This window comes from Pezoporus flaviventris, unplaced genomic scaffold (genome assembly GCF_033815535.1).
Source record: "Pezoporus flaviventris isolate CSIRO_AGI_PZ_B2104156 unplaced genomic scaffold, CSIRO_AGI_Pfla_v1 ptg000031l, whole genome shotgun sequence".
In the NCBI taxonomy this organism is placed as follows: domain Eukaryota; kingdom Metazoa; phylum Chordata; class Aves; order Psittaciformes; family Psittacidae; genus Pezoporus; species Pezoporus flaviventris.
In genome coordinates, this window is record NW_026892579.1 from 2,422,749 (window position 1) to 2,566,927 (window position 144,179).

A 144,179-nucleotide genomic window follows, 5' to 3' on the forward strand; every position below is an offset into this window, starting at 1 on the left:
TCAGAAACCATTAGCCACAATAATATATTGTAATATACCAAAAGAAGGCTGTATTTAACCAAAGAATTTTCATGTGAATTGCTCCAGAATAAAAACTGGATTTTGTTAACAGATGGATTATTTTCCCATTATTATCTTAGCATCGTTCCAAAGCATGTCCAGTACATCTGCAGGGTACTTTACAGTCCTCATTGCCAATGACAGCTTGCAAATACCAAGCAAGAGGGTTTTGCATTGCCCAGTTCTGCATGGCAGTGTGTTTCACGTAGCCAACAGATCAACACTTGCCCATACGCCACTACTAAGGCCAGGGTAGGGCTGGAAACAACTTTGTGAGATCCCTTTGAGTTCACTAAATATTGAGTTCATTAATTGTTAACTGTATTTTCATTCTCAGCACTGATGATGTGGAAATTAATGACCCAGATGTAGACAGAGATGAAACATAGGCTTGTGGTTGCTGTGAGAGCCTCTGAGCACTTGCGCAGAGCACTTGAGCACTCTGAGCACTGCTGCAGACAGTGGCGGGAAAAGGCTGTGCAGTTACATACCAAAAGAGGTCTAGCAGAGTAGCTATTTAACATGAAGTCCATTTCTTAACATGGACCACACCATGGCTCTTTGGCTCCTGGTTATGTGATTCCTACTTAAGGAGACTTTGAAAGTTTATTTCAGCAAGATTCTCCTATCACAATATTATAAATGAAGGATGACTTCTAATGGACTAACTTACCAGTGTAAAATAAGAAAAAACAAAGAAAGAAATAAAATTAATTTTAGATTGCCTACATGACTTCTATCCATTTACCAGTGTGCCCTAAATCCCTTCTGATTTTTTGTTTTGCTTATTCTTCTAGTTAACAGCTTCTCAACTGAAGAAAGTAATTTTGCTTTTTGTTACTATAAAAGAACAGAATTCAACATTTTATAAACTTGCTGGTTTATACTCCACTTCCACTGAGCAGTTTTAATATATATAAACATTATATATAAACGTTATATATACATTATATATATATAACATTATATAAACATTAATATATATAAACAAATTGAGCAGTCTGCCTTTGTCAGGTTTGAGATTTACTGTTCTAAATGCCTTCACATTTACCCAGCAGGATACTTAATAGTAATACAAAAAGGATGCAAATCAGTGAGTTTACAGAGTTAAAAAGGGTAAAGAACCTTGAAGGTTGAGAAAGTCACAGCAAAATATTAAACTGAAAAAGCTCAATACTGGTGGTGTGACACTTTTGAAAAGAGCTGCTAAGCGTATGCAAGCATTTAAAGGGTAAAATATCTGTTATGGAGATAGCTTTATTTACAGCATTGCCAAGCTGAAAAACACAGGACAAAGCTTGTGAGAGTATGGGGACAAAGCATTCCTTACAGAAGGGAACCAGTTATAGTAAAAGAAGAAAAGAAAAAAAAAACTATTATATTCTGACTTTCTTTAGAAAACACAGCAAAACCTTAAACAGAAGAGACTCTCTGCTCTAAGAACCATGCTGCTTTGTACTGAGAAACATTAATATCCCTCCCCCCCAACCTGAATTGCAGGAATCTGAAATAAAAAAGCCAGTAAACAGAATTATTAGATGCTTAAAAATTAAAAAGTGCACAGCTCAAGCAAAGACCTACACTGAAAAAGAAAAATGCCCAAAAAAAAAAGAAAATGTCAGGGACTGTTTAAATTCCTTTAGGAACTTCTTTGTTGTTATTGTTTATCATGAAAGATGATCAGATATGATGATAACTAATAGGAGTATAAAAGTATATTGGGAATTATTTTCAAGATAGTAGCAGTGAAACTGGCTAAACAAAATGTAAATCTGCTTATCAGAACTCTCCCAAAGGTTGTTGTTCATGCTACGTCAAAAATAAAACAAGACAAGCATGCACTACAAAAACTTCCTGGACTATCTTGTAGGGAAACATCCTTGACAGACTCGAGGACAGAGGATATGACCTTAAGGGCCAACGTTCAAAGGGCTTTCAGCTTTGGCTGTAATTGAGTAGGCTGCCTGCAGGCACAAACAGGACCTATGCTTGCAGATAAGATTTACAGTGTTCTCAGATCACTGCTGGGTCAGTCACTTACTCGTATGCAGCAGCTCTGTGAGAGGCTGTTAAGGACTCTTGTGTAGCTGGTATGACAGGTCATTTCCTTCTCTATTTCAAGTACTCCTGTGAAAGAATACGCTAATATATGAACAGTTTGTAGCATTAACATATTCAGGAATGTTTTTCGCTCGACATCCAGCATGACAGTTTCCATCAGCAAGTGCAGATTGCACTAAGCAACGAGGTTACTCCATCAGCAGGATCACAGCTTTGCACTTCCAGGAAAATGATGCCATGATTTATTTATAATGCCAACTTTAATTTTATTGTGGCCCTGTCTTCAATCTACCTCTTTCTTTGCAGCTTTCCCATACCTTGTTCTCTTTTTCTCCTGGTCTTTATTTCTGCCACTCCCCTTCAGCTAAAGGTGTCTGTTCTGAGTCTGCAGGTTTTACTGTGCTTTCTTGCATCCTTAAACTCTGGCTTTATTTTCAAAAATGGTTAAACTGGAAGAATGCAGACTCTTTATTCAGCTTCCCTAAGTAGAAATTTCAACTTTCAATTTCCTGCTGTTATGGACAAGCACCACGGGATATGCTGGCTCACTCACAGAACAGATGCCATTAATTGGAAAGGAAGGGTGTACAAACAGAAGTTGCACCGTTTTATCCACAAAGCATGCTTTTTCATGTGATGCTGCAATGGCCCTTTTAATTAGTTTTCCCTCATCGCCTAGAATTGATGCAAGCAGGTAGCCTCAGTTTTTCAGCAGTAGGTGGCAGCGATGCGTGCAAAGTAGCAAGTCCCACCGAAGTGCCTGAGAAATACTTAAGTACCTCAAAAATCAACTGTCTTTTTGAAAAATCCTGGTCTTAACTTTTTATTGCTCTCAGTGTCCCCTTTCTGCTGCCAGTGGAACCTTCTCCCATACACAGCCTAACAGAAGTCAGTCAAGTCACTTAAGAGGTGATCAAAATGGAGAACCAGTGTGTCTTGTATTAAAGAAGTCACTGGTATCACTTTAAATAACCAGTTTCGAGCGGTGTTTTATCTCAAGCCCCCCCCCCAGCTTGAGCAACCACTCAGCAAGCACTGCAAAATCCACGTGGCAGAAATGACCTAGCCATTCAAGCACAAGCCCAGCCTTCCTGCCTTTCCTCTGTCCACAATGCAACCACTGCTGTCCTGTCACTCAGGCCATAGATTCTGCTTTCTTTGTATCCAGCCTCGCCATTAAAATGTATTGAGAAATTACTGTGTAGGCACAATTCATTTTCTGTTCTCCCTGCCCTCCAAAGACATTCTCGGGGCACAGTGGGGGCTGGCTGTTGCCTAAGGGTTAACACTGCACTAAACAATGCCAAAACCTCAGAGTTAAGAGGAAATTTAGCTAGAGGTGACATTCAAAAATGAGGTAAGTGTAGAAAAGACCATCAATAATGTGTTGGAGAAAACCACCTGTAACTACAGTTTTTAATTACTTTTTCTTTTTTAATTAGCAAAGAAAAGATATTTCCTCATATTTCATTTTATTACATATAATGTATCTGTAATACACTAGTGGTTTTAAAAAACTAACACACAGCCTCATCAATTTTTCACGTTTCCCATTTTTTTATATCATTATAATGCAAGTTGCACTATGGGACAGAAAAGCATCCTCAGCAGACAGAGGAGAGGATGCTGTGAATTTTTACTAAATCCGCTATGCAGACACAGCAACATAGCAAGGTGGGCAGCCAGTGTTTTATACACAGCAGTATGCAGCACTGGCCAAGCATGGTCCTCCTTGGTAATAAAAGTGAGAACTTTATGGCTAGCTTGCATACTTGGTCTCAATAGATTGTGACTGGCTTTATTTCTGCGAATAACCTTCTCCATCCTTTGGGTAAATAATAAAACTTAGCAGCTTAAGACAGACTCATACTGCTGACTCCTTGGTTTTTTTTTTCCCCACAGTATATAAAAAAAAAGTACAGCAAGGAGAGGAAGCCGCTGCACTCAAAGCTGCTGACTGTACTGAAACACAGCTCAGCTATCACTGCAGCACCATCTCCCCAGGCCCATTAGACTTGCTAAGTGCTATCTGCAGGTCTGCTCAGGAGCGCTGAGAGTCAAATCTTTTATTACTGTCTGGTCCCACTGAAAATAACTGAAAAAGATTTTGCAGCCTAGAAAAAATGGTAGGAATGAAATTAAGTCCATCTGGTCTAGGAATCACTTAGTACTTTTTATGAATAAGAATTCCTCTTGGGATACTCCTCCTCTATTGCTGCAAAATCTCAGTCAAATATTCATTAGCTATATAACTGGGTTAGATTTACTGTTTTGTCCTGAAGGTCTAGCAAATTTAGGCTATGTTGATTTTTTTTTTCATGTAAAATTAGTTTCATTTTCCTTACTGTTAATAAAGCCATTTTAAGCATCCTTCAGAAACATAGTGAAAGCAGGTTTATAGAATGACTCTTCTGGTAACATAAGTTACCTGTTGTCACACGTGGAGAGAAAAAAACAATCCAGTGAAGCCTGTTCAGGAAGAGCATACCTGTGATTCAACAAGCAAGATGTAACTTTTACAAGACACACCCATCCATCACTCTCAAAATGATTAAAGCATTAATAAACCTTTTTTCTTTTTTTTTTTAGTGCAGTTTCATCTTTTTAAGAAAGAGTTACACCCAGTGAGCCAGGTTGCCACTGTGCTGCAACGCTCTTGCTGCTTGGTGCCTGTAGACACATCTGTCCGTCTGATTTCATGCTTCTCTCTTCTCCCTCACTTCAGCAGACCACTAGACCACAACCACAGGCACAGTGGGGAAATGTTTCTGTGATGTGGTTTCTGAAATTTGGCTCCGTTTTTCTTTGCTTGGCAAAGGCTTATTAATTTCCATGCTCTGCGCCAACCCTGTTCCCAGTCAAAGATAGCTATGTGAATACATTTGAGTGCTGAAGTTGGCTTTTTGTGTTCAGCTGTTTTCACAATGACTTTTTCTGACTCTACGCCCATTCTGGCAAATAAATTCAATTTGTAGTAAGTAGACTTGCCACTTAGCAGGTTTTTTATTAGTAAGTAGATTCATTCCTACTTCATTTTGATTTTGTTTTCTTTTTTTTTCTGAAATTAAAAATCAAAACCTCATTTCTAAGAACTGTTTGGAGTCCACACTAGATTAAATTTTCAAGTGTTTGTAACATATTGTTCAACCTTAATAGATCTGCATCAGTGATTCCTGGTGCCTCCTATAAGTAGTTTAAATGTTACTTACGTGATAATAACAGGCTTTCAAAAGCAAAAACTTAGCATCATTTCTAAACAAATCCTTTCCACAATGCAGACTGACAGCTGTACAAAGGCTATGCCATATAAATGCTCTGGAGGTCCCCCCAGTGCAGCAGGCTCAGCACTGAGGTCAGACCAGGCTGCTCCTGTGATGTTATAGAGAAGGAGTCCCAAAGCAGACAGACCCCTGTGGTCACTGTCACCAGCCTCCAGGTAAACAGAATCCACTGTCCTTTGAGCCCAACCACCCAGCTGCCTTTTAACCAACTACCTGCCCACTCATCCACACTGTAATGTCACAGAATCACAGAATCCTAAGGGTTGGAAGGGACCTCCAAAGATCATCTAGTCCAACCCTCCTGCAAGAGCAGGGTAACCTAGAGTACATCACACAGGAACTTGTCCAGGCGGGCCTTGAATATCTCCAACGTAGGAGACTCCACAACCCCCCTGGGCAACCTGTTCCAGTGATCTGTCACTCTCACAGTAAAGAAATTTTTCCTGATGTTCACATGGAACCTCCTATGCTCCAGTTTACACCCATTGCCCCTTGTCCTATCACTGGACATCACTGAAAAAAACCTAGCTAATGTCCCAAATTAGTTACAAGAATATTGTAGAAGACAGTTGGAAGCCTTGCTAAAGCCAAGGTAAATGCCATCCACTGCTCTCCCTGGTCCACAAAGCCAGTCATTTCAACATGGAAGTTCATCAGGCAGGTCAGGCATGATTATTGCCTGGAAAATCTATGCTTGCTACTGCCAATCGCTTCTTTCACCTTCATGTGCCCAGAAGCATCTTTTGAGAGGACTTGCTGTGAGTTTTTTGCCAGGGATCAGTGTTCTGGAGACTGCTCTATTGGAAAAAAATGTTCCAACTTCCATGTAAATAAATTGTGTTGCATTTCCTTCTATGCTACTAGATGGATTTGAAATCTTCAGAGTGGATACAACATTTGATTAATTACTCAACTTCATTTTAAGTTTGTGTCTTCAGGAATACCATTCATTAACTTCCACTTCTTTCATGAGATCTTTTGTCTATTGCTTGACAGTAAAATTCAAGGCTTGGGCTATAAAATCCCACTAAAGCTGCTGAAATCTGTAAAGACAGCTGAGGGAAACTTCTTTTTTTCCAGAAGGCAAGTGGTGACCATAATTCATTAATTTGAGTTTGTTATCAAAACAATGCCTTTAGTTGAATTTATTAGAACTGTACATATATAAATGCTTACATAATTTTAACTGCCTATGTTAAAGAAATCTGAGTTATGGTTTGAAATATTAAACATGAAAAAGTTTGGAAATTCTACCTTTAACATTGCTTTCTGTATTAAACCTGTATTTGGGGCATATGCTGTAGTATCCATGAATGCCTACTGAGATGTCTGAAAGCTGGTTTTGCAGGAAAAGTTCACATAACATTTCCAAATTTAAACTCAGAAAAACTTCAGGTTTTTTGGTGTTTTTTTTTAGAATATGGGGTTTTGGTTTTGATTGGGTTTTTTTTTTTGGTTTTTTTTTGGTTTTTTTGCTTGCTCCTTTTATTTTTATGCTGTGTTTGTAAACTGTGACAAGGACTGTCTTCCTATGCCAAGTTTAAACATCATCTGGGAAAATGCAGCCCTGCTAAGTGGCTGAGGCTCTCAATAGTGAAAGGGAACAACATGTTAACAAATATACCTAGCTGCTCAGTTCTGAGACACTTGTAGGTTTTGTGACACTGCCCAAACTGATTTTGCAGTAACTTTCTTTTCTTCCTTCCTTTCTCCTTACTCATATAGTTTCATATGATGAAATGAGGACTTGAATTATCTGGACTACCCATATATGGCTCTGGGGGATTGTTAACAAGAACTCAGATTTTCTTCTCCCTGCCTCCCTCATACTGTAGGGAAATACATGGATTCGGGGGGGGGGGGGGGGGGGGGGGCTGTCCTGCAGCAGAAAAAATGAGCTAAACTGCAAAAGATGCCAGTTTATAGAATTTTATTTAAAATCAATAGTGATCCAAGCTACACTAAGGTTTTTGCAATGCATTGACATACATTTTTTATTAAGTGTCCACATGTTACTAACACAGCACTGTCCAGAGAGTATCACATTAGCAGCTTATTCTCATGAGAATAGGAAAAGAGAAGAAACCTATGTGCCAAAGGTGGGCCAAATGTTCTCCTTTCTATTAGGTGCCAGTGTTGCTTTCTCAGAGTAAGACAAAAATGGCAGAGGTTGTATGGTCTCATTTCTCAACTTCCAATGATACAGGTCTGAGAATGTCTTAAAAGAAGAGTGATGTTGTTGTTTTTTATTTTTGTTTGTTTTTCATATGCAAGACCTGAGGTAATACCATCACAGCCTGAACTTGAAAAGCAGATGGGACAATTCACCATTTACTTGACTGAATGAGATAGTATCAGAGATGTCGCAAAAATCTTTGATTATGACCTTTGTCTCTTCCTCTTTACAACTGTCTTGGACTCTAAACCAGACTGGATAAATTAAAAATTTGGTTTTGATGTGAATGATTGTCTTTTCTGTGCTGGCTTCGATTCATAGCCAGTGCAGAACAAATGACTTATCCGCGGCATCTTACCATTCTTTGACTGTGTGACTAAACCAGCAAAATTATCATTGTTGCAACCACCCCTTTTTATCCTTATGAAAGATCATGCTGATTTTTTCTATTCTAAATTACTTTGACCATATATACAGAAGAAGAAAAATTCCATAGTTGAGAAATCATAATGAGAAGAAATGGTTATAAATATCATAATTTGTGGATCAACTTGCATGTATTTTGTACTATTTTCATTTGATGTAACTTTAAAGCACAGTATCAGTAGATGACACACAAGGACTTAAAAACATGAGATTCTAGTTATTAGGAAGAAATAAAAGACAGCAAAGGATAATGCGATTTAATCTTAAAGGTCGGAAAAATTGCAGAGTTACATCTTGAGGTCAGAAGTGACTGGCAAAAAACATTTACAAAGGAAAGATCTTGTTGTGAAAGTTAAGCCAAGAACTCATGAGTACTTGGGTATGCACAGTTGAGAGATACATGCCAAGAAAAAAATTAGGAGCTCCAAGCTTTCCAAAGTAATTTCTTCAGGGGTTCATGAAAACATTAATGTAAGAAGCCCACCCTCTTGCACCCATTCACCAGTCAGATGTTGAAATACGAATAGGACAATGTGGTTAACAGGTTAAGAATTTTACAATTGATTTCATAAGCAGGAAACCATTACTAAATAAAGAAGAGGTTCAGTGAAGAGAAACAGAAATAGTCAGAAGGATGGGACTAATTCTAAGCTACAATTAAAAGTGCTAAATGCATCAAACTTAGCAAAAGGTTTACTGGGGCATAATGTAACCAGTCACTTATTTTTAAAAAAAATGTTAACCTCAATATTATATGGATAAAAGAATACTGGAAAAATTTGTCTGAACATCAGTAAAAAGTGAGAATAAGTATTTGTGAAAAATAAAGGAAGTTGCATAGCCTGGGAATGTTTTGTACATGAGGCATCATTGTAAAAGTGCAGATGGATTGTATGAATTGGTTGGCTGCTGCCCGTACACTAAAAAAAAAAAAAAAAAAGAAAAAAAAAAAGAAAAAAAAAGTTACAGTTTTTTTTTTTGGTGAAGAGAGACTGAAAATTCTTAATAATACCATCACTGAAAAAGTAATTACATTTCAAATAGCTCATGACAAATCAAGAAAGAGCTCATCACTGTTACTGTAGCTACCACTGACAATAACAGCAAGTGTTCCGGGGAATTGGTGTGAGTTATGGCAATTCCTCTGACTTGTTGGATGGTGTTGCTGCAGAAAGCAATTCTGACAAACCTAACCCATCCTGTGGTCCCATGGCCATTATTCAGACCTCTCCAAAATCACTGGGAGCCTTTCCACTGACTTAAATAGACTTTGATGTTCTCTTCTAGGGAAATGAACTTCTGGCTAACACCAAAGTTCAGGAAAACTCAAGAGGACAAGATCCTAATCTTTCCATGCCTAACAAGAGAAGGAAAAATATAGTAAGGGAGGAGGCCAGGAAGACCTTGTAAAGAATAATAGCAACTTTGGGACTTTCTCCCCTGAGGCATGTATAAGGTAATGATACATGCTGGGGCCCTGATCCAAACTGATAGTGAAGGGACTAGGGATTTTAGAAAACTGGGTTAAGGAAGAAAGAGGAAAGAGAGCCTGCCATAGCAGCGGACAATGAAGAAAGCAGTTGGTGGCCATTCCACAGAGTTCTGGTAAGAGCTGCAGGGATTTAAGATCTTCCAAGTACCTGATGAATCTCTCCCACTTTCCTATCTCTGTTACAAATTCAAGAAAAATGAAAGCAAAAAAAAACCCAAACAAACAAAAAAACCCAAACGAAAAACAGAGGAGAGAAAGAGGAAAGGCTTTGCTTTGGTGGCAAGTGGAAGGACATTGCCAATTATGAGGAAAAAAATTAATGCAAAACAGACATTAAAATGCAGTGTCTTGTATTCTGCTACTATAGCAGCATATATTAGAATACAGTGAACTTCAAGGCTATTAGGAACCCAAAGCTTCTCTGAGCTACATAAAGATTGAAAAGACTGGGAAATGCATATGATGTAATAAATGAGGGGAAGAAAGAGATGTTTTCATGTTTGATCTTTTTCAGTAGATAATGACATACAGTTCTTTTTCCCATCCAAGCACTGAAAGCAGTAGCCACTAGGTGTCAGAGAGAGATGTCTTCCTGAATCTGGTGTAATCAGATACAATAGTGAATCAGAACATTGAACATAATCAGAAAAAGAGAAAGAGAAACAGTGTGGTGGCAAGCGGTGTGTGCCCATTGGGCAGTCCCCTCCTTCTCTTTGTCACTATCACACACTCAGCAGCACACAACCAACCACCCAGGAGGTTCCCACCTTAGACAAGCTGGTTTGTTTGCCCCCAACATGCCACCTACTTCAAGTAGTTGAAATGAAAAGTTGGTACATGTCACACATTCTGGCCTCCTATTCAGTTTTATGGATTTTAATATAATTCCCTCTTATGGTACTTGTGCCTCATAGAAGTGGAGATAAAAGCCTACAGCTGATTCTGCCACTGAAAAGATCATGTGATTATTGAAAGCACAGAGCAACCACACATTACAAGCATTTCCAATTTGTTCAGCATAATTTATTCTTCCTCTTCAATGGGATACAGAAGCTTAAGTTAAATTTCTTTTTCTCAGATGCATCTATCTACATACATATTAAACTACATAAGAGACAGAGCTAAAAAGAGGGCGGTTTCCATTCCTAAACTCAGCAAATAAAGTGAAAAGCAAGAAGTGACCCATGTTATTAATGAATGCTGATTTTGTTATATTGATGAAATAATGAAATATTGTTATAATTACGAATAATTATTCTGCACTGCCATAGTACACCTGTATATATTGATAAGTTAATACTGAAGAGAAAGGTTTTGCTGAGATAAAACTTTCTGATTAAAACAAAGGATCCGTAATCAGAAAATATGATTAAAAATGGGCATGGAATAAATGGCCCTGTCTTACTCAGGAGATTCTGACTGCATGGATGAAGCAGAATGGGTGGCCTTAGAAAGGGATTATGAGGAGAGATGGAAAGAAACAGAACATCTGTATCAGAAAATTGGTGACACCCATATTAATAATAGGCTTGCATTAACAGCATTTTAACCTTAGATTGCACAGAGAGTGCCTTAAAATTTGACTTACTGGGAAATGGTGAGCCTTGGTAGTCACAAACCAACTCTGTAACTACTGCTGAGGGGATAGTCCCTCACATAGACATGTGCCATGGTCCAGATTTCAGGTGCTGCTCAGTGCTTTCACCAGCAACGACTTCAGTGGAAGGGTTTTCCCTCCTTGCCCTTGCCAGGCAGTCCAAGCACAAACATTTTTCAAATGGGATAAACAGCAGAAACAGATTTTTTTAAGAAACAGTAATTCAGTTTATTAGGACTATAGAAACACAGTGCCAAACATTTAAATGTGTAATAATACCATTTAAATCCAGCCATAACATTTAGATTCTGTTTAATCCTAATGTATTTTTGTAACTGATTTTTGATGAATCAGCCTTTTAAAAATCTTTACGTAAACTGTTCTTTGGATTTATATGCAAATACTACCCTTTGTAAAACTAACTGTTGGCATATATTCCTACCACAGTTTACAAGTGGTCTAACTATTTACCTTTCAGATTATCCCTAGAACTTTTGATAGTAAATAGCATCCAAAGAAAGGAAAGTGCTACTTTTTGGTGCATCACTAAAATAAACAGACTTTGGGACCACAAAAGTCCCTCTCCTAACATGCTGGCAAGAAAGTTAATCTGAATAAAATGGGTTAGCTCAAATCTGTCCAGATTATTTTCTTAGTGTATGCAATAAGAGCAGTTTGGGAAATTATCTGCATTACAAATGAGCTACTTCAAAGACTGCTAGCGTGTGTCAAAAGTAATTTCACCTTTGAAAACCTTTAGTTGTCTAAAATCATACTCTTACCTGGAACTGAAATGAGATACCTGAATAGCACCAAATTCAAAACAAGCAGAAAGCAATCTTGTAAAGACCTGCTGAGTTTTCCTACCAGGTCAAGTACATTCAGAAAGAGGTAAAACTTGGGACTATGAATATCCTTCTGCCTACAAAAGGATTTCCTATTCTGTTCTCTGAAAAGGGAAAGAACCTTTCATCTTCTTGTGTGCCATGTGTTGCTCCTGTAGTAATGAACACTTCTTAAACTTCTTAAGCACCTTGCTTCTAACTACTCTCATGGAAGTTTCCATATGTAAATAATTTCCCTTGCACTACAGGTATCCCTGTCCATTAGCCTGGAGTGGTCAAGCTAGTAAGACTACTGAAAACAAAAGTCACAGCCTGATAAACAGAATGAGGACTAAGAAAAAAATCGGGCACAGCTACAGGCTTACACACAGTAAAGGGCCCAGAAAAGGCTCAGTTAGACCAAAAAGTCCCTAACCTCACCTTTTAGGAGGAACAGAGATTCAAACTTGTCTTACCTCAGATTTCCAGGAGAACTTCCCAAACCTTATATTGCAGATGACAATCCAAGCTACTATTTCACTGAAATGTCTGTAAATACTCACATTGCATTTTGGTTCTGTGTATAATTGAGTGCTCATATGGGGGCTGTCAGGTACACTCAACTTCACTCCTTCAGAGTAAAACCTGCTTAACATACAAAAACATATAAAATCCTTCCAACAACACATTGCTACATTAAACAAAATACTGCAGCCCTGACATCAACTCACACCATTTTTAGCTAGTACATTCTATATAAACACTCTCAAATTATGCATTTGAAATGCAAACATACAGGATAAGACATAATGAAATAAGATACTATATATCTATATAGTATAATAGAACAGAAAGATAAAACACTATTTTCTCTTCCTCATCAGCAAATTAAGCCTTAACAGGCACTAAAGATATTTAGGATTTCAGGAGTCAGACACTTTAAAGACTTAAGACTCTTTCCCTGGCTGTGTTCAAGGCCAGGTTGGACAGAGCCTTGGGTAGCATGGTTTAGCATGAGGTATCCCTGCCCATGGCAGGGGGGTTGGAACTACATGTTCTTAAGGTCCTTTCCAACCCTAACTATTCTATGAGTCTATGATTCTAAGACAAAGCTCTATACAATACTAAAAATGCTAGCAAGTGTAACAAGGTTTATTTGAGGAGACTTTTAGCTCACACATGCTCTTTAAATCTCACACATACTCTTTAAATCTACTTTGTCCCTTGGTGGTGCAGAAGCAAATTAGCAGCATGGGAAAAGTACCAAGGAAAACAGAAGGTGTACATTAATTTCACACCTAATTATTAATTAATTTGCTCAGGCTCTGCTGGAATAATCAGCAGTTGAACAGCTTCACTTGTTCCCAATGAGCTGCTGCAGTGTCTCTGTTTAAAATTCCAGGAGGGTCACAGTTGCAGCAGGTTGAATAGTAATGACTGCAGAGAGCTTGAGCTTGGTCCTGTCTGTCCTTCCATGGGACCTGCATGACATGCCTTTATACTACCAAGCATGACTAGGTCACTAACACCAGGGTAGATGTGATTTCTTTGTGATTATTTACACTAGCACAAAACTGAAGAGAAGGAAGATTCAGGTGAAGTAGCTCCATTGGTCTTTTTTTGCTGTAAAATCATGAGAGTGTTAAGATAGAGCCAGTGTTACTGACATTGGAAAAATTATCCAGGAAAAATTAGTCTGTATTGGTGTATTATGTTCATAATGTATTATGAACCAAGGCTTTGGTACTCTGACACAAGCAACCTGTAGTGTTGGAAGATGACAGATTCTGGTAACTTATTAAAAAATGTTCTTTGACAGATGATGTTAAAGGTTGGCTGAATTTTTCCTACATGCTCTTTCTGATAAAACTTCTAAAATACAGAAAATATAAGCAGTTCCTTGTACATTTGATTTAGATTGCCTTCCACTCCCTTCTGTGCCTCATGTAGATGGTAATTTGCTCTAACACCTGCCTGATAAAAAAGCCTTTCACTTACACAAAATAAGTTACAATTTGAGACTTATGCTTATATAAAAATATGACACATCTTCTACATTCTATGCTTATCATGTTATTCTAGGCACCAGAAATTGGTGTAAGAACTGTCACTGACCTAGAGAGAATTGAGTAAAGATGCACATGCAAAAATGGAAAACATTTAGGACCACATTCAGAAGGAACTCTCCTATAAATAGATTTTGGTAAACTTTATACCCAAAACTGAAAATTAGCATGTAACTCCTGTTTGGCTCTGAAGATCCCAAATGCCTGCACACCTCTTTCTGTTTCAAAGTCTCACAGTGCTCACTGATGCTGTCTAACTCAGCCCTAGAAACTGGGAATTCAACACAAACCTGCACCTAGGAGAGTTTTATAGTTAGTGAGGAGTAAGCTAATCTAAGCAGGACTGTCTTCTGTTGCTGAGGATTTGTGAAGGAGGTCAGGATCTGCCACAGAGGAAAGGAAAGCCAACGAGGGGGAGCTTGGCTCTGCTCTCACTAGGACACTTGTGTAGGAGTAAGATGTGCGACTGTCTCTACTGTCAGGACTGATCATGTATTTTATATTAAACTTAAGTTACTAGACTTAAGAGTATTAGAAGTACTAACACCCTCACATCAGTATTTAACAACACTGCAGTCAAGCTTCGTCCCTGTATGCGCTTTCCAGCTACAGGAATTTAGCATTGCTTTAGGAAATTTCCTTCCCCTTCCTGTGGTGCTCACATTACGCACATTACACCAGGAGCTTTGCTTAGCTATTCAGGCAGTCTTGATGGGTGCTTACACTCAGGAGAGAATATGGACTCTGGATACCAAAAGTAGAGGCATGTGCCTGCAGCCCTCCATAAGGTACCTAAACTCCAGAGCAGGATTTGAGGGACAGTTCTCTATTTTCTACCTGCATCTTTATTTTTCAGTATTCTGGGGGAAGGCAAACCAAAAAACTAGTAAGAATGAGCTGAGAGCCTTGGGCCACTGAACCTTCCCATGTACTGCCTAAGAAAATGCTATTTCTATGGTCTTTTTTGGCTACCAGGTCCCACAAGTCCATGAAATGAGAGCTATGCAGTATATTTCTGTAAGTAATTAGTCATCTGCAGAGGACAGCTCATCTCAGTAAGTTAGCCAAGTATTTCCATTTCTAATGGATAGGAATTGGAGTGTCCTGGTTAAAATGCAAAAAATTCTATATATGGTTAAATAATAGAAAGAATAAATGGTTCAGTTCTGCAAAACTGAGATTCTTGCCATCCACTGGGATGGCAAGAAACTGTTCAGAAACAACTAAGAATGTGCAATAACCCTGAGGATTGATCTTCCAATAACCTCTGAGGCAAAGCATTACAAACATAAGCTAATTTTAAAAATCGGGTGTAATCCCCATAAAATTGTAAGCAGAGTGTATTTACTGTTTTACACCAAGATCTATGTTTGTATAAAATTTCATGAAAATTGCACCTAATTTAGCATGAGTTATTTCATGAATTAAAATTAGGAAGAAAAGAAATAATAATTTCCCTATATTTTTATATTATTTTCATCACAGTAGGTAACCTACTTGTAATAAAAAAAAATGCAGCAGCTCTGTTTTGTAATGCTATATTTATTGTATTGAGTTATATGCAATATAATGCACATCAATACCATATGGTGCATAAGCAGTAAAGAGTATGAAACACGATGGCATTACAGTTATTTAGTGCTATAAACACTATAAAGTAGCAGCTAGCAAAATTATGCTGAAAACTAATCAGGTATGTATTTTTACAGTTTTTTGAAAACTTTGCCAAGAACTACTCAGCTGTGAGCATATCCTCCTTAAAACTGGGGTTGAATTCTCCACTGGTGTAATTTAAGATAGATCCATCAGCATAAATCAAGTTAATCAACATACTTCAGCCTAGAGTCTACATCCGCAAGAGTTCTTCCCTTCAGCTACTGCATTATTCTCCAGTGCAAGCCCAGGAACCCGAGTTAAAAGAATGCGCTAAAAGTGAAACAGATTTAAAAATAATAATTACCAAATTATTTGCATACTTTGCATTATGCACCAAGGATTCCAAGCAGAGTATTCAGTATTCAATCTAGTTCACAAACCCCATTTGACAGATGAGATATTCATTATGTGAAAGGCCTGAAGATTACACTCAGCCTTACTGAAACAGAATATGCTCACACCTTTCTCTGACTGTAAACCCAAGTTATCAAGTTCAACCCCCATCATTAGCTGACTTCTCCCACCCTAGAATCACAGCTCTTTCCCTCTCAGCAGCACTGACCTGTACACTGCAGGTCTGGTGGGGTAAAGACCATTCACAAGTCTGGAAAAAAGGTATCCTCTGAATCAAGGGACCTGAGTCCCAACATGTGAATTTAAATAAGCTTCTGACTCAGGAGAACAGGGACTCCCCATATGTTTTTTTCCAGTAGTTGCCCCAAACAGGTATGCATAAGCAGAATGGTGTGGATGGAGGAGGTGCTTCCCTTAAAAAAAAGTGATGAGTTTTCTGAAATGATGGGGGGTGGTGGTGGTGGGAGAGATAGATGATACATTTTTAGCAGGCTTTTCAATTTTATTGTTTTCAGGGAGAGATTAAAAAAATCAGAACACGTCATGTCAAGCAGGCTGTAATACTTAAGTCTCAATCATCGGGATGCAAGACCTGTCAAACTGATTGTAGCTTTGCACTTTTGTATCGTAAAGCACAGGTAGAGAGACCTAGGTATTTTTATTATGCCTGCTCTGTGGACGGATTTCTTCATTTTGATGCAAGCCATATGGCTTTCACAAAATTTATTTATTTTTTTCCTCGAAATACTAAAATAGAGTAATATATGCCTAATATTTTATTTACTTGCCAGTATCTTCTGAGGACAGTGATTCAGTCTGGGACAAAATATGCATTACAAAATTTGTGACAGTTACTGAGGAGGTGTATCAAGATACAGAGGTATTTGTCTTATTCCTTGCTGAAATGAGTTTGACTCATAAAACCATGTCTCCATTGGAATTTTACTCATGCCATGAGAGCACTAAAATAAATACAAGTGAAAATATTAAGTGTTCTATTTTTTACTTAGAGATTATTATTCATGTCAGAGAAATGTATCTGCAGAGCTACAGAACCTAATTCATCCTTAACACTAAAATTCACTGGAATTAGACCAGAGATGAGAGTGGCATAGCAACTCCAATACTGCAAAACCATTTCTGTGTGTGTGTGTGAAGGCATTCAGGACTGGTATTTATTTTCCTTCACCCATCTTTCTTTACTTCAGACATGGTATTTGTTCAGAGGAGTTCTAAAACCTCTTCTTAGATGTAAAATTATGTTAGGATCCCAGACATTACTTAAGTGAAGTAAAAGAGAAAGTAAAAAAAAAAAAAGTGCTTTCTGGAATTTAAAGAAATTGTTGTTACCAAGCAATGTTTTTGCTATTTCTTTAAAACATCACTTTGATGTTTGAGGAGGTCACAGTTTGCTAGTATACAAAATACTTGAAAAATGAAGTACAAAGTGTACAGCTCATGTTGATGAAAGCATACAAAGGGATGGCAAAGCACAGGCCAAATTCTGTTCTCCTGGGCTAGTCTTACAAAAGAGTAGTTTCAAATGAGCAGTAAAGAGCACAATTTGCTTACTTTTCAAGCATTTTACAGCATTCCAGAAATGAAGAGAACAAAGTTTTCTATGTGTCACATCTAGCTAGATTGTTCTGTACTTTTAGAAGAAACTCATAAAACAAGATTATAACTTGTATTAACAAAAGAATACAAATCAACAGTTTACATAACAAATGTGTCAAGTAATTGACCCCCTCCCTGCAAATATGAAGATTACAGAAAGCACTTGGTGTGATGGTGCAGGAAAGAAATTGCATTGTGTTTGATAGTGGGATTCAGAACTATAGCAGGACAGCTCACTGGATAAGGAGAGCTGTAGTTTATCTGGACAGATTCAATTTCCAGAAGACAGAGAAGGTTTGGTAGATCAACAGAAAACCACTTATGTAGCTTGATAGTTTGGATGGTATAATAAAGTTATAGCAATGACGCATTTTAAGACAGAGAGAAAGCCAAAAAGGAATAGCAGTCAGTATCTGCAACAGAATACCACATCTGCCGCTCAGAAGAGCTAATGAATGAATTCTGAAATGTCAGCATGACAGGTGCAGAAATTAACTTTAATCTTGGGAGGAAATCTGAATGAAGTTACTTCAGTGATACTACACAAAAGATGAGCATAAAATCAAGCAACTGTAAAATATTCAAGTGCAGCACATCAAAGTACTGGTTTGCAAGGTAGCACAGAAAGTAATTGGGGAGGACAGAAAGAAAGGCAATTCTATGGCACAGGAATATTCATGTACAACTACAAAAAAGGCTATCAGGTTGGCTGTGCAGACTCCTTAGGAAGTGCAATGTAATAAAATCTGTTAGCATAATTAAAATTGTAGGTTTTGTGTTCCATGCACACATGGGGAGATTATGTTTAAAACAAATGCAGTTTCTTCCTTACTTTTCTCTCAGGATGATACATTCAGCTCTGAAAGTGTGAGAGGATTTGGGAAGTCCATCTGAACCAGTGAAGCCTCCCAGGGAAGCCTCTGCCTCCATTTTGCACCTCATTTGGTAGCACAGCCATCGGCAGCTATTCAATTCCTTTTCTCAAACATCACCCTTCTCAGACAGCAGTACCATTGGGCCCCTGTCCTGGATGCGTTGTGAAAACAGACTTGGAGCTGACAGAAGAAAAACAGGCATGAGAGTCACCTAACATTATGCAGTCCTGCGGTGGAAGGTGAAGGAGGGGAGCGCCCTGCTGCAGAGATATCTTTGCTGGCTTCTACGACTTTCCGTTCAGACTGCAGCTGGGATTTGCAAGTCCCTGACCAGGTAATTGCTAGCAAAATGAAAGAAGAAAGATCTCTAAATTGTTTCCTGTTTCTAGTCTTGACATAATTGCCTTGCATCACAGCAAAAACATTTCACAATAATGCAAAGTGTATTGAGTCTAAGGCAAAAGAAGAAGGGCTAGAGATTCCGAATTAAAACCCTGTGATGCTGGTGTGAGATACAGTTCACCTGAGTGACTCTAGCAGTGATAAATTATTAAGATCAAATGGAGGAATGGAACTGCAGGGAACCCTACAGTCAGTCTATGATCTTCCTTCAATGATCACAGATAGTATTTGGAGTGTTCTGAAGTGCTAACACAGTGCCCACAAGCAAGCTAACAGTTCACTTCAGAAAATGTGCACGATCCAGACTTCACTGACACCCATGAAATGGATAACTTTCACTACAAGCGACAGTAAAATGTTAATTTAAATACTTTTGGAATATTCTTTTAGCTTCTGAATTTTTCCAGACAAAAGAATATGCAATCCCTTCACGCCAGATCAACATATTTTCTTCATATTCTGTGGTGATATTGTACATCATATGTCCGCAACTGCAATATCTATGGCATCAAAGTTTGATTTTAGCACATCATAAATATACATAAGTACAAATACACTTACATTGGAAGAAATGCATATTACAGGTCAATAGAATCAAAAGTCAGACAGCCATGCAACCCCAGAATATTGCTGCCACCTTCAGGGAACATATGATAAAAAAAAAAAGACCAAATACTAATTAGAAAAGAAATGGAAAATAAATTGGAGATTTATGATGCCACTTGGTTATATGGTATTTCTGTGACATTAATTTTTATAATGGTATGTAAATATAATTTTATTATGCTCAATTTCCAATAGAGATGTAAGGTCCAATGTTAAGAGACTTGCCTAAGGCCAATGGGAGCCAGTGACACGGGTGTTCTTCACTCCTTGAAGTTTCACCAAGAAAGATTTGTGAATCAGAAAATAATTTTATTGGCATTTGGATATTTATATTGTCATTGAAGCCTCTTTTGTCTTTAATTCAGTGAGGCAGTTACTTTGCATTGCAGTGTAAATTTTATCACTCGCACTGTACCTCAGTTCCAATAGTTACTTTTACAACCACATGCAGAAACTGAAAACTTCACCATAAAATACAGATGAAAAAAATCAGTGTCTATATATTCACTAAGTTAAAATTTTAATCAATAACATTTCCTGATTGCTATTGGGCAGAATGGTTCTGAGTTGGTGCTTTACAATGTTATAAGAGAGTCTCCTTCTAGTTTCTCACTTCTTCTTCTCAGACAAGAGAAGCAATGTAAGGTCTTTAGTCTTTATGAAATGTCAGCATAACTGAAGTTTAATTATCAAATAAGTAAACTAACCCAATTTTAATTTTTAATTCCTTTAAGAGCTTGCATGCATCTCATATTGGCTTAGCTCTCAGTAGCAGGGTACAAACTCAGCTGATGTAACTTTAGACAAGAGTCATGATAATTGTTTTGTTATGGAACCGATGTAAATTCTGTATGGATATGTTTTAACACAAGCCTTCAAAGTAGAGCTGATAGTATGAAGTGATCCAGCATGCAACTCTCATGCCCATTTACCCACCAATTCCTTATTGTTTGTTTTAACGGAAACATCTAGTAATGTGCTAGTATTTCTAGTATGTCCCCAGAGTGCACAGGGAGGAAAGGACAGATGGTCTCCAAAACAAAAAATTTCCTTTGGAGATTATTTAAAAAGACTTTCCCATCAGCTGTAATATTTTAAGCAGTTTCCTTTTTGATATTTATGGTAAGATTATGATCTAATGAAGTTTCAAAACATGTTCATTGTTCCTCCAAATTTGGGAAACTCCCATGAATAATGATGGGAGAGGGCAACAAATGCTACAGTGGTCATAAAAGGGTTGACCCATAAAAGGGTCTTCATTTTTGCCTGGGGGCTCAAGAACTGCTTTAGGGATATCAGAGTACTCAGAAAAGTGTGGTAGGCTTCTTGTGTAACCTCCAGAGCCAGATTTCACACTTACTTCTCCTTTCCTGACACTTATCTTCGTCCTATCACCTGTCTAAAGAGGGGATATCCTGGACTCTCCTGGTCTTGACTTAGCTGTGGACTAGAGTACAGAAAGTTTGGTTTGATCAAGCGCAGTTTGCTTTTCTCTTTAGTTCTTCTTTGATACATACTCCTTTGAAAACTGTATCAGCCAATGAAAAGCATGACATGGGATTTCAATATAAATTGGTTATGGTAAGTTATTCTATCAGATACCAAAAAAATAATCCCTTTAATTAAAAAAAAACAAAAACAAAAACAAAAAACACCAAACCAAAAAAACACCCCCCAAAAAAAGCTCTTTAGTTTTTGCTTAAAAAAAAAAACAACAAAAACCGTAGGAAGTCTCTACCTACTTAGCTGCTGAAAGTCTTAGTTAAACATTCTTGGAGACACTAATAGCTGTGCATAAACTACATAAAATCAAAATCTCTCCAGACCTTTGTGTGCCATCCACAAAAGAGTGGTCTTTTGGACAGTTACAATGCAAGAAAAGAGAATGATGAGAGAAATTCTGTCCCTGGGTGTAAGGACATCAGCATTAAGACTGGCTGTTCCCACTACTACAGTTAGCTGTAAAGAAGATTTTGTTGTCCGTCCTGAACTGCCACATTGGAGAAACTACAGGTACATTTTAAATTTACAGAAACTTAGGGTAAATTAGTAATTCAAATTTTAGTACATGTTCAAGGTATGGAGAGAGAATCTTATATGAGTCATAAGGTATGGAAATGAAACTCCTCTATAATACCTGACTCACATCTCTATGTTTCACAGTTTGAAATTTTGTTTATCCTATGTGCTACACACTCCAAGAACTGATGCACCTGCTGTTTCCTCTGTTTCTAAAATTGTAGAAGTCAGGGGTCTTCCTGGTTGTACAACCAGGAGAGAACAACTGGACTATTTTTGTTGCCAATGAGAAGGATGCCTTGGTCTACGAGACTGTGGAATCTGAGCAGCATGAAACTGGCATGAGTAATTTCACAGTGATTGCAACATCTCTTTCGTGTGACTGACATGCATCCATGTAAACATAATAATCTTCAGGATAGTGTTGCTCACTCTGTAATATCAACCTCAGAAGGTATTTGCCTGGATGCACACTCACGACCATGCCAAATGGCATCTGAGGTCTGCAGTTCGGCTCCGGAGAAAGGGCGCTGGGTTCCAACTGCTGCAAAACATATAGCAAGAGAAGCTGGAGGAGATCCAGAAAGTGGGAGAGAACAGAAAGAAATGAAAGTATTTTGGAATCACTATAGGTACCATGAGAACTTCTTTCTGTGATACCACTACAACTGAAATTTGTCTTATAAGGTGCTTTATAAGATAGGAATGGCATGCTGAAATGGAGGCTCTTTCAGTAAGGACTCGGAATGCTGAATGTTATGTATATTGAGTTCCTTTATTCCATACCAGCCATGAATTGAGGCGCTGTCACCTGAATCAGTGCTTGTGAAGCAACAGAGCAATTAGAAGTGTTGGACCGCAACACTTCTCATCTGGTATGGGGACAGATAAGGAGTAAGCTGCTCTGCTGCCTGTGAAATAAGAGCCTGGCATGGATGAAGAATAAACTGCTGTCACTTGTAGCCCATTCTGAACAGTGCACTTAGAAGACATGGAGAGTACACAGCTGAGCTAACAGGGCTCTGGTGAATGCAGCAGCCAGCAGATAATTATTCCAGTTTTTGTTTTGCAGGAACCCGAGGGCACCGACCACTTCAAAGTGCTGGAGGCAACAGCATTAAAGGTACCCCAGAGACTCTATTCCAACTGATCAAAATCTTGTTTCTGAGGAGCTACCAGGTTTATGTTTCAGTTCTTGAATCATCATTTTCCAATAGAAATACTGCATTTTACATGCCTGACCCCAGTGTCCTAGCAGTTCTGTGAGAGGCTGGATCATCTCACTTAGATAGAGCTCTATTAACTGTATGGGCTACAGATACACTTAAAGGAACATGTCCTCATGAAAGACTAGCATTACTGACATTATCAAAATCATTAGAAAAAAAAAGGAGTAAAGGAAAAAATAGGTGTGTCACATTACATTGAAGCACTGTCAAACATCATTATCGGTGTTTACTGGAACTCATTCCTGGCTTGCTATAGCTAAGCTAATTGGAAATGATTTCAAATAAAAATGCTTTTGCTGTTTTGTGTTACGCATTTGTCAAATAGTTAAAATATTATTTGTTGATTTTGTAATATGTCCTTCATTTCAGCAGGGGATGGAGAGTTGAAAAGCACTGGAAAATACCTTGCCATTCATGTTTCAATCTATTGAGACAATCTGCTCCTCTGCTGATGTAAACTGGAAGAAACAGCATGAGTGTTTTCCTTTGACTTCTCTGGAAAACCTGTGCCACACAGGCAGCTGCGGGCCACCAGGGCTGGGCAGAGGCGAGCCCTGACACTCGAGTCTGAAGACAGGGAAAGCCAAATTATCTGCAGCTGAATGTTTAGAGTTTTGCTGGGTGGGTGGGGATCATTATCGATCAATGTTCCAGTTATCTATGCCACGGGTTTTCCCTTGTCATTACCTGGGTGCAGGGTACTTCACGATGTAAATCATACAATTGTAGACTACCAGGTAGGAAGGAACCTCAAGGATCACCTGGTCTGACCTTTCTAGGCAAAGCATGACCTAGACTAGATGTCCCATCATCCTGTCCACCTAAATCTTAAAAGTGTCTACTGTTGATGGACAGCACTTCCAATGGCTGATTGATCTCATTGTGAAAAATCTTCCTTTTGTCCAGTCAGTATCTCCCCAGGAGTAACCTGTGCCCATTACTCATCTTTTCCATGTGCCTCCTTGTAAAAAGGTGAGTTGTCTTCTTGGTAATCACCCTTAAAATAACTCTCCACTTGACAACATGCATGAAGGTTACTCAATCCCCTCCCGCATGTGGTTTTTCTCAATGGCATGTGAATTCCATAATTAGACCATTTCTTAAACTTTTTTTAATTGGACAGACTCCCAAATATATGTTGTGGGTTTTTTTTTTCTTTAAAAAAATAATTACAATTTATCCACTTAAAATAACTGATAAGAATTTAGTAATTTTGTCATCAGAATATGCCATCACAGTGCTAAGAGGGCAAACCGCAGATCAATCTTTCCCAGGTTAGTGCTATACCTCGGCATCTTCGTTTTGCATTATTTGGCAAACACAAACCACCAAGGCACGCTATGAAGGACCGAGAAAGCCAAACGGCCGGTGCACAGCAAACGACGAAGCTTCATGCTCCACAGGGTTGCCGCAGGACCTCTGGGGCTACCACTCTTCCCGCCCCTGTGGCCGGGAAACCCTGCGGCGACCCAGAGTACAGGCGAGGTTTGGAGCCAGCGAGGGCCGACACCTCAGCCTCGCGTTGAGCCAGGACGGCGGCGCGACTTTGCCCCGCAGGCAGGAGTGGAACTAGCGGTGACCTGCAATGGCCCAGCCTTCCCGCGTCCCTCCGGACTCTCGCGATGTTGCTAAGGGCCCTGCGAGAGTCAGCAGCAGGCGCCGCTGGTTGCTAAGGGCCGCCGCCCCGGGAGGCGCACGGCCGCCGGGACGGGGAGGGAAGCCGCTGCCACAAGGTGATTCCCTCCGGCCCGGGCGCTCGGGATGGGGCAGGGGCAGGGGCAGGGGCAGGGGCAGGGGCAGGGGCAGAGGCAGAGACAGAGAGACGGCTGGGTCGTGCACCGTGACGCTGCTTTCCGCAAGCCGCGAGGCCCAGTTGGGCCCCCGGAGCCTGGGGCTGGGCGGAACTGGTCCTGCGGGGCCCTGGGGCCGGGTCGAACCGGGCCGGGCGGAGCGCCCCTCGGAGAGCTCTTGGCAAGCAGCCGCGGTTCTCATCCGGCGCTTGGGGCTGAGCGCGTTCAAGATGCCGTGGCGTACCTCCTCTGTGCTTTTAGAGGTAGCGTTGAGAGAAGGACCTGGTCAGGCTTAGCTTCTCCTAATACTTTAAAAGACAAGCTGCTCTCGTACGTGAGTTGTTAGAAATCTGGTTGCTGCCAAAAACTGATGCGCAGTTGAATGATGATAAAAATCAAGAGGGGGTGGGAATTCTCACACTACTTTTATGTCTGTTAACTGCTACAGTATGTTTGTTGCTAAAATTACCACTTTCTTTTGTTCAAGCAAAAGCTCGTGCAAAGATAAACGTTGCCCCCAACCTGCTGCTTCTGAATCATCCCATGGGTTTTGGGGCAGGATTTTCAGGTGTGGGACAGTGCTGGGAAAATGAATTTGAACTTGGAAAGACAGCACAAACTGGGTTTAGGGCAAAGTTTTTTAGGGAGAAAACAATAACTTGACTTTTGCCTGGAAACAGAATGGGGGATACGTCTGCAGAGAAAAAACGGCTATAAAAACCTGAACTCAACAGGTCACAAACCTATACAAATTAATTTTAAGATAAATATCTGTGTTGATGATTACAGAAGTCGGATAAGTCTTTTCAAAACAAACTGGAGGTGAAACGGCAGTATTCTTGTTATTTGTCTTTATGAACAATTTAAGTGGGTCTTTGCACTGATTGCCAGCTAGCATCCAGATACTTTATGCTTTTAAAAATGCCTAGTTATACCAAAATACTAAGTGAAGTTTTTGCAGGGGATAAGGATATTACCCAGTGCTAAGGTCAAAATAGAAGGCTTATGAGACTGGTTTATATAGACCTAAAAATGCATTGACTTTGATTAAATATCTTGAGACTCGAAAGAGGGCTGTAAATCAAGGAGTTAAGATTGTTACAAGGGATTTATGTGTGTTTGTTTGTTTGTTTTTTTTAATTTATTTTATTGCAGTTTCTGGTAAGATGATTGAGTTAATGCTGAACTCTGTTTGGTCAAAGTAAAATGTTCAGCAACTGTGCTACTTCTCACAGAGAAGTTAGCTTTCGTAAAGGGGTAATTTTCCAGCTGGTGTTACATGGCCTTGATTGTTTTGTTAGTTAATAGTGTTTAAGTCTGAAGAAGTGATTTATTATATTGTTTCTTTCAAGTGTGCATGTTGTTTATTCAAAGAGAGTCTGATTGACTTTTTAAAATAAAAGTCTCTAAATTAGCCTTCCTCAAATAGACTAGAAATATATAAGCTGGAACTGCCCCTGGGGGTTGAAAGTATTCTTTGGCATATAAAGAAGTTTAAGCAACAAATTTAGGTTAATTAATCCATGACAGAAGTGGATGTTTGGGTGGTGGGGTTTGTTTTTGTTTTTTTTTTCAACCTTTGAAAATTAAGCTGATGGACAGTCTTCTGAACTTGGCAGATGTCTCTAGTTTCTCACTGCTGCTGCTGCTTCTCCCAGGTTTTCCCAGTAGCTGTAGGGTTAAATTGACAGGACTCTTGCCGGGTCATTTTAATTGATTACTGCAGGGAAATTAAACTGTTCTCATTATTCCACCTGGTCCTTGCAAAAGCTGCCAGCACCTTCAGTGATGGGCTGCAGCTCTGAGGAGAAGGATCCAAAAGTCAGAACTGGGTAGTAACAATAGATGAGAAGCAGCTGAGAGACATGTAGAGGTTTCTCATCATCATTACATCTGTAAAAATCGTTTTTTGTTTGTTTGTTTTTTTTTTTTAATTATGGTGTAAACTTGTGCCTATTTGATAGGTCCTTAAACAACTACAAAAAGGAATAATCAGTTTTTTCTTAATGCAGTATCTCATTTAAGAATGTTGTACTAAGATAGCTTTATGAAAACTGATTTGGTTATTTTGTTTCCAGTTAGTCTGAAGATAAGCTTTTATCAAATATTTTCTGTCTGTAATTGTGTCTTTTGATAGAATATTTCTTGTTATTTATAACAGGAAAAAAGTGGCAATTTAAGGATTTATGCTTTTCTTAGAATCTTGAGGGGAGGGAGCTCTGAAAACTTGTTACTATGTTTGCTTTATACAGATGTCTTGCTTTACAAGTGAAGATGAAGCTCAGTTACAGTCTATGCTTAGACAGTTGCTACAGAGTGTGAAGGAAAAAATCACTGGAGCCCCATCAGTAGAGCGTGCAGAAGAGATCCTCTTGCACTTGGAGGAAACAGATGAGAATTTTCACAAGTAAAACTATTTTTGCTGTTTTTAATATTTTGAAGGGATGTGAAATGTGTTGAATTATATTATTCCTGGGAAATGCTTACAGTTTATATTGCAGTGTGAATGTGTATGTATTTTTATATATAGGCATTCCTGTCACAAGCCAGCTGTCAAAAGATGCTAAATTAAAGAATGAATTAATTTTGTCAGATTTCTTTTTTGTGGTGGTTTTTCTTTTTTTCTTTTTCACTCTTGGTAGTATATTTCTAATGTAATAGTAACTCATCAGCTGTTTGTGAGAGGAACTTGCAAAACTGCCTTACTCTAGCCCATTCTGAATGTCCACATGTAATGTACTAAATGCACACGTGAACAGAAGGAAGGAGAAATCCTCACTTAAGGCTGTCGGGCAGTATTTTTGACATCTGCTAGACAATTTTTTTTAAATTTTTTTTTTTTCCCCTCCCAAAATAAGGTAAAATTTTCAGTAGGCTATTTCCACATTTGATCTGTCTGGCTTATATTACCAAATCCTTCTATATCTTACAGGTAGTTGTTCTTTAATTTATGTTTTGAATAAAGCAGAAATGTGTCCCTGTCACACTCATGTTAAATCAGACATGACAGTGTGACCTCACTTACATGCAATCTAGATTTTTGGAGCCCACACTCCTCTTCCCTTTCCATGGTATTCTAACTTGTTTACTTTTTTACACATGGGAGATTTTTAGGATGCATTTATGATAAGTCAAGAGACTATCAAGCTGGAATGACTTTGGAGGCATTTTAGTGAAGACCAGAATTTTGGGTACTGATTCCTGAGAAAGCTGATTGCCTGCCAGTTTTGTTTGTTGTGGGTTTGTTTTTTTTGTTTGTTGTTTTTTTTCCCCAAAAGTGGCACAATCTGTGTTCTCTTAAATTTATCTAGTTTTTACCATTACTTTGTCAGTGATAGAAGTTAGGTGAAAATAAATGAAATAGAGCTTATTTATCTAAAATGTTCACTATAATTTTAAAACATTTGTGGCATTGTATCTTCTGAAGATGCTAAATGTTTTAAAATGTATTTTAGCTCAATTTTAATTTGTATTACGAATTGTATCAGCTACCACTTTGTTGGCAGTCTTACTAGGTGACAAGCATCAGAGTAAAAAAGGTTAATTAAACACATCAAGTTGAAAATTACATGTAATTTGGAAGGAAAAAAAATGAAACCTCAACAATTTAAAGGAGGATATATGCAGTAAAAAAGTATGAACAACAACAAAAAAAAAGTGAAATTACTTGGGTCAATGTTTCTTCCTCTGAGAATAGCCAGAATGAGGAAGTAAAGCCCACAGCTGATGGAAACAGTGTGTATACAGCTTTCCACTTCAGAACAGCGAAACCATGGCATCTGTTAATCTTTCTGGTATGTTAAAAACTTGGATCATCCTAAGGATTCTTTGTTTTTATAAGAAAAGCTTTTGACTTTCATTTAATGGAAAACCGAGTGATGCTTTACATGCAGAATGTGAGTATTACTCTGCTGCTGAAATATCTTTCTGGAGGTATTCTAGTCTTGTTCATGACCCATGGCAGTATAGGCTGGTGTTTGTGGAAGGTCAAAGAGACCATGTGGTGGTTTATTAGTAAGACCATTAAGAAACTTTCTCTTTGACCCTTAGCCCATCCATCTACACTGCAAATGTCTTTATCAGTAGTGTGTGCTTTAGGATTGTCCAGTTTGCTAGTTCAGAGCAATATTTTGATGAGCACTGTCTTTGCTTCATGGTTATTTTGCCTCAGAAATTTAATCAGATTCTGAGACCTGCCTTTATCCCTCATTCCCACTATGATGTAGAAAAGAGGGAAGCATGAGATCTTCAGAAAGCTAATAAAAAGGAAAGCTGAATAAAATTAAAAATTTATGTGCAGTGATAGAAATCAGGATTTTAAACTATATAAGTAGCATGTATTCTGTTGTATTTTTTCATTAAAGTCCTACAACTAGTTTTGGGTTTGTTGTTTGGGTTTTTTTTTTGTTTGTTTTCTTTCTCCTCCTGTTTCCCTGGTGCTTCCTTTGTAAACCCTGTTTGATTCCACATGTGAAGAATTAGTTCTGTAATTGCTGAAACACTTATTTGTTACGAAACATTTTTAAGGTGGAAGAATGATGCAGAAGATCAAGGCTACAACATCAAGGAGACACAAACTTAGGGGAATGAATAGTGATGTGATTGCTGTGTATTTCAGGGTGAAGCAGTCACTGCAAAAAATGTATGCCCTGAAAATGTTGCTGTCATAAAACAAATAGGAGAAAGTTTTATGAAAGCTTTTGTTCAGTGGAGGGTCATGTGCAGTTTCATTATTGCAGAAGTAAAAAGACAGCCTCAAAGATAAATGAAATGAAACGTTTGCATCTTTCTTGAGGTGTATTTCTGTTACTTTCATTGAGAATAAAAAGTGATGTAGGAATGGAAATAAGGGGGAGATGGAACTGTTATACCTGATGGAACTTGAGGTAGGTAATGCAGTAAGAAAGTTATGTATCTTGATACGAGACAATATTCGATGCTTATTTTTTATATATATCTTGAATGTAGTCTGTTTATGTATATTCACACAAGACAGGCAAAAGCTGCTGCCTGTTTTAACAGTTGTTTTTACTTATATTTGCATTTTACAGCTTTGGACTTTGTACCTACATGGTGAACTTTTTATTTGAATTTTTCTCATTCTGTGTTTAGCCAAATTAACACAAAGTAGCTGCACATCTGCGTTTGATGTAATGAAAATGCAATGATGCATAGAAAATACAATGATTCATCTACTGTTTATGTATGTTTACTTTTTTGTGTGTGTTTGTTTGTCTTGTCCTTTGAACAAATTGAAAGACTAACAAAAAAAAGTTTACACATTATGAGCAATATTTTTTAGCAATTTCTGTAGCTAATACAGGGAACCCAGTGATAGTCTCTCTTTTGAAACTCCTGAATGCTTATCCTTTTGTTTAAACTAGTTTCTGTTATTATCTAGTAAGAGCCTTAAGTGCCAATTTCTTTATGTTTGAGACATACATGTAATCACAGAGAGTTAGTTTGAGTACGATCTTCTGTATATTGTCAGGACATACTGACTTTCATAAACCTTTTAGAAAACCTTCTAGCGTGCTTGTATGCTAGAATTTGTAAATTGTGTTTTCTGTGTTACCTTTCATATGCAATGGCATAAATAGTAATACCAGAAGGATATACTGTAAGGCAGTGTTATATTCAGGATGCCCCAAGTAAGATTCTTGTGGAATTTTAAATTTGGGATTTTTTGATATTCTATGATTTTTGTCTACAAAACCTTAACCTTTTGTCTGAGTAGACTTTTTCATTTAAAAGAAGTGCAAAAGGAAATTAGGAACTATTTCATATTGTAGGTTTAAATTGCATTATTAGGGGGATATTCTTCTGTGAATGTGGTGAGACACTGGAAGAGGTAGCCCAGAGAAGCTGTGGCTGCCCCATCCCTGGCAGTGTTCAAGGCCAGGTTGGATGGGGCTTTGGGAAACCTGATCTATTGGATCATGGCAGGGAGGTTGGAACTAGATGTTCTTTAAGGTCCCTTCCAACCCAAACCATTGTATGGTTGTTTCTGATAATGACCATATTGAAGAAAATCAAACTCTATTGTGTTTTTTTTTTTTTACACTGATAAAGTCACAAAACCTCACCTTAAAGTAACAAGTCTGCTGGGATGGAAGATAGCACATGTAATGTTGAAAATGTTTGATGGTGAGTTTAAGGAAATCTGTTACATTTTATTATTGTATATTTGTTGCAGCTATGAGTTTGTGAAATACCTTAGGAAATGTATAAATAGCACTGTGGGATCTCTGATTGAAGAAGAAACAGAAAAATGTATTTCTGCTCAAAGTCAGGGTGAAGTATCTGGCTATGACACGCTTGTCCAACATGTTACTAAGAAGACCCGTGAATCAAAAGAGTGAGTATATACATGTAATTCACTTTTTTGTTTCTTCTCAGCCTTTTTCTTCCATTTTCTTTGCAAGAACTTGTTTTGAAAAAATAAATTCTGAAGCAGTGGGTGACAAAAGCGATTCTTTGCTTTCAAAATCCAGTGCTAAGCAGTTCATATATTCCCACCCTACACTGCAATTTGTCTTGCTTCATCTCACTCTGGAATTGAGATTATGATCTATGACCTAAACCTGTTGAATTTATTATGAACCAAAGATGCTTCTTCAGTGCTGTCCATGTAATGAACATACCAAAGAACTGGTATGCATACCAACTGTCTATAATCATCCAAGATTTTTTGACTCAGGCTGTCAAATGGCTAGTAGTAAGTAGATGTGCAAAACAACATATTACCACAGGGGTCTATAGTCCAGATTAGTTGCCTTTGAACACTGTATTTAGTAAAGAAGCCGTAAATGGGAAAAAAAAAGCTCTGTGAGTACCAGTTAATTTTTTTTTCTCAGTCATCTCTTCCCTACCAACTTTATTCACATTCCCATGGATATTAAAATAACTATTCCTTGGAATACAGAGGCTGGTAGCAATCTTACTGAATTTTCATGCTTTGTATTTCGAATTTGCATAGGCAAATAATTGCTGTGATTCTTTAAAGCAGTGGTCTGTAGTGCTTATGAGATGGATTTTAGTATATACAGCTGTTATTTCTAGAAAATATGTAAAACCTCAAAAATATAGTAATCTTAAACATTTAAGGTACATATATCTTTTGTTGCTCATTTTGGATTTGCATTTGCTTTTCATTCATTTCTGTAAATTCACTGAGTTTGGGTCTATGTAACATTATAGCATATTCAGTTACTCATGATTTAGAGGTTTTTTTTTTTAATTGGGGGTTCTTATGCTCTTTAATATTAAAATAATTTTTACTTTGAAGATACAGAGAAATGATGCATGCCTTGAAGAATGTCATGATGGTTGTGGTAGAATCTTTGATTAACAAGTTTGAAGAAGATCGGATGCATAATAAGGAGCTGGATAATAAAACAAAGAAAGAACGTCGGAGTGGCTATTACACAGACAACTGTTCCGACAGTGACTCCTCACTCAACCAAGTACAATGCGTTTTCTCTCTTACGAAATAAGCATGATACTGCAAAATTGTTCAGTTTGTTGGTGGAGACTGAAAGCAACTGTATATATCCCAAGACTGATTAATTACCTTTCTCTCACACTGAAATACTAAGCATATGCTAGCTATCTAACCTTTAGATAGCATATGCTAGATGAGATTAATATGATGGCCATATGCTCTAAAGTACAGATGCAAGTACTGCAGATAAAAAGATAAAATAATGGTAAAAGCAATACGTCATCTAAATTTTTGTGATTTTACTTCTGCAATTTATTTCCAGAGTACTGCGCTAAGATATATTGCTTACTGAAAGAATTATTACAAGGGATTTTATGAAGATAGAGGAAACTTTAAAGCAAAGTAAACTATGTAACAGTAATTCTGTTGCTGTAAATTTAACTTTGGACAAATGGCAGAAGACATTAGAATGTTGATTTTAATGTTAAATTAATATAAATGTTGAAGTTCAATTATTAAAAGTAAATTAGATATCAGAAAGAGGGATGATTTTAATCTTCTGCTGTTCAGTTTAATGAAATATACTAATGATCATTGTATAATATATTACAGAGTTATACGTTCTTGAGTCAAGAGCAATTGCAGCTGCTTGTAGAAAGGCTTGACCCTATTCAGCCTACGGAAGTAAGTTTAAAAGCAGAAATAAAATGTTAATGATGAATATTTATGGCATATTGGAAAACAGACTATGTACATAAGAGTTTATATGTACCTAAGTGGAATCTTGTCTTTGTTGGTTTGTATCTCTTGGCTTCAGTGCAGCAGCAACTGCTCTGCAGTGCAGTATTTCATTGTTCATAACCATGTGCTTCAAAAACTAGTGTTGTATCAAGTATCTGTCTTGTTTTGTTTTGTTGGGAGTTTATGTGTCTATAGATGGGCATTTATAGTTTGGAAAAGGTTGTTCTGTCTGAGATAAAGTTATTGAAGCTTATTTTCCTGTATATGTGTCCCTTGTCCTTGGTAACTTTCATGTTGTCCTTTGTGTTACCTCCTGCTGATTTGCTAACAAGCTACTGCCAGAGGGAATATATAAAGTCCAAGTTAGGTTTGCTTTCCTGTCAGTGGCAGTACTAATTTGGGTCTCTAACTGTCAATCGGTACCAGCTGCTGATATTTTTGAAGCTTTTAGAAGCATCATTTTGAGAATGCTGTCTCAATAACATTTGGGATTGTCTGCCAGTTGAAAAATGCATGGTAGGTTGGGATTGGTATAAACATTGTGATCAAGTTTTGTTAGAAAACCATGTAGAAAGACTGATACTATTAAATATTGTTAAAATTTCCAGTTTGTTTCAGTAATATGAAATGAATTACTAGAGATTACAGTTGTCTACAAACAGAAAGAAAAAGTTATTTGAAATTATTTAGATTATAATGCTGATGAAATTCGGCAGTAAAACAGTGTCTTAATAACTCTGTTTCCAATGTATTGATGTTTTGGAGAGCTGCTGGGCACATTTGTGTTATTTGGTGATAGTTCCTATATACCCTGATAAAAACGTATCTGAGTACAAGCAGAAAGTAGAACATAATCTTTGCACCCAGCATTGAAAACTTACATGAAATAGTTTTGTTACTTTTTCAAATATGTGCTTTTTTTTTTTTAAACCTTATCTCAGTGATACAGTGTTTTGCCTAAATTGCTATAAAAATGTAGCAGAAGGTAACTATTCTGGAATTCCTTATCTGTTGTACAGCTGGGTCCTGTTCCTTCCTTCCTCCAAATTATATTGTAAATTAAATATTTGAGAGGTTGTTGTGAATGGATTTGTGGTGTTTATCTTTCTGACCACATCAGGTTCGCCAAGAAGCATTGCAGACACTGTGCTTTGCCCCTCCTTCTGATATACTGAACTCTGAGACTTGGCCAAATCTGCGTAAGCATCTGACGATGTGTCTGTCAGATCCTGATGCTGCATTCAGTGTAAGCTAATGTTCTGTATTTAGTTATCACATGTGTAGCCATAGTAGAGAGTACTGAAGAGGTCTCAGAAGTTAAATATATGTTATGAGTAGTCCAGCAGTGTCCGAAGACATTTTCTTATTTATGTGTCACAAACTCTTTTTGAAGTAAAAGAACTATATGATATCAGTAGGTCTTAATTTAAAGGATTACAACAGGATTTCAATATTTCAAATTTCAGAATATTTAGAGACTGGAATACTCGTGAATCTTTTAATGGGAATGAAGAGGTTTGAATATCTTTTAGCAGACATGTAAAAATAAAAGTTGACAAAATTCTTCTGTAAAACATGCTATGTTAATATTTCCTATTTAAGTCAGGTATGTGCTCCATGGTGAAAATGATAGGTGGTAATATTACACAGGCCCTGATGAGGAAAAAACATAGCAGCTACTTAAACTGCTTTTAGATTATTTATTATGCCAATTAAGTGTTTTTTTTAAATTTCTTTGAATTTTAAAGTGATTACCAAATTAATAGGAAAGCTGCTGTCATGTACTTCTCTGTCATCGTAGAAAGTATACAGTTTCTTTTAAAACAGTGCTAGTTACAAGTCACTGGTATATTTAATAACATAAAAACATTAATGCTAATGGAAAAGTACAGCAGAATACCCTGATCTAGTTATTTGTATTGTAGTGAGACTTTGGTGCTGTCAGTTAAAGTATTCAAATAAAATTTCCTTTAGACTGGAGGTTTCTGTCTTCCGAACCTGTGTATTTGTATGAACTATGCTTAACATCTGTGGATCTCAGAGCTATATATGTTAAGAATAATGCCACTACATATTGATTATTGTGCAATAATAATATACAGTTACATGACTATTTAATACATTGCTTGCTTTTTCTCCCTTAGGAGAAAATTCTTAGGTTCTATGCAAAAGCCTTTTCTTCTTCTCCATTTAATATGACAAGAGATGTGTATACAAGCTTAGGTATGTACATTTAATTATATTTAAGACTTAATGATTCGTGTGCAGTATAGTCTGTATCACTACTAGTTTCATGGAGGTTTTTTTTTTTTTCTCTTGTTTTTTAGCAAAACACTTGGAGTTCTATTTTCTTTCTGGAGAATATTCTCTCCGTATTTCAGCTGGTCTGGATGTATCTAACCCAGATATAGATCGTTTACTTAGAAAGGTATAAATAAATTCTCTACCTTTTTTTATCATTACTAAAACTTCATGCATTATTTCTTTTTATATTTTAATAATTATGTTTCAGGTCCGCCTTTTAAATGAGTACCAGAAGGAAGCTCCGTCTTCCTGGATTCGGCATCCAGAAAAGTATGTTACCTGCAAAAATCTGTCACTGTTTCTTAATTTAATGACTTCTGACATACAATTAGATGCATGTAATTGCTTAGTAAAGGGTTAATTACAAGACACATAATGACTGGTCAGTGGTGTAATAGTGAAGTTATATAGGAGTAGTCACGGGTCATATTAAGCTGCATATTTAGCTTTTGAAATGTTGCAGGTGTTTTTTAACAAAAATAATTTGGATGTTTTAAGAAGTGACAAGTGTAGTAGTTGGTACTTACAAAACATGAAATAATTTAGGAGAATGCATGAGTATGTTAATATTAGTTTTATTCATGATAATACAGAGAATGAATATTCTTACAAGATCAAGTTAAAGATGATGTTGATATTTATGATTTATCTGAACAGCAAGGTTTTACAAGATTTTTTTTTCCCTGGGTATTACTGGTAGAAGGATTTATGTAATTTTTGATTTCTGCTAATTTTTTTCTATTTGTGTCATAAGGTACATGGAAGAAGTAGTAGATGCTACCTTCTCACTTTTGTCAGTAATCCATGAGCCTACTCATCCTGCCTCTCCAGATGTTTTGAGTCCAGTCTACTTCTTGGCCTTGCTAGATATCAAAGCAGTATGGTTTAAAAAGTGGACGGTAAGCAAAAAATCTCCAACCCAACAATCCATGACTTGTTCATGTCCAACATGTATTTTGAAAAGTTTGATTTATGACTGTTGCTATCACAGATCCATTGTGTCCTGATAACAGCCTATAATGAGCACTGTAATTAAGGAAGTTTGTTTTTTTTTTTTCAGGCATTTATGGCCTTTGCCCTTTAATGCTACTGTCTCCTTCCGTTTCTATTCAGTCAATAGTTTTCATAAGATTTCTGAGAATTTACTGCACTTAGTGACTTCAGTCCCTTTTGTCATGACTGACTGACAGCCATCAAAAGATAAAAGTATTTTTCTGGAAGAAATGATGAGTATGAAACTACAGTTACATATATCATACACCCCACACAACTTGCTAAACTCCAGAGGACATTTGAGCTTTTTCCACCCTACCATGTTTAAAATAGTTTATAGTATAGTTTAGGATTTACATGGCTATGCCAAAGCATGTAACCTAACATTTCAATGTGGTTATTGCTTACTGTGTGTTCTGCTACATATTTTTTTAATGATGTTTTTTTTGTCATCCTAAATGTACTGCAAACAAAAGACTCAGTTGAGTATAATTTGGTTTACACAATCTGGAGTTCAATACATTGAATATGTACTGTGCATGGGATTCCTAATAGAATAGAATTAGAGATAATTTTACTTTTTAATTAAAAAATAAACATGTTTGAAGTTGACATCAGGTTGTCTTTGTCATTTTAGCATGCATATTACAGCAGAGCAGTGGTACTTAGGCTTTTGGAAAAGAAATACAAATCATTGGTAAGTATTTCCCAAGGTAAATTTATCTGTAACTTTATCTGGAACTTCCTGCTCTTCACATTGTGGTTTGAATATGTGTTTTTCTTTTTTCTGTTTTGTCAGAGCTATTCCATGTTGTTTAGCTAGATAAGCCTTTTGGATTTTCAAAATTTATTTTTAAATTCTTTTTGCTTAAATTACTTACTGTTAAATGCAAAGAAGGGTATGTGACCAGCTCTGAGTAAGAGGAAATTTGGATGTTTTATAGCAGGTGTTTAATTAGGATTATTATTTCTTAATTCCTGTATAAAACAGCAATGGTGGATGAAAAAACATCATGAAACCTCTATTCTGAATTTGGGTTTTTTGATGGGCGTAAACTAAACAATCACCATTGTGTTCTTAAAGTTGTGATACAAAGCATTAAGGATTCAAAGATAAACTGAGAAAACATCTTTAGTAATGGAGGTGTTAATCCTGTCACATATTCTGTATGGGCAGTTCTCTTCAGTGGGATGGAACTGTCATTTGTGTCAGTAAGACCAATGTAAAATTTTGCCTCCTGTTGGTTAACCCATCCAAAGCACTGAAACATGAGGTATTTGCTGTGAAGTGGCTGTTCAGGTTCTTGTGTTAAAGGACAGTACTTGGATACAAGAGAGAATGATGTTGTAAAATATCAGGTATTTTATTATTTTGTGCTTTTCTTCACAGATTAATGCAGCTGTCCAGCAATGTCTTGATTATTTTGAATCTTGCAAGGCACGAGTTAATAAAAATTCCAGTGTGAGTGACTTCTCCCATCAGTATTGTAGTGAGTATCTTTGCATGTACATCCACATTCTCTAGGTCTTTGAGTATGCTACCTCAAGAGGAAGACATTTTATCTGTTCTTCCCAAAATATTGTATGTGTGTCTTTTGAGAGAGAACTAATAGCAGTGCTTAAGTAACAGCAGTTACTTAAGCTGTCTGTCTTTATATACAAAATGATCCATATTATGTTGCAGGTAATAGTTAGGTATTGTGAAGTAAACGAAAAGAATCAAGTTCTAATTTTTTTTTTTTATTGCTAAAGGTGATGAGAAAAACTTTTCTTACACTGGACAAGAATTGCAGTATGTCTATTTTGTTCATTCACTGTGCCTTTTAGGAAGATTGTTGATATATAAGCAAGGCCAAAATCTCTTTCCAGTACAGCTGAAAAATAAAAAAGGTAAGAGGAGGGCTGAGGAAAATGGGAGCTGTTGGGAAACACTTTATCCATACTTGATAGGCTTCTACTGCAACATTGTGGACATTATAGGACAGTACTCTGTTCAGTAATTCTGTGCCTGGAAACCTTTCTTAAAAGATGGTATGGGTAACTTTGAGCATCAACACAGTTTCTTTGATGGATGTGGTTGAATAGATTGCTTTTTGTCCTTATGTTTAATGTGTTAATTTCATGTGGAAGGAGTTGGATTCGTATGGGATTCAGTCTTTCTAGGTATGAATAATAACTTCTGTTGAACTATCAATATAATTGATTGGAAGAGAGACATATCCAGGGACCAGAACTGTTTTTCAGGTGTGAAAACCAGTCTTTCAAACTAATTGTGCATTAAAAAGGATTGCTCTGAGTTTAATGTATTAATAAAAACAATGGTAGAGGAAAAGGTGGTACCTGTGGAACAGATGAGTTAATGAGGACAGAAGGTAAGAGATGGAAAAGCTGTTGCGAAATTTGCATTGTGCAGGGTTGGCAAATACAAGTGTTTGAGGATTGTAGTGTTCCATTACATTAATATCTCTTTTAATTCAGTGTAGAATTCAAAACAATACTGTATACTAATTCTGAGGTGTTTGAAGGTATTTTTTCCTTCTGGTTTGAGGATCAGGACTTAACAGATCCAACAGAGCAGTTGTGAGGAAGAAGCATCTAATAGAAGGCTTTTGTCATTTCCCTGTACAAGACTATTCAAGCAGTGATCCATTGGTGATGTTTGGTTTTTTTTTCCCTTTCCCCTACAAAAGTAACAATCTCAGTCTTCTTAAGTGTCCTTCTCAGCCTCGTAGATAGCAATGATTTCCTCACAAATTGTCTGATTTATTAGCATAATTACATTAAACTTGGAGCAATAGTTCCCAACCTACATTTAGCTACACATTTTTGTTTCAGACCTGAGGAAGAGTTGTCTGGCAGCTTGTCTCTTTTCCAGTTGCTTCGCTTAATCCAGTTGCAAGGTAGCGCTTTGTCCTACAGCTGTGTATATTCAGTATTCTCAAATGTTTGCTGCCTTTTTTTATTTTTTATTTTTTTATGGAAGACTTGGTAAAATTACAATTGGCCAAATTGGGAACAAGATGAAGGCTTCTAAACTGATCATGAAATACTTTGGTAGAATCCCAGGGGCGTGCATGTCATTTACCAATTGTATATATGTTGTTTTCCTCAATATAGCAAGAAATTGTTTACCATATATTTACAAAATCCATTTTATTTGTGAAATTAAAAGTTGCACATTAATTTGCAGAGTACCTCCTTTTTTTTTTTTTTTTAAATAGATCGTGTATCCATAACTGATCTGTTGGTATTGTTTACTCAGCTTATTTATTACTCTCCAAGTTACCCGAAGACAGCTTTGGCAGGGCATACAGGTAAATGCTTGATTTTTCATATCTACTAATGATAATGAGGCACCTGGTAACTTCTTGTGCAGTTTTTAATTTGGGTCTGTTATTTGTGAAGATTTTTCTTTTCCCTTTTCCCTGTACCTTTCTTTCTGTTCTCTGTGTTAAATCAGTACTTAGGAAAATGGTAATTCAGAAGCATGTATATAAGCCATACAGATATGTCTGCGTAAGCTAAAATATAAATAAATACTTCTTGTGTTCACCAGACAATTATTCTCCAGCAAGTCTTGTTATGGAGATTCTGCAAGTTTTTTGTGATCAGACAGGATGTGCTGCTGAATGTTTATATACAGATGCAGTGATAGATGCCCTGCTTCATCCTGTTCAAAGTGTACTGAGTGGCACAGAGGTTTGTAGAAATCTTACAAATAATTTCTAAATCTATACAATATTACAGTTTTCTGTATTTTCAATGTATAAGATCCATATGGTCAAATCGTAACTTCTGTAGTATTTTCTGCATTTGCTGTTATAGTATGCCTTAAATAGCAAAGACTGTCATAATGATTGGTCTGACAAACTTGGCTTTCTTGAAATCATATGAATAGTAGAAAAAAAATCTGCTGTGCTGAGACTGTTCCCTCAGGAAAATCATATAGCTTAATTTTTTTTTTTTCCCTTCTGATGTCTTTTGGATATTTCTTGGGTGCTTATTTACTCTTATCTGCTATTTAAAAGGCATCATACATTTATTTCTTTTTAATTCAGATGGCAGCTTGAAGCAAAGTATTCTTAATAATAGTATATGTAAAATATGTAATTCTTCATGGAAAAATATTACTTTCTGAATTGGTAAAAGCAAGGTTATTTTTTTTTGTTGTTGTTGCCTTTTTCTAGAACATTTCTGTAAGAATTGTGAAAATGTTGGGAAACATTACCTCTAGGTGTTTAAAAGTTAAGTTATTGTTTCAGATTGTCCTATTATTTTTGTTTTGACTGAGATGCTTTAATTGATCTAGGTAGCTGTAAGTCTCAAGAAAAAAGGTCTGAAATGACTGTGGACGAGCCTGACCTGTCTCGCATAACGAGACTTTGAGAGAAATGAATGCTGAGAATTTCTGAATTTATTTCCTGAGACTCATGCTTGCAAAGAGTCTGGGTCCCCAGCTTAAATACCTCAGCTAGGTTCTTGAAGTTGAATTTTGTGAGAATCCGTCTAATTATATTTTCAGAGCAGCTTGTTTGTTTTTCAGAAAAGATTCTTCATAATAATTCCCCAAACAGAAATTCCCCTATACAGAAATATTCCAGTGCTGTTTCAAAAGTGTAAACAAGGAATTTCCAAGTAAATATTTTAAAGTATGTATTTGCAAGTGAATGTAGGGATAGGACAAGGGGGAATGGCTTTAAACTGGAAGAGGGTAGATGTAGATTAGAGTTCTTTATTGTGAAAAAAATTCCTTAGTGTGAGGGCAATGAAACGCCAGAACAGGTTGCCCAGGGAAGCTGTGGCTGCCACATCCTTGTAAGTGTTCAAGGCCAGGTTGGATGGGACTTTGAGCAAACTGGCCTATTGGAAGGTGACCCTTCCTGTGGCAGGGGGATTGGAACTAGATGAGCTTTGAGGTCCCTTCCAACCAAAACCATTCTATTATTCTGTGAAGCTTAAAACCGTAGTCCTGCAAAAACTTGATCGTGTAAATAATTTAGCTCTTCTGTGGGTATCTGTACTGAATACAGTAGCATTATTCATACATTTCGTTATAAGCTTATCTATGGATCCTTTTGCAAGATTAATATTTTAAGTTGTCTTGTTTTTACCATACTTTGCAAAAATTTAGTGCAATTTTTTTCAAGTAGGCTGAGCCTGCAAATACTTTGGACACAGTCAAAAACCGTACAAAGGCAATACTTCATTGATTTGCTGTGATGGAGTCTGTAGTCATATGGTACGCTAAAGAATATGCACTGTGACCTTTATTATACATTAGTAATTAAAAAAGAAAACATTTTAATATTTAACAGTTTCTCATTTTCATTTTTTTTTGTTTCTGTCATGCTCAGCTGTCTCTTGTAGGTAGATGAACTCAACAAACGGTAAACCCTCCTGTGACTTCATAACCGGTCTGTTTAAAAAAAACAGGTCATGTGTAGGAATACTTAATGCACAGTAGCAGTAGTAGATTGGTTATGTGTAATGAATCTGGAATATGTCATATCTGTTCTAACAAAGGTGCAAATAGCTAGAAAGGTAGACCAAGTCAGAGTGATCATCTTCCTCTTTTACAATTGTAACTGTTTTTTCTCCCCAGCCAAGCCATTGTCACTTCTTAGACACCCAGAAATCCTAATGCTGGATTCTAGTACTGGGCCGTGTCTGCCTCACAAGGAAGGATATGGCCATGCATGCGTCTTTCTTCAGCTGGAACTGGGGGGTGGGTGGCACTAGAACTGCATATGGGCCTAATGAGCAAATGCAATGCTGTTATGTTTGAGCTTTGAACTCACTCAGATAAATGCAAGGCTTACCAGGTTTTTAAGCAGAGTAGTATTATATGTTTGTGGGAATTCATCTGAGAGCAGGAGTTGTTAGAAGGATCAGTTCCTGGGCAGCAATATTGACCTTTTGGACTCTGTAGCCTTGGAGTTGCTGCTGAAGCATAGCTGGTGCAGAACATTGCATTCACATTTTAAATAAACAAAGTACTGTGTTTTGGGTTTTCTTTTGGTGATGCACAAAGAAAGCAAATTAACAGTTTTAAAGAAACTGACGGCCCAGTATGTCCTTTCTTAGAATCCTGAACAGTGATACCCAGTAACTGAAAAAAATAAAGAGGTCAGGGAGATTTTTAACCCTCTGTCACTGAAAATTTTAACTATGAAACAAAATCAAAATTTTGTTTTTCTCTTGGGTTACTTTGACCACTGGCATTAATAATAAATGCTTTAAATTTTAAAGCAGGAAGACTGTTTTTCCTCTTCGCTATATAAACGTAGAGCTCCCTGTAAGAGAAGAAGCAGGAGCATTTAAAAAATAATTTGTCTTGTGAGTCCAGCTGTCCTTCGTGAATAACAGAAGAGTAGAAAAACTTTATGCAGCAGACTTCAGCAGAGTGGTATTTATTTCCCTATTCTGACATACTAGATACTTAACAAGTGCTACTGGGAGCAGTTATCCTCCCTAGCTCATCGTTGCCTCCACTCTGTAGTTCTGGGTGTGGGCATGGGGAAACTACCAAAGAGGACTTCTCGCTTTGAAAACCATCCTTCTCCTTTTAAGTATGTTTATGCATAAATCCTAGGAATTTGGAGTGTTTCTCAGTCCCTGGGTGAGAAGGTACACTCTGACTATGTCGTGACTATATAGTTGAGGCCTATGGACAGTAACAGAGTTTTGGTGAGCACCTTTAGGAAACTGTAAATCCTGCAGAATTACAGCTACTTGTCTGCTGTCAGGTCTTGGCACATCTTCCCCCTAACTTCCCCTCACGTGGGCTTGGAAGCCTAGGCTCAGAGCCAGCATAGGTAATGCTGTGGGTGTTCAGCCTTCAAGATAACTGTTTTAGAAAGCTCTGCTAGGAAGCCTTAGCAGAGATCTCCCCTGTGACAACTCTGTTGATAAGGTTCAGTGTGGACTCATCACAGGAGTGGCTTTTAAGACAACATTCTTCTCATTCACTGCCTGTACTAGGTTGTAGCAGCAAGAAAGCCTCCTGTCCCATTAATCTGAACCTTGACCCACAGACCATGATTTCTTAGGTTGTTTTACCTCAGACCTGCATTGTCACTAAAAATTCAGTTGCATGGTGAGCACTGTGCTTTGTCTGACTGTGGTTGCTCTGACTGGAGCTGACCCTAACTCAGACTTTGTTTCCTGGCTTAACCTTGGCCCTTCCTCATCACTGTGAAGGGAATCTAGACTGTTGGGTGAACCTGGTTACTATGACTGGACCTCTGGACCTTGTCTGCTCACCTTGTTTGGGTATGGTGGGACTGCCTCCTCATCCGATAGTAAGCCATTGTCTCTGCCTGCATCATTATTCTCGGCTTCCAGCTTTTTGTTCCTTGTAGAGTATTCTCCCCTTGCTGCTCCCTGACAGGTTCTTCATCGAACATCCATGTTCTGCTTGTCTGCCGTGGGACATGTTGACTTCACTTACTAAAAAGGAGTGGCCAGTTTAACCTTGATTTGGATTTAACCATGTTTTCAAGTAGTCATGGTACCATATCGAACAGTCTGAATCTCAGTGTTAAATGTTCAGGTTGCTTGATTACAGTCTAGTTATGGCTATACAGTAATCTGAAGTGAGTAAGAAATTGGTAGAAGACTTCTGCTTTGCTGTAGTGGGGAAGAATCTCCTCATGATTCCAAAGCAAACCACTGTTTCAGCCTACTGCAGCCTACAAGTGAGGTGAATGCAGATGATCTTGGAAACTTGAATTCCATTTCAAGCCAAAAAGTTGTCAGTGCTTATGCAGCAACAAATGAGTAAGAATGTTTCTTGCCTTGATTCAGATGTTGTTCTTAAACCCCTAGATGGCATATCAAGAGCCTTTTCACATTTATGTGGGAAAAGAGAAAAAGGAGTTCAGAAACGTTTGTTTTCTATATCTGTGCAATCTTTGGACTTCTGCCATAATCATTGAAAGTGACGATTACTGCCATTTGTGATGAAGATTTGTATATGATGGTGATAGGCTGTTTACTTATTTTGTGTAAGTGATTAAGCAGTTGTATGAGAGGTGGCCTTCACGTTCTGCATACATAAGCCGGACTTGAATAAGCAGCTTTCACAAAAGCATTAAATTTAAAACTTTCTCTTTTTTTCTTCCATATAGGTGTATTTGAATTGTCTTGAAACCACTTTAATTGATGTAGCTGATATTCTGGCAAGGATTGCTGCTGTAGATGATGGTCTTTCTTTTCTTCTTCACGGAGAAAATGAAAAAACTGCCAAAGAAGATAGGTAAGAGTGCTTTAATGAATGGCATTAGTGAGTACTTTAATGCATTAGATTAATGTTACGAGATTTATTTTCTCTTTTCTCATTTATCTGTAACATAATGTGTTTTGTTTGGAGTAAAATACCTGATTATCAAGTAAAGTAGTAAGTGATGTATTAGGGAGATGTGTATAACCAGGTGAAATGACAATTTAAAGAAATACTTTTATTAAGGGAGATTTCAACAGTTCTTGTTTTTCTTATTCACATGAGAGCTTTTCTTTCTCTGAATATATTTCCATTGTATTTGTAGTGCTACTACTCAAGCCAAAGGCTTTTCTTCTCTGTTTTTTATTTGTTTCTTTTTAGAATAAATATTAAAAATCAATTTATTTAAAGAATAGATTTAATAGAGCATTCACTTTTCAATACATCTGGTAAAGACAGATCCTCTATCAGAAGCTGAAATTTGTAACACTGTAGCTAACTTAAGACCTGTGTGATGCTGTGGGCAGTATATTGTTAGCTGATGCTAAAACTTAAAACTGGACAGTAAAATTGAGACTAGCCTTTAAAAATAGCTAAGATGCAGGTGATGAAAATATTTGGTGTATGTCTGCTAAGTGGACGGATCTCAGAAGTTGCATGTTTTTATGGGGGATTGGAAGTAAAAGAGAAGCATTTTGAGAAAGAGTTGTCCCTTGTATTGCAAACCTAGAAGACTTCAAAATGACATCTCAGATAGGAAAAAGGAGGAAAGAGGACAAATATTGACTTGTAGTGATATCCTTAACACTGATTAAGCAGAAGCTAAAATGGTTGTCTTGTTACTCTTCCCAACTGGATTCTTATAAAACACACAGGCTGTGTAGATCATGGCCGTGTGGGATGGATGGAAGACAATGGATGCATTTTTGCTTTATGTAGACCTGTAGCCAAAATAAAATCACTTCCTGTACATTTCTTTCCTTCTGACTGGTGCCACAAATTATGATGTAGTGGTTCATAGTTTTTTTCCCCCTAGAAAAAATTGAGTAGATTTGGTCAGAGGTTTTGTTTCATGGTTTATTGATGACTACAAACCAACATTTTAAAAGTGTTACTTTATTTCTAGTCCTACAGGTGTTCATGTAATTGTTCAGTTTACAAAGAAACTTCTTCATGACGACATTTCTCTTTTGTCTGGATCCGAGCTTTTGCCAGTTGTTAAAGGAGCTTTCATTTTTGTATGCCGTCAGATGTACAGAACATGTGAAGGCCTGCAAGTGCTAATTCCTTATGGCTTGCATGAATCTATGGCAGAGGCCTGGAAAAAGGTAAATCTTGTTTTGGACTGGGAAAATTGAAAAAAAAAATCTTGAGAGATTCAGCTTATGCAATAGTTGTACTTTGCTTCGGGTTGCTTATATTTAAGTAGTGAGGTAATGCTTGGGATTGTTCTAAAAATGAAGTTCTACTTTTCAAATTTGCCTTCTCTATGTGAACCTAGCAGAAGCTTTGTTCGAGACTTGATGCCTTAGGATTAAACCAGGAACTCTCAAGGTGGAAAGGCCATTGCTCTTGATGCTAGAGGTCTCTTGCTGTCATGATAGCTGGTGTCCACTACAGATCTTGTCTTTACTCTTGATTTGGGAAATACTGAAAGAAAAACTCCCAAGATGTAGTCTTAGTAATTTTTAGATTAAACTAGTTCATTTTGGTGGGAGATATGGAGGAAAACAAAAAGGGAGTTTCCAAATATTTGACTAAGATGGCATTGAAATGCTCTGAAGAAACCATAATGAGAAATGCTGGTTAAGAGTTCTAGCTTACCTATGTACTTAGACATCTTATTAAGTGTAAACTCTGTACCATACTTCAGTTTGATTGCTAGTCCACTAAGAGCTTGGATCTAACAGTTCTGGGTAATCTGCTTTCTGTTATAAATTTACTGAAAAAGTTATATAGATCTCTGCTTTATTCACTATTCTGTTTTCGTTGTTCTGATAGCCATGCAAAGTGTGAAAATTCTTATCTGTTATAAATATTTAGTTAAGATGGAAAAATGATAGCAGATGCTGCAAGATTAGTTTTCAAAAAGTTGACAGTGAAGTAAAATTCAAACAAATGTTTGAATCTTTAAAGTGACATTGACAGCATTGAGGGGAGGGTAGCACACAAAGCTTCAACTTTGGCTTCCAGCTAAACTGAAAGTATATTTAAACTATAGGTATTAGAACTCTTAGTGGAAAGCAAAAACAGCTAGTTTGTTTCACTTTATATTGAAAAATTGAACTACCTTTCTTTTTTTTTCCTTCCCTCCCCCCCGCCCCAGTAATCGTAAAATATTTTCTTAGAGAATCAGACCAAGGTGGAAGAAAAAGCTGGCTAAAGGGGTTTTATTTTTTTCATGCGAGGAAGTGGGAGAGAGATTGAATGCAAGGGAGAGAAAATAGCTATTCTTCCTGTCAAATGTTGTATGCTTTTATTACAATTAGAAATTTTAAGAAATACAGTTGCAATTTAAATTGAGGCAGAAAACATTATAAAGATGAAACATGAATAGAAGAGACTCTTAAATCACCAGCTTGTGGGTATTTCTCACTGTTTTTATATATTAATATTATCAGGAATGCATACATTTTACTTATTTACAGTCATAATTCCATCACAGTAAGCTCTTGTTTCTCACCAGAGAACGCTGGTTTTGGAACTTACTTTCTTCTTTGCATTGAGAACTTTAGGATCTTGTTGAATTATGGAGTTTGGTTCACTTGAATCATGCTGTAGTTTACATAATCTGTCTTTTGAGTGGCTAGTCAGTCTTCCTTGAACTAACCTGTTAGTCTGTTTAATGTTTATCACAGGCAAACCATTAGATGCTTTTGATGGGCATTTCCAGTTATTTGCTCTAAAGCACAGCAGCATTTACACATGCACAAAAGACTTCTTTGCACATGAAAATCTTTTATTATGGTGTAGAACATTGTTTAGAGAAATTGTTTTGACACATACAAGATAAGTAGGCTGAATGTGATGAATTAAAAAAAAAAATTAAACATTTAACTGACAAAAGGCCATTTCCTCATTCACTTTGGAGATCAAATTGAGACTGAAATGGAATCTACATATTCAGGACTTCAAGAATCGACAAGTCACATTTTGAACTTTGCCATCTTGATTATTTTTTTTAATTATTTTCTGACATTGTTAGTTTTTAAAACATCTGCAGTTTATAAAATATTGCGCCATTTATAGCGTAGCAAAAATGGTGGATTTTGGAGTCTGTCCAAGCTGCAGTGACAATTTTTTTAATGGATAGACTGCTAATTTGATTCCTCCTCTTTTGCACATCTCCTGGAGTTTTAAGCCTGATGGAGAAACAACTTTTTTTTTAGTAGTTTTTGCTGGAATTCTGGGACAGAATTTGCAGGACAGTTGACTATTTTAATAGAAGAGTCTTTTGTATATTTATTAAATCACATTTATAAGAGAGTAGATTAATGACTAATGACTTTCATTTGTGTGGTGCAGTTTGCTTTTATCTCTGGAAATATAAAGCCACTTAAATCAGCGATCTGAAATATACAGTGTTTTTCACACCAGTTATTTTCAAATATCATTTAAATAAGAAACCTTGTCAAATACAAAGGCATGTATAGAGCTACATAAATATATAATTATATCCACACAAATATAAATAAATTTATACAATTTATAAGTACAAGTTGTCAGAATTACTTCATTTGTTGACTCCAGAGGCTGTTATTTCCATTACCTGTGATGGAAGTGAAGAGTTGCTTTATTTATTATTTTTAACAATATTAAGGTTAGAAAGTAAGAAGAGTTTTAAGAATTTTAATAAAATTGTAATAGCTTTAAAATGGTTTATACTCAAGGAAGAAAAACATGCCAGCCTTTTCTGTAATAAAAAATGTAGTGAAATAGTGTATTCTGTGCCAAAGGCTAGACCTGTTCACTGCTTGGTTTGATTGGTTTTTTTTGTTTGTTTTTTTTTGTTTGCTTTCCTTAAACATAGAACAAGAATATCTGGAGTTTAAAAATGGTGTAAATAAACATTAAGGAGGCATTTATTTATTTTTGATTTTATTTCACAGATGAGTGTGCTTTCAGAAAGAGTACCGACTCCTGTAACTGGTGTGGACTCAATTTCATCAATAAGTCTGGAGTCAAAAAACAGGTAAGTTGATACTTAATTTATACCCATGCATAAGTGTTGAGTACACACTGACTCTTTATCCACAACTGAGGCATCTTAATTACCCTGCTTTTTTTTTTTTTCCAAAAGCATAGTGGTTAGTAGAGTGAAATCATCCTGGCATAGGCCTTAGTAGAGTTACAAAATTGTTCTTGAGCTTTCACAACTTTCTTGGCTTACAGAATTGTTTCTCATTTATGTAAAATTGACTTATGGTCGATTCTGACTACAGAAATTGACTTGATGAAAATGTGAATTAGAAAGCATAAAACAAAGTGCCTGTCAGAGTTTATCTTATGGGTTTAATGTGGTGTTAGTCTAAAATGCTGTTCTGCTGAATGGTACCGTACACCTTCACAATATTATGTAGCAAAAAATGCATTATGCATATTAAGTGAAAGTCATCCTTCCTTTTATACAAAAACTTGGTGTCCTTTTATAGAAGTTTGTGTGCATTAGGATGGGAAATAACAGGTATTTGTGAGCCTGAAAATTCAGGGTGACATTGGTGTTAGTGCAGAACCTAGTTAATTAACTAGATTCTTGTTTATCCTTTACAATAGAGTTCATGTATAATTTGCAAAGATACTTCAACAGCTCTAGTCTGTGATGGTGGCATGTGAACTGGTTATAGCACCTCAAATCTAGAGGCAAAAAGAAATCTCGGGTGCAGAGCTCTGACTGTGAAGGCTGTTACTAGTCATTACCAGAGACATAAAGTTTTCTCCTAGTATCTAGATTTTTCATTTAGCTGTGAAACAAGACAGCTGGGTCTTTGGGTGAAATTTTTGCTTCTGAACATGACATGGCAGGGATTCTGCAGAAATGATTAAAGCTTGGGGTAATGGATGACTGCTATGAGGAAAGCTGCATGCTGCTTACTGGTGCAAGAAGTCAAAAATGGGGAATGAGAACAGAACTCAAGATGAGAATCCACTTAGCAAGTGCTTTAAGAGAAGCAGAATCACAAGAGTCTAATGGTACCTGCAGGAATGGTACCTAGTCAGAGGTGATGTAGTTGCTTCACTTTTCTTTATGGGGGATAGAATATTTTGTAGGGCAGAGGGATATCATCATACCTCATTCTTACAATTGCTGTCCTTCCTGCCATGTCTGTAGGAAATAGGTTCCGTTTATTGTTGTTAGTACATGAATGTATTTTCTTTATATATAATATTTTAGTTTCATAATTCTGTACTCACTTTTAGAAGGTGCTTTATCTCCTCTAATGTGAGTTTTTTAGCTCCTTGTAAGTCATCTTATGTTGGTGAGAAACTGTGCCCGTTTTGCTAGTTTGTAACTGCCACATTAAAACCTCAAGACTTGTCTAGAATCAGATAATAAGTCATAAGTATATTTAAAGATGGCATAGGTCTTTTGGGTTCCCCATTACATCATATTTCTGTTATGTGTTCCTATTTAACCTTAGTTTTGCCAGGATGAGTTTGAATATTTGTACAAATACAGTCTAATACATAAGTTTCCCAAACATTTTTCTTAAAACCAACATAAATGTTGTAAACATAGGGTAAACATAGAGTCCAGGAAATGAAGTGGTGTTTTTCAAAGCTAGAAATTGTAGTCTTAGATTTTTCTCCTTGCTTTTTTACATATCTTTTAAAATTATTATTTTTCTACTCTTGCAGTTTGTTATGGGAAGAGACTTTGTTAGATGCCTTGCTAAATTTTTCTGCCACACCCAGAGGATTGTTTCTGCTTCATAGTACAGGTGCCATGAATGACTGTGTGAACTTTATATTCAGCAGTTTATCAAAGAAACTCCAGGTAAGCATTGCAAGTCTGTCTGTACAATTTTACTTTCTTTTAGTGATTATGATGAAATAAAAAGGAAGAAAATAGTACATAAAAGAATCCAGAAGCCACTTTATCACTTTCTTTTTTTTTTCTCCCCAAAAATGAATTTAAATGCAGCTTATCTTTGATATTTGCACTACCTTAATTTAAGTTTATTGGATGTTGCTTATCTTCAGATATAGAGGCATATATTTATTTTTCAGACTTCTTACTGTAAAGTTTGAAATGCTAGGATTTTTTGTTTGTTTGTTTTAAGTGCAAATTTTTTTTGACCACCTTGTTAGATGTTAAATCTAGATATGCTAGACAGTACTTGCAATGCACATATCAGGAGACGAAAGATGATGTTATAGGTATCTTAATGAATGTGTACAAAAACCGTGATACCAGTGTTTTTATTCGTTGCTGATGTTGCATGTCTCAGCCATAGTATTTTGTATTTAAATTTTTAGAAGACACTTGTTAAAGATGTTTGATTTGGAATCTGACCCTGGTAAGTCTTTAGAGGCTAGTTTCTCTGAACTGTTCAAGTCTAACCATATAGTGGATTAAATTCTGTAAACAAGTGTAGGAAAGATCAATATTTAAGAGATCATTGAAGAGTTTCGTGCCCTCTGAATAACTAACACTGAGCTTTATATGTGTTACTAACAGGCAAATGAATATGAAGAGTTTGGTAATAAAGTGATTATTACACAAATGGCAACAACACCATCAGGTGCAGTAGCTCTGCAAAGTTCAGGTAAATTGAAGAATGGTAGTATTATGAAGACTTATCTGCTGTAGTCTTGCATATTGGAAAAAGACAGTGAGAATGATGTTAAAAAAGATCAGCTGCATAGAATAATTATACTTTATTAGAAAAGAATGCCTAGATGTCCATTGATTTCTTCTTGATGAAACTTTCTTCTTTCCAACTTTTAAGTAATCTGCTTATCTTGATGCAGCGCTGTATTTGTTTTGGTTCGGTTTGTCTTTTTTTATTTCCTTAAATTAATCAAAATCTTTACTCCATTGGTTTGGATTTCCAGAAATTTCCTGTATGTGCATGAAGACATTTACATCTGTTAAAAAAAAAAAAAAAATTGCTTACAATTTGCAAGTGCTTCTTATGATATACACATCAGAATTGCTAACTGTTGATTTCTGTAATTTGTATGTACTTTTCCATGGTTACTGAGTACTCAAAGAGTGAGAAACTGCAATGGCCTGAATTTCATTGGTGCTCTTATAAAATAGTGAGATGGAATTCAGATTGTCTGAATTGACAGTTCTCGTATGTCAATCCATACCACAGAGTCCCTTAGTTGTTATGTTAAGACTAGAATCTTACCAATAAAGTAAAGCTACTTAAGTTGCTAAGGAAGTCTATGAGGTACAAGTTTCCAAGTATCTTTTGAGTGTTCAGAAGTGGCTGATGTGTAATTAAAATGACTTGACGGAAAGACTCAGAAATGTAGGCAAATTCTGCCAGGAATTCAAGGAAACTGATTGCTTGTTGGTTATTTTCGCATCTGGGGTCTTTCGGAAAGCAGCGAGCAGATCTAGTTGAGGAGTAACGATCTTGTTTATGGTTCTCAGCCAGATTGCTTCGTATAGCCCTTGGCATCAAAGACAAATAATAAGCATTGTGTTTCAACCCTGAAAGGAGGCTCTGTAATGGACGTGAAGTTTGTATTAAGCACATAACTTAGGATAGTCATCTAACTCTGAAATCTCCAAACTTTTCTCTTGTATTTTAAAAGGTAACATTATAAAGTCAGCTAGTAGTGCTTCTCTTAAAAATTTCTGTTTCAGTCCTTAACTTTTCATTGTGGTATATTTTCATTTATTAATGAGTTATACCAAATCTGTATTTTTTTTTTTAAACCATAGAGACAGTGCTAGCTAAGCCTTGATCTGTAGCAGTTAACTTGTTAAAGAAGGTCAGATATGTGGAAGATATATATAAATATCATCCTACTCTAGTGTAATAGTCTTTGCAAACTGTTGCTGTATAGCTTAGATTTAATATAAGGAGGTAGCTTGACAAAGGATTGAGAATGGCAGGAAAAGTACCCCTCAGGCAGTCTGTCTTGTGAAATTTTAGTCTACAGTGTAGAGGATATTTGAGAATCTGAGTTAGAATTGTGGTGTAAAATGTTTTTCTTATGAAAATTGTTTTTCTGGTATTCTTGTCATTTTCGTGATTAGAAAAAAAATTTGTTTAGGCTTTATAAAGGCACTTGTAACTGAATTATGGGCTCTTCTGGAGTGTGGAAAAGATGATTTAAGGATAGCCCAACCCAAATCTACTCCCATTGACCCTATTGACCAAAGCTGTCAGAAGGTGAGAAATTACTTAATCTTCTGTATTGGCATGGAAAAAACAGTGGTGTATGTCAGATAGGATGTACATACCTTTCTGTAAATTTTTATTGCACTATACCAGCTTCTTGAGACGTGGGACAAAATTAGTATAATACACTAGTCAAAGGATGACTGATTGAAAGGATTCTTTCGTTTCATGGCAAGTCACAATGCCAAGGACCCATTAAGGTAAATATAAAATAATTTATAGCAATCTTGACAAAAGCGAAATTCTTAAAATACTGGCCATCAGTTCATGTCTCTGATTACTGTAGTTAGATCAGAGAGGGTGACGTTTTAGAGTATGCTGTGTCTCTAGATTTTAGAATTACATGGTTATGAAAATACTATAATTTTAAAAATTGCTTGCACAACTTGATAAATAGTACAAATTTCACAGACATTACTGTGCTTTTAGATTATATAGACACCTGCCAGGTTTTGTGGTCTCCTTTTAGGCAGCTCTATTTATGTCAAGTTCAGCCTATAAAGAAGAATAAGAACAAACTTAAAGTAAATGGCAAATAATTCTTAATATTTACTTGTTTAGACTTAATGGATTAATGCTTCCCGCCCCCCTTTTTTTCTTTTTCTAGTCTTTTCTGTCTCTGATAAACTTGCTTACATATCCTGCAGTTTTTGAGCTCCTGAGTAAACAAGATATACCAAATAAGCCAGTGTATTCATTCCGTGAAGTACCTACAGATATTATTGTAAGTACAATTTTTATTTTGAGAGAAAAATACTTATCTAAAGATATTTTTCCTGAGAAAATGTTACTGTAATAATAGAATATGCTTTTTCTTATCACCGAAAGATATTGACATTTTCTGCATTTTATATTATATACAGCATGAGGGCAGTATATGCACATACCACTTCATGTTAACCTAAATTTTCATTTTGAAATCCTAAATATAATCTGTGACCTTGAGTGGCAGTTAAAATCATGTTTGTTTTTTTCCTAATAAGCTAGCACTTTGAATTGCAGCTGTGTTTAAGTGTTTGTTTAGCACAAGATCTCGATTTATGTTAGTTGAAGTTGTTTAGACAGAGTATACCATGATAGTGTATGTTTGGGATTTTGTAGTTCTTTTATGTAATACTATTTTGTGATTTCAGGAGGAAATTGTATGATAAATTCTATTTTTCCAATTCATTCAATGTTAGTGTCTGCCAGTGGATAGTTCTCTTCAGTCATCAAGTTTTCTGAGGCACTGGGGGAAGGGATATAGATCTATGTTGAAAGTGAAACATATTTGAGAGCTTTCAGATCGGGGTAGATTTTAAGTAACAATTTTTGTGACTGTTGAAAGCTTATGTTGTTTTGGCTTTTGAGGTGGCACTTCAATATTTTGATGGAATTCTGTCAGTTTCTAGAAATAGCAATACTGATACAGTTACGTATGGTACAGTTAAAAGTTCTGAGAACAGTTATAGGTGTTTTGGGTGGGAGTTGTCTCACTAACTTCTGTGCAGCAGTGGGTTTTGTAACCCTAAACTGGTCATCCAAGATTATGTAATGTAACAGAAGGGAAATAGTTCCTCTGATGTTAATTTAGTATCTCATGGCTAAGTCTAAATACTCAGTAAACTTCTGGGGTTAAGCAGACGTATAGATATCCTATAACTGTATTTTTGGGCAATGATTGTAAAAAGCTAAAGATAAAAGATCTGACAGGATGCAACTATGGTTAAAAAGCAAAGTAAAGGCAGTTTCAGTGGCACTAGAAGATTTGGTTAGATTTAATTGGTCTGCGTGCTTAATTTTTCTATGTTTGTGAATCATGTCACATTACCACAGGATCTGACTTTTAATATTCATGCTGAACTTTATTGATAGCGCACAGACCTTCGTCATCTTTGTATGCCCTTTATTTCTTAAATACACAGGATTTAAACCTTTCTTCCTCCTTTATATTTTTGGCTAATTACTTGCATTACTTGCATCATTGACAAGAACAGATCATCAGTTGAGCTTTTCCTATTTTCAGCTGTGCCCTTAGGAATTTTTTTCTAAATATATACTGCCTTGGGTCTTTAGGGGGGGATTTGTTGTCATTGTTTTGGTTTTGGTTTGTTTGGGGTTTTTTGGTTTTTGTTGATTTTTTTCTTTTTTTTTTTTTGGTGGGTGGGGTTTTATTTGTTTGGTTTTTTTTTTTTTTTAGCTCTGCTTGCCATATTTTAGAAAATGGAGCAGATAAATCAGATATCAGCAGATAAATCCCTCTACCTTCCATCACTCTTCCTTTGAGAGGTTCTACAGTACACAGGAATCTAGTTTGAAAGATACCCTGCAGATCTGTAGCTTTGAAAGGCATGACAAAGTGGGTGAAATTTCCCCCTCTTTGCCTTCCCCCATGAATATAGAGAATCTTATTTTTAGATGGTGTTTCTTAGGTAGTCAAAGTAGATGACACCCTACCTGTAATTTTTAAGCTGTGCTGTGCGGTTGGGCAGTGGAGATCTATCTGCACATTTTTCTTACTGGGCCTTGTGTTGGATCCTGTTTGTTTTCTTCTTTCCTTATTTCCCAGATCAGAGCTTGGTCTGCTTTCTCAGTAGTCTCATATCTTTTGCAAGCTCCAAGCTTTGATATATAGATGAGAGGAGGAGGTTGTCACCAGGGAAATAGCCCTTGGCATTTAACTTTTTGTATGTTCAAATACTTAAAAAGCCCCAAACAAATCAATTACTTTTATTACCAATTTTATCAACAGCCCTGAGGTGTGAGTTGAATTGTTTTATTGTGAATTTTATTGTGAACATACTTTGTGGAAGAAGTGCAGTGTTCACAGCTGCCACCCAGAAAATCTAATAGGAAGATATGGTTTCACTGTATTCTAAATAAGAATGCATTTTTTGAAGACAAGTACTTTGACAAGTACTAGATTATTTTTTTTTCTCTTCCTGGAAGTTTTACTTGTAGAGTTTACTTTTCTCTCTGTTAAAAAAACAGAGCTGTAGTTGGTTTCATGAAACCACGGATCCTTACTTTTCTCTCGTATCATATTGATATGACTCATTGATCTAACTAGTTAAATAACTACTCTCTCAGAAGTCTCTGAAACTGTACTTCTTATATGCAGAGAAAATTGAAGTTTGGATTTAATCCAGATTATCTAAAACCCACAAGGACTGCGTAGCTTGTTTCTTCTGACCGTAACATAGTAGTCTGTGTCTGAGATGATAACATCAGTGAATGTGTTTATGCATTTCTTAGTCTCTTAATGAAATTATTTCTTCAGAAGCAGTTTCAATATGCAGTGAACCAAAGTGGAAGATAATTAGGTTGGATTTGTGGAAAAAGTGGGAAGCAGCCACAGATCATTGTCTATTACATGAGATGGTGTAGGATAAGATGTAAGCCTCAACATCCAAGCCAGGCCTTGCTACACTGAGAATAAATAGCTGTGTTTTGAAGCATGTAGCATTAACTAGTGTTAGAAAGGGTATTATACTAAAGGATTTACTGTTCTTTTCAAGAAAACAGATGTATGCACATTTCAAACATAGGAAAAACAGTTTAACATTTTTGTTGTGGATTAATAGTAAATGAGAACTAGTATATTTGATATGCTAGGATCTTTTATGCCCACTAACCTTCTGTATGGTTTCTTTTTTGTCATTGACATTTATGGTGGACAGAAATAATTCCACTGTGTGTTCAATAGTAGGTTTCATTTTATAGAAAACATCCCTATAAAACTGTTACATGCATAAAATATGAAATCATAAATCAAGTTTTTAATATTTGTCATCTTTTGGCAGGATATCATTGACAGGCTTATAATTTTGAACTCGGAAGCTAAAATTCATTCCTTATTCAGTTATGAGCAATCACATATTTTTGGGCTGAGGTAAGACACTCAGTTTTTGTTCTTTGGTCACATTAACTAGGATACAACATGCTTGGATGTTTTGCTTCTGATAACAATGTTTGGTTTCTATTATGCATGAAGGTGAAATTCCCTCTTTTTTTAAAATAAGAAGATTAAATGAAAAATGGCCTACGAAATGGAAATGGTGATGAGTCTAATCTTATTACCCCTAAATGGATATATTGTAATATGATATGCAGTAACAGAAATTGCATGTTATTTCACCTAGTTGATTATAAAGAACATGCAGCACAGCCATCGTAGCTCAAAAACTAAAAAACCTTCCACAGTACTAAAATATTTTTTACCATGCTTATATTGGAATTTGGTTTATCTAGTTTCCCTGTACTTAAAATTATTTTTTAAAGTATTAATTTAATTATCCCCAATTTATCAAAAACTATTTTGAGAAGGAAAGTACCATTTAATCCCAACTATTTCTAGAGCATAAAGGAACACTTACGCTCACACTGTTATGTCATGCTTATGTTTTGTAATATTAAGTGCTTTATAATATTTTAACATAGAAATTGGTTTCTAATTCTTTCCAAATTTGAGTATATAAATCCTTGAATTCACATTTTTGTTATTAACATATTTTATGCAACTGAAGTAGATCTGCTGGATTGTACTTGATGCTCAAGATCGGAGCATCCCGACACGTAGGAAGTCAAGGAAGAGGGCCAAGAGACCTGCGTGGCTAAATAGGGAATTGCTGGGTATGCTCAAGTGGAAGAGGAGAGTTTACAGGTCATGGAAGGAGGGGCTGGCCACTTGGGAGGAATATAAGGCTGCTGCTAGAGGATGTAGGAAGGCAGCTAGGATGACTAAGGCATCCTTAGAATTAAACCTGGCAAGAAAGGTCAAGGACAGCAAAAAGAGCTTTTTTAAATACATGGCAGACAAAACTAACACCAGAGGCAATGTAGGCCCACTGATGAACGGGATGGGTGCCCTGGTGACAGAAGATAAAGAGATGGCAGAGTTACTGAATGCCTTCTTTGTCTCTGTCTACTCTGCTGCGGGCAGTCCTGAAGAGCCCTGTACCCCTGAGACCTTAGATGAAGTCAGGTCGATGGAGCGGTTTGCCTTAGTCGATGAGGAATGGGTTAGAGACCAGTTGAGCAATCTGGACATCCATAAATCCATGGGTCCAGATGGGATGCACCCGCGGGTGCTGAGGGAACTGGCGGAAGTCATTGCTAGACCACTCTCCATCATCTTTACCAAGTCTTGGGAAACGGGAGAGGTGCCTGAGGACTGGAGGAAAGCAAATGTCACTCCAGCCTTCAAAAAGGGCAAGAAGGAGGACCTGGGTAACTACAGACCGGTCAGCCTCACCTCCATCCCTGGGAAAGTGATGGAACACCTTATCCTTGGTACCATCTTAAGGCATATCAAGGATAAGAAGGTTATGAGGGGCAGTCAACATGGCTTCACCAGGGGGAAATCATGTTTGACCAATCTCTTAGCCTTTTATGAGGAAATAACACAGTGGATGGATGATGGCAGAGCGGTGGATGTGGTCTACCTTGACCTCAGCAAAGCATTTGACACAGTCTCCCACAGCATCCTCACGGCTAAAATGAGGAAGTGTGGACTGGATGATCAGGTAGTGAGGTGGACTGCGAACTGGCTGAAGGAGAGAAGCCAGAGAGTTGTAGTCTATGGGGCTGAGTCTAGTTGGAGGCCTGTAACTAGTGGAGTGCCTCAAGGGTCAGTACTGGGACCGGTATTATTTAATATATTCATCAATGATTTAGATGAGGGAATTGAGTGTACTATCAGCAAGTTTGCTGATGACACTAAGCTGGGAGGAGTGGCTGACACGCCAGAAGGCTATGCTGCCATCCAGCGAGACCTGGATAGGCTGGAGAGTTGAGCAGGGAGTAACTTGAAATATAACAAGGGAAAGTGTAGAGTCCTGCATCTGGGCAGGAACAACCCCAGGTTCCAGTATAGGTTGGGGAACGACCTGCTAGAAAGCAGTGTAGGGGAGAGGGACCTGGGGGTCCTAGTGGACAACAGGATGACCATGAGCCAACACTGTGCCCTTGTGGCTAAGAAGGCCAATGGCATCCTGGGGTGTATTAGAAGGGGGGTGGTTAGTAGGTCGAGAGAGGTCCTCCTTCCCCTCTACTCTGCCCTGGTGAGACCGCATCTGGAGTATTGTGTCCAGTTCTGGGCCCCTCAGTTCAAGAAGGACAGGGAGCTGCTGGAGAGAGTCCAGCGCAGGGCAACAAAGATGATTAAGGGAGTGGAGCATCTCCCTTATGAGGAAAGACTGAGGGAGCTGGGTCTCTATAGTTTGGAGAAGAGGAGACTGAGGGGTGACCTTATCAGTGTCTATAAATATATAAAGGGGGAGTGTCACGAGGACGGAGCCAGGCTCTACTCAGTGGCAAACAATGATAGGACAAGGGGTAATGGGTACAAACTGGAACACAAGAGGTTCCACTTAAACTTGAGAAGAAACTTCTTCTCAGTGAGGGTGATGGAACACTGGAACAGGCTGCCCAGGGAGGTTGTGGAGTCTCCTTCCCTGGAGACATTCAAAACCCGCCTGGACGCATTCCTGTGTAACATTATCTAGGTGTTCCTGCTCTGGCAGGGGGATTGGACTAGATGATCTTTCGAGGTCCCTTCCAATCTCTAACATACTGTGATACTGTGATACTGTGATACTTCATAGTATGGAAAAATTTCATAACCTTGCTCGACAAGATATAACCCAATTGATTAAGTACTGTGACGTTAGCATTCTGCAGCTGTATTTTTACTTTGATATCACAGTAAAATTATTTCATAACTCTGTATGAATAATCATAATATACAGTATAATTTGCTGATAAGGATAAGCATGGAGGAGATGAACAGTGGCAGAATTTGGAATTGAAACATACATGATTTTATCATATAAATCAGAAGTTTTAAATGCTGCTTTGGAGGAAATCACTAGTTGGGTAGGAATGAGAAGTCCCAAGATGAGATTTGAAAAATAAGATACTATTTTTCATTAAGGATTATACTGACTTCATAAAAAGCTTGACAGAACTCCCATTGATTGAATTAGAATAAGGGAAAGTGAGATGTTTTATGGTTTTAAAATTATAGTTTACTTTAGATTGTATTCTATCTTTGTAAGGTAAAAGAACAGATTTATCCCACAATGATGCTAGGAACACTTATAAGGTATAGGCAATTGAATTATTCAATCTGATTGTATATGCTGTTGACTCCCATGCTGTAAGACTGAGGCTGATGATACACAAATACATGGAACATGTGTTGAAGTTGTGGTGAATGCTTGCAATATTTTTTTAAGGAGACCTACACCCTGTGAAGCAACAGAACCATTTGTAAGTACGCATATGAGCAATGTAACAAACTCATCTGTAATCATGTAAAAAAAACACTGTTACATGGATAAGAAGATGAGCTTTAGAGTTCACTGTGGTAATGGTATTTACTGCTGCGCACTGACAAAGTCAAAAACCAGGTGAAAGTCCAGCAAACTCCCAGATTTCAAGAAAAGTTTTAGTATTTTCAGTGCAGAAACCTACTCATAAAAGTGGTAGATATTGTAATAATTAAGTAGTAATCAGGCAAAGGAAAGATTTTTGAAACAGTTAAATATTTTCAGTGGAAGCTTTTGTCTTCTGCAGGGATTTTTCAAATCTCAGTGATACTTTTTCTTTTATTTTTTAATTTTAACTCTTAAAAAGCCATGTTTCCTGCCCCCCAGCTTTCTTTACCTTTGCTGTAAAAGAAAGGAAGATAAAATTCTAGTGATTTTAATATCAGCCTCTTTATACCACAAACAACGTAAGAGTGTGTTTACATACTGATTAAATGGCTTCTCAGGAGCATTTGGGGCTTGCTGTAAAGATGTTTTTCCCACATAATAGAGAATTGGCACATGCAAGCCTTTTATTATGACTAATTCTCCTGCCTGCACAGTGAGAATTTTTATTCTTACAGTTATTCAAAGTTCCCTGTTAAAATGATACCAGAATTCTGGATGATTCTGGAATTCATCATGCTTGCTATATTGTTTTTTAGTGTTAAGGCTTAAAAGAAACCCTAGGCTATATTATCTGAATATGAGAGGTATTACAGTTTATTTTAAATACCTTTTGAAAACAAGTTCCATGAACATTTCTGTGAGCGCTCCTGATTGCAGACAACTGTGTTCTATAAAGTGAACCTTGCCTTGTGTAGTTGGTTTGCTCCTTGACCAAATTCCATCAGAATACCAATTTCAGCAGCAGTTAGATCCAGTAATATCAAATGCTTAACAGATCTGAAAATTTAGAAAGTTAATTAGAAAGAGCAAACCTCTTTGCTGTTATGTAGAAATAAAATATTTAAATGTTTATGGTAACCACATTATTGAAAAAGTGAACAGTTTTGTGAAACATTTGTCTAGAAACATTTCTTTCTGCTAGACTTAATACCAACTATACAGCCAAACCCACATTCTTTTAATCATTCACAGATCTGCACAGCTATATATTTTGTTCTTTGTATACGTGGCTCACCCAGAGCTGAGTGCTGAAATTCAGTTCCCCTTAACTTACAGGTTATACTCTGAGTTCCTGTAACCCACTTTTATTGTTCAAAAGGTTTACAAAGTTGCTTACTTGAATGTTGAGCAACTCTGCAATTTAGAGCTACATTTTTGTTCATGTATATACTGTGCTTCAGTGACTTAAAATTATTTTGGTTACTAGCTGTGTGACTGCATTTAAGCTTTAAAGTATATAGGTATTTGCAGAGTCTGTTTAATCCAGAACACACAAGCGTATCTATTATGCTTTTAATGTTAATATTGCATTTTTTGGTCATAGAATTGTAGAATGGCTTGTGTTGGAAGGGACCCTAACAATCATCTAGTTCGAACCCCCCTGCTGTGGGCAAGGATGCCTCACACTAGACCAGATCGCTCAAATCCCCACCCAGCCTTGCCATGAACACTGCTAGGAATGGACGGGGCAGCCACAGCTTCTCTGGGCAACCTGTTCCAGTGTCTTACTACCCTCACAGTGAAGATTTTTTTCCTAATATCTAATCTAAATCTGTGCTAATTCAGCTTAAGGCTATTACCCCTTGTGCTGTCACTACATGCCTTCATAAAAAGTCCCTCTCCAGCTCTTTTGTAGGCTTCATTTAGGCACTGGAAGCTGCTCTGAGGTCTCCCCTGAGTCTTCTCCAGGCTCAACAAGCCCAACTCTCTCAGCCTGTCTTCACAGGAGAGATGCTTCAGCCCTCTGATCATTGTGGCCCTCCTCTGGAATTGCTCGAGTAGTTCCATGTTCCTCTTGTGTTGGAGGCTTCAGGGCTGAATGCGCTACTCCAGGTGGGGTCTCTTGAGAGCAGAGTAGAGGGGCATAATAACCTTCCTCAACCTCCTGGACACACTCCTTTTGATGTAGCCCGGCAGTCTTGCACAGGCTCTGAGGTCAACTTTCCTGTTCAAGCTTGCCCACTCTGAAAAGTCGCGTGCATGCGGTAGAAATCAAAGGGGAAACATAAGGAAGCTAGATGTAGATTTGCATAATCAATATCTCTGCCTATAAAGAATGCTCTGTATAGAATATATTCTATAAAGAATATAAAGAGTGTGTTCATACAGACTAGGTTCTGTGTGATCAAGGTAAAATACTTTGTTCCACAGCAAGCTATAGCCTAGTGCAAATCTTTTTTTTTTTTTTCCCCAGTTTTTAGTTTGGAACTATCTCGGCCTAGGATTCTTCTTCAGTAGTTTCACAGAAACATGTCTGATATTCCTTTAATTGCAGTTATTGCATGCTTCTAGGATGAGATTTACTCTCTTGAAGGTCCTTTTAAATGTTTTTTTTTTTAAATAATATTGATAATTATTAAAGAAAAACTTCAGGAAAGAAGGTGGAGATAAGAATAGAAAAGTAAAAGTCTATAGATAGTTCCTACTTTGTGTATTGAAAGATTTTTCAAGCTGTCAGTTCAACTTTCAATTTCAGTGCGGATTTGTACTTATTTAGAATCAGGAAGTCTCTCGAGCAGCCAGTATTGGTTGATAAAAGAACACTGAAGGCTGTTTCAGCCACTCCTTTGTGGCTGAGAAATATGGATGTGTAGGAACTGATGCAAAAATTCTCAATAGTCTCTTTCTTCTACAAGATTCTGAAGTTAAATTGCTTTCGGAGAACAAATCGTAGAGAAAGGAAATTCAAAGCAGTAATTACAGTAATAAATTTTAACATGGAAAATTCTCTTAATGATCAACTTTATTTTTGCAAAAGTGTACACATTGATCTTATTTAGAAGTTATTGAATATGAGAGAAAATTCTTGTAAAGGTGTAACATTAGAGATCTTAACCACCACCCTTTCAAGGCAAAGCTCTTTGAATGTTCTTCTTTTATAGTAACAAAGGAATAATATACTTTTTCAGAGTGGTAAATTCTATCAAGGCAACTTATCTAGTATTTAAATATAAACGTATGCATAATATATATTTTCAAAGTCTCTGTATAAAGCGTTATTCAGGTATTTACATATTGCTGTTCTCTCAATTCAGAAACTTGAGTTTTCTGTGAATGTTAGTGACACTGTGCTGTTAGCTGGATTCAAATGGAGCAAAGTACTAAATTTTTACCTTTAATAACCAACCCTCAATCCCTAATAAGTATCAGTGTTCCAAAATAAATCCAAAGATACTCCGTCAGTGTTGTCTTGCGTAAAAAACAGAAGGAGAAACACTTCTGGGAACAGACACAGACTACAGGCAGTAGAAAGGGATCAGAGCTGGTCTTAAGGCAGCTTTGCAAAAATTCCCCCTATTTATTGCTTTGGCTATACTATGTACATATGCCACTATTGATATAATTTTTTGGGGCTGTAAGTCAGTAAAACTTGTAAATATCATGAGGTCGAAAGGCCTTTTGTATGTACATTCTGAATTAGACCAATCATTGTTCACTTGTTCACTGAAACACCTCTTGCTAATGAGCATCAAGCACCAAAGACAGCACTGTGTTCAAGAGTTTGGCTTTCTGAGGAAAATACCTGGGAAACTGAGATTAAATCTTTTTCCTTCAGATACATAAATTGGACTGTTTAATTTTAAAGACACAGTGTGCTTGCTTGGCATTAGAGATATCTGAAGATTACCTATTTTATAGAGTCACAAGTTGATCTGCAATGAAAAACAGATTTATTTTAAGCCTGGGTAAGGTAAGGCTGAAAAAGAAATATTTATGATTATAATGCTCTGTGTGAATCATATAAATACATTTATGTTTCTGTGGAATTATAGAATATTGTCAATATTAGTTTAAATGACATGTTCATCAATATCAGCCCCAGGATTGTAGAGCTGCAGAGCCCTCTGCAGATAGAAAAAAAGTATTGGCTTGTAATTTTCAGATTTGTATAACAAATATTTTGACATTAAGTCACTTTTTTGTCATATAAGATATCATTGTGAATGTTTTTTCTCATAATACTCATTTTCTTGCTTGAATGGGTGCAGGAGATGATAAAAATGCATTTTGTCAGCCTACAGAGCTACTAGGAGAAAAATTTAGGAGAGAGAATTTAAATGCCTTATATAGTACTGGCATCAAAATCAATCAGCATCTTGAAATTTGCCTCAAAACAGTATGTATTAATGAAAATTTCATCTAGTGAACTCCAGTGAAATACAGATGAATGAATTAAAACCTACAGGAGCTGGAAGGTGAACAAACGTGATGGGCAAGAGATAAATTTGTGGGTTTAGGAAATGCAGATAATAAACACTCTTGCATTCTTTTCCATTGTTTTTTTATCTGCAATTTAAACACACTGTTTTCCATATAATTGCATTTTAATGAGGTAGATTCAGCATATAAAATAATTTGCTCGTTTAATTGTACTTACATTATGTGTATTGTTAATTAAGAAAAGGTGTGATTTTAATGATTGCAACACAGTGGAAGGAGCATTAATTACCTTGTTTTCTTAAGGTAGAAGATTTGAATCCTGATCTTTATTCTTCAGGTCAATCTGCTGTTCAGATTTGTCCCCTCTTTCTCTGTATTAAAAAGCATCATGAATAACAGAAGATTTCCTATAAAATTCTTCAGAGTGTCGTTCATTAAAAATTGAAGCAGGACTTTTTATTTAAAACTGGTTTTAAACAAATTTAGTTTCCCCTTTAGAAAACCTGGCATTTTTTTTAATAGTTTCTTGTATTCTTTCCCATCTTCACTGCGAAGCCAGAAACAATTCCATACATCTTGCTTTTCATGTATCTTTATTACAAATACCTGTCACAGGCCATGAGCATTGTTGTCTGGTGTCACTGATGGATCTCTTTGCTCACTAACATTCTAATGATTGGCTGGTACATTTACTCTTGCAACAAGATTTGTGGTGCTGTTGGCTGGATGTATTCATGCCACATCCTGGAGCATTCAACATCCTTATGTGTTTGTGTATGGAAGAAAGCCATATTCATGGAGTTCCTCTTCTCGGAGGAAGGAGTATGGTAAAAGAAGGGAGATATTGAGCCTGTAACAGTATTTCTTTCTTCCTCTGAATCTGCCAGATTCGAGTTCTCTTATGTTGGAGGCCTGAAAGGCTATGTAGTCCTCCAGTTACTTTCTACCAATTTTTTTTCAATTAAATAAGGAGAATTGAGTTAATAATTAATCAGTGAGCTATTTTCTATTATTTTAAGCATGTTTTCTGTTTAGTAAGTGATATACATTTATTCGGAAACAAACCTCTTCGAAGTATGCATGCTGGATGTGTGAGGGAAAAGACTTCTGTAGTAGTGACCACTGGATAGCGCATGTGTCCTGTAAATCCTTGAACCTTGTTTAATGATCCAGAGGTGACAAGAGTCTTCATTAGTAGTGGTGGGGATTGGACGCAGGATTAAGTTGGCACGCTTCCGTATAGAGTTATTTTTTTTGTTAGTCTAGATGTTAATGGAAGTTTGTTAGATGTATTAATTTAAAACAATTTATAATTAATAAAATAGAAACAATAGATTCTGTCATAGGATTGTGTCACTTGATGTTTTTTTATTTTTTCTTCGCTGAGGGATATTAAAATGCTTCACTTGTGCAATTTAAAATCTGCTTCAATTCTGCGTCCTCTAGGCTGGCAAGTGATGCTCATGAAAAGCATTTTTGTTTAGCTAGGGAAACTTTTATCTTAGTAATCATATTGCATGTGGTTTGTAAGTACATTGTGTAGCTGTAGGTACTCCTTTGAAAATCTTTTCATGTGGAAAACATTGTAAGGAATACATCAGTCCCTGAGTTTTCTTACTGGGAGAGACATGATTGCCCTGAGGTAGTAGCTTCCAGTGCCCCAGGCATTGGAGGTGTAACTCAGGGTACTCTGTATCCACAAGAGCTGATGTTTTTCAGGACCACTATGAGCATTGCCTTCAGTGTTCTGCCATAATTAAAGAATTCGTAATGATTCCACCTACCAAAACCCAAGGAGATACCAGTTTATGTAGGTACACAAGTACTAGTTAGAATGCCTTCTTTCAGACTAGAGAGTTCTACATTGAAGTATTAGGTGTGGAATTACAATTCAAGGGGGGAGAGTCCATGGAGGACTGGTCAAGAAATTCAGGGATGACACAGGACAGTAAATGGAGAATTAGGAAACAAAATTACTTATTAATACTGTATTTTCACAACTATGATGCATATTTTGACTTTTCTGAATTTCTTTAAAATTTCTTTTAAATATATTTAAAGTTATTTTTTCTGTATTGCAATTTGTTTCTGGTAATATAGTATATCTTGTTAGTGGTTTTCATGGAATTGTAGATTCAGGATTGATAGAGAGATTGAAGATTGAGCAGAGCAGTTGGACTATGCAAAGTGGGTTTGAGCATTATTCAGGGCTATGTCCAGTTTAGAATATCTCCAAGGTTGGTGATCTTGCAGCATATCTGGGCAACTTGGTCCACTATTACACTACCATGACAGTATATTAAAGTGGAATTTCGTGTGTTTCAATTTGTGCCCACTGCCTCTTGTTCTTTCACTGGGTATCAGTGAGAAGTGTCTGGCTCCATCTTCAAACCCTACTGTGAGGTATTTATACACATTGACAAGCTCTCTCCTGGGCCTTCTCTTCTCCAAGCTGAGCTCTCTCAGCCTCCTTCCCTGTGTCAAACAGCCCAAGCCCTTCATCATCTTTGTGGCCTTTTGCTGGACCCACTCCATCTCATGCTTTTACTGGGGAGTCCAGAACTGGACCCAGCACCCCAGGTATGAACTTACTAGTATTAATAGAGGGGAAGAGTCACCTCCCTCGCATAATGTTCTGGCAGCACTCTTCCTTACACAGTCTAGGATGCTTTCGGTCTTCAAGGGCACGTTGCTGTCTAACGTTCAACCTGTTGAGCACCAGGATCCTTGTCTGAAGAGCTGCTCTCTACCCGGTCAGTCCCCCAGCCTGTCTGTTGCGTGAGGCTGACCAGGTAGAAACACATGCATCCTTTCCAGGTACAAGACCTTGCATCAAAACCTATCTTCCAATTTTCAGAAACATTTAAGTTGGAAATTCTATCCTCTGCATTAAAAAAAAAAACAAATTTAAAATATATCTCAGAAAATATATGCTTTCATTTTTATTGTATCTGTCAAGGTTATATACTTTTTTATATGCCTATACTCCTTATAGATGGGATATTGAGCTGAATGGTCTGATCAGTTGTTATGTTCCCAATGCAATTAAACAAAAAAGCAAAATTTCATAGCTATATTCAAACATGATCACAAATATACACAGTGTAAAATGTGGGGGGGTTGTTTGTTTTTTTTTAAGTTTCAAACTTTAGTCTATACATTTATGACTTTGGAAGATAAAGCAATAGAGCATTGCCTTCAACCAAATACCTGCAGTTTAGTGATGACATTTTAAAATAGATCTTTCCATGTAGATCTAAGTTTCATTTGAATGCTTCAGTAGAAGCTCCTAATACTAGATCTCATATATTTTGTCATTTATTCTACCACTATCCTGTCTACCTAATTTTATTTGCTTATGCTTTGTTTCTTTTTTATTCCCCCACCTCTCCTTTCTCTGCCTTGTGTACCAGGTGAGATGATATAAGCAGTCTCAGCCATAAATCTTTTCCCAAGGGGTTTTTAGCTGCTGGAAACAAGTTCTGTGCCATCTAAAGTCATCATACTTAACAGAAGAAATGGTCCATCTTCATAATGATTTCAGTACACTTTTTGTAGATTTTTCTTATATATATTAAAAAAAAATATCCAGTGGAATTGTAATTTCTTTTTTTGTGATTTGGAAAAGTACTGATACAAATCAATGTCAGGAAATAGTTAACATAAAATAAATAAAGCCTGAAGAGGGCTGAAACTGAACAGATCAAATTATATTTAAGAAAAGCAATAAAACAAAACAAAACAAAAAAGCCCCAAGCCCCCATGTATTATCATCTTGACTGTTGAGTCCCTGGCCACAACTGTGTGAATCTGCAGGTGTTAAATATCTGGAGAAAGGCTTTTTTTGCTGTTGTCAGTAGAAGCATATTGGGAATTACGTGGAAGAGAACAAGCGCTGACTAACAGATTTCAAATTTCAAGCTATGTATTGTCTAGTTCATATTAAGTCTTATGTGAATGCAGAATATAATGCTGATCAGGCTAATTTATGTGGTGTTTTATAACTGTGATAAAACAGGAAGTAAAACTAGCAATAAGAATGTTTAGTCATATTATTTTCCAGGAATGGGAAGCCTTGAATGAAATTTCTGTTGCTGAGTTAGAGTGAATAGATCAGTGAAAAAAAAAAGTGATAGGATTTGAATTGCTGTACATCAGATTTACATGAAATATATTGGAGTACTTCACTGTCCTGAAGTTATAAAAATTGTATGTAATCTGCTGTCACGTGCTCATGATTATTAATTTCACTTACCATTGTTTTGTGTTTCTCTCAAAAAAAAAAACAAAAAAACCCCAACCCCAAAACAGTAGACTTTGTTGTTTTGGGTTTTATTTGCATTTTAAATCCTTCATTGCTTTTGAACTGTGTTAAATGTGATTATACAGAAATGTTTAAAGACCTGTTTTCTGAAGGAAAGATGTATTTCTATCTCCCTCTTCCCCCTTATTTAGAAAAACTGATTCTGAGTTGCCTTATCAGCCTATTATTGCATAATTTCCTCTTATTTCACATGGAATGTGCTATTAAGTCTGTTATTCTGTTATTTAAGCTCAAAACCAGATTGGGCTCACCAGTGAATATTTTTCCTGGTTGATCAGTGCATACAAAAAATCTGTTGGGAAACTTGTGCTATTTGGTTAAGGGTGTGCCTCTTTAGTGGCTAAAAAGGATATAAAAGAGTTTTCCTGACCCAATTCTGGCTGGGTATTTTTTAATGTTTCGTATCTCTCAGGTTTTTTGTTTGTCTCTTTTTCCATTCTGAGATCTCATAAGCATGTTTGCCTCTGTCTTACTCCGCATTACTAGGTTCCTGACTTACGTGCTGTCATTTCATGTGTCCTTCTGCAGGTTGTTAAATGTGCTGTGCTGTGAGCTCAATACCCTTTTACTCTTGGAGAGTCAGTATAAAGTGTCACAAGTTTTACTAACAGCTCAGGAGGAAAATGTCACAGAAACTTCAGAAGGACCAGGGTAAGAAGTGACTGATGTAAATGTTATTTTAACTATAAACCTTTCCTTCTGAGAACAAATACATGAATACATTAGTGGCTTTAAACGTACAAGTGTTCTCACTGAAGCTGGCTTATAATATGTAAGTTTACTTACATGTAAGTTTGTCATCAACCTTACATTATGACAAGATACAACAGTACTGGTTTTAATCCCACATCCATGTTAAAAGTGTAAGGGATAAAAAAGCAAATATTTTTCTCATTTTTATTTGTGTTTATCTTATTTCTTAAACAACAAAGTGCAAAATTTATGGATGTAAATATTCCTAATACTAGTATCCCTTTAAGTTTTGTATATAATATAAAATTAGGGTATTGTTTAAATGTTTATAAATTAAAGGCACCATCAGTACTTTTTTTTATTTTGTGTTTTTTATTTAGGTATAACTTAGTCAACTCCCCAACTTTTGTGACTTTCTATTGCTGACTTCTAAATAAAATTGCACAATGCATCTTTTCAAAAGGGAAACTGTATTTTTGGGACAGAAATGGACAGTCATTTAGGCACAGGCATGTTGTCCTTTCTCTCAGCATGCTGAGTTTAAGAATCTTCCTCTTACTGTTTGTTACCTGGGACCAGTACAGAGTTTAAACCAAACAGTATGGGTGAGATCTCAGCAGATAGAGATGATAGTTATTTACCATTTGAGGATGAAGCTTATTTCCTTATTTGTAAAAAATTGTAAGAAACTTGGTGTATAAAAGCTGAAAATTCAAATGAAAAAAGAGGCTTATAAAAAGTGGAAGCAAGGACAGGTGACCTGGGAAGAGTACAGGGATGTTGTCTGGGAAGCTAGGGACCAGGTTAGGAAAGCTAAGGCCCAGTTAGATTTAGACTTGGCTAGGGATGTGAAAGATAACAGGAAGGGATTTTACAGGTACATAGCAAATAAAAAAAAGAGTAGGGACAACGTGGGCCCCCTCCAGAAGGTCTCGGGAGAACTGGCTACACAGGATTTGGAGAAGGCTGAGGTTCTGAATGACTTCTTTGCCTCGGTCTTCACTGGCAAAGGCTCTGACCACACCACCCAAGTCTTGGAAGGCAGACACAAGGACTGTGAGAATGAAGACCTTGCGCCCACTGTAGGAGAGGATCTGGTTTGAGACCGTCTTAAAAATCTGAACGTGCACAAGTCCATGGGTCCTGATGAGATCCATCCGTGGGTACTGAAGGAGCTGGCAAATGAAGTTGTGAAGCCACTGGCCATCATATTTGAGAAATCATGGCAGTCAGGTGAAGTTCCCGATGACTGGAAAAAGGGAAATACAACCCCCCATTTTCAAGAAGGGGAAAATGGATGACCCAGGAAACTACAGAGCAGTCAGTCTCACCTCTGTGCCTGGCAAAATCTTGGAGCAGATTCTCCTGGATGGCATGCTAAGGCACATGAAAATCAACAAGGTGCTTGGTGACAGCCAGCATGGCTTCACTAAGGGGAAATCCTGCCTGACCAGTTTGGTGGCCTTCTATGATGGGGCTACAGAACTGATGGACAGGGGTAGAGCAGTTGATGTCATCTACCTGGACTTGTGTAAAGCGTTTGACACTGTCCCACATGACATCCTTGTCTCTAGATTGGAGCGACATCAATTTGATGGATGGACCACTCGGTGGATAAAGAACTGGCTGGATGGCTGCACACAGAGAGTTGTGGTCAATGGCTCAATGTCCAGCTGGAGACCAGTAATGAGTGGCATCCCTCAGGGATCAGTGTTGGGACCAGTCTTGTTCAACATCTTTGTCGCTGACATGGACAGTGGGATTGTGCACGCCCCCAGCAGGTTTACCTATGACACTAAGCTGTGTGGTTCGGTTGATACCCTGAAGGGAAGGAATGCCATCCAGAGGGACCTTGACACACTTGTGAGGTGGGCTGATGCCAACTTCATGAAATTTAACCATGCCAAGTGCAAGGTCCTACGCCTGGGTGGGAGCAATCCTAGACACAGCTACAGGGTGGGCAGAGAAGAGATTCAGAGCAGCCCTGAGGAGAAGGACTTGAGGGTGCTGGTCGATGAGAAAATGAACATGAGCCAACAGTGTGCGCTTGCAGCCCAGAAAGCCAAGCGTACCCTGGGCTACATCAAAAGGAGCGTGACCAGCAGGTCGAAGGAGGTGATCCTGCCCCTCTACTCTGCTCTTGTGAGACCTCACCTGGAGTATTGTGTGCAGTTCTGGTGTCCTCAACATAAAAAGGACATGGAACTGTTGGAACAAGTCCAGAGGAGGGCCACAAGGATGATCAGAGGACTGGAGCACCTCCCATATGAAGACAGGCTGAGAAAGCTGGGGCTGTTCAGCCTGGAGAAGAGAAGGCTGCGTGGAGACCTCATAGCAGCCTTCCAGTATCTGAAGGGGGCCTATAGGGATGCTGGGGAGGGACTCTTCACTAGGGACTGTAGTGACATGACAAGGGGTAATGGGTTAAAACTTAAACAGGGGAAGTTTAGATTGGATATAAGGAGGAAATTCTTTCCTGTTAGGGTGGTGAGGCACTGGAATGGGTTGCCCAGGGAGGTTGTGAATGCTCCATCCCTGGTGGTGTTTAAGACCAGGCTGGACTAAGCCTTGGGTGCTATGGTTTAGTGTGAGGTGTCCCTGCCCATGGCAGGGGGGTTGGTACTAGATGATCTTAAGGTCTTTTCCAACCCTAGCTATTCTATGATTCTATTTTTATTCCATTTAAAAAGTTACGTAGCTTGGGCCACAGAGTGACTTCAGATAACAAGTTGGCTGCATGTCAAGTTATCAGTAACTGCTTATTTGTGACAGCAGACATTTGCTGATAGGCCAAATAAGGAGCAAATTTTATTGCCATTAGCTGTGCCCTAATTACTGAGCATCTGGGCATAATAAAGCTTGTAACGTTTTCTATGCTTTTGCATACAGTAATTGCTCAGATGTTTCCAATCAGCAGTCAGTACAAAGTTACTATAATGCTTGCATGCGTCTCAAAATACTTTGGTTTTGTTTGCTTCTTTATGCCTTTGTGTTTTCCAGATTGCGTTTTAACTCCAGCATGTGTCTCAAGGTATTCTTGTTTATTGAAGTTTTCCAAATTAAACTGTTGGTAAATCAAAGTTGTTCTGATTTTTTGAGGTTATGGGGTTTTGTTTGTTTTTTCCCCAGAGATTTTATAATTGATTGTCTATCAGTGGAAAGAAATCATGTTCTTGTAAGGATGAATCTGATTGGAGGACCACGGGAAAGGATTTTGCCTTTGAGAGTACTAGATAAGGTTAGAAACTAAAGTTTTAGAGTGTCTCTTTCCATAACTCCTGCCTTCATTAATTGAACACTTTTGCTGATAATCAACATGTTGAACATGATTTATGAAATACCAGTCCATCTTTAGCTTTAGAAAGCGCTAAAATTTTTAAGAAGCGATGCACTGAAAAAAACCCCACTTTATTTCCACTATCTGGTGGAATGTGCATATGTGAAGGACATACTGTGTTCAGATGTAATATATATATTGCTTCTTGTTACTTTTCCTACTATATAAGTGAATGCAACTCATCTTTTACTTACTTTCATATTTCTGTTTGTTCTATCTTCCTTTTATTTGATATTTTTTCCTTGTTTGGGTTTCCTCTGCAGCATGTAATACCTGGAGCTTTTCATCAATGTTCTAACAATAGTTTTTGTAAGCAGCTCCTTTAAATGTTCTGCTTCTCACTGGCTGTCAGTCTTATAAAGATGAAATGCAAATTACTGTGCTGTCAGCACAGCAAAGACAGATCAATGTATAAAATTGGAAATGCAGTTCTGTGGGATGTTTTTGTGTGTGTTTATAATTTCGTGATATACACCCAAAAAAAAAAACCTGGCTCAAATGCTTAGATTTTTATATCCTTTAACTTTTTTTCTTTTTTTCTTTTTATCCTGTTATTTACAGAAAATGTAATTGCAAATTACTGTATCAAGCATAATTTTTGTGCATAGACAGTAATTCTGGGAACTTCACCTGTGTGTTAATCAAGCAAATGCTATTAATTCTTCTCCTAAATTAATTTCTTTCTGGTCTTGTTTCTAGGGCAGTAATTCATATCCTTGGCCAATGTTTTCATCGCTTCCTTTGCCAAAGTGCTATCTTGCAGAAATCCCTAGGAAAGATGAATTCAGACATGGTACGTATGAAGCATGCAAACAGTGCAGATGTCAAACAAGCGTCTGGTTTGATTTTGTATCTATTTGTTTATCCTTCCTCCACACCTCCCTCCATCCCCCAAATTATAATCTCGTAAGTATTTAAGGATTTTTGTTATTGTTCACTGTATTTGTAGCTAAATAAGTCAGTTTGAATTTGCTCGTCTGGTTTTGTCCAACTGTCAATCTGCAAAGCTCTGTTTAGTAATCTAATTCGTATGCAGACTTTAAGATTAACCTTTTGGCTCACCTTAGGTGAGTGACTCAGGAGATACATTTATATAATCTCTCCAGTAACTGAAGCAAGACAGTATGGTTAAGCTACAATTATTTTGTACACTGTTTTCATGATTCAGATCCCTGTGTTTACAAAGCTTGGTGGTGTGTGAAATAGACAGTGTTTAGGATAGTTGGTTTTCATATTGAACATCAATTTGGCATGTGAGCAGACTGGAGAATCCTTTCAAGAGCTACCTAGGCAAAGCAGTTTAATTCATACGGAGAAACCATTTTAAGGTTTTAATTTGCATAGAAAATGGAGAAGAACCTGATGAATGGTTTATAGGAAATAAATAATTTGTTGTATTTGTTCATGTTTACTGTATCCTTGAGATGTACTTATTAGAAATTATTTGTGAATTTCCTTAGCAGATGCAGATTTTCAGAAATGACAGAAATTCTACATTATAATATAAAATAGTCTGTTTATGAATGTCTAGAAAAAAAAAACCAAACAAAAAAGGTGATTCCCTTGTCTAATAAGGAAAGGACATGTAGTTATAAGAGGGATCTTTTCTGTATCTTAACATTAGTAATACCATTCCAAGCTTCCCAAGGCAATTTTCATAGGACAGCAACAAAATCACCATAAAATGAGTGCCCAGTTGTTTTAAATGTGTCTTTAAGGAGGCAGGTAATGCTCTTAGATTGGAAACAAGCATGTTTTATTGTATCCTACAGGACCTCTCCGCTCTCTTGTTCAGAGCAATTCTGTTGCTCATCATTAACCAGTGGGATAATGGAATAGATATTATAGTTGTCACTTTTGTAGGTGACAGCCACCTAGAAAAGCTTGGATAAAACTTCTTGACTAGCAGTATGTTGGGCAAAATGAAGTTTCAAAGTTTGCAAATGTTTGATGAAGTATTGAAGTATTTTAATTTTAAATAGTATTTTTGATATTAAAGGTAACTGAAGTAAAAGACTAAAAATGAACAGAACATTTATTTTCATAGTCAAAGTATTTTGTGTTTTCTCTTTGAGAAAAGAAGGGGAAATGACATTGAAAATGTTCTATTTCAGTTCTTATTAAAAGAAAAAAAAAAATTGATTCTTCCAGCAAACTGAATATTTGCTTTGCCAGACTGGTTTTCAGGATGTTAGTTATATTGAAAGAAAGTATCAGAATAAATAGATCAAAAATGAAAAGAATGAAATTCATAAATTGATATTTCCAGTGCTTAGTAAAAAAAGAAATCAAGTGCATGAGGAGAAGATGGGGATTATCTGAACTGTATTCAGCACTATGGTATGGTAGTGATAGGAATGCTCTTTTACAAGAGAGCTTAAAACTATGATTGTGAGAAAGACCTCCGAGTTATATTTATACAAAACAGAAGATGGCAATTATCAGCTGAAGGTGGCGAGTCCTTGGGTGGAGTACCTCTAACAGGGGCCCTTGCAGTCTAAGGGAAATTGATACATTTGAGGGATTCTGGAGCACAGCTACATATCACAACTTTGAAATGTGATATGCTAATATAGATTGAAATAATTGGAACTGGCTGATGCTGAAAAAACAGAGGTCATGCAAGTGTCAGTATTTTAAAAGCAGTTATAAGGAAAGCAGGTTGATGGTTTTCTATGTCTGTGCAGAAAACGGAATAGTTTGCTTACTTGGCAATGAAGATTTGTTATAAATTAATAAAAAAATCTAATTGGATACATTTTGAAATAGTGAAATCATCATTGGAGGTTTTAAGACAACCTCTTTGATGTGAATATTCAGAGTTCATGTTGTGTGTTATATAGCTTGCTTGAAGGTTTTAAAATTAGTTTGGACAAATACTTGTTAAACCTTAATTCTGCTTCAGTTCAAGGAAATGGACAGGATTCACAGAGAAATTTTCTGAATGGCAAGAATTCTGCAGTCATGCAAACTCTTGTGCATTGTGTGGCTGGGAATGCATGACTGCTTTGTTATCTCTCACCAAGAGTTGAAGGCTAGCGCAATGTTTCTGCAATTCCCTGAAGCTGTCTGTGTTCAGATTTCATGCTGCAGTGTTTCATTATGTTACCTGTGTGGTATTATTCCTGTCCTCTTCTTGGGGTGTTTCTATTACTTGGATTGTTAAGACTACTAGATCCTTAGTACAGATAAAGAATGTACAGTTTCTTTGGCTGAAAAGGCTGTAATGGTAGGTTTTATTCTGTCTGTTCTGCTTTCTTAGTTACCCCCTCTCCTACTGCCTAGGTGACACTGACACCTGAAGAGAAGCTTATCTTCTCTTTCTCCTTTGAAAATTGGATGTGTCCATCACATAATTGTTTTTTCTGTTTTGTTTTGGTTGGTTGGTTTTCAGTTTTGGTGATTTTTTTTTTGTTTTTTTTTTGTTTTTTTTTAAATTTGATCTCTTTTCAGCCATGGGTTTGGTGGGGTTTTTGGTGGTTTTTTTTTTTTTCTCTTTCTTTTTATATCTGCCTGAAACTACTGTCAGTTTATTTTTTTTAACTTTCTCTGTTAAAGAGCCACCTATATTGGCTTTCCTGTTATCTCTTAGAATTTCACTTAAATGGCTTCATCATCTGCATTTATTTGACTTGACCTCTTTTTTATATTTGTCTCTGTATTCATGTATGAGCCTGTTGTCCTCCACTCTAAGAAATCGTGATGAGAAGCGGACAGGTCCATCAGAAATGTACCTGAGCTTTCTAAAATACATATCCTTATATGGATTTGTTTTCATGTAATAGTCAAGTGTAATATAGTCATGTTATTCATTATCTCAAGTTTAGATTCTGAATAAGATACACATGGATTTGCAGGTCTTTATATCTTAGTCACAGAAAAACAATTTTTATCACAACATCCAATCAGATGAGAAATGGCTTGGGCCGTTTCTGCCATTTATGAAAACAGCTATGAAGACACTGTATGAAACAGGCTAAGTTGGAGCTGTTCAGCCTGGAGAAGAGAAGGCTGCGTGGAGACCTCATAGCAGCCTTCCAGTATCTGAAGGGGGCCTACAAGGGTGCAGGAGAGGGACTTTTCATCAGGAACTGCAGTGACAGGACAAGGGGTAGTGGGTTCAGGCTTAAACAGGGGAAGTTCAGGTTAGATATAAGGAAGAAGTGTTTTACTGTGAGGGAGGTGAGGCATTGGAATGGGCTGCCCAAAGAAGTGGTAAATGCTCCATCCCTGGCAGTGTTCAAGGCCAGGTTGGATAGAGCCTTGGGCGACACGGTCTAGTGTGAGACATTCCTGTCCATGGCAGAGGGGTTGGAAATATATGATCTTAAGGTCCTTTCCAATGGTGACCATGCTGTGATTCTATGGATTTTCCTAAGTCTTACCTGCTTTAGATACAAACACTCAGTGAAGAATTATTTGAAGAATTATTTGAAGAATTGTAAAGCAGGATCTTTTAGGGAATGAGATTAGTCTAAACCTGCAGAAAGTTATGGTGTGGTGGTTTAGATCTCATATATACAGGTGTCGTGGTTTAAACCCAGTCAGGTAACTTGTTCACTCACTCCCAGTGAGTGGTGCCGAGCTGACAACAATCGAGGTCCATGTCCCCCCCCCCCACCGGGGTTCTCCCCCACTCCTGGAGGAATGGGGAGGAGGATCGAAAGAGTGCAACTCCCACGGGTTGAGACAAGAACAGTCCAGCAACCAGTGTACACAAATCACCACCGCAACTATCAACTACAACAATGATAAGGGAAAATAACAAGGGAAGAGAATACGATACCACCGGCCAAGAAGACGAGTTCCACCCGGAAGCCCATGTCCTTCCGGGTAACTCCCAGTCACCCCCCACCCCGGCCATGACGTGCTGTGGTATGGAATACCTCCCTGGCTAGCCCGAGTCAGGTGCCCCATCTCTGCTTCCTCCCGGCTTCCCCTCCTCCCTGGCAGAGCATGAGCCTCACAAAGTCCTTGGTCAGGGTAAACATCACTTAGCAACAACTGAAAACATTGACTTCACCAACACTGTTCTCAGGCTGGAAGTCAAAACACAGCACTGCACCAGCTAGCACAAAGGAAAAAAAAACCAAACATGACTGCTACTGCTGAACCCAGGACAACAGGTAATTCTAGGTTATTTGTAGTGCAGTTACATAGCTTCATAAACTAGTAAATGTAGTTATTTGTGACAAGGCTACACGGAGCAACCAGTACTAGCACAAAGGAAGGGATGGGATGGCAAAATATGACCACATAGGAGGAAGAAAGCAGGACTGTAGCAGCTTAATTAATTAAATTGACAATAAATTTCTCTTCAATCACACTCCTGGGGTTGAGCATATTTAAAAGAAAACTATCATCAGAAGAGGAAGGTCTTACTCATTTCCTTCCTTGCTGTTTTTTTTTTAATCTCTCCTCCCACCCATTCCCTTTCCTTCTGTCCTTCACCTTTCTCTGCAGTTATGGTATTCCTTCCAGAAAAAAGAAATAAATTCAAGTAATTAATGTAGCATAACTAGTGAAGCCATTTATTGATGTACATGAAAAGAGAAGAAAGAAGAGCAGGACTTCTCACCTTTGGCATTGGCATGTGTTTAGAACACCTCTAGTGATTAGAATCATAGAATCATAGAACAGTTAGGGTTGGAAAGGACCTTAAGATCATCTAGTTCCAACTTCCCTGCCATAGGCAGGGACACCTCACACTAAACCATAGCACCCAAGGCTTCGTACAACCTGGACTTAAACAGTGCCAGGGATGGAGCATTCATAACCTCCCTGGGCAACCCATTCCAGTGCCTCACCACCCTAACAGGAAAGAATTTCTTCCTTACATCCAATCTAAACTTCCCCTGTTTAAAGTTTTAACCTGTTACCCCTTGTCCTGTCACTACAGTCCCTAATGAAGAGTCCCTCCCCAGCATCCCTATAGGCCCCCTTCAGGTACTGGAAGGCTGCTATGAGGTCTCCATGCAGCCTTCTCTTCTCCAGGCTGAACAGCCCCAACTTCCTCAGCCTGTCTTCATATGGGAGGTGCTCCAGTCCCTTGATCATCCTCGTGACCCTCCTCTGGACTTGTTCCAACAGTTCCATGTCCTTTTTATGTTGAGGACACCAGAACTGCACACAATACTCCAGGTGAGGTCTCACAAGAGCAGAGTGGCAGGATCACCTCCTTTGACCTGCTGATCATGCTCCTTTTGATGCAGCCCAGGATACGGTTGGCTTTCTGGGCTGCGAGCGCACACTGCTGGCTTGTGTTCATTTTCTCATCGACCAGCACCCTCAAGTCCTTCTCCGCAGGGCTGCTTTGAATCTCTTCTCTGCCCAACCTGTAGCTGTGCCTGGGATTTCTCTGACCCAGGTGTAGGACTGTGTGAAAGCCCTGCCACTCAGTAACCAGCAATATGCATAACCCAGGACTCTGTGGTAGTTGGAGTTCCAGCTGCATGGTAATACTGTTGGTCAAATTATAGTTGCTTGGTAACTTGTGAAATAATAGATTCTATTAATATTAACATATTAATAATTTTTAATTTTAATATATAATTTCCAGAACTTTGTAATTATAATATATAACTATAATAATAATTTATATTAAATTATAATAAAACATAATTATAATTTATAACATTTATAATTTTAATTTTATTTTAATAATTTAATATTTTTGGGCTAAAACCATTTATTTGATATTATGAGTTATTTTGAACTTATTTTCATTTAAAAAAAACACCCTGATATTTTCCTTTTTTTGTACTGTGATGACCTATTGGTGGAAGTGATAGTCTATGTTGAATGACAAGTTGTTAAGAGAAGCAAGTGGTTTAGCTGGATGAAATAAGATGCTGTAAGTTGCCACTATATGATACCAGTTACAGTATGTATTAAATATAGGGTTATGCTCTTGGTTGCATGGCTCTTAAGCTTGTTTCTCTGTCATTTGAATTTGAACATTCCTGTGTGCTCTTTGAGGCTCTTAAGTCCTGTATCCTTCCTTGACAGGAAAGGGGAGGTTGAAAATCTACTGGTTTATATGAAGATGGGTTCTTTTCAGTAAGTCGCTTGCCTGTCACTATTCTAATGACAGAACACATGTCTGCATTAGTTGTATTTGGTTGAAGTTGCTTAAGTTCCTTTTTTTATTAAACACTATCTTCCCAGAGAAACCTTAAGGCACATACAGTAGTCAATGCTCTTTGCACTATTTTATGAAATTTTGCTAATACTGTAATTTTTATTTCCTTATCCGATTGTTGGAGCATAAATCAACATTTTAAAAGGTTACATGTTTAACAATACAATTTTGAATGCATTGATGCTGCTAGATACTAGCATGTGTGCATTTCAGCAATCACAAAATAAAGGTTTAATTTTGGGAAACCTGCAGGGGAGGAAGCATATTAGAGAGAAAAACAGTGAAAAGAAAAATAGGACTCAGATCAAGAAGTCGGAAGGAGGCAGCAGAGATGAAGGGCCATAATCTTGAAATCCTGCTTTCTTGAGAATCTTGAGCGATTTTCATTTTTTATTTTTTTTTAGCAGTAGTATTTCCTTCACAGGAATCTAAGTTTCACCTTGGTCTCTGTTTGGTAAATTGACTGATTAAATCTCAGCTTGTTAGTCTTTGATCCTTGTCTGCCAAACTGAATTACTACAGTACTTCACAAAGTAAAATAACTGTTTTGCAGTTCTAAGATTTTCTTCAACCTTGACTTTTATAAAAATAGCAGTAAAGGGCAGAAAAAGAAATAGAAATCCTACTGACAATACTATAAGACTAAATCCTTCTTCACATAAAATTTTCATATTTATGTAATCTAAGCATATGTACATTTTTTTTGGAAAGATATTAACTGAGGACTTAGTTATTTGTGGATAACAAAGGAATTCCAGGTTAATTAAATTGGAATAATTATTAAGGATAAGTTACTATAATAAGCTTCTTTTGAAATACTCTGTATTGAATAATAAACCCCAATGACAGGACACAATTTACTTAACAAATAATTTAGGTTTTAGGTCAGCTTAAAATAAATTATATGCAATATTGAAAGTGTTGAAAATATACTAATCATCTTAAAATAATTAGGTTATTTAAAGATAATTTGAAAATAGTATTTTGTTTATGGAAACCTTTAAGTTTTATTGGAAAAATAAAAACTGAAATACTAAGTAAAAGTAAAAGCAAGTATTCAGAAGATTCTAAATAGCCATAGACTGACTGAAACAATTGTAGAATCTTTAATCAGAAGTCACCTTTCATGACAGGATTCATTTCTATAGTGTCAAAAATGTAGAAAAAGAATAAAGGAAATCTTGCAAGTTATGAAGAACCTTTATCACCCGAGTAAATATTCAGTAGTGGTGTAGGCTGTGATCCTTTCATAATGATGGGAACTGCATGGTCCCACAGCAAAGAGATTGCGCATAGCTGGAGTGAGTGTATGTGCATTTCCCTTGTTACAGATGCCACCTTTATTTTTTCCCATCAAGTTGATCAGAAAATATTTCATAGTAGCATCAAGTAGTCTGGGAATGGAGCTGCCTAAGGCAAGGCAGCTTAACTGATTGTTTCCATTTTGTAGGAGTCAGTATTTTCTGTTAGAAAACTTGAGTTTTATCAGTTTTATCTTACGTAAAATTACTTTATGAAAGGACTTGTCATTTGAACTTGAAATTTGTTCTGCCTTCAGAGAAAAAGAATTTGAATGGTCAGCCCTTCCCGATATATTTGCATTTTTAAACAAATGTTGTATATGGGAAAAAATTATTTCCTCTTTGATTTGCCAAAGCCTATGTATGCATTATTTTAGTCACTACTTTGCATTTATTATTCAGTGTCCTGTGTTATCAGATATCATGATAGCTTGCTAATATTTATAGTTCACAGTGAATTACAAGATGCACATTTTGGTTGCAGAAGATATTTGATTTAAAGAAAAAAGTTCTCAAGGCTTTAAGTAGTTGAAAGCCAACTTAACATTTTCATGTATGATTACACATGCTGGTTTTACATTTGTTGCTATGGTTCTTCTGTTTTCAAATCTCTTTAGGACTCAGCTAGTTGTGAAATTTACTGCCTCAGCCTGTGATATTTTACTGTAGGAAATTGGTAAAGTATATGCAATTTCCTCTAACACAGTGGAAAATAGAGGGGAGGCTGGGGGAAGTGAAACACTTTTAGCCAGAAGAGAAGAGAACATACTTACTATCCTTTTTTCATTGCATCAATGGCAGTTTTCATTTTGAAAACATCTCCCTGTTGTAAGCAAGACTGTGTCTTTAATAACAAGGTAAGAGTAACAGTAAGGAGTAATCTCTGAAATTCTTTCTTTGCATTTAAAAGGAGTCTCATAAAGATCTGTTTGTAAACTTTTCTGCAAAATTGTTTTATGAGCAAGCTGAGCATATAATAAAAAATGTTATTTGGTATATTTGTGCCTCATAAATAACAATTGCACCAAAAGACTGTGTTTTAATAGTGCTCAGGTAAAAAGTCAAGCATTCAGAAGTTCGAAAGTGCCTGAATTATATTGCTGCAGGCTCTGACAGTACCAGCATTGAGCCTGAGGCCCAGGGCTGAATCATGCTGGGTGCACCTAGGTTTTTCAGAATTTGAAATTCTAATTTTCTCCAAATATTAATGCAAAACATGCAAGGTAATATTTCACTGATTGCAGAAGTATATTTTTAATGTAACCTTTTGTCACAATTTTAGGTCCTTGTGCTAAAGTTCGGAAACACAGGAGATTATTAGCAAAGCTTTTAAAAGAATTCTTCCCCCGTGGGCATCCCAGTGTATTTTGCACAATTTACTCAGTAGGTATACCTAGGAACCTGAAGACGTACACATATGTGCCATAATATCTGTCCAGAGTAGAAGCCTGTGAGGGGAACTGCTTCAAAAAGAAGCAGAAATTTTCTGTGAAATACTGTTACGTAGCTGTCTTATCATGCTTCATTTCATGCCCTACAAAATAGTACTGCAGCCTCTCCATTTTATTATTAAACTAGTGTTATTTGGTAGAGGATCTTTGCCTCTCTTCTATTTTTGATTTTCAGAGTGGTAAAATTACATGGAAATACTAAACTACTTTCTTTAAAACGTCTTTCCAGTTCTTATCATTTGAGGACAGAAGAGTAACAACTTTATAGAGGAGTTATAAAATGTGCCTCAGTAATGTCTTAAATGTTTAAAGCCCATCACATAAGTCAAATGAATATTTCTGGGTTTTTTTATAAAGCAGAATTTCATCAGGTTTAGGACTGCTTCTCCAGTTTAACTGTCAGATAAGAGATATTTGTTTAGTCTCTTCTTCCTAAGGTATGAGGTTTGCCAAAAATACCAGGCAGTGACAGCGCTCTAAGCTAAATGTGACTTTCCTCTTCTTTGTTAAAATGGTCTCTAGTTTCTGAATGCATCTACTCATTTCTATGGCACTCTGTAACTATTAGCTTCTTACTGCTTATATAGTAAGTTTAAAAGAAACAAAAAGAAAGGAAAAAAAAAAAAAGCCTTGATTATCATTACAGAATAACACTATTGGTTTTTTTTTGTTTTCATTTCTTCCAGATAAAGATCTTGACAAGCTCTTATCACTCTTAAAAAGTCCAGAGAAGCAGAGTGGATGGACAGAAATTTGCAGAAAACAGTTCTACAAAGTCATGAAAGCCAGACCAGATATCATCAGTGGAACAAGTGAGTATGGCTTAATGAGTCTAACAGAGAAAGCAAACAGAAGGCCACTACTAAACAACCGTTCTTTAAAGGTTCATTGAAGATTACCTATACAAGTAGTCAATAATTTTATGTTGATTATGAAAACCATTTCAATGGGATTTTCCTGACAAAACAAGGTTTATGCCTCATGTCCAATTTTTTCTCTTTATGGCCATCATCCTTTTGTGTTGGCTGGTTTTACTGAAATTTGACACAGAAAGAGGGCTCATTAAGATGAATGACTTTAAGATGGGTTGGGAAATGATATTAATAGACAATCCTGTAAAACTTTTCAGAATTAGGCCATACTAAACATCAAAGAACTTATTCAGGTTTTTCTTCATTTTCATGTGTATTTTCTAATGAAGAGTACACTCATGCAGGAGCATTGGGATAGATCAGATAAAACATCATACCAGGCAAAACAAAAACAGTGATCACCCATGTGACTTAGATCATCAGGAAACAGACTTAATAATTTAATTGCCATGTCATATAAATCTGTGTAGCAATAAAGAAGCTAGGAATTTTTCAGAAGTTGTACCTCAGAAGGTACCTCAGAGTGTCTTCTACTTCTGTAAAAATTCTGATTATGGTCAATACATAGTCTAGCTTTTTTTACAGATGCAAAGGCTTCCCTTGAAATTCTTTAGGTAAGCAATTAATACAACTGACAGTGAAGACAGAAGTATCTTCTATATAGGATCAAAGTAACCCAGCATTTGTGTTTTACATAAGAGACCTGAATTTTATGTAAATTATGTAGCAATATAGAAGCTACAGGGTAGTTTCAGAAGCCTTAAGGAAGTCATTTATACAGGAACTGATTTAATATTAAAATAGTTAATAAGTTTATGATTTGTGTAATATGCTTAAAGGCAATAATTATTGAATGTTTCTAAACTCCTGAGTTCTCTGTTCTTGCTGCTTGTTTGAAACAAGCTTGAGTCTATAGTCTTAAGTGATTGTAAACTGAGCTTTCACCTTCCATTTGGAAGAATGTGTGTTTAGACAGAATACTTATGTATTTGTAAATAATGCATGTATGTGCTTTTATATTGTACACATCCACAAATGCATATATTCAGAGAGCTTTGTGAAAGGTGAACAAATAGAGATTTGTAAATACTAAGAAATACCTAAATGTATTTTATGTGAGCTTCTGTTAGTATAAGGAAAATAAATGGAGGAGTAGCAATTAACAAAAGCCTATTTTTTTCTAGCAAAATCATATGTTTATTTTCTTGCATGACTCTGATCTAAAAGTTCATTGAGGGCTTTTTTGATGTTATATATTGTGAAGCACAAATAATTTAGTCCTTGTAAAATCAATTTTATTTGAATGCATATTTTCTAGACGGATCTCTTTTTGGTTTATATGAAATTTCTGTTGAAAATTGCTTGTATGTATTCCTGCATCTAAAAGGAATTATTTGTTGTAAAAACATCTTTTTACAAAAAAAAAGATAATATGTGGCTTACAAAGAAAGGAAAAGTCTTTCTTTTATGTAGCTTCAAAACCTGTGTAGTTCGTTTTCTGCAGCTTCATTAGAGATACCAGAAGTTAGAATGCAGAGTTAAAGAGAGCCATTAAGATTTGTTAACCCCAGGCAAAACATTATTCTTTCTTCTGGATAACTGTTTCCAGCTGAGATGGAACTGGGAGTAAAAGTCAGCAAAAAAAGTATCTGTGGAATCATTGTTAAGTCTCACAGAGTCTTCTGCAAGTGCTTTCAAAAACCACAAAAAACTGAAGTAGGAAAATAGAAACAGAATAGCATAATGAAGTGCTAGATAAATAAAAACACCCTACAAAAGGATAATAAAAACTCAGTGTAACTACTGGTAATTTAAGGTGAATATAAAGATATGTCAGATGTAGCAAAATATCTGTGGTTTGAGACATCATGTTCATAGAAACTATTCTGTGATGGACAGCTTTCCCAAGCTCTCCCAGATTTCAAAGGACTGAGAGGCTTCAGTCTAGATCCCAAGAAATCTTCCAAACAAAACTTTCTCTTTAGTTACAGATGGAGCAAAGTCCACAGATTACAGAACAAAGATGCATGCTTATGCTTCCTGTACCAGACCCTGTCTAATGGAGACTAGCATTAACAAGTCATCTGTCTTCATTAGGTCCAGCTATAGAAGATTTGGCTGTCTTTAGTCTTGCATAGTAGTCTTCCAAAGTCTCTTGCTAAGTATGTGAGAGAGAATTCTCAAGGCTGTGATTTCAAAAAACCGTATTAGATTTCCATTCTGCATTAGATTTTCATTCTGAATTGATCGTCAGAGGAACCTTCTCTGTAAGAACACATATTCTCAAAGCTCAGTTTGATCTTTTTAAAAGTGGACCAAATTTTCTGCCTCAAAGATCATTCAGTTAGATCTAGATTCTGTCTGTGTTCTGCTCACATTTTTAATGTGATGAATTTAAAAATACTGCATTGCAAAAGAGGTGTTTAAAATAAGAATAATAAGAAAAATATTTACCTTTTTATGTCCTTACTTGGTTTTTCAAGGAACCTTGTTTCAGAATTAGAGTGGAATACTAAGTCTTTCATGTTACACAAGAAGAACAATTGCAGATCAAAACTTCTTTCTTCTGTCCCCCAAACCAGTTTGGAGTAATTTCCAAACTAGTACCCTGTAAGCAGTGTAAGTGCATGTGAATGTGCCTGTAAAGATTACACCATTTGATTAGGATTTGAAAGGCTGTGTTTACCACTAGTAAAGACGATACTTGTATATTGGTGTAAGGTATGGAATCTTCATTTCTGATGGCAGCACTGTAGGAACCTTTTTATAAGTTGTTTTGTTCAAAGGAAAGGCAAGTTGTTCCTTTGCCATTTCAATGTACAATAATTGAAAGTCTCTCCTGTTATCTTAGCAATTAAAATAGTACTCTTATTGTTGCCATTAAGAATGAAACTGCCAGCTGCGTTCATCATAGATTTATTAAACTGAATTTGATGAAGTTGGAAATTGCTGACACTACTCTTACAAATTTGTCAGCTGTCCATGGTTTTTACTCTTGTTATTTTTAACCTCTAACAGAAGTCAAGCAGGGCTACTGTTAACTCTTAAGAAAGATTTTTTTCTTCTTTTAAACTCCTCCCAAGCATCTCTTGAGTTGGTATAGAATAAGATCCAGTACAGAATATGATCCAGTAACACTAGTTACATTAGAGGATCTAAAAAATCTGTCACTTTTCACAATTTTGGAAATTTTTGGCATAAACCTTTCAGAGTAGGAATTAGCTCGTGGTTACCTATTAAACCAAATTTTAATCACATGAATTTTTTAATCAGTGTTCTTAAGAAGTTTAGAAGCTATTTTAATTTCCTTCCTTTTGTACATTAGTTCTTCAAGGTGGAAAAAAAAAAAGCATCCTTCAGGAATTCAAGTATTTTATGATTGCATACTGCAATTGTTTAGGGAATCTTAAAACTCCTTCATTTATTTTGTATATGATTACACATTTCTAAATTAAAATTCTCTTTATTTTGGATATACGATTAAATTCACATGAGTTAATTGTCATTCTCTTAATAACTTAAATGTTAATACAGCCAAACTACCATAATTTAAGAAAATCAACGTTTTCACTGAGTTAGTAGGCCACAGCACTCATCTCTATCTCTAAACATAACCTCAGCATAAGAATGTGAGCTTTTACAATACCGACTGTAGTATATACAATGAACTTTCCTAAATTTTTTTTGTCTGCTTTTTCAGTAAAATGAAAAATCACTAAGCCAGTTTCCACCTTTATAACAGTTATCAGGTGGTGTCCAAATGGCAGATAAATGACTTAGTATTAAGAGACAAAAATTAAAATAACTACTTGTCATTTCTCATGGATGTTCGAGTGTCCTGTGAAAACCCTTTTTGTATCAACCGCATTTGTTTTGATAAATTCATATGTGTTTTCCACTCTCAAACTTGATTAAAATCTTTTTTCAAAGATCCCGTTAGGCACTTAGATAAATACTTTCAAATGGTAGAAATCAATTTAGTGCTTGAGTTTCAAAAAATTGCTTAGCAGTTGAGCTGTCACTTCTCCCATTAAGTCAAGCACTGAACTGAAATATTCGACTGCTAGGTCAAGCGTGTGGTTGCCTTCCAGCAAAAAGGGAAAAAATGTACAGTGTTCTGACTCAGTTTTAAATTTTCTGAATTATGTTGGTCTTTTTAACATATTTCCTGTTTGTTATTGTAGTATGGCATATTTCTGTAATAGCTATGCTAGTGGACATACAGTAAACTTCTAGATACAAATTTCAAGTTTAATTTCTGCTTTTTGCTGTCTGCAATGCCAGGTATAGACAACTTTGCTCATTTTATACAAATACTTTTTATATTATTTGTGGACCAAATTCCACTAAGCGTATTAGTGAAAATCAGTGAGATTGTTTATTGTGTTCATTCTCACAAAACGAATAAACTATTACTCTTCTATAAAATTAATTACTTTTTGCTAGCCCCATTTGGTTTATTAACTACAATTAAAAATAGCTATTAATTAATTAACAGTTTCTTCTCACCATAAAAATGCTTAAGAATATTAATTATGGGGGGGGGGGGGGGTGGTTTTGATTTAGTAGTCCTTTGCAGTGTGAAATTAAGTTTGTTGATGTTGGCATTGGCTACTCTAACTGTAAATCCCTGTTTAGCTGTTGTAAACTCTTTTCCCCTTTGCCCTAACCATCAGTGTAGTGTTGCCAAAACTCTACGCTTTTAAAACATTTTTCTGGACTTACTCAGTATCAGTCATTTTTTGTACATATTTTAGACAACTAAGCAAAGGAAAAAAAAAACAGTCATGATTTAACATCAGTATGTTGGCTTAAAATGATTGGAAGGAGAGTTAATTGTCTTTGTGATATATTCTTTATTTTTCTCGTATAACAAGCATCAGACTGTGGTTGGAGGTTCTGTCTTCTCCTCCTCACACACAAAAGATCTTGCATTGCAGTGTCCTGTGTTAGTGTTCCTGTTCAAGGCTAGCTCAAGATTTTTCTAGCATTCTCCACTGCCACCTCCACAGATTTTTACGCCTTGTGCTGCTGTTCACACCTATCACAACTATTCACACCTATCTGCTAAAATGGTGTAGTGGAATTATTCAGTTTAAAACTAGCAAAAACACCTTTGAGAGCATGGCGTTATGTGCAGGAATGGGGGACCGGGTGCTGAATCTTTGGTGGTATTACATTCAGATGGTAACATGCACTCTTAAAACAGGAAAGGCCATGTGTAGCAGCACTTGTTACTCTCTAAATACATTTCCTTGCTTTGCATTATTGTGAAAAGGTTATACCACTGTGCTTTAAACCCTATTTATCATGATAACACTTTTAGGATAGCATTTGCTTATAAAAATTGTTCATTGTTGCTATCTCAAATTCTTAATATGATTTGCCTCATTATGGTCTTCCTCCGTGCAGTGTACACATGCAGTATGCATAAAGGCTTCCTTGTTCCTGTGTTTAAACCTGTAAGGTGGCACATGCGCAGTTGCAGTAGCCTCAAACTTGGAGAACTGAAGAATCAGTTTTTGTTAATGATTTGTTATTTGATTTCTTGCTAACTTCCTGGCTACCATCCTGTTGAGCTGGGACATCCCTAAAGATTCACTTACTTTGTTAGCGTCATTTCAGGGTCGTGGGAGTTTTTTGTTGTGTGCAGGTTGTTGGGGTTTTTTAGGGGTTCTGGTTTGGCTTTTTTGGGGGGGTGGTAGTGTTTTTGTTTATTTTTCTTTCCTGTTTACATACACAGACATGTGGTAAGATATTTTAGTTTAATTATAGTTAATTTTCGTTTCATATTGAAACCATGTAACAAATTCTGAAGTAATCCCTGGAGGATATAAATATGTGATTCTCTCCTTCTTTACACACAATATATTTTCAGTAAAGCTATTAAAATTTAAGTTTGGAATACTGTTAAGAATGCAGAAGGGCTATGCATGCTTTGAATTGTTCCACCATAAAGTATAAATAAACACACAGGCATTCAAATAGCTTTAATTTCTCACATATTGTCACTTGGTAGGTTATGTAGTTCCACATTTTGTTCCTTGCCTCTAATGTTTTAATGGGTTTTACTTTCTGCAGTTTTGGCTGAGTTAATTGAGAATTTCGTGTCACATCTTTCTGAAAGCCAATTGGATTGTTATTTCAGCACGGGAAATGATAAAGGTCAGTTTCCTAATAATTTATTGCCAGCAGCCTGTTTCTATTTAAAATACTTTCCTTCTTAATGCATTTGTAGCATTTTGGGGGTTGTTTAAAATGTTCTTTACCAGCATAGAAATTTATTTCTTAATGGGTGGGAAATACCTTTGGTACAAAAGATGATGTGCATGTGTAAATAGTACAGATAATTATTAATGATGGGCTTTCATATTTCTGAATGTGTGATGGAAAGCTGGCGATACAGAGCAGGTGAGAGTATGATTAAAGTATTTGTTCACACTTATTATAGAATGATTTGCAAACCTAGTGGCATAAACATTTAAGATAGTGTAAGCAGTCTGGCTCACATTTGAAAGCCCCATAATATATAATCAACCCAAAGCTATGCAACTTATATTAGAATCATAGAATAGTTACGGTTGGAAAGGACCTTAAGATCATCCAGTTCCAACCTCCCTGCCATGGTCAGGGACACTTCACACTAAAGCATAGCACCCAAGGCTCTGTCCGACCTGACCTTGAACACCACCAGGGATGGAGCATTCACAACCTCCCTGGGCAACCCATTCCAGTGCCTCACAACCCTTACAGTAAAGAACCCCCTCCTTATAGCCAATCTAAACTTCCGCCGTATAAGTGTGAACCCGTTATGTCTTGTCCTGTCACTACATTCGCTAATGAAGAGTCCCTCTCCAGCATCCTTATAGGCCTCCTTCAGATACAGGAAGGCTGCTATGAGGTCTCCACGCAGCCTTCTCTTCTCCAGGCTAGAGAGACCCAACTTTCTCAGCCTGTCTTCATATGGGAGGTGCTCCAGTCCCCTGATCATACTCATGGCCCTCCTCTGGGCTTGTTCCAAGAGTTCCATGTCCTTTTAATGTTGAAGACACCAGAACTGCACACAGTACTCCAGGTGAGGTCTCACAAGAGCAGAGTAGAGTGGCAGGATCACCTCCTTTGACCTGTTGGTCACACCCAGGATATGGCTGGCTTTCTGGGCTGCGAGCGCACACTGAAGCCAGCTTGTGTTAAGTTTCTCGTACACCAACACCCCCAAGTCCTTCTCCGCAGGGCTGCTCTGAATCTCTCCTCTGCCCACCCTGTAGCTGTGCCTGGGATTGCTCCGACCCAGGTGTAGGACCTTGCACTTGACATGGTTAAACTTCATGAGGTTGACATCAGCCCACCTCACAAGTGTGTCAAGGTCCCTCTGGATGGCATTCCTTCCCTCCAGCGTATCAACCGAACCACACAGCTTGGTGTCATCGGCAGACTTGCTGAGGGAGCACTCAATCCCACTGTCCATGTCAGTGACAAAGATGTTGAACAGGACTGGTCCCAACACTGATCCCTGAGGGACACCACTTGTTACTGGTCTCCAGCCAGACACTGAGCCATTGACCACAACTCTTTGTCTGTGGCCATCCAGTCAGTTCTTTATCCACCGAGTGATCCATCCATCAAATTGATGTCTCTCCAATTTAGAGACAAGGATGTCATGTGGGACACTGTTGAACGCTTTGCATAAGTCCAGGGAGATGACGTCAACCGCTCTACCCCGTCTGTCAGTTCCGTAGCCCCATCATAGAAGGCCACCAAATTGGTCAGGCAGGATTTCCCCTTAGTGAAGCCATGCTGGCTGTCACCAAGCACCTTGTTGATTTTCATGTGCCTTAGCATGCCTTCCAGGAGAATCTGCTCCAGGATTTTGCCAGGCACAGGGGTGAGACTGACTGGTCTGTAATTCCCCGGGTCATCCATTTTCCCTTTCTTGAATATTGGGGTTATTTTATCCTTTTTTCAGTCATTAGGAACTTCACCTGACTGCCATGATCTTTCAAACATAATGGCCAATGGTTTAGCAACTTCTTTTGCCAGCTCATTCAGGATCCGCGGATGGATTTCATCAGGTCCCATGGACTTGTGCATGTTCAGGTTCTTAAGATAGTCTCAAACCAGATCCTTTCCCACAGTGGGCCTAGGGTCTTCATTCTCACAGTCCCTGCGTCTACCTTCCAAGACTTGGGTGGTTTGGTCAGAGCATTTGCCAGTGAAGACTGAGGCAAAGAGGTCATTCAGAATCTCAGCTTTCTCGAAATCCAGGGCAGCCAATTCTCGTGGCAGCTTCCGGAGAGGGCCCACATTGTCCCTAGTCTGTCTTTTATTCACAAAATAAAAAAAAATACTGCATTACAGGATATGTATTAGCTGCTATTGTTGGCAGAGTTATCTGAGCATTAGTTTTATACTGATGGTGTGCATGCAGCCAAGAATAAAGGATGAATGATAAAGTTAATTTATTCTGAGTGTGAAGTAATATGTTTTAATATTTTGAGGCATTTGAAAAATTAGAAGATTTAGCAGCGTTGTTACTATCCACTGGAAAATGCAGTTTCATTCTTTACTATCTGTCCAGGGCTTTTCTCTTACGTTGTAGTTCAGTCACTTAGTGTAGTTATTCTGCCACTAACTGTGGATAACTAAGCCTGCTTTGAGGAGAGTGTTCTTTATACTGATATTTTAATTCTCACATCTGTAGGATGCAAATATGGTGTCCTTGGAGGCTTCAGACTTGCCTTTAAAGTTTCAAAGCATGAAACCCCTTTAGAGGATCTCTTATGTAGTGGCCTATACCTTCTGAAAGCTTGCTAACAGAATACCCTTAATTTTGAGAATCTCTCTCCTCTTAATGAAGAGCGTTGCTGAAATAACACTTCTTTCCATCACTATTGTACTTTTTCTTAAAAGATGCTTAAAGAGTTTTTTGTTGTCCTGTATTAGTTAGTAATTTACTTTTTAACTTCTCAGGAGGCATAGTGAGCAATAGAAGTCTTTTCATGGACTCATCAGACTTGATACTTACGTATTTCTGATACTTTCCAATTCAGATTATGATTATGATTGTCCTTTAGAAGCCCACATAATATCTTCATGGTGTAAATGATTTACTCAGCACTTAGACTGCCCTTCTTGCTCCTCTCTGTACATCTCTCTTTTTAGGTCACTGTTCAAAGCATCACACATTCTTCAATGATATGGAAGGCTAGGTGTAGTTTTCTTTTCTGCGTTGGGGAATGCACATCTCCTGTTTCTTTGGAGAACAGCATAGCCTAGAGATCAAACTTTTCAAGGTTATTTTAGTGTTCCCTGTTAAACAGGAAAACTCGCTTTGTTTGAATAATGCAAAAATTAAAGAGAGGAGGAACAGACATCTAGCTGTGCAACTTCCAGGTTCCCAGCAAAGGCAGCATCCTGCTGTTTCTTAATCATAACTGCTAAGTGCTTCCATCCAGTATGGAAGAACTCTAATGAAGGAAAGCAATAGTCTATATTCTGTTCACTTAGATGTCGGGTACCTTAGTGTCAGTTTACTCTCCTCAACTCTTCGTTGAAAGCTAGGATTTAAAGCATGTTCAGGAAATGTCACCTGGATCTTCTACTTCATTGATTTCCCTATGAACCACTGATTAGGTGGATATAGCAACAACACTACACTATTTATCTAAAATTTAATGCTAGAAACACTAGGCTGGAAAATCCTGTGACAATTGCATAGATTAAATTATCTTTTTAGAATGGAAAATCACAAAGAACAGGTACAGAAACTAAACAATAACGACATAGAAGAAGCCTCAATTCTTGATTTTCTTGAGCTTGACAGATTTTATTTCTTTTTTCATGATGAGCAGACTCAATCTATATGAAATTCCTGTTTCTATTTTATGAGTAATTTTTTCATTTAGTCTCATACAGGCACTACTGGGCATGAATTCTGGGTAAGTTTGCCTGTTAAAAAAAGCTCCAAAATGTAAAGGGTCAGCTGATAAACAATTTTAATTTGCAAATGCTTTTGATATTCCATGTGCTTGAATAAAGTCAAGCTTGGAAATCAGGCAGTGAGAAGCCTTCTCAAGGACAGTAGTCTGGTAAGCAACTGATGTGAAATGTAGGCAAAGGGCTGGTTTTGTCTCAAAGCTTTCTTTCCCTGTCAGCAAAACCATTATCACATATTTTTGTTGTGAAGAGTTCTCCTGACCAAAAAAGAGGAAACAGCATATGTTTCATCAAGGCTTTCTTTTAACTTTTATAGCATAATAGTTACTAAAATTTTTCAGGCAGGTGTGGCAGTGAGTCCAGGGACACTAGTTTAGACCAATAAATTCATGGTAATTGACATGAAAGTGAAACAAAAGTATGGCTCTAAAAGCTATGATAATATTCTGCCCTGGGACAGTAAAAAGGCTTGATTGTAAGAATTAGTTGTATAGATACATTTACATTCATTTCAGGTTCTTTTTTACACCATAAAATATACAGTATGGAATACTTATGAAGATAGGAATGCACTTTGAGAACCCAAGCTTGTGTTACACTTCCTGTTTGTACAGAAGCAACAAAGAAAACATGCTCAAATATTTATCAGGCCTTATTTACTTAAAATTAGTTTTCTCACTGATCATATTGATCAGTCAATCAAACTCACAATTGATCAGATTTCTGTACATTTCCCAGGGTTTTCTTCTAATGAAGGGTTGGAATTTCTCCAAGGAGAGCTATTAATTATTTGAACACTGTGTTACTTCACAATGTCTTTTCTGTATGCACATGTGTAGTCACTATCTAAGCTAAAGCTAATGAGTTATTAGAAGGTAATCTATATTCCAGATGCATCTTTCTAGCTGCATATCAAAGTAAGCCAAACATGTGCTTGGCAGTTGTGTATGTCCACCACTGTCTTGAATAAATTTGGGTCTGAGGAACTGAAAAATGGCTTCCAATAGTTGTTTAATTTTTAATGAAAAGAGGCCACAATTTTCATGAAAATGGATGCAGCGCAATGCATAGATATTCAGTGTTTATCATGTTTCTTGCAATGAGAAATTGATTCTCTTAAAAAATGACAGCTTTCTGAACCTGTAGGTACTTGTAATTAGAATAACAGTCATCCATCTGCTGCGGAATCCCTCAGGATTTGAGTCTATTATAAAATTTGCAAATAGGGAAAAATCAAATTAGTTTGGGTTGTTATCATTTTCAAGATAAGAGGTAAGAAAAAATGTCTAATAAACCACTATGCATTTGCAGTGTTTAATTATAAATGGTAACACGAATCTTACTTTGTTTACTTCATACTAGTAGCAATGATGTGGATTCAGATAAGTAAGATAACATACAGTATGTACATTCAATGTAAATGAACGCTATCTATTCCCTTTCCTAGAATTAATACTTTTTAGTTTGCTTTTATTTTTATCTTTCTTCATTAAAAAACACCAAACATCAAAACCCAAATCATTGATATTTAGATGTAATGGGCAATAGAATGGTATGAAACTGAAATTTGCTGTATTAGTAAAATAGGCATTATGCATTAGGGATATGAATTTCCTAAATAGCCAGTTGCTCTTCCTGTTAGCAAATTCCAGTTCATTGCAACATAAATGCTTTGTGGAAATGTATTAGTTTTCTCAAGCTTCCAACAAACCCATTTCTCAAAGAATTCCACTTGCTGTGTCATCTAATACATTCGTGTCTGGATGTCTTAATTCATCTCCACCTGCGGAAGGTGTCCCTGCCTATAGGGGGTTTGGAACTAGATGATCTTTACGGTGCTTTCCAACCCAAACTATTCTATGATTCTTGCAGAATGCCCAAGCTTGGGAATGTTATGAGCTTTCAGTATCAACTGGTTGGGTTTTTTTTTTTGGTAGCTCTGGTTGTGTGAATGACCGTGCACTGCCACAGGGACAGAATCTCAGGGATTTCAGGTGTTGGCCATTAAACTCAAATGTCATGGTGTGTTCCTTCTCTAGGTGAGGTTTAGTTCTCTTGCTGAACAAAATCTCATGGTAGTTTTCTGTCATTTAATGAATTCTTAATCTTCTAAGGGTTAGGTGGATCAGGTAATGAACTGAGAAATTTAAAAAACATCAATGCAAAGCTATCTATTGAGAACTGATCAGGAGGAGTAGCAAATGAGAAATACAGGACTGCAATCCCATCCCATTTTTCCCTTCTTCCTGCATCATTTGGTGTATTCACGTCTTTAAAGATGGGTGCCCACTTTAAAGATGCAGAAAGCATTTTGCCCTTTACCAGTTTATGTGTAGCTGGACTGAAAATCTTATTAATTTTTAATAATGTTGCTGCCAATAGCTTGAGTATTTGTAATGGCCAGTACATAAAGAAGAAGCTCTAAGTATGAACATTTTGATTTTGTATTGTCATGACAAGCATACTTTTGACATAACAGGAACTTTCAATATTCAATGGAATTGCATATGAGATTACCTAGCTCTGATGGGGAGCCAGCAACATAATTCAGCAGTTATTCTTGGATCTTGTTCACACTGACAAGTGTCTCAGTGAGCCCTCTTCCCTACCCTCGCTGCTTCTCCCACTCATGCAGTAGAGGTCCTAATTCTCTCTTTTTTGGTTCTCTGTGGAACACTGAATTTGATCAAGAGATTGAAGGGTTGAAGTTAAAGAGGAAGATTACCAAGTCACAAACAGATAGTCCAAGTCATAGAAAAAGATAATATTCTACATTTTTTCACATGTAGTGTTCGTTTGTTTGTTTCAAGTTATCACTGACAATTAATAGTTCACAGTCCCTGTCATTTCAAAGGAAGTATTTTGTTTTCTTGAATGAGCAAGATTGTGTTAAATAGTGGGTTAAAAAAAAAAAATTGAGAGCAGACATACCGATATTTAATATGATTAGCTTATCTGAAGCGTGTATGGTAGGATGCTAGTATGAAGAGCAGTTGCTTGGCTGAAAAAGGCAAAAAATAAAATCATTTAGACCTAAAAATGGTCCATACTTCCTGTTGTTTTTTTTTAATGCATTTTAGAATGAGAGATAAAGTCAACTTTCTATTATATTTTTTTCTGTTAATTGTAAATCTGCTCCTAGAGAGTTCAGATATCCTTCAAATCACTGGATTAATTTTGATTTCATTTCTATTTACAGTGTTTAAATTTAAAAAGTATAAAATACCTGTTTAACATAATTCTTTATTAGATAAATAAAAAGCTGCCAAAGCATATTCTTCATGCCATTTTGTATAGCCACAGTGCTGTATCATGTTTTATCTGATTCACAGTTCAGAGAGCTGGTGTGTTCTTTGAGCATAAATGGCATTCTTATTCAGAAAATTGATCTGTTGATGCATAACAGAAGTTATGAAACCGATTGTGTTTCAAGACAGTTAAATCAGGTATGTTGATAAATATCTGTCAAATGAGCTTTGTAGAAAATGAAATTCAGTATATTAAATCAGGTGTATGAGCATCATTACAGTAGTACAGGGACAACATACTCCTGCAATCATACTGGTCAACAACTCTTTTATCTGTGGATTGCAATACGCCATATTTCAGTATTCTGCTTCTTGTTAATAACAATTTTCTAAGCTTAATGGAGCATTTAAGGTTTCTAGGTCCAGTTTTTAATCAGAGGGAAGTGGTCCTTTGTATATTCTGTATGACTGTATAGTTTCCTAAAGCCTAATCTTCCCAGTTTGTAGTTGATAAACAAAATGAAAAAAACAAAACTTTTGACCCAGGACAAAGAACCACAGTTTGTGTGTTCCTATTGCAAGTTGTGGATTGGCAGCAACTTTACTACCTAATGTGTGGAGCTATTATTATATCATATACACTGGTGTACAAAAGCAAGAGTTTTTGCCTTGATGAGGTAGTGTGCAATATAGAATTATTATTCAATTCAATCCAAACTCTATGTAAATTTTATCTTCTTTCACAATACAGGGGAAAATATCAAAAAGAAAACTGATAGGGAGAAAACCCTTTCCAGTAACTAAGAAATTGCTACAACAGAGAAGAAAAGGCAATAAGAATCAATTAAATCCGTGTGTTCTTTTAATGTGAATGAGAAATAAGCATTCAATATTTGCTGTAAACTGTTACAGCATGGAAACTGGGCTCAGATTGTGGGTTGTGCTGCAGCTGATCCTAATTACACCCTTCCTGGACTGGGATTCCAGCTCCTGCATTGCCACCCACGGGATGATCCCCCCTCCTAGTGGATGCGGGACTTCCTTGTGGCTTAGTTGTTATATTGCTTGCCCCTCTTCTGTCGTTAAATATGGTCCTGTCAGGGCTGAATTAGCAATTAGTCATAGCAAACTCATTCAGATTCCCCCGGTTTTTAGATTATAAGATTGCCTCTTGCCTTCATGATTGCACACAGAAGCCTGAAAATGAATTGACTTAGTATGGTAATTGCAGCCTGAGTAAACAGGTAACTTGGACCAGGAGCTGTAAAAAGATACGAGCTGTTTCACTCATGTCTGGGGGGTTTTAACTGAAATGATCTGTGATTTTATATGTATTCTTCCAAATACTGTGTTGCCGGTATGCTGTGCAAAAGATATTTGAACTTCTGTACTTTGGGTAAAAAAAACCCTTTCTGATGTGGTTTTGGTATTTCAATCCCATCAGATTAATAAATTAATTCATTCCACTCAGAGACCAGTTGATTTTTCTTATATATAAATGTATTTGTCAAAAATACGTTAATTTCTCATAACCCTAACACTTAGATCATTCTTCTCTATTAAAGTTACAATACAGAGTAGGTTTTTTTTACCATACTTCCTTTGCTGAATTTTATTGCTTCATTGCCAAGTGTAATTTTGCTGTGTTGTTTTCTTCAGAGAAATTTCAACCTGCTTCATCCCATCTGAGTAGGTGCTCCTTAAATAATTTTTCTTGAACTTTTCTTCCCAACCATAGACATTTCCTCCCTTAACCTGTAAATATTTCATCTGTAATACCTTACTCCCTGTTACTAGGAACATAGAGTGTTTACCTGAATAGGTAGCCAGGGAATCCTGGCTTTATTTCTGGTTTAATTCTCTGTCTGAGCAGGATTTATAAAAAATACATATCAGGTTACCGTGTGATCTGCTTAATCAGAATTTTGCATTAATCACTTACATGAATATGTTTTAACTTCTGCTGCCATATCGGTTATTTACATTTTTAGCAAAGTATGCCAGTTGCGGGTTGTTGTTTTGTTTTTTTGTTTTTTTGTTTAAATTTGCTTAGTTTGTTGTATTTTAAGTAGCACTTTGAAAGAAGTATATTAAAGGTTTAAGCCCTCAGCTTTGTAAATCATAATATTATTTTTTCTATCTATAGTTATATTAGATGATATATGCACATGAGAGAAGCAATGCCCTATTTTTAATTGCATTTGCAATTTAAAATTTTGAGAAAATATTACAACAGATGTAGCTTTAATTCATGATTTACTAATTAGTCTAACTTGTTTTTTTTAATTTGAACAAATGCAGAAAATGGGTTATATGTTACTGTGTAAAGAACAAGGCAAAGACAGGATTCTTAAATCCATCAATTATAAAGTTTCCTGTGAGTCACATCAAAATTGAATTTTTGTTAATAAAGTTGGTTTTACAGCTAGGAGACTTAAAGGACACTGGAATGGAAGAAAATAGATCAGAAAATGCTGCTTTATCTAATTTCTTGGACAGAAGGGATAATGTTCTACTAAGAAATGGGACTGAAAAATATGTTGTTTACATTGTGCTGTAACGCTAATGATCACCATGCTAACAGTGAAGATTTTCTTCTAAAGAAGATGATTTTAGTAAATAATAATTACAAAAAAAAAAAATGAAGAATTCAGATTCCTGATGCACCCTTTGCAAAAGGTTAAACTCATTTTGATTAAGAAGCAGTTCTCCAGAATTGGTATTAATACATAATAGAAGCTTTACTTTAGTATTCAGTTAAAATCATATTTATTGTAATACTTTATTATATCTTTTGTTTTAGCCATGGATGGAGATGTGAAGAATGAAAGCCTTTCATCTGCGCAGCAGCTTGGTGTTGAAATGACAGTCAGGTATGTGGTATTAAAATACTTCCCCAGTGTATTTCTAAGATTTGTTTGATTTTCATTGAATGACTTTAATGATACTTAATCCATCATCTCAATGCTTTCTACCATTTTAAATCTAAATATAATCTTAAAGAAAATTAACTTTCAAAGTGAAAAAGGTATTAATGCATAATTACATTATATTTACATATTATAGGTTATTATCCTTTAGTGTTGTAAAGGGTAATTGTAACTTGTTAGTAAGATTTACCATAAAATTACATTATCCTTAGTTATATGTGGTGAGTTTTTTTGTGGTTTTTTTTTTCCTGTATATTACTTCTCTAAATGGTTCTGTTTAGCTAAGCTTAGTTATAAGCCATTTGAACATTTTACTTGGCTGGTAATTTGCAGAGCCGTGATGAAGGAAAAGCTAATGTGTCTGTGCTTCCAGAGATTGTACTCTTTAGCAATAATATTTGAATTCTGATGCTAATAATTACACATGAATGAATATACTCAGATGGAATTCTAAATAATGTATGTGAAGAAAATGAGTGTAAGAATACATGCTCCTCCCCACCACTGACTTTAAAACTCAACTAAAAGGAATTTAGGTGAGGAAGTGTAACACCGAGTAGCAGATATTTGGTGTGCATCCTTCCTAGATAAAGCATAGTAGGTTTTATTAAACCATTTATGTGTGTGTCTACAGCATAGTGTTTGTAATGACCAACACTATGACAGCTTAATTTTCACAGGTCTATTAAGTATCATTTCTTGGTTTTTAGGAATAAAAAAAAAGAAAAAAGACGTTTAAACAGTTTTGGTTTTCTATCTTTTTGTGCTAGATATGGAAAATATCTAAACTTGCTAAAAGAACATGCTGAAAATGGGTTGTGCTTCGTGTTAATGAACTGCAAAAAATTCTTGAAACAAGAGCAAAGAACTGTGGTATCCTCACTTTGTATCCTTTCTTGATGTCATAAACTCTGTTGCCTAAAAATACCAGAACTGGAACTCTCAGTTTGGGCTTTTGGTGTAGTGTTAATGTATAATATGCACATGCGCATATGTGAAAAATGGGGTGGGAAGGCAAAAAAAAACAACAAAAAAAACACCCCAAAGCAGCACTTTTACTTTGAAATTTTGTTAAGCATGTTAAAATGCACACCCAATGCACTCCAGAAACTCTTCATCCTTTTGTTTCTATACTTTGTTAAAATTGTAAGTCTTCCTCATTTTTGTCATAAACTGTTTTGGAGTAGGATCACGTCATTCTGTATGTGATAAAGAGTCTGCAGCAGTGAATCTCTGAGCATTAATGAGTATGTGTGGTACTCCCACAATACCAACAGTATTAATGGTATTGTCCATGTAATGATATGTGTCTTTAAACTGATCAATGGTGATGTTTTGATTTCAGACTGGAAAAAAAGTAGTGTATTGTGAAAATAGCTTAAGTTTCTCTTAATTCAGTTTGAGAGGCATCTGTGCCTCAGGAAGCTGGCTTCTGTGCAGCTGTATTCCCTTTGTCCCATCTCTAACAAACTAGCTCTTGCCTTTATTGCGCGTGGGTCTGGGGAGAAGGAAGGCTGCAGTTCCCAAAGGACAGTGAGAAGTTTTCTGCTCAAGTTCCTTAACCTTCTCATGCAGGCTGCTTGCAGGAGCACTGTCCTGGCTATGACTGGTTTGCGTCTTCTGTCTTCCTCATCATGTCAGGGGACAGGGAGAAGACACTGATGTTTCTTAAACAATTTTCACGTCTTCTTGTTTCAGCATTTCTGTGGCTACCAAGACTGCATATATCTGTAAGAACTCAAAAGCTGTCTCTTTCTGAAAAGCAACTTTGAAAGTTTCTAAAGGAGACTATTAATTTCCTTAGCTTTGGGTGGTTTTTTTTTTCTGTTTATTTGTTGTTGTTGATTTTTTTTTTAATGCGTTAAGTTTTTATTAAAGACCTTTAACTGAATAAGTGACCCTGAAAAAGTCTCCCAGAAAAATATAGATTTGACATTTGTTCAAATGATTGTTTAAAAGTAGTGAAAATACAGGTGAACTGATAATAAAGGGAACATTATTTAATTTTACAGCTGCTAGTAAAATAAACTGTCAGTGCTATTAAATTCTGTGTGAAGGCTGTGGTACTGTGGAATGACCTTTTGTTTTAATTATTGTTATAGAGTGAAAGTTCATCCTTTTGATTTTTTGTTTTTCCTAATAAAACTACCAATCAGTTTTAGAATTTACTGAATAAACTAGGATATATTTGTAAATTAAAAAAAAAATTATTACTGCCCAAATACTGATTGTTTGACAGTTTGAAATTATTAGCATCTTGGATCAAGTTTGTAGTATAGGAAAAAACATTTCCATATTTCATTAGGTGTGATTCCATCTATTTAAGGTAAAACCCCTTCAGTTTTACTTTGTACATTGTTATGTTGTCTTACATATTTTGAATGGAAATTGTAGAACAACTCTAGTCTTTATTAGAGAACTCCAGGCTACAAGAAGCACGGATTAGATTCCTTACTTCTTCTGCACGCAGTCTTCCACATTAATATGAATTGGTCCCTCTTGTCACCAGAAGTGACTGTATTGGTCCACTCATAGCACTGAGTCTAGCTGTGAGGTTTTTCCAGCAGAATGAAGTTTTGCTCCATTGTGTGAATATAATTGTGCTGAACACCATCATTGCTGAGAACTTCAGTTATCTGTACAGGTGTCTTTACAAGAACTAGCCAGCAGTGCAGGCAGGTTACTGCAGTGCTAATGTTCATTCTCAATGCCTAAATTATTTCTTTTTCATAATATATCTTCAAGACACAAAGAGAAAGTTAAGTAATTAACCTATTTGCATAACTGCTGCAATGTCAACTAAAATAAAATGTCAAAACATGAATGACGAATTATCCAGCCTTTGCATTATGTTGATGCCTACTTCAGGAAGGAGTAAAATGCCAAAGGATGTACCTTGACAGTCCAGCATTACCTGGAAACCAGACCCTGATTTCCAGAGCTTTCCATACTTATAGAATCTCTGTTACTTTTGCTGCACAGAACAGAATTTCACCAGCCATACATACTGCAAAGAAATGTGCACACACACGCAGAACAACTTCAAATACAAGTTCCACTCTATTCACTAACAAATGGGGAAAAAAAATTGCAACATAGTCTTTTTTCACTTCTGTTCTTTTGTTTAAAATATAACGATAGTTTCTCCATCCCTGCTTTCACAATTTAAGCTTACATGAAATAAAGAACTAGGTTGCTATTGCAAAGGAATTGTCAGGATATATTTAATATCAGTTTCTAACTTTTAATTTTCTTTAGTATAACTACATGTTTTTCCTAATTAGTACTTTTTTTGTTAATTATATTTCCTATCTCTAAAATAACTGGGATTACTTATCCTACAAGTAAAGATGTGTACTTTTATATATTGTTCCCTCAAAGGTATTTTAAAGTAATGTATTTTCTGTAATCCTTTTCCTCAATTTTGTTCTTGCTGCTGCTGCTGTTGTTCTTGTTAATCAGATGCACCTACCTGCTACCACAGTGGAATCTGGCATCCATCCAGTCTATTTCTGCAGCACTCACTACATTGAAATGTTGCTGAAAGCTAAGTTGCCACTTGTCTTTGCGGCCTTCCAAAGGTCTGCTTTTACTCCATCCCAGGTAACTGATGAAAGCATATCAAAGTATCATCAAATTTTTGCACATAAATCCACCAAATCAAGTATGTTTATACAGCAAGTGTGTGCGGTTATGAAAGTGTGGGTGAGAGACAGTATTGAATGTGAGTGACTTAGAGCATCTGAAAACAGAAACTGACTTTGGTGGAATAATGACAGTGAACTGTAGCTAATTACCTTCTATTACATGTTCATGCAGAAAACCTGATAAAAGTACTATTTACTAAAAACCTCAGATTTATCATTAAAAATAAGTAGAATATCTTATTCCCTGAAATAACTTTTTAAATTTTCCATAGGAAGGAAATGAGTAATTTGGGATAGGTGTATAATAGGAACCAGTTCAGGTAATATGATAGCAAAATTAGTTTTATATGAACTACCCATACTGTTACAATCAGGCAACACACTAACCTTCTATATTAAAGAGATATTACTAAAGAAGAGTATTTATCCATAATGTTAGCTTTCATTTCACCTACTTCCTATGATTCTTTGGTAATACGGCATGGTAATATGTGTGGAGAATTACTTGTAAAGACTACAGTCATGATGAAGTGTAAGCAGTGTCATGCAATAATAAATTAGATTGCAAATGCAAAGGACCTCTTGCCACAATAAGAAAGCTTAGTGCTGTTCCAAGGGAAATATTTTTCATCTTATTACTTCAAAATCCCTTTGCAGCTTAAGAGACTTCTTAATGGGAGCAGATGCCAGTGTGGTACAGATACTACTTTAAAAAGTCAGCTTGGGATTTGGTCTTTGAGGAGAGAAGATCAGCAGATGAGGGACTTTTATCTCAGCATAGGAATGAGGTGCTCATAATAAGGTTCTTGTTTTGGGGTGGGGAAACACATAGAGACTATCACTCCTTCCTCAATTAGTCTTGTATAAGTTATACTGTATACTGTTCTACTGCTTTTGTATTTTTTTACACTCAACTAGTAATAGACTAGTTATTCTGAACTGCTGACAAAGTTTTTTGTTTGGGGATTTTATTTTTATTTAATGTGTTACTGAAATGCCACTGGTGGGTGCTACTGTATCTTCTGTATGCTACTGCAGTTCTACTACAGGATTAAAAACAAATGAACCCTGAATTGTGAAAACAACTCTGTAGTTAGGTGCATGTATGTTAATAAATACCTGAAAACAGATTCAATGCCAGGGTATGGCTGCTGTCATCTAATTAGAATTTTGGTACTTTTGCTTCTGCATATTTTTAAACACATTAAGGACTGATTAGCAGAAGATCTGTGGTCTGGAACTAAATGAAGTTAAATGTGCTATATGCTTCTCAATATGTTGTGATTTAGAACTGGAAAAAGGAGTCACTAAATGTGTTCCATACGGACTTCATTAAATGAAAACATGTCTTGGGGAAGGGGTTAACATTAATTTATAAGCAAAGAACTGCTTTTATTTAGAGGAAAATCCATGTTAAACATACCTTCATAACCCTCATTACACTTTAGGCCACATTTATAAAATCTTGAAAAAATCCCTTTGCTTTTATTGGACTTTGAGCTTTATGTCTCAGCCTCAGTTGCCCAAACGTGCTCAGCTAAGTGAGATGCACACATGCAGGGTGTTATGTTTAGCAGAACCCACTGGAACTCTACTTGGAGGCTGCAATTTAAAGAAATGGTGATTCTTGGCTTCTTTTGTACTTTATCACTTTTATTTTCATAAGTAGGGTAATGGTATAGAAAAAGGAGTCCATAATGTAGAAAAGAGGTAAAGGTGATCAGTTAAGACTTGTCTACAGCGATTTAATTATGTATCATTTTGTTCTCATCTAGATTTGTCTGCAATGGATAACTCAGTGTTTCTGGAATTACATGGACTGGAGGGAGATCTGTCACTACATTGCTACATGTATCTTGCTTGGCCCTGATTATCAAATATATATATGTATTTCTGTGTTCAAACACCTACAGCAAGACATCCTGAAGCACACTGAAGCCCAAGATCTCCAGGTTTTCCTTAAAGTAAGGGTTTCTTTTTAAAATTTTTTAACTGCTGAAGGGAAGCAAAACTCTCCGTACTGAAAGGTCTTGCTGAATTTCACTCACTGATTTTGAGTGAAATGATACTTTATTTACTTCTTTGCAGAAAATTATGGTATTTTCCAGAGAATAGCTTTCCTGCATTTGTCCTGATCAGTTCCCTTTGTCAGCAAAGTAAATAGCCACACTAAGTCATGAGGTCATTTAATTCAGTTCTCTGTAAGTGACCCCCATCTCATTAAACTAGATGTTCTTCATAGAAGTGGGTTTACAAAGTGGTCTCTTCCTGAAGCTTGAAGAGATGAGATGTGGCACAAAGCTCAGTGAGCTGTTATTTTGAACAGATGCCAATTACTATATAGCCAGCCTCAAAATTTCATATTCTTTGCTATATTATAAATTACATTTCTTTATTGGATTCTTTGTGCTCAGCTATAGATACAGTCATAACTCTTCTTCCCAGAGACACCTCCGTTTATTTTCATTGATCTTTTTCTTCAGTCAAAATTCTTCTGAGAGCTAGATATCTACATCTTACTTTATCCTAAAAACAACAGTTTTCTGACTAATTTGCATCCAACTTACATATACTTAAATATGAATAAGCTGATCATTTTCCTTGAAATGTTTGCTAAGGTCTAATGATTGGATTGTTTTGTTTGACCTGGTTTTGGTCAATGTGGCTTAAAAACTACTTTGTCTTGATGGTTTTAGTTGGATAGGGTATGTAACTTTTAGGAAATTTTAAGAGCATATGCACCTACAAGCCAAAGATTTGATGTGGTACTGTTAATGAGAAATGCTGTATATTAGTGCACTACTGGAGTATTTAAAATTCCTTGAGTGACTACTGTAGAAAAAGGGGAGTTAATGGCATACTGAAATAGTAATCTTGGTTTCAATAGCTCTTAATACATCTAAACAACAAAAAAATACTCTGCTATTATATTCATTCAGTTTTATGTGAGGTTACTTGGGTTTAATACTTGCAAAGGTGTTAGCTGCCCTTTTTTTAGAAATAACCAAATTAATTTTCAAGTTTTAGCCGATTTCTCAGCACAACGTTCATGAATTTAGATTACTGTAGTGGAGTAATTCTTTTAAAAGTGGAAGTATAAACTATTCTGAGAACATAGTCCAAGTGAAGAAAAACTCCAAGTGAAGAAAAGACGCCTACAATCTCTGAATATTCATGTTATATTTTTTTCAATGAAATGTCACATCTTGGACTTCATACTAGCAATGGTCATTTGCTATACAAACAAGTCCTGCTGCCTGTTTTAAGAACCAATAGTATGTTCTGTTTTTAAGTTTCCAACATGCTTTATGTCTGTAATGGAAATATGATGATTTGATAGCAATACCAACATTTGTTGGTATTATCTAAAAAGTAGTTCCTGCTAGCTGTTAAATTTAAACCCAAATATTTTCATCTTCAATATTAATGTACTTTTATTTGCACAAAAAAAAAAGTTGGAGACAGCTTTGCTGTCAATTCACATGACATTATGCCTAGCACTTAAAGTTGAAACATTATTAATTAGTAGAACTTTCATTCTTCCAGTATCACCTTCTAGAGATAACATGACCACCTGTGAGAGAGGTCATTTTCTATTACTCTACTATTTGTCTTTCCTCTGTGCCAACAGGAAACTTAAGTAATGAATTGTCCATGAACATTTTGTCCATTTTTCTGGTTCTTTCCGTTGGCTGAGATGGATTGCTAACAGTTATGATCCCTTTGAGATATCTTGGAGTTTCAGCATTAACTGAATTTTTTAAATTTATTGCTTGGCCCTTTATTAGTCCTTTCATGGAAGGGTGAAAGTGCATAGATTTGTAATTTCTACATGTGAACCAAGAATACTGTAAACTGCCACCTCAGTAAGCCCATCTTAACTATCTTGATTTCATTGGTTTAATTTGGATAAAATAGAGAAACTCGGGCTACAGGGTTTGTGACTTGTAATAGCACATACAGAGCTAGTATGTCAGTCTTCTGGAAGTAATTTAGCTACTGCTCACTTTATTTTCTGTGGGTATGGGCCATATTATTGACAGCTAAATCACTAACCAATGTTTTAATATGTGTGCACAGTTAATATGATATTTGCTTAAAAAAAAAAGGGAAAGGAAAAAAAAAGAGTTAAATACCTACTACAATTCTCTGTTGAAGTCCATTTTCTTTTCCTCTGTATTCCTGTTCAGATGCCAGAGTGCAGCCTTCCAAGCCTGAGTAGACGTTCTCAGGAGAGTTCTACTTAACAGAGATGTAGAGTCAATACCCCAGTAGATAAAATGTGTCCACAATGACTCTCTGGCTCCAGTGAGCTTTTTGCAGCATATGGTGTCAACAGTGGTAATACTGCTTAGTAGATGCTGGGCACACTAATTTTTCCAGTTCAAAGCAGCAACTAATTCACCCGTTTTATCTAAACTCTTCTTCAGATCCTACTTTCTGCTGTGCACCCTTCCCAACCCTCTAATCTAGCAGCCATAGAAAGAACATGGCCTGTTTCTTTCTTTTTCCTGAGGGTCCCCTTTTTTACTCTGTCTTGGAATTAGTGAAAATGTAATGATTTGTAGTGATGCAGAAGTCTTTATTATGTTTTTAATCACTTTATAACAATCTTTGTCATTGATTTTAAAAGTAAGTATCTACTGTTACTGTCCTAGTTTTATTGAGTATCTAGTTGGATATAAAAACCACATTAACAAACTTCCAGCATGCCATGTGCTGGTATAGAAATGTTTTAAAAGAATATTTGTGTACATGGTTTTGCCTTCTTAAAGCTTACTTTGTTAACCCTGAAAATCTTCAGTATGTAATGTTCTCAAAAAATGAGATAAACAGCATCCACCTGAAAAAACTATTTGATACTAAGACTTTAATTAAAAAGAATTGTCTGGAAGCAGATATTAGCAGTTCTTTGTTTCTAAATGAAATGTAATAAAATGTATTTTAAACACCCAAGCAGAACAAAATGAGGTATCTTTAGAAGCTTTGAATTCATTAAATTTGAGTTGTGAGTTTTTTTTCCTAGCTTATAAATGTTTCTATGTGTATTTGTGCAGGAAGAACCACTCCATGGATTTCGAGTGAGTGATTATTTAGAATACATGGAAAGCTTGGAGGCAATCTACAGACCTATGCTGCTGGAAGACATGAGGAACATAAGAGTGCAGAATACATAGATGAAACAAACAGGCACTTCATTTTCCCGTTTTGATTACATCCTTTAAAGGGATGCTGATTGACTGATATATCAGTTTCACCGAAAATAAGTCAGGCTGTGTGAATATACATACTGTAAAATAAATAAATAAGGAGGGGGTTAGGAATATAGATTTTGCAAAAGGACTTAATCTATGTTTAAGGACCTTAAGTAACACATTTTCCCAGAAAAAGTGTATACGCAGCCTCATTTTCAGTTAGCAAAAGGCAGCTTCAAAACCCACCTGTAGGATGCTGAAGTGTCTTCCTTAAAAAGTCCTGGGCCTGTTCCCAACTTTCTGCATTGTCACCTCCTTGTAGCATGGTCCTAAAAGCTTCATATTTTGCTAAGGTCTGACAAAACAATTTTTCTGAGAAACAATGCTAGTATGTATTCCCGTGCATGAAAAGTCAACAAATGAAAACCAAATTCCCTGTACACAGCTGTTCTGACTTTGTGGATAAGGTTGAGAAAATGGGGTGCTCAAATGCATGCAATAAAAAAAGACTGATATTCCTGTCTTTTTAAAAAATAAAGTCATAGAATCTGTGATTCTAAAAAATAAATCATTTTACATCATAAAACATCTATCTGTAACATACACACTTTGACTGCGTAAGTAAATGAGAAGTCCTGAGGAGCTTGCTTTTCATACCTCTGGAAAATGATAACTTTTAAATATTCTGGTTTCATTCAGACAGGAAAACTAATAAGAAGCTTCATTTGTGCTTGCCTTTCATTATAAATGAAAAGCAAGAATTAAGGCTGTTTGTTAGGTATTTTCTAACACCAGTACAGTGTAGGTAAAATTTCAACATTAGTGAAGTTGATTGATTGACATTCCCAATTTCAAAGGAAACGTGGTTTTCTTGGGGACTGCTGCATCCCATTGACCGTAAGGATAGGTTTCCAGTAATGATCAGTGGGCAGCTGAGGAAACATTCTAGTAGCTTTATTTTCCATATTATATCAGTCATTGTTAAATATTAAGAATTCAGTATATATTTGTGCACCAATTAGTAGTTCTTTTTTGAATCCAAATTTTAAAGCACTGGGCATGATGTTGAGTCAGTAATACTCAGATGACAACATATTCTTTGAAAAAAAACAAAACCCAAACCAAAAAATGTTTCAAAAACTCAGGTGAAAGGTGATTTACTGGAAGAAAGAAATGGCTTTAGTGGAGATTTTGCTTAGAAGACTTCATCTCTAGACACCCTCCCCTCTCCTCTCCCCCCCCCCCGCACTTTATTAGTGCATTGTTTCAAACTGTATTCTTTGAAAAAAAAATTAAAAACTCAGACTTAACTGCCCTCTCACCTAGCCCAGCCTTCAACAAGACTTACCCAGCACCTGTATTTACTCGTCTTCCCACAAAATTTTTATTTAAGGTCTTGAGAACTGTGTTAGAACATAGTATTACTCACTAATGGCATGTTCAGTGATGGCATCTAAATAGGCTTTGCAGAAAACAGCAAATGCCTGGTTACTTTGAGAGTATAAGAGGTTCTCTAGTGTCATCAGTATCAATTCCTAAACAGCTTCTTGAAAACAAGATTAATATTGGACAATAGACCTGTTCTCATCCTGAAATACTCTTTTTCCCTAAGTAAATTTGCATTAATGAGTCTGAAGTTTCTTTAAACTCGTGCTTCATCCTTTAACCACCCAGAGCTTCAAGCAAATGCTGAATGTAGCTTTTTATAAGGTGATCTGTCCTTTCTTAGGATTTCAGTTTTGTTTCAGCCAAAATAATAATTGCACTACTTCAGTTTAAAGTGATATGCCCAATCCCTGCAATTACATTCAAAGAGATTTTTGGTCTTGGTAATTATTTTGCATAGAAGTTTGGTAAATTGCCTGTACCTTGCAATACCAGACTTTGATGTTTCCCGTGACATTGATGCTTTATCAAATGAAGCAAGATCTAGCTTCTCTAGCAAAAAACTTGCTGTGTTCTTACAAGAAGTCTTTTTACACTGTGAGGTGTTAAGGAGCCAGCATAATTGATCAGATCCCTGCTGTAGCTAATTTCGTAACTAAGCATTATAAATTCCCCAAATGCATCCAAGTTATCTAGGCAACATTACCACATGTTATTACATAGTGAAAGTTAAGTAGTTCTTTATTTGATTAAAGAAGTAGAGAAAATATTATGCTTTATGAACAGCTGCAGTAGCACTTGCTTTACAGAATGTCTGGAATCTCAAAGTATTTTGATGAGAATTTGTGACACAATAAATGTTTTAGGAGTCCAACAAAACCCACGTGTCGAATTTAGACTTGTCCAATATTATTGCCACATCACTGGGAGACAAACTGAACATTACTGCAAAGATCTTGAAAAACAACATCACTAGCTAAAGTGAATGTGTGAGCACACACACAGATTATAAAATACATTAGAACCTGCAGTGAATTTCTGTAATTATATGTAACAAACCTAAGAGCGAACACTGACAAAGGCTATGCCACTAATTTATATTTTCCTGACTGCATTTCATAAGTTCAGGGGTTTAGCTTTTTCCCTGTCTATAAAAAAATAAAAGTCTTAAATATTTTTTGAACTGTGTTGGCTCTCTTATGTTAATAAAAGAGGATGGCGAGTATGAGGAAAAGATTACAACTGATGGAACCAAGTATTTGCCTGACACCAGGGTAAAGAATGTTAAGACTCCCATAAAATCTGGGTTTTTTTTTAACCTTCATAGCACTCTCTGTTTTTAAAATAACAACTTTTTGGCATCTATCTCAAAATAACCAAATGACAAACATCCAGATGTGAATAATATTAGAGAACTAATGTATATGTCTTTCTGGAAATTCTCTACATTTTTAAAGATACCATAGTTCATTAAGGTGCCATTTAGGAACTCAACAGTTCCTTTGTATCAATCAGCAGCAGATATTTGTCAGGAAAATCAGCTGTTGTTCTAGGTATTTGGGTCTCGCCATCTAAATAGGTGCCACTTTCTATTCATCATCCCTCGAGAGAGAGGCACTGCAGAGCTGACTGTAACATCAACAACTTTTACCGATACTGCACCAAATCAATGCAAAGAGGTACAGCACACAAGAATCAGGAAAATGAGTCAAATACAGATATAAAGCAAACAGCTTAAGTACCGTATGCTGCTATTGACAAAAGCACATTTTACCTTGCCTCCAGCAATTCCATCAGCTGCAATTTCCCCATCTGCAAAACAGCTATATTTTCATACAATCCATGTAGGTGCTGAGATGATTAATTGGAGAGTATTTGTAAAACATTTAGTGCATGAAAATTCTATGTAAATGCTAAATCTTAATACCAGATAATATGAAATTCCATTGTGCCCTACAACAGAAAGCAGGACGTTGGCACATGTTACAAGTATACTGAAGCAGCTTGAAGTGGTGGTGGTCAGGGAAAGCAATGGCATCTTCTTTGGATCAGTAACAGTCTGAAAACAAATTACCATTTTAGCAACAGACATCTGAAGACATGCTCACATCCTCTATTACCTCTGGTTTGAAGCCTTCCTCATCCAGCTTTTCTGGCTTATATATAATTTCTCCACTCCACTCCCTCTTTTCTTTCAGGGAACTAAAAGTCTACTGAGATGTAGATATTTTCTGTCTCTAAATCTTTATGTGTTTTTCCGGTTGCCTCTTCCAGCTTCTTTTTCCCTGCTTTCCATGATTTTATTTACCTCTCTCAGGCTTCTTATGTCTCTTATTTTCAGATGCTTCATTGTTTACAATCCCCAGTAAGGGTCCCAGCCCTAATGGTTAATAAGTGTTCCCTCACTTGTCTCTAAAATTTGTAACTAAATATGATTTAAAATAAACATAGAGGTAAAAAACATTAACAAAAACCCAAGCAAACCAAGCCCAAACAAATAAAAAACCACAACACAAACACTAAAAATCCCAACTTGGAAAAAATGAGAAATTAGGTGTTTCTTTGCAAGCAGAATACATAAAGATTTTCTTTTTTCTTTGGACAGACTGGGTAACTCTAAAGTAACTTATTAACTTAACCATCACATCTAGTCTAAACTTCTCAATTCGTGACAAACCAGACATAACTCCCCCTCAAGTAAGCCATCAGCAGTCCTGACCCAGTCTTCCACTGGACAGAGGTAAGCACTGCTGACTCTGCCTGTCACATCCCCTAACCGTCATCTGGGATGCCACTCTGAATAGATATTTTCCTTAAAAGACATGCAGTTTCCAGCAGCCTCTGTAGCATGACTCAGCCCTTTGGGATGAAATGAGTAATCTGCAAATATATTTTTCATCTGTTCATGTCTGCCATGTTGCCTTTTGCCAAGTTCTTTTATTTCTGAAAACTTTGAGTACTTATCTAATTAAATTAATAGTGCTTACTTGCTTTTGTAGAAATGACAGTTCTGCATGTGGAAACACTTTCCTATGTGTTCATGCAGTGTTCATGCAGCAAGAGGAATACTGACAGTGCAAGCAAGTAGAAAGTTAAAAAAAAGACAAATTGTTTAGATATGGTAGGAAAAAAGAACAAAGTTAAATAGTTATACTCTAGACTCCTTTTTTTCCACTGTTTTAAGACGTCCAGCTCAGACAATCAATAGGTCTCTCAGCTTCTCTAAACCATTTTGCGTTTTCTTAATTTCTATCTAATCCATAGCAATATTCCATAGATTACAAAAGGAGCTACATTTGAGTAACAGTAAAAGATCCCACTAAATAGGCTGAATCTCAGTGTAATGTGTTTTGAGTAATAGGGGCCAAACATTGTGTTTACAGCATGAAGGACTTACTTTGCTATGAAAGGGCAGTGACAAAGACCAGTCAGTTTGCTGTCTGAAAGAATCCCATAGTATCACAATAGAGAAATTATGAGTTGTGGCTAAGAAAGAAATCCTAATTTGTAAAAGAGACTATTTTCCTCTCTGTGTAACATCAGGGACTATTTAAAGAAATAACATCTTATTCTATTCCTACACTTCAAGAAGCATGTGTAAAAATCAGAATGCTGTGAAAGAAGCCACAGTGTCATACTAAATAACTCGTACACTTGGGGACCTATGAGACATAGTCTATTTAGTCCATTCACTAGAAAACTCTTAGGTTAGCTTTTTGGAAGGTTATTTGCTCACTGTCTGTGATTGCCTGCATGGGGAAGAGATTTCTGATAACATCTTTTTAACCTAGCCAAACGTCTTCCCCTCTACCCCACCCCACAAACAGGAAAAACACATTGCCATCAAGAATCTGTGAAATCTAGCAATGAGGAGCTGTGGAAACAGACTGGAAGAGGTTGTCATTTTACAATGAAGATAACCATTCGGTAGAACAAAGTTACTTTTGAGATAATAAATCATCAGTCCTGATCTGTTTTGTTGAGAAGTTGTGCTGAACACGTGATTCTAAAATACATAATCTATTTCAAGTTCCACAGACCAAGTTATAGTGAAGTAACTTATATGTGACCTTTCTCTTCCTAAAATATACTAAAAAATAATAATAAAAATCAGTATCAATAGTTTGTGATATCTTCCATTTTTTTGATGCATTTTAGGCAAATCATAACAAAACCAAAATCAATAAAAGGAATTAGCGATGGACAAATCTGAGGTCAAACAGCAAAAAATGTATATATAGAATTTAAGAATAGATAGTAGTGACAGCACACATTTTCCCTTTCAAATTATAATATATGTCTATAGATCACATTGGACTAGAAGATTTGAGCAGAGAGAAAATCTAACTTGTTTGAAACATAACATTATATTTGTGTCAGAAGAAGTAACTAGCATTTATTTCCTCTAAGGAAGGCAACTGAAGAGCTGCAATGTTGTTTGTACCATTTCTCAAATCACTGGAGTATATTCATGACACCTCTTCTGGCACTGTTTATTTACTGATCACACGTAAGTGGACAGATGTATGGCTCTTCAAAGCTAGATTATTCAGTTTAGTTTCCCATAATTTAAAATACTATTTCCAGGTATTTTCAGACCATGTCCTTTCAGATTTCATTTTTGTTCAAAATCTAAGCTAAAGCAGAACAAATATTTTAATTTCCGATCACGAATGAGGTATTAGTTTTATTACTTCATCTAACAAGAACTGGTTCAAAAAGTTTTGCATACTCAGCAGAGGATAAGGGAAAAAATACTTTCCCTGTTCCTTCTGATACCAAACCACCAGTAAATTAAAAAAGCCCCACAGCTCCAGAGCATAATGCTATTTCATTCTGTTTCATCACACACAAAGAAATGGTCTTAAAGCTCAACATACAAATGCAGTGGTGCATAGGGAGGTAACAACATGGTCTGAAAAATTAGTTTAGATGGGGTTAAATCAGGAACTGACACTTGACTAATATTTCATCAGGTCAGTTTCCTGCTCAGAAATAGAATGAGGGAAGGGGAATACATGAAATTCGCTTAGAATGATGAATGGGGAAAGTAGGCTTATTCTTTCTTTTTTTTTTTTAACTCTTTGGTATACCTTTTTTTATTTTTGTGGTAGATTTTTAAAGAAACAAACATAACAAAAATTAAAATGCCAGGTGAAATTAACCAAGGGAACTCCAGGGGAAAGAAATCAATATTTGCTCTCTCAAAAGATTTCATCTGCTCTTGGCATTTCCTCTGTTCTAACTCAAAGCCTGCCATGGTTTCAACATTCACTCATGATATGGGAATTAGCTGCACTTAAAAGGGACTTCTTAGCTTTTAAAACGTTGCTTTAACTTAATACAGACATTCATAAGCCAACACAACAATCTATTTACAATGCAGCATTCCTTTGCACCATGGCTGCAGGTAAGGTCACTACTACAAGAAAGAAGGCAATAGTTCTAACAAAACCAGGAGACTGAGGGTCTCACCATTTTGATAAAATGAACATACATTGAAAGGGGAAGTAGCCTAATAACAACATGGATTTGTCAGGTTTTCTCTACAGTAGAAGATGAAATTTCAAACAAAGCATAAAAGTGATGCCCATTCTGTCATATTTGCATTCATCTATTTGAATTTCTCTCTCCGCCAAATTTATGAATGTGTAGATATGGTACATTTCCTGGAGTTATCAAGACTACCTCCTGCAGCACAATTTCCACTTAGAAGGCAAATTACAGGTATTTTTTTCAGATCAATCTTTTCTTGTTTTGTCTTATGCACTGTTGTGAACAATGCTGTATACTGTCACAGTTTGTGTCATGGACCTTCTAGGTAAAACTTTCAGGTCCAAAAGAAATTATTCCCCATTTCAATTCAGGATGGTGTTTCATTACAATGTTATTTTTCTCCATCTCTAAATCAAGAAAGAAAAGCCTGCTGCTAGAAAATAGGGAATCAAAGTTTGGAACAAATACAGTTTTGGCAAGGAATTCCTTCTGAGGGAAATTATAGACCCATGAAGCCAGCTAGACCATCTGTCTAAATCACTTTGGAGTCATTCAGATACTCATAGGAAATTCATTTTGCACAGATCTTGGAGGAGAGGGGGAACCATGGCCTCTAGATACCTCAACCCTTTCAGACTTGCATGAAAATTAAATTTAATGAATTTTTGGCCAAATCACATGAAGCCAAACAGCTTTCTCCCTTAGAGAAACTAATTTTGTATCCTGAAAAACTGCCTTCATCTTTCAACATGCAGTAGATTTGAATTTTCCAAAACTTCCTGAACTGCAGGAGTAGGAAAATCTCAGTCTAACTCTTAGGAACCACTGTTCTGGATTTATTCTGCAATGCTGCTACAGACTACCACTATGGCAATTCTTAATGCCAACTGCTTTTTGTCTGTGAGGTTGGAGTTTCAAACAGCTACTGACAGCATCATGCAATCCTAACATGCTATGCTGAAGAAAACAGTATGATCTTTCAACCGCAAGCTACTAGGTCATTCTCTATTGAGAATAATAATGGAATTGTTTGCTACAACAAAATTTCTACATCAGATTTAATCAAATATGTGTTTCTTTTCAGAGGGAAACCCTCTTAAATGTCTCTCATACAAATAGCACCCCCCTACTGGCTGTAATCCCTGCTCCTATGTTAAATATTACCACCTCTTGTACTACCACTCTGATTTTTACCAGATCCTTCCACTAGCTGGTTTATATCATTAAAACAGTAGGAGGACATTTTATTTTGTGGGAGCTGTTTTCTAGATGCTTGGTTGGGGAGTGGGAGCCCCATCAGGGTTGCGAGCTGAACCTGTAACATGAGTAATAGTGCACACATGGAAAAAACTCTCCTTCACATGTGTCATGTACAGTTAAACTGTTGTTTGTTACAGTAGAGAACATAAAACTGTCAGAACTCCAATGTAAGAGTAGTTTGGTTACCCCTCTCACCCTCCCCCTGAATGTATTCCTACTATAAATTTCAGCTATCGAAGGAGGAGTGTGAAAGATTCAAAGAAATACATTAACATACTTCATGATATACCATAGTCTGGATTGGAAGCAGACAGCTTGACTTGGCTTTACAGAGCAGTATAGCCCTCTAGGGCTATATCCCATGTAACCTTACTAAACAGATTCCTGAAGAGGCCAAAGTCTGCTCTCTTGAAGTCCAGGGCACTGATCTTGCTGCATGCTCTTCTCACTGTCCTGAGGATCTCAAATTCGAGCATCTCGTGATCGCTGCATCCAAGGCTGCCCTGGAGCGTCACATTTCCAATGAGCCCTTCCCTGATGGTGAGCACGAGGTCAAGCATGGCACCTGTCCTTGTTGGCTCCTCTATTACTTGCAGAAGGAAGTTGTCTTCCACACAATCGAGGAACCTCCTGGTTCCCTGCTTATGCTGGGCCGTACCGTCCTTCCAACAGATATCAGGGTGGTTGAAGTCACCCATGAGAACAAGGGCCTGTGAGCGTGAGACTGCTCCTATCTGTCTGTAGAGTGCTTCATCCAGTGTCCTCTTGATCATGTGGTCTGTAACAGATCCCTACGGTAATGTCATGTCCCCCATAGCTGTTCTACATTAAGACACATCATTACCTTTAACAAAGAACAGGAATTTTTTGAGAAATCTCTTGCTTTTATTAATTCCAGAGCAATTGATCTGATAAATTCACAGGCTTTCTTCTGACAGAGTTGAATGTTAGGTAAAGCTTCTAGCCAGGTATCAGTATGGAGAATGAGAGCTCATCAAATTCACCAGAGGTTTTAGCAAGTATACTGTGGTCATTTGTGAGGTGACTGTGCAGTTTGATGGATTGCAATTATTATCAGTTAAATGTTCAATTCTTTCCACAAAGTAATCAGCCAACAAAGATTAGCTCATTATGCAAATTCAGACAGTGAACACTGTGTGCACAGTAGTGTAGCAAAGATGCTGCAGTGGCAACAAGCTACTTAAGGTACAGAGAGAAACCAGAATTTAAAATAGTAAATGCAATAATAAAGAACAATTAGAGAGAGTGTAAACATTAGGTCTGAGACTAAGAAATTAGAAAAGAAATAACTATCAAATTAGCATGCCAGCATGGAGTTGGAAAGCAAGGCCCTTCATAAAACAATCAGAGCACAACAGAGACCATCTGAATTTAAAATTGCAGTTCCAATGGATATGAAAGTATCAGCCACTTGCAACAAAAACCAGACCCAATGAGTATATGAAATAACAGAGCTCTCACCCAACTGTAGAATGGTGTCTGTGCAATGCTGCCAATTTCTTGACGGAACCATTTTGTTAGAACTGCCAGTGTATTGGCCTCAGGCAGCTCTTTTGAAACATCTTACAGTGAAGAGTTTTCCATAAACCCCTGACAGCTATTTTAAAAAGCCTGCTTGCCTTAGCTGGGATCAAGCTTTTCCACCCTCCTGACCCATGTGAAGTGCTGGCAACCTCATCAAGAGTGAACAAGAAAGTACTTACCTTGTAACACTAGACAAGTTGGCTGTTAGCTGACAAGGCACAGCCCAGTCCAGGCTGGGAAGTCTTTCAGAGACATGCACGTACGCCTGTGCTATGTCCATACAACTTCCAGGCAAGAGGGATCAGCTTTGAGTTAGCACGTATTTGCACATCTCCATGGCAGCCTAATCAGTTCCAATTCACTGAGAAACTGCAGAGTCTAAACACTTCTTATATGGAAGTGCTAGAATAGTTGCAGGCTTTTGAATCAAAAAACCAATTGCAAATATCACGTGGAAGCCCCAGGTCTACACATTTATTTAGGTAAAGATAGTCCAACAGCACTACAACAGATAACAAATCCTGGAAACTAGCTTCAAGAAATGTACTTGTTTCAAAGTTTGGGTCACTTAATACTTGGCATCCAATTCTTTGTATAGACATTCAAATTACCATATATTTTTCACATCTTTAGAAGGATCTAAGGCTTTAAAACTGGTGTTTTAAGTAAGTGTTCCACTGCCAATTATGGATGTGCATCCTAAGAAATTGCTCAGTTTCTTTAAAATACTTTGATCGTTCAGTCTCAGATATACGTCACTGATACATTAACATCCAAATAGTTCACTGCTTTTCAACATGTTCTTTTTCAGGCTTTATCCACAAGCCACCAATAATCTATTCAACTGCTTTTTGCAAAGCAGAAAGCAGTAATGGATTTTAATTAGCCACATATAGTAGAAAGCATTCATTCAGGAGACTGCTTCTTTCTGAGTATTTTCAAATTGTGACTATCCCCATCTCTTGCTCTGCTTTGCTGTGACTCTGCAAGAGCAATTTATTTCTTTGTGAACAGGGAGCATCGAAAGAAAATGTGTTCTGAGATGCAGCAGTGCAAGACTCCACCTGGTCTAGAGATGAAAGGTACAAAAGCTCTTAAGCAGCATAGGCCATTCATCAAAAAGAAGGATTCCAGACGAGGAAAAAAAAAAAAATTAATCCCCTTTACCCACAAAAAATTAGGGATTAAGCCCATGCCCAATTTGATAGAGAACATTTTTCTTGCTGTCAGTCTGAAAGCAAAACACCACTCTTAGAACCCGCTATAGATGTTTGCAAAAGAGAAATTACAGAGGAATTAATAACAAATTATCCTGGTTTCTCAAATTTCCCAGTAAGCGACAAAAGCTAATTGGAGAGAGGAGAATTAAAATAAAACAAATAAGCAAGTCCTCAAACCACCAAGATTAATAAAAATGGGGATAGGGAATTTTTTTCTCTTCTGCATCTCAGTCTAATGCCAACAGGCAAAAGGGATTTATACTTTATGATTGTGATGACGTAAGACAGGCCATTTCTCAGATTACCAAGAGAACTGGGACCCAACTACCTATAAATCTGTTGGTTAATCTACGTTTGTTACTGTAAAAATCACTGCTGATCTCTGAGGTAACCCTGTAGACAATTCAGGCTCTGGGATTTCAGATAGGGAGACCTCCAAACCTAATCCAACCATTTTAGATTTACTAAAACTCTGAAATTTACACCTGGCTCTTCTGTAATTCCTAAATCTGTACCATGTAATACCTAACTTGTGGGTGTAATCTCAGCTTTCCTGCCTGTGCACTGAAGAAGTCAGTAGAAGAAATTTATACCAGCTACTACCACTACATGTGTAACATTTCAAAGGAAACTCTAAGGACCTGTTTTTTCACAGCCCAAGACCACTGATAACACACTTCCTTCGCTTACTATGATTACCTTTTCGACTTTACCTCTTTCTCCATACTGCTTGTGCACATGACACTGATCCTCATTTGTGTTGCTTCCATTTCCCTCAAACTCAATTTGCCTGTAGCACCTGTAATATATGAATACCTGAAAACCTGCAATTTAAAGCTATAGAGATTAAGTCATTACAGGCCAGAGTTCTCTGACATAAGCTTTATAACATCACCCACCTAGAATTATATTAGTCCTTAGATAAACACTCATCTGAGTAGCATTTCTACTCATTCTTTTCTGCTTTATCTCCAGGAGTCAGGCAAGAGTGCTCAGTTGCAGGCCGCATGAGACCCCAGTTTGTAAGGGGCTCCATGATGCCATACGCTGCTTCCAACATGGGTTCAACCCTGCTTTGTTTCCAGCACATTATTTGAAACATAGAAGTCCTTAGGTTTTTTATAAGATGCCTTTTGAAACCTTTGCCAAAACTGAACTCAGCATTTTGCGTTCAAAGCTTGCATTTTAAAAATTAAAAGCAGCAAGGAAGGCACTCCAGCAGTCTGCTGTGGAAACCACACCAAGAACAAAGCCATGATATCCGTATAAATGAGTACTACAGTTTCTTTTTCCCTGCGTTATCCTGCCCTCTTCTGCAGCATATGCTAGAAGTTCTTGTTTTGTTCTTTCTAACATCCCCTTCAGCTGCCCAGGTGCTGGTGGAGGGCTGCGGGGCAGCCTCTGTGAGAGCGGTCAGGGCTGTCCTGTGCTGGACACTGGGTCCAGCCAGCTCCAACACACCCACCCCAGGGCACAGCTAAGCCTCTCAGATAAGCATGCGTAGGGAAGGGGAAAACACTGCCCAGATGTACAGAGGGAGAGGAAACTCATCGCTCATGGTGCAAGGAAGTAGAGGAGTCAGAAATGAAGGAGTGAAGTCGAGGCAAGGGAAAAGGTGGCCAAGGGAAAGATGTTTTAGTTTTGTCTTTGATTCTCACCATCCTATTCCATTTTTAACTGGCAATAAATTAAATTAATTTTCCTCAAGTCAAGCCTGGTTTGCCCATGACAGTAACTGGCTGGGTGGGGGGCTGACCAAGGTCAACCCACCCCAAAGTGGGGTTTGTTCTGATATTGCCAATCACCTTTTCCCCATGCTTTAGGAGGAAATCAAATACTTTGGTTTTAATTGTTACGACCGCTTTGTTTTTCCTCCACCCAGCAAAATGAACAACTATTTCTGCTATTTTCCACATTTTTATAATACTGGAGTAAATGATATAACTGGTTTTTAACAACTGATAATGTTTACCTAATTCCCATCCTTTCAAATAGTTACTTTGCCAACATACTGATGAAGTGATACTATTTCCACCATTTTTGCAGCATCATCAATGGACAAACTATAGCCACATTCAATTGAACAATTTAACAATTTAACTCAGCTCTGGAAAACCTCATTCATTCTATCCCACTTAAAAGAGTATACAAACACTATATACATATTGACTATAACTCATTACATAGGTGGAGGTGTCTTTATATTGTTTTTATAAGTCAGAAAAACAAACCGCTGGGTTCACTGTTACCGTACTTCAGAAATCAACGTGCAGAATTATCACTCTGATACCCTCTGCTGTACTAATATAAACACACATATCATCTTATCTCTAAACAAAATTCTGTCGGGGTATTCAGTTAGGGTTTCATTGATTATGCTTTTATCGATTAGTTTGGTTATATGCCTTTGAGGACAGGGTGTTAAATCTGAATGCAAAAGGACTTTGGGAAAGGCTTTGGGGTTCAAAATTTCAGTCTATATATGTTGTCACAGACATTTTTTTCTCTCTAGGTTTGGAAATAATGCCTTCTTAAATAGTTATCTGATCAGGAGGACTGTCTCCTGTGGGAGGGGACCCCATCCTGGAGGAGGTAAGAGTGTGAGAAGTCCTTCCCCCTCAGCAGGAAGGAGCAGCAGAAACAAAGTGTGATGAACTGACCACAACCCCCATTCAACATCCCCCTGCTGCTGGGAGGAGGAGGTAGAGAAAATCAGAAGTCAAGTCCGGCCCAAGAACAAGGAAGGGGTGAGGGGAAGGTGTTTTAAGATTTGGTTTTATTTCTCATTACTCTACTCTGATTTGATCGGAAATAAATTAAAGCTGTTTTTCAAGTTGAGTCTGTTTTGCCCATGTCAGTAACTGGTGAGTGATCTCTCCCTGTCATTATCTCAACCCATGAGCCTTTTATTACATTCTCTCTCCTCTGTCCAGCTGAAGAAGGGAGTGACAGAGCAGCTTTGGTGGGCACCTGGTGTCCAACCAGGGCCAACCCACCACACTGGTCTGGAAATACCCAAGTATCTTACAAATGATATCTTATTGAATACCAGCTGTTCTGTTTTAAAGGTATCTTCCTGGTACAAACTCTTCTATCTTAAGCAAAGCAGTACAGGATACACCACAGCAGACCTTATTGGTGTCTGCAAACATAGCCCCAGGGGAGTCATTACCATCACCCATTGCCATAGCCCAGTGACTACAGTTAAGGAGGATTCTTTCTGTGTTGATGCATCATGTCAGACATCGAAATAACACTGAATAGCAGCAAATTGTGCTATATGCCAGCATGGGGGGACTTTAATGAGAACAGAAGCTCCTTTGTGTTAACGATATTCCTAGCTATTTTTTATCTTTTCCCATGGATATCAGAGCAGTGGTAAAGCTTCCCCAATTATATTCTTGAATAGAAAAAAATAGGCTCTTCTGTTAAACTCCAGAAGGAGCTTATCATCACCCATTAAACACTATACTTTCTTCCCCTTTAGAAAAAGAATACTCAGAAATAGGTTTCATTTTCTCCCTTTTTTTTCTCCTGCTTTCCCTTCCTCACTGTCTCCACACAAATGAGGAGAATATGGCTTCTCTGGAGCTACCCAAGCTCACCACCCTTCCACTACAGCTGCGGTTAGAAGTTACAGGCAAGTGAAGAGGCACTAGTGATTGCTGAGGTATATCAGCCAGACAGCCGCCCATGCTTCCTTCATCTACTGCCAGAACTGAATTAGTGCTCTTTTACTGTTCATTCAGAGTTCACACTGGCCTGTACTCTGTCAGGGTAGTTTTCTCATCAAATTCAACAGCACTCCTAATCCACTGTTTGGATTTCTGCCTTTATTGGTATAAACAAGGTAAGATTTAGCGGCATATCATTCACATGCCCAGCAGAAAGAATAAAGTGGAAAGAATAAAGATGTTTTGGGTTTCTCTTTTTCCAACTCTTTTTTTTTGTTTGTTTTTTGTTTTGTTTTTGTTTTGTTTTTAATAGTACTCCTGGCAGTACTTGCTGTAGAGAAAGCACCAAAAATTTAACAAAAAAGAATAATCACCTCACTGTTATCACTATTCTATTACAGCAGTCTGCTAAGAGTTAAACATGAGGATTACAGAAAACATTTCAAAGCTCTAACATTACATTTTGCTTCAAAGAATCTAAGCAAACTTTGCTAATTGAATTGATTGTTAAAAAATACAATCCCTAAATTAGCAATGGAACATCATCAATTTTTTTTCACTTTTCCAAGAAAAGCAAAGCACTTGTTCCAATAAATTTAATTAAAGGTGCATTAAGCCAGAATCATCAGGAATAAATACTTAGGTTATTAAAATTCCAGTTCCACTTTAATGCCACTGGTTTGAGCAATAGGTCGGTAACAAAACCAAATTTTCATTACAAAATAATAATAATAAAAAGCTGCTTATTCAATTTATCCTTATTTAGCACAATTTTCATTTCCTTTATTTGAATGTTGCAGTTTGCTCTCTTTTTGCCTTGCAATTCTGCCTGCAATGATTAGCTCTAATTCAGTTCTAAACTCTGAATCAGACATTAGCATGCCATACCTTCACCCATTCCATGGTCAGCTCTGTCAAGGGTTGGATTTTTGAAGGTTCCAGGTGTTTAGTTCATCCCAGGCTTTTTAATGTCATCCTACCTGAGTTTACTACACACCATGATGGGGAATAAAATGGTCTACTCGTCTGTGAGGGTGCCTGGTAGTCTAATAGCAGCAGTGAGACAGAAGAGGGACTTCATGAGAAATAAATCAATGTTGGATGTGCAGCTTGCCAGGGAAACTAGATATTTGCTTCCTGTTGATTACAAGAATTGATCATTCTTCAGTGGAGCCTCTTTGAGGTACTTAGGATGATTCTCTGTGCTCTCAAATACCTGAAACATAATCCTTTTTAAGAAAGCAGCAGTCATCATCAGAAACTCAGACTTTTAGATAGGAGTAAAATAGAATACGTCCATTTTATCTACCACTGTAGTCTTGAACAACAGGGTTTTTAGTGCATAACTGATAGGCAATGACATTTGTACAGAATGTCAGTGCTGATGAATTGATGTGGTATTGCAAAACACGGGCAGCTAAAAAGGCAGGCGTAAATAAGAACTGTTCATATTGCTTTCCCAGTCCATGTAAGAACTAATGCCATTATCCAGAGAGTTTTCATTTACAAGTTGTCTTTTATTTGCTGTGAAGATAACTGATCAACACTAGATCAACACCAGATCAACCCTCCTTATCTTCACTCAGAATCAACTTGGTCTTTACCCAATATATATAGAAAGATTACATTTCTGAAAAATTCTGATTCTGAACATCATCAGTGCATGTGGAAACCTTCACAATAAAGGATAAAAGTCTCTAAAATTAAAAAATTTCCTCTCCTCCTCAATTCTAATAGAAGTTAAAAGTGAAAATTTCTATACATTTTTAGCATCTTAGGAAGAGTCACAAATCATGCTATTTTCCATTACGGTTAGGTAAGTTCTGATTTATTTTTGTAATAACAGTGAAGCTAAATTACAGCCTCATGTTTATCTGCAAAACTAGAAAACTCCCAGGCATTTTAAATCTTTATGAATCACCATCTCAGGATCCAAATTTCATAGCTGAGACTGACTTTTGCCTATGAGCAATGCTCACCTCAGTCTACATCACCTATGCAAAAGTGATGTTCCACAGTAGCACAGCACTATGAGGTGACTGGATTTCAAATGCCAGACTGCCGTATTCTTAAAAGCTAGTCAGAGGTAAAATCAGACCTAATGAAACAGACCTCTGGACTATGCTTCTCCTTCCAACAAAGCGCACAGAATCTTATAGGCCTCACATAATTCTGTAACCTTCATGATTCTTGACTGAACTACAGAAAACTATTTCTCTTTCACATTGTTATTTTTTTTTTCTGCATGCGTCACAACAGACAGTATTGATCCCTTCACTATTCATTCAGCAGAGACAGGAGATTAAGACATTCATAAGGTTAACTCAGAAAGACCTTTCTTGGGAAAATATTTCCTTTCATTATTTTCATTCTTTCACGTCAGTAAAATCAAGAGCATCCCTCAAAACAGAGCCTATTGAGTATCCTGGAGCCTGCTTAAAAGCCTTCCCTGACACTGTTTAAGTTGTTATACCACCAACAACTGTTAGCAAATGTTGTTACACCTTCAACAACTTTTAGCAAATATCACTACACTAAAACTTCACCCACTTCCTCAGATAGGTATGAAATTGAAAAAAACAAACAAACAAACAAAAACAAAAAAAACCCCACCCCAACCAACAAACAGAAAGAACTTTTGGTTCAGTGATCTTCAAGTATCACAGCTTTTTATAAAGCACAAAACACAGATACAAAGCTCTATTTCAATACAGCCTTTTAGGACAGTGTAATTTCTATTCTACAGCAGCAGACAAGAGATGATTCACCTGTGCTGTCTCCTGGCAGTGGTGATTATACTACAGCTTTTAAAACTGTTATCAGCTCATATGGAATAGTGATGCTCTTCTGTTCAGCTAGCACACTTTGATGAGAAAATTGCCCTTTCCTGACTTTAATTTAGCTCACTGTTTTTTTCTAGTGCATTGAGTTTCCACTGTCCTCACAGAGCCAAATTTGTGGACAGAATACTGGCAGCAGGTAGGGCTAAGCTCAATTCCTCCCCACAGTTCCCTCACCCACTGCAGTAGATGAGGCCTGGACACATTACAAACTCATATAGATGCCACCTCTGTGTGAGAAAGATCTTTCCCAAATGAAGGAATATATGGTATTGCACTGCAATGAATTCCTATTTCGCCTGCCTATTATGGACAGATATCTCAACTCTTATAAACCCTTATACCTTTGTCTTCCTATCTCCCTCTTCCTCCAAAATCAATACCAGAATGATTTACAGTTACGGGGGATATTGCCTCTTCCTTACATCTCCATTTTTCCTTCAAGAAGAGATGATAAAATTCCCAGCAAGATGGATGGAATGTTAAATCTGAGCAGAGACAATGCTCTGTTGACATAAAGTGGTCAGCACTTCATCAAAATTTCTGGCAACTACAGAAATAAACCCATATGAGAATCTGCTCCTAGGGCTGCAGTGAGGATTAAACATGAACACCAGTTTTAGCAATAAGCAATGTGAACATCAATAAGCAAGTAAATTCCTTGGGTTCTACTACAAGACATGAAGCTTTAAGTGAAAAAAAAAAGGCAAACAAAAATTCTATCTGCCTTCCCCTGAAACACAGATATATAATGCAGACAGTCTCTATCACAATGAGTTAGGTGGAGTAATGGTAGAATTCTGGATTAAAGCTGAAATAAACTACAATTTGGAAAACATTCAGAACAGGATTTTTTGAAAGCTTATTAAGAAGAATAAGCTATTCAAGAAATCCTGAAGTGCTGTTCTGCACCTTTGCAAAAGTTCAGACTTCACATTTCAAACCCCAAAATAAGTAGCAAAAAGGCCTTATCTTTTCTGTTTTTCACCTCATTACAAGCTTTATTGGTAAATGTCTAGTCTTCATTCTAAAATCACAAATTGAATTCAGCTGAAAAGATGCAGTGCATTTGGCCTCTGGTTCCCTTACACTTAATTAATACAGGTGATTCTAACCATTGTGAAAATTGTTTCAGGCCACATCTAGAAAGCATAGCCCATGGCAAATAATATTTCATTATAAAAGCAAATAATTTTTTTCCTGGCTTTAGGAGAAGAGAAGTCAGAACTTTAGCTTTATGTGGCATTCCTGATTTAATTAGTGAAGGGGCTCTAAACCCAAATGATGCTAACACTGGAAAGAAGTGAAGCTGACTTACTCACTGCTTCTGGTTTCCATCAGAACTGATACTCAACCTCTGGATGTGTAGTGCATAGAACTGCAAAAAATTAATCTTACTAGGGTGTGTAAAGGTGGTGCACTGCTTTGTTGTTAACACTTCAAAATTTATTCTGCCTTGCTGGGTTTTCTGTCTAAAACAAAGTGAGAAGCTTTCTTCTATTTCAGGTGTGGTTAAAAGCTTTTCATCTTGGAATGGAAGGGAAACTGGCCAAATCTCATCAATCAAGAGCTAAATTAAATTATGATAGAGACCGTGTCCTTAAGGTGTCACTTAATCTGTGAACTCCTAGGCCCCCGCTGACTCTATTGATGGACAGACACATACTGGCTGCATATAGAAATGTGTCATTGTCCTTGCCAAGATGAAAACCTAGATACTGGGATGACACAAACCCACTTCAACAGAAGCCATTCCATCTGCAGTCACTTGGTCTCCACTTTTATCATTGCAATTGAGTAATAAATACATTAGTCAAAGGATATGGTCTTGTCCTGTGTCATTATTGACAAAAAGAAATGTATTCGTATGGACAAAATGTGGAATAAGAGGACAACAGAGGACAATAGTTCCTGTGTTATGATAGCTTGTCAGTCCATATGCTCTGTGTAGTCCCATATCAAAAATGCTAATAGGATAGACTGATGATTTTGAGGGAGTTAGGATGGAAGTGTTCAATCAGGAGCATTCCAAAAAGGACAAAATAAATGCTCTGAACAAACCTTGCTGTAGGTAAATTGAGGATCAAAGGGAATAAGGAATAAAGCACAAATAAGAAACCTGCATTTATAGAAAAGTCAAAAATCTTAAGGACAACCAGGTGCTTAAGCATGTCCAAAGAAAGGCAACAAAGCTGTTGAAGGGTCTAGAGCATAAGTCTTATGAGAAACGGCTGATGGAATTGGGGTAGTTACCCTGGAGAAAAGGAGGCCAAGAGGAGACCATATCTCTCTCTCCAGCTATCTGAAAGGAGGCTGTTGAGAAGTAGGAGTTGGTCTCTACTCCCCGGTAACAAGGAATAGGACAAGAGGAGGTAGCTTCAAGTTGCAACAGGGAATGTTTAGATTGGATATTAGGAAAAATTCCTTCACAGAGAGGGCTGTCAAGCACTGGGACAGGCTGCACAGGGAAGTGGTGTAGTCACCATTCTGCAGTTGTTTAAGGTGTAGATGTGGTGCTTAGGGTGGACTTGGCAGTGCTAGGTTAACGGTTGGGCTCAAAGGTCTTAAAGGTCTTAAAGCTTCTTGCTTGCTGCCTTTGATTAAACTTGGAAAACTATACTTGTCACAATCATAGATGTAGTAGTGACTCTTATTTGTAAGAGTAATAGAAAACATTAAACTACCTCTTGAAATCGTATATGAGAACTACAGAACCTGAGTGTAGAGAACTTCTGATAAGGAGCAGGGCTGGGGAAAGAAGTCTAGACAAAAAGCTGACAAAAGCTCCCCTGTAGCCTCTCAGCAAAGAAGCTGTAGCCGGCCAGGGAAACTAATGCAAGGGCTTACATTGCTCCTTTGCCTGAAATTATTGAGCTTGCAAAGACCCTCCCAGATTTCCTCAGAAAAAGATTGTTCTTAGGTCTACAGCTAGCAAGATGTCTCAGGCCTCTTCTCTAGCTATTTTCTTTCCCTGATGAATCTTTGAGGAATTAAGACACCATTTCATTATTAACTCCTGACCCTACATGTGAGAATAACAGATTATTCTCATCCACCTTTACAGTGGCAGTTAAATCTCATACATAGCTGCCACTGTTGATTGCTTTATGACCCATCTGATGCTTTTACACTTCCATAAGCGTCCCCAAATCCTTTAACAAGAGTTAATTTCACTGCAGACCCCAAGATGCTGAAGAATCTCTGTATTTTATATCTTTTTACAATGGCAAATTAATACTCTCTGTGCTAAAAGACAGCAGTAAGCATCCTTTAAACAAGCTTCCTTAATCTTTAATTCCCAGTGCAATGGAAGAGCTACAGCTAGCAATAGGCGAACACTTTAAAACAATTGTCTAAAGACACTAACTCATCAGCACCTTGGCTTATAAGGTTGATGGAACCCTCAAACCCATGGAACAGCTTACCCTATGCTACAAAAAGGACAATTTTACAGCTTAACTGCATGTTGCGGTTTAAACCCTGTCAGGTAACGCGTTCACTCTCTCCTCCCCTTCTTTCCCTCCCTCTACTCCCGGAGGGACAGAGAGGAGAATCGAAAAGAATGCAACTCCCACGGGTTGAGATAAGAACAGTTTAGTAACTAAGGTATAACACAAATCACTACTGCTACCACCAGTGATAATAATGATAAAGGAAATAACAAGGGAAGAGAACACAACACCTCACCACCAGCCGACCGGTAACTCCCCCCCCCCCCCCCCTTCCCCCAGCCCGACCAAGCACCAACCGGTACCTCCTCCAACCCCCCAGTCCCAGCCCTTCCAGGTAACTCTCCCTTCCCCCGGGAGTACGGGGAGAGCAAGAAGTGGGGGGAGTGAGTGAACGAGCCTTCTGCCTGGTTTTAAACCACGACAGTTCTTTTTGGCGCCCAACGTGGGGCACGAGGGGTTGAGATTAACGACAGATCTGACCGGATTAATAGTCACTCGTCACAATGCTGATTTATTGGCTCTCAGAGTTGTTCCTCTTGATCTCACAGTTTCAGAATGTTGTAACTTAGTTAGAGCCGGTATTTGCTGTGTTAGTGTTTATCAAGTGTGGGGCTTGGGCTAAGGTTCTTGTCTCACTGTGCTTTATGGCAATGGCTTGTAATACGGGTGGGCTCCAGCAGCAGGGTGGGACGGACGTGGCCGTGGACTTGTACCTGGCCGTCCGGCTGCTCTTCACCGTCCTGGCCCTCGCCCTCGCCTCCGTCTTCGTGAGGCCGCGGGGAGCCGAGGGGGAGCGGCCCCGGGAGCCGGCGGCTGCTGAAGCGGCCCGGGAGAGCGGCCCCGGGGACCAAGCGGCGGCGGGAGCGGGGCCGGAGGCCGCGAGGGGACGGCTGCCGGTGGAGGAGGTCGGGGCGGTCGAGGAGCGGAAGGAGGCGGCTGCAGAGCAGCGGGAGAAGGCGGCGGAGGAGCCGCGCCCCGCGGCCGAGCCCAGCCCCCCGGCGGCCGAGAGGATTCCCCGGAAGCCGCCCGCCGAGCCCGAGGAGGATGAAGGAGACCACGCAGCATTTCCCAGCAAGGCAGGGGAGGAAGAGCTGGACTCAGGAAAAGAGAAGCTGGTGGTGGGAGAGCCGGCAAGCACAACAGCAGCTACACCAGCCCCAGTGACAAGTACAGCAGCTACACCAGCCCCAGTGACAAACACAGCAGCTACACCAGCCCCAGTGACAAGTACAGCAGCATCAACTGAGAGTTCTGAAGGTCTTGAATGGCCTTTGGGTACCCTTGGGACCTGCCTGCTGATTGTGATGGGGATCAGCATGTTGGCACACACACAGACTGTGTTCTACCCACAACCATTTTGTCTGATCTCAAAAGTTAAGCAGAGTCGGGTTTGGGTCTTGTCTGGGGTTAGACAATGATATATGAGGACCAGGAGATTTTCCCCAAGGCTGGACAGTCATGAGTGGCAGGGTGTGTGGGACAGTATGGGCAAGTATCTAGTCCACTGGGCCCCTCCAGTGCTTTGGAAGCGTCGGAGATGGAAGGCAGCTGTATGGAGTCCCCAGCAACAAGCTGCAGAAACTGCTGAAGGGGACAGTGAATTATTTTGAGCCTGGTGGGCCCATGGCACTTCAGGGCATCAGAGCAGAGATGCAACATAGAGATGGACTCATGATCGAGGGGTGGACTTAGCAATGGACACTATTGCCCAGGTTATTCATAAGTGGGAACACTGCACAGTCTCTCCTGCTCTGACTGTTATAAGAGATGGAGCCTGGCATCATGGACCAGATGGATTCAGCAGCTTTACAGGGACTGGTCCATGCACTAAGATAAGAGTGATGGTATATTGAAAATGTGGGATCTGAGCATGACGTGAATGGTATGGAAAAAGGGGTGGATAATGTCCTGGGTTCAGCAGTAGCAGTCATTTTTCTCCTTCTTGGTAGCTGGTGTAGTGCAGTGTTTTGACTTTCAGCTTGGGAACAGAGCTGATAACAATGATGTTTTGGTTTGGCCAAGGACTTTGTGAGCCTTATGCTCTGCCAGGGAGGAGGGGAAGCCAGGAGGAAGCAGAGACAGGACACCTGACCCAAACTGACCAAAGAGGTATTCCATACCACAGCACGTCATGCCCAGGATGTAACTGGGAGTGAGCCGGAAGGGCTGGGACTGCGGGGTTGAAGGAGGCATAGGTCAGAGCTTGGTCAGGCTGGGGGGGGGCAAGTTATTGGTCAGCTGGTGGTGAGATGTTGTATTCTCTTCCCTTGTTATTTCCTTTATCATTGTTATTATTGGTGGTAGCAGTAGTGATCTGTGTTATACCTTAGTTACTAAACTGTTCTTATCTCAACCCGTGGGAGTTGCATTCTTTTCGATTCTCCTCTCCGTCCCTCCGGGAGTAGGGGGAGAGCGGGGGGGGAGGGAGTGAGTGAACAAGCCCTCTGCCTGGTTTTAAACCACAACACTGCATGAGAAGAAGTTCTGTTTCTGAAAAGTGACAACAATAGTTGTCTAAAACCTCAGACTCAAAAATCTGACACTAAATTAGGAAAAATTAAAAAACTTTATGAACCTGAGCAATAGTGAGTACCACATATTTTGTAATTTGTAGATTAACCTTTTGTATTATTTGCAGTAAGTTATCAGGTCTTTTCCAACTAGTGATCTAGCAGTCATTTTTGCTTTTTTCCTTATAATAGTCTCTTTGATGCTACCTAAACATTTTCTAAGGTATTACTCAAGTTGTTGAAATGTTGAGAGCAATTAACAAAGTAGCATGCTAAGAAACACAGCTGTCTCTCTAGATTAGGAATCAAATGCCATCTGTGGATTCATACAGAATTTTACATTTTCAGAACTCTATGTACACTCTGGATAATTGTTTCTCCAAGTAACAATATTAAGAAATCAAGGATGTCATATATTACTCTCATTCTAAGCATGGATGCAGTGGCAGAGAAATAAAATGGTTAGCCTAGGGTCACGCAAAACAAGGTAGGCAGAGGGACTGTTACAGGAATACCCATTGCTCAGTTCAATACCTAGTTTGCTTTGCAGCTGCACATATTAAGAACTACATGGTGTTACTTGTCAGTCAGGGTTTAGTTGCTTATTTGCAGAACACTGTAGTCTATAATACAAGCCTAGGAACTGCAGTTAGGCAGGGAATAGCTTACTTTTTGAGGTCCAAGTGTAAATTGCTTCCCTCATTCACATGCACCTCACAGGTAGCAAATATCAGTAGTTCATTTTTAAGAAGGGCTATTAAAAACACAATGAGAAATTTTGAGATAGAATCTTGGTCTTTGCCACAACTACATCTGAGCTCAACTTTACAGAAGAGCTGCCTTATTTTGTTTACTCACCAAAAGCTTGTCAAAACTTTTCATTTTTGGTGAAAAAGGAAATCTTGATAGCGATGTGCTTCATGTATTGATCTGGACAGGCAGTCACAAGATTCAGCCCAGTCTTGTTTCAAAGACCACTCCACTCATTTTGGGGGAAACAAGTGAGGCACATATCCTTTTCAAAGGTGGCTTCAGAAATAAAAATGCTGGTAAATGCTTTACCAGTTTTAGCATAATGGATTAACCCTCCTGTGCCTGTTTGGTCCCTTTGGAAAAATCCTGACTAACATGTTGGGAATACAGGAGTATGCCACCACAAGGACTTCCAGGATATACAGTTCAGCTGCAAATAAACAGCAGCAGAACTGCCAACTTTGTTTATCACCATTGGCCTGCCATAAGCAGGTTAGGGCTCTGTAGAGGGGAGTAGACCAAGGCTTATAAGAATCCTGTCTAAAACTAGTTCTTGATTCAAACACTGAGTGTAAAACAAATGGAGGTAAACACATGCGTATACATTCACAGGCACATACAACAAAATGTAACTGACAAATAATAAACTTTCAGTTATAAGAGGCCAAAACGTTATTACTTACTATTATTTTTAAACTTATATTTACTTCTATTTTACTTTATTTTTTATTTTATCAGGTATAATGATGACTTATACAACTTCAATGAAACTTTCTGGATCATAGTCTCCTAGGAAACAAAAGAAGGTCTACATGAAGACCATTTAGAGATACTTCTCTGAAACAGCTGCATGCTCAGACTCTTAAAATGGGGATAGGGTATTTTTGAAAGGTTGCCTGATTCAGGTCCCTTCAGGTCCCTTCAGGACCATGCAAAAACTGTCCCAGAGGCACACATATTCTACTTCATATTAGTGGGGGGAAAACCCCCAAAGGTTAGTTATGAAGATTGGATTCTGTAGTAATCATCTGGCTTGTTATTCCAAAACAAAGTTTCAGTGTCCTGTTTAACAAGGGACCTTTCCAGTGTTACTGCAAGTAAGCATTATTTTGAATATTTTAACTACTTACGTTTCCCTATTTACATTACTAATTACCTAATTAAATTTCTTTGTCGTATTAGCTCATTGTCAATTGTAATACGTATTTTTTGTTGACGCGGGAGTCACGGACAACGCAGAGACGATCAATGTGATCAAGCGATTGCCAAATTTATTACAAAGCCTTAACTCCTTATATACTATTTCTTACATGCAGTTACAGTGATTTGGCATATTATGATTGGATACATGTGTTGAATACCCTTCGTGACTAACATATAATTGCTTAAGCACAGGTGTGAGAACTTGACCTCGAAAGCTTGCCAACAGTCCACAGTTCTCATTAACTCAGTGAATTCCAGCTTCTTCTTATCTTGCTTGCTTAAGCTTCTTTGGGCCTCTCATGGCCTTGCTGTATCTTTCAGGATTATTCAGAGTTTATGTACTAATTATGCATTCTCCCGTGAGAACATTGTCTCCACATTTTTTTTTATAAATCCAACACAACATTAGAGCAAATATGTGTCAATAAAATTACACAGCCCAAAATGAAAATTGTTCCAGGCTAGATATTTAGCATACACAAATATGTCTATGTTTGTATGCAGGAGGTAGACAATCTAGAATAGGAAGTGTATGTCATAGAAAATAAGCAATGGTACATATTTCTTGATTGTGATTCCTGTATCAACAAAATCATATATCTATAGAGTATAAATATTATTTATATAAATAAAACACCTTGTAATACCTTGTGTTTGACCGTTCATCAAGTAAAACAATAGCCTTTAAATTTCTCATGAAGGGTGATCTCACATCTGTAATGGATTACAAACTGATCATTCATCAAATCTCTAAAACAGGAAGTACTAGTAAGAATTTTCTGACAGTAGCAGAGCACATGCTAAATACATGCTAGAAAAACTGGTACCACAAGTTGCACACTTTCAAATATTGATTCACTCTAGTAAAGCTCATTTCTTCTGCTGATTCATGTTGCAGTTCAGCCCTCTCCTGTCTAAGTTCAAATCATCGGTGAAAGCAAAAGACCTTTTCTGTTCAGAAATTTTATTGAGGCCATATTGAAACACATATTAACTGCATTTATTTTTTTTAACTGGTTGAGGACTTGTGCCCCCCTTTCAAGTAGCAGTACGTCATACAGATACATTCAACCAAATTAAATCAGTTTTCCCCTCTCCCACATGTATGTTATCATCATAAGTAAAGGACTGTAAGTAACCCTGGAAAAGCAGTTTGTAAAAAAAAATAAAATAAATTTTCATATAAACAGTGTTGGATTTGTTTTCAAAGGTTCTATATCTGTTAGAAGACAAAATGGACAGAAACCATATCCTGGTAAAAATGGAAATCCCAAAAGCAGAAAAAGAAACAACTCACCAGGTTGAACTCAGATTTTCAAATAGAACTGTTAGCGCTAGGAGATCAGGTGGTTCCGGTGATTTTGGTAAGGCTGCCTTTGATCGAACTCAGAACCCGGCTCACATTTTTAACACTAGTTAAAACATTAGGATATGCAATATTATGTTAGAGTGAGAGGCAAAATATTTATTAGTCCACACATACACACAAAAATGTATCTACGTTAAAAAGGTTTTCCAATGTGGCATCTTCCAAACATTGCATAATGACATTTCTAAACTCTTTCAGAAAACGACATGATCATGCACTTGTACTTGCAGGCTGAGAAAGTTGGGGCTGTTCAGCCTGGAGAAGAGGAGGCTGCGTGGAGACCTCATAGCAGCCTTCCAGTATCTGAAGGGGGCCTATAGGGATCCTGGGGAGGGACCCTTCATCAGGGATTGTAGCAAGAGGAGAAGGGGTAATGAGTTTAAACTTAAATAGGGGAAGTTTAGATTACATATAAGGAAGAAGTTCTTTACCATGAGGGTGGTGAGGCACTGAAATAAGTTGCCCAGGAAGGTGGTGAGTGCTCTGCCTCTGGCAGTGTTTAAGGCCAGGCTGGACAGAGCCTTGGACATGATCTAGTGTGAGGTGTCCCTGCCAATGGCAGGGGGATTGGAACCAGGTGATCTTAAGGTCTTTTCTAACCCCAACCATTCTGTTATTCTACTTGCACAGAATTTAGGGTCGAGTTCTGATGTCCTGTTTGGGCAATAAGATATGCTACACCCATGCAGACCCACTCTCAAAATTTCCCATCCGCTCCCAAATATCCTACTCCCTTTTCTAGAAGAAAGATAATCCTTTACATCCTCTGTGCTCCAAGCATTCAATATTATAGTCTGGAAGAACATAACAAAGTACTCAATTCAAAAAGTAAGCATATTTAAAATCAAAAGATTGATAGTGCTTGAAACAAGCTATCCAAAGTGGTAACTGTTGATTTCTTAACATCTTCACATCAATAATTAATGTCTTCTTGATCAGACATGCCTATCAAATATTGGTTACTGAACTTTGTGACAGTGACCTGTCATACATGAATGAACAGACAGGATCGTATCATCTGATGTTGTACACCATGCATCTCATTATTACTTACGTTTGAAGTTCTAACTTTAGATGTCTAAAAAATGAGAAAAAAATAAAAGAAAAAAATTGGTTTAAGGCTTACCTTCAAGGTCCATGTTTGAATTTTTTTCTCTGTACATAAAATATCAACTATATTCAGTCACCCTTTCTGAAAGTCTAACTTACCATTCACTATTAAGAGTGAAGCATTGAAGTTTAGAAAAGACGGACTTAAAGACAGTAAGAAAGTCTTCTAGAAACAATACAGTTTTTCACCAGATGCTGTACTTACCTAAATTCAAGCATATTATACTTTGAAGAGTAAAGGTTTTACTATTCAGTGGTTTAGATTCAGATTATACCAGTCCATAAAATTCAGCAAATCTTACTATATCCTGGTACGTTATTTTAAAAACAATTTGATTCAATCTACTCCAAATATTAAGCTAAAGAGGCAAAACTTTGTATTTCTTAAAACAAATTTTACAAAGACTCAGCTTCAGGTTTATCTACTACAATGGCAGTACCAAGTTTTCTATAAGATATTTGGTAGAGTCGTGGTTTAAACCCTAGCCAGACAGCTTGTTCACTCACTTCCCCCCCTTCTTGCCCTCCCCCTACTCCCGGAGGGACAGAGAGGAGAATCAAAAAGAATGCAACTCCCACGGGTTGAGATAAGAACAGTTTGGTAACTAAGATATAACACAAATCACTATTGCTACCACCAATAATAATAATAATGATAAAGGAAATAACAAGGGAAGAGAATACAACACCTCACCACCAGCCAACCGATAACTCACCCCCCAAGCCCAACCAAGCTCTGGCCCATACCTCTCCAACCCTGCAGTCTCCCAGCCCTTCCAGCTAACTCCCAGTTACATCCTGGGCATGATGTGCTGTGGTATGGAATACCTCTTTGGCTAGCTTGGGTCAGGTGTCCTGTCTCTGCTTCCTCCTGGCTTTCCCTCCTCCCTGGCAGAGCATGAGGCTCACAAAGTCCTTGGTCAAACCAAAACATCGCTATCAGTTCTGTTCCCAGGCTGAAAGTCAAAACACTGCACTGCACTGCACCAGCTACCAAGAAGGAGAAACATGACTGCTACTGCTGAACCCAGGACAGGTAGTTTATTAAAACTACTGAAAGTCCCTTAAGGCACACAGACATTTTAATTTTTATATGCTGTTCAGTTGTTAACTAATAAAACTCTTTAGAAAGGAAACCAAAATAATAGATGCTCCGATCTGCTGAAGGACTTAAGATTTGGCCAAGGACTTGATATCAGTCCCACTAATGCTGTTACAGCCCTTAATACATGGATTCCAAAAGTTACTTTTCCCTATTCATAGAGAATTCTCCAAATCCTCTATGCTTTACAACTGCCCCATGTGCCTGCCACTCACACTTCTGAAATTTACTGCTGAACATTACAATCTATTTGATGAAGGCAGAGACACAGCTCTTGACTTTCGTAAGTACGTGACAGCAGCTTTCAGACAATGGAACAATGCTCGCTTGGCAGACATTAGAGTTGTTCTGCTCACTTTCAAAAGTCATTTCATTTCCACATCTTCAAAGAACAAACATGCTTCTAGTCCAAACAAAGTTAAGTTTACACTAAGAGAAACATTTAAGAGTGAAGATTCCAGCAGCTTTATCCAAACCCTCTTGTGACAGGGTCAGGTGTGTGTGTGTGAGTGCCATGTGTTTCAAGATACTTAAACCATTTTTTCCATACTGAGAACTTACTCAGTTCTTCTAGATTTTAGAACTTATTCAGAAAAAAAGCCAAAATACTTATGGGAAATATTTACCTGCTTAGCTAATAAGCTGTATTTCCACAAAGATTATTTCTGTCTGTCAAAACCAATAGACCTGTGAAGCCATGTTTTTCTTCTGTAGAGACTCCCAGTACCTAGTCCACATATTACCCATGCTTGGTAATAAGAGCTTGACAGGTGCATGAGTTGTGATTATCATTTTCCAAATGGGAACTCTCGATATATTAGACATGGTTCAATAATGTAAACCCAGCCACTAGTGATGCTAGTGATCAGCTTTCTTATCATCTGTTACTGTGGCTCTTCCACCAAGATAGGCCTGTGCTGTTGCCTTGAGTCCATGTAGAACTACAAACTCACAGTGATTAGGTATAAGTCATTGACTATCTTAGTCAGCTGCAACATATTCTGTCAGATCATACTAAATAAGACTTGAAGAGAATTTCAAAAGTTCATTCTTCAAACACAGACTGAAATCCTTCTGTTAATATTTTTGGAGATAAAAAGATTTACACATATTTGGTATTCTGTTAAGAGATTCTGGAAAGGAGAGAAGTTGGCTGCAGGTATCAAATTTCTTCAAGGATGCAACACAGGCTGAGAATATACAGAGACTCAAAAGAATTATATATTTGGAGATGATATTCTGCATTTTTGTACAATAATAGAAACACAGACTGCATATCTGTTCCAACTGCAAAATGGAATTTTCTTTAATATAGAATAGAAAATGGAAATTTCTTTGTATCTAGTATATTAGATACCACAAGATAAATGTGTTTCCTTAATTACAACATGCAGAACTTTGGAAAACTGTTTAGATTATTTGTCTTGTTTTAGCACTACAAATAAATAATGCACATTCACGAGCAAAAGCCCTTTTGAAATGTCTTTAAAGCAGACAAATAACATTAATTTACTTCTAACAAGCCAACAGAACAGTTTCCACTTAGAAAACCATGAGCCACAAAAAGAGAATTCCCCCTTCTGTCCATTTCAAAGGGAGAAACACTATTTAAACTTATTGTGGCTGAGAAGTAAATTTTTCAATCAAAAATAAAATATGGAGAATTTATTCGGAAACATGATGAATTATGGTAATGCTTAAGATGCAAACATCCTTTATACAAAAAGCATTTTACACGTACATAAATTGACTGCAAAATGTGACAAAATAATAACCTATTTTAAATTAAGACAATCACAGTAGAATTTGAACTCTCAGCATTCTAACATACAATACTGCTGCATTAATAACCAGTAGGGTAACTTTTCATCAGTTAATAGATATGGGAGTTCACAGATACTACACTACTTCTAGGGAGTTGCATCCTTTTTCCATGACTTCAGTAGAAATGGATTAATAATTGCAAAGGAATACTAATAAAGACGCTGAATATCAATGCTTGCACATTTTAAAGCCAGTATATTCACTAGCTAATTTAACTAAGTTTTTAGATATCACAGATTTGTTATTAAATATCTTGTACTCCTCAAAAATAGAAGAAATGAGGACTAAAAAGTTACCTTTATGAACACAGGTTTTTCTTTGTAAGTTAGATTTATTAGGCTTGTGTAAAATGAAAAGTTGTAAAGATCCAGCTACCTGGTAATAGTCTGTATAGTACTTCAGCTTTCGTTACACATGACCTGATAACAATTAACTCAAAGAGAAATACCAAAATTCACAGTGACTTCAAGGAAATCTGAAAATAACAGATCTTTTTGCAGTTTGGCTTAGAGTTGTCGTTGAAACATTGGATATACACACAGAACAGAAAGAAGGCTAGAAGATCCTTGAGTTACAGGCCAGTATATGGTGGCAGCAGCTAGTTCAAAAACCCCAGGAACTAAGAAACAATCAAGAAGGTTGAAAATCTGTTTTTAAGAATGTGGTATATTCCTGGTCACTGCAGTGTTTTTAACCTCCCATTTCAAGATAGCAGTGTAGAAAAAACCTCGTAAGCTGCAATGTCTTAGCAGTCTACAACTAAAGGAGGAAACAAGGTGAAAGTGAGTCTTAGTTAGTTCCAGAAAATAAAAGGAAATAGGCACCTTTTCCAGTCTGTGTCCAGGAATTCACAGTGAGTTCTTAAGTGGCAGTCTAATAAAATGCAAACATTGCTGATAATTTGAACCATGTTAAACTGATGGAACATGTAAAATACAACAGGGTTTTGTTTTGTTTTATTAGATCACTGTTAGTTTCTAACACTGAAAGACGTTCTTTAAAACATCCAAGCAGAATATTAATGAGCATAGGAGGCTTTTATTTCAAAATAAACACTCGAATTTGGTGTGCCAGCAAGTGGAGTAGTATTGTAATCGCCAGCTGTGTCACAGCTCCTTCCTTTGATCTTAAACTTTCTCACAAGGAAAAAAAACAAGCTATTAAAATTCACTACCACATTAGAACAATATCACACCGAAACAAAAAACAGTCATGACGTAACTTCTAGCAAGTGCTGAGAGAAAATACAGATCCTGTTCTTTAACTGCACACAGTCCATCACAAAGTCACATTGGATATTTTTGTCTGAAAGTGGTATCTAAGTCAAAATTGCTTCCTATCTCTATCTCCTTCCAGAGTCTGGAATCTTGTCAGCTCAAACGTTTCATTACTCTAAATTTCCAATCTCAGTTGTATCTCTTGGGACTGACAGGAGTTTGTCAGAAGCACAAGGTTTCATGTTCTAGCTGCCTTGCAGTTTTAAAGCCTCAGCTTCCCACCAAGGACTGTCATCAGTGATTGCACCAGCAAATGAGGTTCAAGAGAATTTAAGACTTCATCATCATTTTAAATTACTCCCTTCTTCAACACTAGTAAGAGTACATTTTAAATCCATGGGTAGAATTGCTTTTCTTCTCTCAGCTTTGAAATACATAATAAAAAGAGGATTTCTTTCATATACTTGTGGGAGCAATGATACCTGAATGTAAATGAAGGCCTTTTGTTTTTAACTGTTTTTATCTTCTAAATCGTAGTTGTTTTCTGAAAAGCCACAAAAAACACTGATTCCTTTTCAAAGAAATCTTTTTTGACAAAATGGCTTGTACACCTGTCAGAGTACTAGAGGATAATTATTTGTTAAACAAAAACACAACCCCCCCAGCAATACCAGTGCTAATTGCTGTGCTGTTTTGAGAAATAAAAAAATCACAGGAAAAGGTAGCAACTGCACACATAACGCTGCGTTTCTAGAAATTAGTGGAAGCTAATTGCAACAAGCCTGAGAGTTGTTTCAGCACTCATACTTCACAGAGCAGAAGCTTCAGGAAAAACTAATTCGTTTACCTTTCTGGCTTTTGAATCTTTGGTTTTCTTATCAGTTTACTTCTCAAGTAGTCTGTTGTTTTTAAGTAGCTACTGCAGCACAAACTGTTATCCAAACTAGAAGATTCACTGCTTCAGGCAGAAATGCATTTCTTGGGGAAATTGAATGTGCAACAGCATCCACACCACTGTGTCTTGGTACTGGGTGTGCTGCCAGTCAGCAGATGCAGAAGCTGCCCTCCCACCCTTTCCTTGGTTAAGACCACAACCCCTCTCACCTGTGGTTTCTACAAGCAACTGGGATAAACTTCTGTTGTGACTAAATCAGGGACAGAGGGGAAGATGTGGGACAAACAAACAAACAAAACCAAAAAGAAGCCCTCAGGTTGCCATACTCATTAGCAGAAAGGCAGAGCATTAGCAAATAATGTTATCACTGCAAATTAATAATTACCCCCATAAAAAGTGAATTACCAACGCAATTTTATACCCTATTTAAATCAAAACACTGATTTTCAAATCAAGAAACAAGAACAGAACTGTGAATAAAAAGTAACTCCTTCAGGTCAAAAACATCTCTAGTTTGCCTCAAATATCACAGAAAATAGAATTTTATGTATTTCTTTTTTTTTTTTTTTTTAATAACTGGTTCTATCATATCATTTGGCTTTGTTAAAACACAGACCTAAACTCTCAGGTGGAAATTTCACAATGAAACATACCCTTAATCTTGATAGTTCAGGGTGGGCTTTCTAAGCAGCAGGAGAAAAGACGAGACGCTACAAAGTCTCTTCTTTCTTACCTTTCAGAGTGTTATGAAAGCACAAGAAGGAAAACTGAAGTAGAAAACTAGAGAAGTATGATTATACCATATACAGCAAAAGGATCTTTAAGTTTCTACCTAAAAACAAGTAAGGCAGATTAACCACCAGTGTTGCCCCACCAACCTGAAGTAGAAGGGACTTCCAAGCATCATGCAATCCTAACACAGTCAAAGAGCTCAGAGCTGCACTACGCATTTCACATGAATTCCTCCTTACAAAAATATCTTTGGTAAAATCCCGTCAGCTTAAACAGGGCCAAAATGTCACTCACAGATCCCTTTTCAAACAACATCCTAACTGTAGCTCCCAAATTCAGAACTCAGCTTCAGCCTTATCCGCAACAGATTTGTTAAACAAAACATCCTGGATCAAGCCTGAAGACATGAGGTTGGGTGGGTAACTTTTTTTTTTTTTGATAAACCCCCCAAACCCAAACAGCAGGTGATAGATGGCCTTGGGTGGATTTGTTTAACTAAACATCAGTATCTGAATCATTCAACATGGACCCTTTTTTGAGTCAGAAGAGAGCTAGTCAGAGTTAACTGCATCCCAAAGCAAATGTTCAGCAACATTAAAACCAGCTGAAGTTCCTCCTAAAGCACCCAGTTCTCTCCAACCTAATAATGAACAGAAAACTTTCACCAGGTTCCGTGTAGCTAGGACTTTAACTTAGGAATTCTTAGCATATATTTAAAGTGATACCCTTAAAGGTGCATTTTGAAACCAAATATCTTCTCAATTCACTAATTTTATAGAGCATATCAGAGCTTTCCTTAAAATAAAACTCAAGTGATTATTGTCTGTTACTGTTCCCTCAATACATTGATTTCATTCACGTGTGAAAGTAGACAAAGTTTTAAGAATATTAAAATTGTTTTATGGTTTGGTTAGGGTTTTTTATTTTATTTTATTTTTTTTCCCACTAGAAATTTTCTTCTAGGGAGAAGAGAAATACTCTATTTATTCCCTTGATAATGGAAAAATCAGAGAGCTCCGTTCAAATCTGTTCTAAGAGGCAGGAGTCACCATACAGGAAGAAAAAAAAATCTTTATTATGCAGGTGCACAGCTTCAGACAAACTGTGCTGCCTGCTGTGGTGGTTGCATGACAAAATATACAAATGTGGGCTGGTGTACAAGGACTGGTGACAATAGGAAAGTATTTTCATTAGTTCTGCTACTAATGGAACAGTTTGTTTTAGCCTATAAACATTTCAGAAAAATTTAATAGATATTAGAAACTTTGAAGATTACATTTGATCATTAAAGTGTGAAATAGAGACATTTATGTCTGCTTTAATTGAAAAACTCAATATAACCTTTATGGCAGTTACCTCATGATATATCTGCAGAAAATTTTTTACAATGCAGACTTTGCATATGCCAGGAGGTTCTAACTATGAGAATTAGATGGTGAGGACAGAAGCAATTTAATGGAGATTCAATTAAGATGTTCGTAATCAAAATCTGTACACTTAAGACTGATCAAATTGTACTTTATAGCTTTTCTAGTTGTATAAAACAAAGTGAAAAGTTGGTGCAATCATAAAGTGGTCATTTTAGACCATTTCAAGAGAATACCCCTCCACACAATGTATACTCAAACTGTAGATTTGATGGTGACGAGGTCAACACGTCAAATCCCCACCTGCAACACTCTTCAGAGTTGAATTATTCTATTGCAGCTAGTCAAGCTTTTACTTACATGAGAGTTCACAAAGATAATGAAGCTGCAAAGTTTGAAAGGATCAAAGAAAATCCTCCTGCTCTCCATTGCATCTGATGTTGAATAAATTATATGCAGAAACCACTTTTTCTCCCGGAAACTGTCAATTATAGAGTCAACTGAAGAGGGTCCAAAGATGACAGTAGATTTGATGCAGAAAATGATCCTTAGTACATTCAAATATGTGGATCTATAATTAATATTCAAAATCAAGTTCCTTTACAAACAGTAATTTAAATTCATACTGAAGTTCTTACCATAAGTAACCTTATTTCCCGTAGTGACAAAAGGCTAATTGATGTCAACATAATGAAGAAGAGTTCTGTGGAAATACTCTTGTTGGGAACTATACCAGAATTTAGACCGTCACTTGTGGCAGAGAATATGTAATAGTTCCATTTAAAAAACGGAGCCATAATTGCCAGAGGTGAGGTGTGTAGAAGTAGCATCTACAACTTGAGCAGCCACTCACGCACCACAGAATTTAGATTCCACTTTCTCTAGCAGCAACAGAACACCTCAATATTCATTCATTAATCATGACTATATTGAGTTAAAAGTGAAAACTGAAACAGCCAACTTTGAAAATCAT

General features: G+C 37.2%; 1 protein-coding gene across 6 annotated transcripts; it reads left to right on the forward strand.

Moving 5' to 3' along the window:
* Nucleotides 1–24,315: 24,315 nt before the first annotated feature.
* On the forward strand, nucleotides 24,316–109,611 carry TBC1D32 (TBC1 domain family member 32). 6 transcript variants are annotated; one of them, XM_061460025.1, is made up of 34 exons: nucleotides 24,317–24,474; nucleotides 26,784–26,938; nucleotides 30,728–30,889; nucleotides 31,820–31,997; nucleotides 32,588–32,659; nucleotides 33,837–33,962; nucleotides 34,861–34,939; nucleotides 35,044–35,144; nucleotides 35,229–35,290; nucleotides 35,775–35,919; nucleotides 36,651–36,710; nucleotides 37,404–37,503; nucleotides 37,766–37,903; nucleotides 39,235–39,327; nucleotides 39,570–39,712; nucleotides 44,143–44,270; nucleotides 45,361–45,562; nucleotides 48,344–48,426; nucleotides 50,091–50,229; nucleotides 50,914–51,001; nucleotides 52,470–52,588; nucleotides 53,205–53,321; nucleotides 56,380–56,468; nucleotides 69,029–69,151; nucleotides 72,323–72,431; nucleotides 73,230–73,323; nucleotides 83,110–83,235; nucleotides 89,377–89,460; nucleotides 99,283–99,352; nucleotides 100,180–100,295; nucleotides 100,985–101,139; nucleotides 102,872–103,012; nucleotides 104,832–105,020; nucleotides 108,114–109,611. In XM_061460025.1, the coding sequence occupies exons 2-34, from the start codon at nucleotides 26,784–26,786 to the stop codon at nucleotides 108,231–108,233; spliced, it is 3,906 nt and encodes a 1,301-aa protein (XP_061316009.1). In that variant the 5' UTR covers nucleotides 24,317–24,474; the 3' UTR covers nucleotides 108,234–109,611. The 6 variants fall into 6 exon arrangements, 5 of the variants coding, with proteins under 5 accessions (XP_061316009.1, XP_061316012.1, XP_061316014.1 ...); XM_061460027.1 differs by lacking the exon at nucleotides 24,317–24,474 and adding an exon at nucleotides 24,810–24,861; XM_061460026.1 differs by lacking the exon at nucleotides 24,317–24,474 and adding an exon at nucleotides 26,313–26,426.
* The last annotated feature ends 34,568 nt before the right edge of the window (nucleotides 109,612–144,179 follow it).

What these genes read in the sequence shown, in the direction of transcription:
- TBC1D32 (XM_061460025.1), top strand. Translation starts at nt 26,784, where the DNA reads ATGTCTTGCTTTACAAGTGAAGATGAAGCTCAGTTACAGTCTATGCTT. An exon ending in GTGACTCCTCACTCAACCAA is followed by an intron (nt 31,998 to 32,587) that starts GTACAATGCGTT and finishes AATATATTACAG; the next exon opens with AGTTATACGTTCTTGAGTCA. An exon ending in CAGCACGGGAAATGATAAAG is followed by an intron (nt 89,461 to 99,282) that starts GTCAGTTTCCTA and finishes CTTTTGTTTTAG; the next exon opens with CCATGGATGGAGATGTGAAG.